The sequence below is a fragment of the Schistocerca cancellata genome, chromosome 4 (genome assembly GCF_023864275.1).
Source record: "Schistocerca cancellata isolate TAMUIC-IGC-003103 chromosome 4, iqSchCanc2.1, whole genome shotgun sequence".
Lineage (NCBI taxonomy): Eukaryota > Metazoa > Arthropoda > Insecta > Orthoptera > Acrididae > Schistocerca > Schistocerca cancellata.
This window is the reverse complement of record NC_064629.1, coordinates 541,052,458-541,196,636: the sequence shown is the minus strand read 5'-3', so window position 1 is coordinate 541,196,636 and position 144,179 is coordinate 541,052,458. Positions and strand designations below refer to the sequence as shown.

Here is a 144,179-nt window from a genome sequence, read left to right as displayed (position 1 = left end):
GAACCAATTGTGTAAGAGAAAGCGACTACTTGCAAAATCACTGGTTTGGCAGGATCAAAATGTACTAAACGTCTATCATTCAACAAGGCATTTTTAAGTTCCTGAAATGCGTCGTGACTCTTTGATCCACACGAAAGACAAATTTTTCCGACGCAAGCGAGACAATGGAACCGCGATCTGTGAAGCGTTCGGAATGAAATGAATGTAGTATGTCAACTTGCCAAGCACAGACTGCCGTTGAGATACATTGCGAGGAACAGGCAGGCCACGGATTGAAAACAAAAGAGATTGCAGGGGGTGTACACGCTGACTTTATGGCATGACCTAAGTACTACAGTTCTGTCTCAAAAAAGTCACTTTTCAAGACGACGCTTGAGTCCTACATCTGACAACACTCGGAAAAGTGTACGCAAATTAGCAATGTGTTCCTCTGGTGTACGACCTGAAACGACAACGACAATATCATCAATGTAGTTGGAACAGAACGGCACTTGAGCAGTCAGTTGTTCCAAGTAACGTTGAGAAATGGTGGGTGCGGAAGCACTGCCGAATGGTGAACGCAAATACTTGAACAGGCCTAAGTGTATTAACAACAAACTTCTGTGATTCTTCATCTAGTTGTATTTGCAAATCAGCATCACGCAAATCTGTTTTAGAAACGTAGCGGCCTGCGACAAGCCTGTTCATAAGTTCCTCAGGGCGAGGCAATGGATAAGTGTCAATTATTGTCTGTGGATTGACTGTTTTAAGTCAACACAAAAGCGAATGCGACCAGAAGGCTTAGGCATCAAAACCAATGGACTTGCCCACTGACTAGTTTGTATTGGAGCAATCACACCATTGTCTTGCAATTCTTTTAATTCACTGGCTACTTTGTCTGGTAAAGGAATGGGAACGGACCGAGCCCTGGAAAACTTCGGCTGTGCGTTGTTCAAAAATGGTTCAAATGGCTCTGAGCACTATGTGACTTAACTTCTGAGGTCATCAGTCCCCTAGAACTTAGAACTACTTAATCCTAACTAACCTAAAGACGTCACACACATCCATGCCCGAGGCAGGATTCGAACCTGCGACCGTAACGGTCGCGCGACTCCAGACTGTAGCGCCTAGAACCGCGCGGCCACCCTTGCCGGCGCTGTGCGTTGTCTTTTAGGGTAATGTGCGCTACAAAATTATTGACTTTTCCAAGTTCATCAGAAAAGAGTTCAGGAAATTCCTTAAGCAAACTAGCTACACTGTCTTTTGGATTAAAAGCAGTCACTGGAAGTCCATTGTCTTGGTTGCTAACGCCAAACAAGTCAAACGAATCTAAGCCAAAAATATTTTCACTGCCGCTTGATTGCAACACAGTAAATTTCGTTGTCCTAGTATGAGATTTGTAAGTGGCAGGCGTACTACACTGTCCAAGTACTGGGATTTCCTGTCCGTTGTATGAAGTGAGCTACGTGCTAGATTTTGACAGGCGTGGCGAGCCTAACTGTTCGTACGTGGCACGATTAAGCAACGTTATAGAAGCGTCTGTGTCCAATTGAAAGAAAACACCACGGACAGCAATTTGTAGTGTTAAAATTGTTTGTTGGAATGGCGTTGCACTTCACTGGGGTGAGATAAGGGCACAAGATTACTTGAATTACTGCTAGAACCTGCAGTCGGTTTCGAAAACACTGCATTTACAGAATGTGCATGAGACCTGTTGTGGTGAGAGCGGGCCGAATTTGCGTTCTTCTGCTGTTGTAAGCAAACTGCCTGGACATGGCGTTCTTTTCCACATCAGTAACATGTCACGTTGCACACCGGGAAATCTTGCTGCAATCAAATAACATGTGCTAATTCTTGAATCTTGTTCGTGTCTATATCACAACTATATACAATGGCTAACGTTCCCTCACAGATAGCTAAGATGCGAGGCGACGACTATCACTGTGGAAGGCTAGAGCACAGTGTGGCGTATTGAGATGCAACGCGAACTGAGTCCCGATGTGACTTACTGAGGTACTGAAACTGAGATATTGAGCCAGTTCGGTCGGCGGCTGCAGTGTACATGCACACTGCCCAGGGGGCTTTATCGGCATGTAGCCTGGGGGCGTGTCTCGGTCTTCTCTTGTCATAGGCGCGCCTAGTTCATCGCCTGCTATACAATGTTTCCTAGTGCCGGCCGATGTGCTACCCCATCTATCCTGGAAAAATATTTCGAAGATTCAGATGTATACGAACTAAATGTAAGTGAATAAAACTGTATTTTTCAAGAAATTTTTCCTGTTATGAGTTTCTGTCAGTCTAGAAACCCCTTTCTATGTGCAGCAGAGGTAGGGAAATAAATTCTTCACTAGCTGTCACACGGCAGCTCAGTACAAAGCAAGTCAAGAATTTATCTATTCTGATAAACTTAGGATACAGGATACAGACTGAACAGGGAACAAGTGAAACTGCTTTTGTTCAGACCATCTTATAAGCGTTTGTGTCATAGTGTGTGCCATAAGATACTGGTTCCAGAATGAAATTTTCACTCTGCAGCTGAACGTGAGCTGATATGAAACTTTGTTAGATTAAAACTGTGTGATGGGCGGACACTCGAACTCAGGAACATTGCATTTCGCGGGCTTGGGAGGTAGGAGACGAGGCACAAGCGGAAGTAAAGCTGTGAGGAGGTTTCTTCAATCGCACTTCGGTAGCTTAGTCGGTAGAGCATTGGCCCGTGAAAGACAAAGGTCCTGAGTTCGAGTCTCGCACCGGTACACAGTTTTAATCTTCCAGGAAGTTGCAAGTTATTGGTTGTTTCTCTAGATGCACAAGCTTGAACGTGAGGTCACACTATTAGTTACAATACAGCATATTGTAACTGGGCATGAGCATATGACATTTGCACGAGAAAATGTTTACTTGTACATAATCCATTATAACTGTAATACTGTGTACTAATTTTTATCCTAGTGATCCTATGATTTCGCTCTATACATCAAGATTTTTGTAAGGTATATCACCAGGATGCAACACCTTTCCCGTTGACCCTTCAAAGGGTTGTCAGCACTAGCGTTTGAGGATTAAACGGCACCCAGCAGCAAATGTTACTCCGTCTGTGATAGTATTCAAAATTATACAAATGTGGACCAGTTAGGGAGATTTCTGAGTTGTCTTTGTGAAATATATAATAATAAGTTTTAAGCTGTCTGCTTCGTCAATAGTGTTTAACAACCTGGGCGGAAACACTTTAGGAAATAAGATGACAATAGATCAAACTGCAAAACAATTTTAAGATCTATAAGATACAGTGAAAACATTGCAAACAAATAAATAGTCAAACATTAATAATGACAATTCTCATGCTGCTTTAGTGCCTTATTCTGAACCACTATCATATACTACTGGTGTTTTCATCAACTGCTTAATGTACGAAGTGGACTACGAAATGGATAAATATAATAATCTTCCTCAGAAGCATTATAAGAGGTGGTAACCCCTATTAGTGAAGTTTTTCGCAACGGCTTTGCATAATTAGAGAGTGATGCAATCGTGAACTGCTTGTTGTGTTTCATTTGTAATGACACCTGACTTTTGCTGCACCTATTTGAAGGACAGGGTTTCAGAAAATTTCCTATCGAACCGGCAGTTTCTTTCAAAATTCCTTCAGTATAGTGTATCAAACAACAGCTCACAGAAAATGTGAAGCTGTCAGTATTTGCTGATAGGAAGAAGAGCACAAATGAAGCGCCTGATATTAATTAACCAGCGAAGGCCTGAAATGGAGTACTGGGAAATTAGGCAGTTTTGAGTGCTACTACACATTTTCTTGAAGGTACAATCAGGGCTGGCTTAAGCACCAAGCGACAGAATCCGCCTGTCTATGTGAGAGGGACGCCAGAGGTGCCACAATTGTAAGATTTCTACATAGGACGTATCCCTATTAGTACCACCCGCTTGGGGCGCCACGGGCGGCAAGTGCAAGATTTGTATACTGTGCGTATAATAATTAGTAGCGAAAACAGACAAGGGTGAAAGTGTACGAGGGGAAAAAGTGGGGGAGAGGGGAGCCAAATGATAAATCGCTTGTATGGAAAAATGTTCTCTAAATGACTCCGGGTATAGTCATTACGTTCATTGACATAGCTATAAAACTGTTGACGTCAAATGAAACTGCACACTTGTTGGAAAGTAGTAGTGATGAGTGTTTACAATTATTAGGGCACTGAAGAAATCTGAATAGTTAATAACATAACAGACAATAACGCTTATTTTGTTGTAGAAGTGAAATAACAGTTTCAAAAGTCAAAGTTCAAATTCAAATGGCTCTGAGCACTATGGGACTTAACATCTGAGGTCATCAGCCCCCTAGACTTAGAACTACTTAAACCTAACTAACCTAAGGACATCACAAACATCCATGCCCGAGGCAGGACTCGAACCTGCTACCGTAGCAGCAGCGCGGTTCCGGACTGCATGGTCATTGTGCCAAGCAGCGCTTCTTTCTGAGTTCCGAGAGCCGCGCGTCAAGGTCTCCGTCATTTAGCCTGGGGTGATTTAAATAGATAACACACAGCTTCTTGAACTGCGACAGTGATTTTGCAGCTATAGAGAAAAGAAGAACGGCAAGCAAGGCCTTCGACCACAGCATTTACACAAGATTGTTGAGTCATCTAAAGCTATGAACCCATTACATGTAATCCCAATGCATACAAGTGACTGCTTCGATTTTAAAGATTCTGGATGCTGCTCGGACATTCTTGTCGATGCGGCCGTGTAACTAGTAAAAACTGTCACTCTGAAACATAAAAGTGGAAGAACGACAACATATTCCAAAGAGGAAAGACCATGGCAGATATACGCCAGGCCGTACTTCATTTGAAGGACCAGCCTTGTTTGTCAATTGCAAAACAGAAGGACTTGTTGTATTTTAGGTTAGAGGGTCTCGGGAAAACACAAGATGGGCTTCAGTCACAAAGGGTGCAGGCTGAACACAGGAAGAACATAGATACAGGGTCCGTTGGTATAACAGTTGTAAATTGTCGTAGCTATGTCGGGAAACTACCAGAGCTCCAAGCGCTAATAGAAAGCATTGATGCTCAAATCGTTATAGCACCGAAAGCTGCCTAAAGCCGGATATAAGCCCAGCCGAAATTTTTGCGAAGAACCTAACGGTGTTCCGAAAGGATAGGCTAAACACGGTTGGCGGTGGCGTGTTTGTTGCTGTCATAAATTGTTTAACTTGTCGCGAAATTGAAGTAGATACTTCCTGTGAGTCAGTATGGGCAGAGGTCATTGCTGGTAACCGGAATTAAATAATAATTGGCTCCTTTTTCCGACCTCCCAGTTCATATGATGCAATTGCTGAAAGGTTCAAAGAAAACTTGAGTTTAATTTCAAACACGTACCCGACTCATACGATAATAGTTGGTGGTGACTTTAATTTACCCTCGATATGTTGGCGAAAATACATGTTTAATTCCGGAGGTACGCATAAAATATCATCCGAAATTGTGCTAAACGCATTCTCTGAAGCCGGCCGGTGTGGCCGTGCGGTTAAAGGCGCTTCAGTCTGGAACCGCGTGACCGCTACGGTCGCAGGTTCGAATCCTGCCTCGGGCATGGATGTGTGTGATGTCCTTAGGTTAGTTAGGTTTAAGTAGTTCTAAGTTCTAGGGGACTTATGACCACAGATGTTGAGTCCCATAGTGCTCAGAGCCATTTGAACCATTTTTGAACCATTCTCTGAAAATTATTACAAGCAGTTAGTTCATGAGCCCACGCGAATAGTAAACGGTTGTGAAAACACACTTGACCTCTTAGCAACAAATAATCCTGAGTTAATAACGAGCATCAAAACCGATTCAGGGATTAGTGAACACGGACGGGGTTGTCGTAGCGAGATTGAATATTTTAATCCCCAAATCCTCCAAAAACAAGCGAAAAATATACCTATTCAAAAAAGCAGATAAAAATTCACCTGACGCCTTCCTGAGAGACAATCTCCACTCATTCCAAATTAATAATATAAGTGTAGACCAGATGTGGCTTAAATTCAAAGAAATAGTATCGGCAACAATTGAGAGTTTTTTACCAAATAAACTAAAAAACGACGGAGCTGATCCTCCTTGGTACACAAAACGGGTTAGAACACAGTTGCAGAAACAAAGAAACAAACATACCAAATTTAAAAAGACGCAAAATCCCCAAGATTGGCGATCCTTTACAGAAGCTCGAAACTTAGCGCGGATTTCAATGCGAGACGCCTATAACAGTTTCCACAACGAAACTTTCTCTCGAAACCTGGCAGAAAATCCAAAGAGATTCTGGTCGTATGTGAAGTATGTTAGCGGCAAGAAACAATCAATGCCTTCTCTGCGCGATAACAATGGAGAAACTATCGAAGACAGTGCTGCCAATGCAGAGTTAATAAACACAGCCTTCCGAAATGCCTTCACAAAAGAAGACGAAGTAAATATTCCAGAATTCGAATCGAGAACAGCTGCCAACATGAGTAACGTAGAAGTAAATATCCTCGGAGTAGCGAAGGAACTCAAATCACTTAATAAAAGCAAGTCTTCTGGTCCAGACTGTATACCAATTAGGTTCCTTTCGGAGTATGCTGATACATTATCTCCAAACTTAACAAACATATACAACCGTTCACTCGAAGAAAGATCCGTACCCAAAGACTGGAAAGTTGCACAGGTCACACCAATAGTCAAGAAAGGTAGTAGGAGTAATCCACTAAATTACAGGCCCATATCGTTAACGCCGATATGCAGCATGATTTTAGAACATATATTGTGTTCGAACATAATGAATTAACTCGAAGGAAACGGTCTATTGACAGACAGTCAACATGGGTTTAGAAACCATCGTTCCTGTGAAGCACAACTAGCTCTTTATTCACATGAAGTTCTGAGTGCTATTGACAAGGGATTTCAGATCGATTCCGTATTCCTGGATTCCCGGAAGGCTTTTGACACTGCTTGTAGAAAAATTGCGTACTTATGGAATATCGCCACAGTTATGTGATTGGCTTTGCGATTTCCTGTCAGAGAGGTCACAGTTCGTAGTAATTGAGGGAATGTCATCGATTAAAACAGAAGTGATTTAAGGCGTTCCCCAAGGTAGTGTTATAGGCCCTTTGCTGTTCCTTATCTACATAAACGATTTGGGAGACAATCTGGGCAGCCGTCTTTGGTTGTTTGCAGATGACGCTGTCGTTTATCGACTAATAAAGTCATCAGAAGATCAAAACAAACTGCAAAACGATTTAGAAAAAATATCGGAATGGTGCGGAAAGTGGCAGTTGACCCTAAATAACGAAAAGTGTGAGGTCATCCAAATGAATACTAAAAGGAACTCTTTAAACTTCGGTTACACGATAAATCAGTCTAATCTAAAAGCCGTAAATTCAACTAAATACCTAGGTATTACAATTACGAACAACTTAAATTGGAAGGAACACATAAAAATGTTGTGGGGAAGGCTAACCAGAGACTGCGTTTTATTTGTAGGACACTTAGAAAATGTAACAGACCTACTAAGGAGACTGCCTTCACTACTCTTGTTCGTCCTCTTTTAGAAATCTGCTGCGCGGTGTGGGATCCTTACCAGGTAGGACTGACAGAGTACATCGAAAAAGTTCAAAGAAAGGCAGCACGTTTTGTATTATCGCGAAATATGGGACAGAGTGTCACAGAAATGATACAGGATTTGGGCTGGAAATGATTAAAAGAAAGGCGTTTTTCGTTGCGACGGAATCTTCTCATGAAATTCCAATCACCAACTTTCTCCTCCGAATGCGAAAATATTTTGTTGACACCGACCTACATAGGGCGGAACGATCACCACGATAAAATAAGGGAAATCAGAGCTCGTACGGAAAGATATATGTGTTCATTCTTTCCGCGCGCTATACGAGAATGTAATAATAGAGAACTGTGAAGGTGGTTCGATGAACCCTCTGCCAGGCACTTAAATGTGATTTGCAGAGTATCCATGTAGATGTAGATGTAGACGATGCTGCCATTTCTTCCTCGACAGCACAGTTGTAACATGTGATCCCAGGATAGGAGTTGTGTGTAAGAAACAGAACTAAATACTGACAGGTTTTACATCTACACCTACATCTACACCGAGCGGTGTGTTACTTTGTGTACGAATATCACTGCCCCTCCCCCTTTCCTATTCCAGTCGCAAATAGTTAGCGGGAAGAACGATTGCTAGTTAGCCTCCATGTGGGATCGAATCTACCTACATTTATCTTGACGAACTTTCCGCGAGACATAAGTACGAGGAAGCGTTACATTTGTTGTCTTTTCTAGGAAAGTACGCTCTCGGAACTTTAACAGTAAACCCCACCTTGATGCAGAACACCTATCTTGCAGATTCTGCTACTGTGCTTGGTTTATCATCTCTGCGACTCTCTCGTGCTTACTAAATGGAACTGTAACGAAACGCGCTGCTCTTCTTTGGATCTTCTCTATTTCCTCTACGGATCCCATCAGGTAAGGTTACCATACTGACGGCTAATATTCAAGTACTGATCGAACGAGGATTTTGTAAGCTACTTTCTTTGTTGGCAGCTTAAATTTCCTGAGTACTTTTCCAGTGAATCTCAATCTCGGATCAGTCTTTCCTGCAGTTATTTTTACGTGTTCTTTCCACATTGAACGCTCCGTACGCATACTTCTAGATGTTTTATGGAAGTAACAGATTCCAACGATTGTTCTGCAGTCGTGTCTATTTATACGCAACGCATTACATTTATTTATGTTGACGGTCAATCGCCACTCCCTGCACCAAGCGTTTATAAACCGGAACTCACTTTTATGTCAGAAGTCTTCTTTCCATTGAGAATGACATGCTGTGTTCTGCCTGCTAGAAACTCTTCAGTTCAATCACACAGTTCGTTTGATATTCCGTACTCTCGTATTTTGTTTACTAGACAGCAGTGCGGAACTGTATCGAATGCCTTACGGTAGTCAAAGGATCGTCTTTGGGTCTCGTGGGCGAACAGAGCGAGCTGGGTTTCGCACGATCGTTGTTTTCGGAATCCATGTTGATTGCCGCACAGCGGATTACCGGTCTCTGCGAGCGTAATACACTGAGAGACGTCAGAAATATAGGCCTATAGTTTTGCGCGTCTGTTCGACGTCCCTTCTTGAAAACGGGAATATCTGTGCTTTGTTTCAATCATCAGGAACACTTCGCTCCTTCAAAGACCCACGGTATACTGCTGCTAGAACAGGGGAAGTTCTTTCGCACTCTATATGTAGAATCATTCTACTGCCCCGTCAGGCCCAGTGGCCTTCCTTCTGTTGAGCGATTTCTGGTGCTTTTCTATCCCAACATCGCTTATTTCGATATCAGCCATTTAGTCATTCGTGCGAATATTTAAAGGAAGCACTACAGTGCTATTTTCCTCCGTGAAACAGTTTCGGAAAATGCCGTTTGGTATTTCGACTTTTTCTGTGTCGTCCTCCGTTTCGATGTCATTGTAGTCATAGAGTGTCTGGACAGATGGTTTCGATGCGTTTACTGATTTAACATTAGACTTAACCTTATTAGGATATTCTGCCAAGTCGGTAGACAGAATTTTACTTCCGAATTTTATGAACGCTGCAAGCATGGCTCTCCTTACGCTAATTTCGGCTTCGTTTAATTTTTGTTTGTCTGTGAGGCTTCGCTACGTTTGAATATGCAGTGAAGCTCTCATTGCCTTCTAACTCAGCTGTCTAACCACGGCTTTTTTCTTGAATTTAATTTTGTTATTCTCTTAAAATGTTGGTTATAATTCTGCTAGTTAGTATATTACTGCTTTGTTTCTACACTTGTGTTACAAACATAACGTACTGCATCTGTATTAATGGCACGTGAAACAAAAACTTTGTTATTGGTATTAAGAATCAGTCAGTTTCCTTGTATAGATCTTAGAACGTTCTTGGTATATTTTTTATTTTGTGATTCGTGCCATTATTTAGCAGTGATCAGGTGGGCAGCATAATTCGGTGGTATCAGAAAACCTTCTGAGTTTTTTGATACGAATATGTTATGTACAAAAAGAAATACATTGTTTTTTGATTATCCTGATGAATTTCAGATTAGGCACTTAAAACCTTTTGTATCTGCGCTCTTCTTTTGATAACCATCGTATGTACAGTATTGCTTCGCTTACACTTTAAACTCGGTTACAACATCTGTAGTGACTCATACTACTGTTATTAGAATTATATTAAAAGACAGAGAAATCGTCTTGAATGTAAAGGACAGCGTCGACACGTCAGACAAACTAAAGAAAGTGGAAAATGGGGAAATGTATTCCAGAAAATAACGTGAAGAAATTACTTGTGGATGTGCAGACAATGTGGAATTCAGCCAGTTATACGGTTCGAAGATTATTCAACACGTTGAAAATGGTGAGCTTGATTTTACTTGATGACACTTCTAGCTCGAAACTGCCAACTGCTGCTGAGACTGCATGGCGTCGACAATTTGCTGCATTACTTAAACTATGTGAGTATTTTACTACGGAAATTCGGAATAGAGATACGTAAGGTGTATTGCTTGATGGCACATCTAAACATCGAACTTCTTTGTTTTATTGTTTGTTAGAATTAGATAAAACATAGTAAGAAAGCATAGTAAATATAGAAAATTGTGTAAGATCTGTTTGGTTGCTGAATTGTCTAATCCGTCTGTTTTGTAGAAAAGCTTTCAGAATTCTCAGTCCGCGAATCAAGAAAATACCCAGTAGCTTGTGCCAGAGCAGTTATCACATTGAGAAGTTTTTCGTTTGGAGAGAGCTCTTCTGATGATTAAAACAAATTGTTTCTCCAGAGACTCAGGAAGAACCTGCCTATGGTCATAAAATTGGTAGACATGATGATTCATCAGAGGTATATTTTAACTTATCCAAATCAGTGAGCCCTTTGCAGCAAATGCGGGAGGATATGAAAGTTATTATCCTTCGATTGCACAGTGACCTTTCTCGAAACCTGGAGCCATAGTCAGCTAAGAGAGAAATCAGCTTACTGACAAACAACTACGAGGGCGTGCTGAAAAGTAATCCCATCGAATTTTTTATGGGAATTCTCTTAAAGCTGTTTCAATAAAACAAACGTTATTATTATTCTACATCTTTTTTCTGCATGTCTACATTCTTGTTTCTCAAAATAATTACCTATGTGACGAATACGGTTCTCCCAACATGAGACCAATTTGTTGATACCGTCACTGTATAATGTTTGACTTTGTTGATGGAGTCACAACCTCACCTCTGCTTGCACCACTTTATCACTATCAAAATGACGTCCTCGACGGTGTTCTTAAGGTTTTGAAAACAGATGAAAATCAGATGGGGCCAAGTCGGGACTGTATGGAGGATGATCGATAACAGTGAACTCAAGGCGTCGGATTGTTGCAGATGTCGCAGCACTCGTGTGTGATCTGGCATTGTCATGCTGAAGCAGAGGGTGCTACATGTGTGGAAAAACTCTTCTGCGATTAGAATCTCGAGTACAGCACGCAGTTTGTCGCGGACCGACGTAGTTACATTACGCACCGCCATACTACACTCTACAATTCGGAGCTCTCTAGCGGCAGGGGGTTGCAACTTGTGTGAGTGAAGCGGGAAAGTCAACAAAGTGATACGCATGGCCCGTCATAACTCAGCCTATATTGAGAACAGAATAAGAAATTCGGAGGCACTACTTTTCAGCACACCCTCCCAAAAACATTAATACGCTGTCGGCCATTACAACTTCAACAGCGTGAAGATCGAATCCAACATACATCAAAGTGGCACAACGAGCACTACTTGCTTGGGTACGCAAAGCATCGAATTTCAACGCAACAGCAAAAAGGAGGTATGAGTAATGCATTTTAGGTCCTTCTAGGAGACTCGCTGGACAGAAATACACAGATTTCTTGCATACTGCATTGTCTTAGTACACAAGAGACATGTCACTCACATCCCGTGGACAACTGAATTTCATGCACGATGGCGCTCCCGCACATTTCAGTGTGTCTGCCAGGAGGCACCTGAGCGCTGGATAGGTAGAGGTGGGTCGTTGCTTGGTCAGCCCATTTGCCTGACATAAACCTCCTGGAGTTTCACCTGTGGGTACACGTAAAGTCTCTCGTCTATTCAGCTGCTGTTGTGGATGAACCTACTCTCCATACACGCATTGTGGCAGCCTTTCACACAGTACAAACAAGGCCAGGTATTTTTGATCGTATGCGAAGTGAGGTGACAAACGGAGGCTTGTATTAAGGCAAGAGTTGGTCACCTCGAAAATTTCCTCTGATACGTAACCAAAGTATAAATGTTGGCGTTACAGACGTACAGTGCAGCTGGTACGAACTGAAGGTCGAATAAACATGTAATTATGCATTTCCATGCCCATGTTGACATAGCCTTTTATTCTTCTTGTTAAGGACACTCTGTATAGATCAAGAAGCAACGAATGACGCATTTGTATCTCTCATCGAAGCTTCGTTCAGTTCGATGCCCAGCCGCGTGAGAGCCATTGTTGTTTCCAGAACTGACAACTCTGGGTACTATATTTCACCTCCAGTACACCCCTGCTATAATCTGTACGCACAATAAGTGATATTCCAGTATTTCCTAAATCGTTCCTGGAGTTCCAGGTTTCAAGACGAGCAGCATTCTTTCACACAGCGTATTAGAAAAGGAATTGCTGAATTAGATATGATTCTCTACGAAAACAGTTTTGCTTGTAATAATGACACGCGTGTGTTGTATGTAATTCACGTTAAAATATATATTTTTGTTTCTGTCTGGAATATTTGGGAATATTTGTCTTTTACAGATTAGGTTTGTTTTTTCTTTAATAGACAAGCTGGTTCAGGGAAACGTAGCATAATTCCTATACTTGGCTTATATTCCAAATAAGTCCTTTAGCGTAAAACAAATGCTTGAAAATACATTTAAAAAGTATTCATTACCTTGTGATTCTGTCGGTATCGATACTTTTGATGAGATGTTGTAGCAGTAGAGACGGAATTTTAGGTACAAGTGTCAATACCAAGAATCGTATCGAATCTGGAACCGAAACGTAGAGAGAAACTAGATACATTCCGATAGTAGTGAATTTTGTGCATCACTGACTACAGGGACGAGAAACAGTGATGCTACACAGGACAGTATGCTACTTAACAGTCCTCTGAGGGTCAGGATTCCTAACATTATGATAAGTAATCGTAGCAAAAGTTTTAGTATTAGTGCTATCGTTAGTAGCATATGTTTCAGTAGCAGTAAATCCTGGAGAAAACAAGGCGGTCACAGTAGTAATAGAACCTTTTATACTCCTAATATTTGTATTGTTTCTTATTGTCGTAACAGTACATCCCGCTGTAACAGTACTAACAGCAGGTGATAAAGATAATTGTAAAGTTGATCAAAATAGACAAATTGCGAAAATCTCGGTGGTGGTGTTAGTAGTGGTAATAGGCATTTTTACACCTGTAATAAATGTACTTTTTTATCGTAGCAATAGTCTATGCTATTGTAGCTGTAGTAAGAGCAGTAGGTGATAAAGATAACTGTAAAACTAGTCAAAATAAGCGGAAATAACAAAAACCTATGGATCTTTTTCTGCCATACTGAAGGAGAACCTGGCTGAGAGTGAATAAAGATGCCATAGGAAAACTACACGTGAATTAGCGGATAGATACCCATCTAAATGTCAGAGCGATAGTAGAAGAAACAAACAAACTAAGTAATATAGTGTGATAAACATTGTAAACTGAGTTCAGTGTACAGAATAGAAAAAGAAAATAATTTGTCATAAAAAAATCACATAAATGTAATTTTATATGTAAAGGTCCATTGTTATCATCAAGAAAGCGGATTATAAATAAATATAGGAACGTCCCTATGCCCGGGAGCGGCCTGTTTACTAGCAGCGGAGATATACTGCAGTTGTGAAACAGGCCGCTGGAACAAACACACTGGCGTCGTGCCAGGAATTCTGACTAAAATAATTTGTTGACGAACTGCGATATAAATTTAGATATCTCGAAAGTCTTCTGAAGGCGCTATCGGCATCCGATGTTATGCTGCAAATGATCCGACGACTACTTACATTTCGTTTTCCTTTAACAACTCTGGAATATGATGACACGGCGAGGGACAATACGCGCAGAAATTGCTGTTAGCAGTCGACATTGAGTGCAGAGTGCACTCAGCAGCACTAGTAACGACGTACAGGTTTTCTCGGCGAACTTTATGGTTTGCAAGTTCCTAGATGTACATCCACGTTAATGTTGTCATTTTCCTTCCACAGTATATAGACAGCTTCTCTAGCAAGTTCCATGTCCAACTTAGTCGCCCGACGGTTGGACGTCTACCAAACTGTGCCCACGACACGCTGCGCGATTGTGTCCCGACACCGCCAAATTATGCAATAGTTCCACACAAATTTAACACCAGCTGTAAGCTTATGCCAAACAGTAAGAATGCTATAAGAAAGAAACTGTTGTAAAACGATACCCTGCACCTAACAAATATGAATATACAATATTTTAGTTCTTCTTGCAGACCGTTTTCTTTATGCTATGTTATGAGTTATTTAAACTGTTTTTGGACACAAAATGTAGAAATTAAGCAGCTGAATTGCAACAACTGCTAAGGTTTAAGATTTTTTCCTAAAATAAGAATTTCACGTGTATTACAAGAAATTAACAAGCGACATTTACACTGAGATGGAATAGCGCTATGCACACACGCAGATGGCGGCAGTATCGCGTACACAAGGTATAAAAGGGCAGTACATTCGCGGAGCTATCATTTATACTCAGGTGACTCGTATGAAAAAGTTTCCGACGTGATTGTGGCCGCTAGACGGGAATTAACAGACTTTTAACGCAGAATGATAACTGGAGCTAGACGCATAGGACACTCTACTTCGGAAACCGTTAGGCAATTCATTTTTCCGAGTTACACAGTGTCAACAGTGTGCCGAGAATACCAAATTTCAGGTATTACTACTCACCATGCAGTGTCTAGAGTTATCAGTGTTGACATACACTAACCATATCTTGAGATGTTCAACATATGTATAAGTACACTACTGGCCATTAAAATTGCTACACCAAGAAAAAACGCAGATGATAAACGGGTATTCATTGGACAAATATATTGTACTAGAACTGACATGTGATTACATTTTCACGCAATTTGGGTGCATAGATCCTGAGAAATCAGTACCCAGAACAACCACCTTTGGCCGTAATAACAACCTTGATACGCTTGGGCATTGAGGCAAACAAGAGCTTGGATGGCGTGTACAGGTACAGCTGCCCGTGCAGCTTCAACACGATACCACAGTTCATCAAGAGTAGTGACTGGCGTATTGTGACGAGCCAGTTGCTCGGCCCACCATTGACCAGACGTTTTCAATTGGTGAGAGATCTGGAGAATGTGCTGGCCAGGGCAGCAGTCGAACATTTTCTGTATCCAGAAAGGCCCGTACAGGCCCTGCAACATGCGGTCGTGCATCATCCTGCTGAAATGTAGGGTTTCTCAGGGGTCGAATGAAGGGTAGAGCCACTGGTCGTAACACATCTGAAATGTAGCGTCCACTGTTCAAAGTGCCGTCTATGCGAACAAGAGGTGACCGAGACGTGTAACCAATGGCACCCCATACCATCACGCCGGGTGATACGCCAGTATGGCGATGACGAATACACGCTTCCAATGTGCATTCACCACGATGTCGCCAAACACCGATGCGACCATCATGATGCTGTAAAAAGAACCTGGATTCATCCGAAAAAATGACGTTTTGCCATTCGTGCACCCAGGTTCGTCGTTGAGTACACCATCGTAGGCACTCCTGTCCGTGATGCAGCGTCAAGGGTAACCGCAGCCATGGTCTCCGAGCTGATAGTCAATACTGCTGCAAACGTCGTCGAATTGTTCGTGTAGACGGTTGTTCTCTTGCAAACGTCACCATCTGTTGACTTAGGAATCGAAACGTGGCTGCACGATCCGTTACAGCCATGCGGATAAGATGCCTGTCATCTCGACTGATAGTGATACGAGGCCGTTGGGATCCATCACGGCGTTCCGCACTACCCTCCTGAATCCACTGATTCCATATTCTGCTAACAGTCATTGGATCTCGACCAACGCCAGCAGCAATGTCCCGATACGATAAACCGCAATCGCGATAGGCTACAATCCGACCTTTATCTAAGTCGTAAACGTGATGGTATGCATTTCTCATCCTTACACGAGGCATCACAACAACGTTTCACCAAGTAACGCCGGTTAACTGCTGTTTGTGTATGAGAAATCGGTTGGAAACTTTCCTCATATCAGCACGTTGTTTCCTCATATCAGCGCCACCGGCGCCAACCTTGTGTGAATGCTCTGCAAAGTTAATTATTTACATATGACAGTATCTTCTTACTGTCGGTTAAATTTTGCGTCTGTAGCACGTCATCTTCGTCGTGTAGCAATTTTAATGGCCAGTAGTGTACAAGTAACACTGCGTGGAATAACCGGAGAAATCATTGTGGGACGTACGACGAACGTATCCGTTAGGACGGTGCGGCGAAATCTGGCGTTAATGGGCTACATCAGCAGACGACCGACGGGATGCCCTTGCTAACAGCACGACATCGCCTGTTCTGGGTTCGTGACCATATCGATTGGACCCTAGACGACTGGACAAGCCGCGGTTTTGTCAGACGAGTCCCGATTTCAGTTGGTAAGAATTGATGGTAGGGTTCGATTGTAGCGCAGATGCCAAGAAGCCATGGACCCAAGTTGTCAACATTGTGCAAGCTGGTGGTGACTCCATGATGGTGTGGGTTACGTTTTCATGGAACGGACCAGGTCTCTGGTTCTAGCAGCAGCAAAGCAAAACTTATAAAGCACAAAGCAGAAAAACTCTGGCTGAAAACCGAAATAAGGCAGTTACACAAGAAGAAGGACTTACTAAACGGAAAGCTACTCAACATGCAGATAGAAGTAGGAAACAAAATGGAACCCACAGTTCCAAAAATACACAAAGATGGAAATACGATATGTCCCATGGTCAGCTCTCTAAATAGCCCAGCATAAAAACTGTCACAAAAACTGAATAACATACTGATGAAAAATTATACATATGAAACAAGATATCCCATAAAAAACAGCATGATACTAGCTAAAGAACTAAGAATCAGAAAGCTCCCCCAAGATGTATAGTTTATATCACTTGACATCACCAACTTTCACTCAAACATACCCATACAAGAAGCTCTAACAGTAATACAAAAGAACCTTATGCAACACAAGAAACTTTCATACACAGAGATTGTCGAATTTATGGAACTCCTTCAGCTAACCCTAAGTTACAACTACTTTACCTTTAATGGCAACATTTATACACAACCAGATGGCCTAGCAATGGGATCGTGTATATCTGGTACAATAGCTGACATATACATAAAGCACTTAGAACAAAAATTATTTAACAGCCAAGAATCTTGTCTAAAGAAAATAGAATTTTATGGAAGATATGTAGATGACACACTACTGTTAATGAAAGGGGATACCAAAGACATCACAGGCATTCTAAGTTATTTCAATAATCTACATGAGAAAATCAGATTTACTGTAGAACATGAGCAAAATAAAAGCACCAACTTTCTGAACCTAAATATTACAACACACAACAACACATGCTCATTCAAAACTTATAGGAAATACACAAAGACTGACACCACAAGCCTTGCAACCTCATATCACCCAAATATTCATAAACCGGCAGCATACAGGTCAGTGCTACATAGGGCAACAAAAATACCATTGAACCAAGAAAACATGCAACAAGAAATAAACTCAGCGAAAAAGAACGCAGTTGCCAATGGTTACAATGTTTCCGTGGTTGACACAATCCTAGGCAAAGTGAAGAAATACCCACGTGCAAACTGCACCACAGAAGAGACAAAAACAAATATATATCTAGTATCCCATACATAGGTAATATATCATAGAAGATTGCAAATATTTTCAAAAATCACAAAATTAAAAATTGGGTTTTCTACATCTAATAAACTACAACAAAAACTAACACATAATATAAAGTGTAATCATGATCCATATTCAGATTCTGGAATATACAGAGTAACATGCCAGAAATGCTCCATGCTCTAACTAGGTCAAACAGGCCGAATTTGTAACACCAGGTATACAGAGCACATTAAAACCTACACACACAACAAACACACTACGACAGCAATAACAACACATACACAATACAGGACGCCGGCCGCGGTGGCCGTGCGGTTCTGGGCACGTCAGTCCGGAACCGCGTGACTGCTACGGTCGCTGGTTCGAATCCTGCCTCGGGCATGGATGTGTGTGATGTCCTTAGATTAGTTAGGTTTAATTAGTTCTAAGTTCTAGGGGACTGATGACCTCAGATGTTGAGTCCCATAGTGCTCAGAGCCATTTGAACCAATACAGGACACCCATTTGGAGAAATAGAGCAAACTGTCAATGCACTCCGCCGACTAAATAAAGGACATAAAATGGATTTGCTAGAAGAACTGGAGATATATTCACATTACAGAAAAATGAAGATAAAGGATTAAACGAAAAACTTGAAAGTGAATAAGTGAATTTCTTCAAATGTTTCGATAGTATACTTAAATATGAATAGTAAAACATAGAAGTAAGCACAATTGTAAAATCGATATAAGTAATTTATTCGCTAAATTGTTAAGATAAATAACCTCTGTACAAAAGCATATCATAATCTGTAGAAGATCTATGATGTTTTCGGAGTGGACTACTTGTAAGAAGATCGTTGTGACTGTTTTGTTTATATAAAATATTTTCGATGTTTAAAGTTTTCAAAAGTTGTGTGTGATGTTTAGTGTGTGTGAGACTCTGCACAAATGGACCATTAGAAAACTGTAAGTACAAATTCTTCTAAATTTCACCACTAACTTTACCGAAAGAATCGATAACCAACTAAAAAATCGCGTGTTTCTTATATATTGCAGTAAAAGTCAACGAAATGAAGAAGACTCTCACACATTGACAACATCAGTAGAAATGGCTTAATACACATAAAAAACGCCTTTGAAAATTGGAATCAGTTCCCGAAACGCGTCATGCGAAAAGTAAATAAAGAAAAATCGTGACTGGTAGCAGAAGATTTATCTATAAACAAACCTATCCAGGAAGACAGCACCGAAGTACACCCGAAGCTCCGTGACATGTATAGCATATTCTGCTAGCCGTAAAAGCAGGTGGTAGTGGTGTAGCAACGACAGAAACCGAGCTGGTCATCTGGGATTATTGGTTGATGATTCGAACATCCTTGCCAGGCTTAGGAATTGCGACGATCTCGGGGTGCTTCCAGGCTGTCGGGACTTTTATGATTAAAGGTTTACTTCCAGATGGTCCGCTGCTGCGAGTGGTATGTGTCTTAGCAGGACATTAGTAAATCTGGCCTCCAACTTCTTGAGGTCAAAGAAGTTTAACTGTGTCTTTATTTCTTGGGATGTTATTGGTTCTATGATGCCGTCTTCTGCTCGTTCCGCTAAAAATGGTTCAAATGGCTCTGAGCACTATGGGACTTAACATCTGTGGTCATCAGTCCCCTAGAACTTAGAACTACTTAAACCTAACTAACCTAAGGACATCACACACATCCATGCCCGAGGCAGGATTCGAACCTGCGACCGTAGCAGTCGCGCGGTTCCTGACTGAGCGCCTAGAACCGCTAGACCACCGCGGCCGGCTCGTTCCGCTAAAAATACTGATGATAGCTCAGCGGTAAGGTCGACGTATTGCAGATCCATTGGGTCAGCGATCGGTGGAAAATTACTGGTGAAGGCAACAGTCACGGCGTTCGATTTTACATCATATTCGCAGCTGGTGTTGTAGTCTACTAGAAATGGTGGAATTTTGCGTGACATTTTAGTGGACAGTCGCACCGTTTTCCATGGTGCCCCATCTTCAGACTGCAGGTTGGCAAGTTTGTCTGTCCATGAGTGAATTCTATGTTTTTTCCACAGCAGCTTTAATTTCCCTTCTCGTCCTACTCCACAGTCGTTTGTTGTCCTGATTCCGGATGAGATGCCATTCTCTGAAAACAGTACCCTATTCCTTGACAGCGTTCAGCAGGTGATGGGACGTTGGAGACGCCTTCTCTTTTTTCGGTCTGCTGATCCTGAAGTGGTGTCTTTAACTGCTTTTGGTCCGCCGCTCGTGGTCTCGCGGTAGCGTTCTCGCTTCCCGAGCACGGGGTCCCGGGTTCGATTCCCGGCGGGGTCAGGGATTTTCACCTGCCTCGAGATGACTGGGTGTTTGTGTTGTCCTCCTCATTTCATCATCATCCAGGAAAGTGGCGAAATTGGACTGAGCAAAGATTGGATAATTGTACGGGCGCTGATAACCACGCAGTTGAGCGCCCCACAAACCAAACATCATCATCATCATTTAACTGCTTGGAGCGTTTCTCGGGTTACGTGTTGATGAGCTGTATACGCTCCTACTTCTTAAGGATCAGAAGCGTGTTGCAGACTGTCCTTCATTCATTATCAAATAGTTTCCCACGATATGTCGTGGATACCAGGTCCTGTACGTCTTACTGACATGGCGTCCATCTGTAGGTCGAATATGGCCTGTGCATCGTCCGAAGATAATATGTATTTCACTAGCTTTGATGTCGTATGGTAGTAGCATTACAATGGCTATATGCATGGTGTTACAAAAAGGTACGGCCAAACTTTCAGGAAACATTCCTCACACACAAAGAAAGAAAATATGTTATGTGGACATGTGTCCGGAAACGCTTACTTTCCATGTTAGAGCTCATTTTATTACTTCTCTTCAAAGCACATTAATCATGGTATGGAAACACACAGCAACAGAACGTACCAGCGTGACTTCAAATACTTTGTTAGAGGAAATGTTCAAAATGTCCTCCGTTAGCGAAGAGACATGCATCCACCCTCTGTCGCATGGAATCCCTGATGCGCCGATTCAGTCCTGGAGAATGGCGTATTGTATCACAGCCGTCCACAATACGAGCACGACGAGTCTCTACATTCGGTACCGGGGTTGCGTAGACAAGAGCTTTCAAATGCCCCCATAAATGAAAGTCAAGAGGGTTGAGGTCAGGAGAGCGAGGAGGCCATGGAATTGGTCCGCCTCTACCAATCCATCGGTCACCGAATCAGTTGTTGAGAAGCGTACGAACACTTCGACTGAAATGTGCAGGAGCTCCATCGTGCACGAACCACATGTTGTGTCGTACTTGTAAAGGCACATGTTCTAGCAGCACAGGTAGAGTATCCCGTATGAAATCATGATAACGCGCTCCATTGAGCGTAGGTGGAAGAACATGGGGCCCAATCAAGACATCACCAACAATGGCTGCCCAAACGTTCACAGAAAATCTGTGTTGATGACGTGATTGCACAATTGCGTGCGGATTCTCGTCAGCCCACACATGTTGATTGTGAAAATTTACAATTTGATCACGTTGGAATGAAGCCTCATCCGTAAAGAGAACATTTGCACTGAAATGAGGATTGACACATTGTCGGATGAACCATTCGCAGAAGTGTACCCGCGGAGGCCAATCAGCTGCTGATAGTGCCTGCACACGCTGTACATGGTACGGAAACAACTGGTTCTCCCGTAGCACTCTCCATACAGTGACGTGGTCAACCTTTCCTTGTACAGCAGCAACTTCTCTGACGCTGACATTAGGGTTATCGTCAACTGCACGAAGAATTGCCTCGTCCATTGCAGGTGTCCTCGTCGTTCTAGGTCTTCCCCAGTCGCGAGTCATAGGCTGGAATGTTCCGTGCTCCGTAAGACGCCGATCAATTGCTTCGAACTTCTTCCTGTCGGGACACCTTCGTTCTGGAAATCTGTCTCGATACAAACGTACCGCGCCACGGCTCTTGCCCCGTGCTAATCCATACATCAAATGGGCATCTGCCAACTCCGCATTTGTAAACATTGCACTGACTGCAAAACCACGTTCGTGATGAACACTAGCCTGTTGATGCTACGTACTGATGTGCTTGATGCTAGTACTGTAGAGCAATGAGTCGCATGTCAACACAAGCACCGAAGTCAACATTATCTTCCTTCAATTGGGCCAACTGGCGGTGAATCGAAGAAGTACAGTACATACTGACGAAACTAAAATGAGCTCTAACATGAAAATTAAGCGTTTCCGGACACATGCCCACGTAACATCTTTTCTTTATTTGTGTGTGAGGAATGTTTCCTGAAAGTTTGGCCGTACCTTTTTGTAACACCCTGTATAAGACATCTGGCCTTCCTCTGGTTATGGGATAGCACGTGGGATCGAGTGGGCCAATAGTGGTAGCGTTGTTTGCTCTTACGACACGCAGATGCCGGCGGCCGCTTGTGTTAGTCATTGTAGAATTCCAAGTGTTGTTTTTTGGATTAGAATCTCCACCGAGAAATGTTCTGCCGCGCACTGCTACAAAGGTCGTGATGTCGGTGGGATAAAGAACTACTCTTGTGGGCCTGTAGGCAGCTATAAGGGTAACTCTCCCTTCCACTGCGTTGACTCCTATTTCATTTCCTTCTGTTTTTGCCAGTGTTGGTAGATGCAGGAGATGGTGACCAAGCGATTTATTTATGTAGGTAGTCGTTCCGCCACCTTTAATCGGAAGATCGTTTCTGTAACAGCACAATTTGCTACTGTAACGTTGATACCGACCTCTAAATGCGTCTCTGTGACGAAACACATGTCGACTGCTTCTTTTACAAGAAATCCTCGGAATTCTCCTGCCTGATTGAAAATGTCATTTGTACTGCAGAAGACGATAGTTAACGTCCTTTGTTGGTGTTAATTTGATGGTGTTAACATATCCTACGGAGGTTGAGCCCTCTCCCACAACAGTATGAACAGTGGTTGCTATGTGACGTGGAATGTCGCACACCACATCCTTTAAAAACTTTAACATGTCGATTAGAGTGGTTAAGGTGTGCTGAAGTCCGGAGTTTTGCTTCGAAGATCTGTTCTCTTTAGGAGTGTTGCTTTCGTTGTACAAAGCCCCGGCGACTTTGGTGACTGAAATGAGGTTCGCGATATTTGCTTTCTCTGTTGTCCGTTGTCCTTCAGTTCGGTAGTTTGTCGGCATTTTCTGCCTGACGAGTGCTCGCTTGTACGACTCGCAATCCTTTCAACTGGCAAAATGATATCCCTCACAGTTGAACATTCCGGTTTTCCCTTGGAAACGTCTTGTGTGCATTTATCGCTGTTGTGGTTGCGGCCCATTTCACACATTTTTCGGGAATTTATAACGCTGTGCTAGTCCTCTTGTAGATTTATGTTTCTCAATGGTGAAATATGTTACGAATACCCTCTTGACGTCGGAGAGTCTTCTGTTCTCAACCGTGTCCAAGACAACAACGAAGTACAGGGGTATGATCTTCTTCGTCTTTGGATATATCATTTGCACAACGGTGTGGATACTAAGACCGTGTCGGTCGAGAGTCCGTTTCAGATAATTAGAATCGACGTTTATCGGAAGCTTCCTCATCGTCAGCTTCTTGGAACCCTCGTCGCGGTGAGAGTAGGTGTAATATCCAAGCTGCAGTTCTTTAACTAAGTTTAATGTTATGTTGTAGTCTTTGAGAGTGCACGCCATGACGTAGCTTCCGGTAAGGGGAACTTCCAGGTGTGTTCCCTCACCGATGATGGCACCAGGTGTTCGAATACGTCGGTGTATTTTCCCTTCATATTGTACAGCGATCACTATAGGTTTAGGCTCTCACTGTAGTTGAATCCTACCCAGACGCATGGATAACATCACAGCCCGCGTCCTGTGACTCACGATATGAAAACTAACATGTTATACGGAGGTGACAGTAGAACTTTTGGTTTGGTCACCACGTTGGTGTGGGAGTGGAGGGGCCCCATCCTTTATTAAAGGTAGTTGAATCACTGTTTCTGAATGATGCCGTTCTTCTTCGTTTTGATGGCGCTGTGGATGTAGCATGCTTTGATTGTTTTTTGCCGATGGTCCAGGGGTGGCGTCTTTATCTTGGCACTCATCTTCATTTGCAGAGTCGGTGTCAGAGATGGTGTCGATGGAGCGGTGGCTTCTCCTTCTCGTTACGGCTTCGTTTTTCAGTTTGGGTAGGAGCCCACACCTTGCATCTCTTACGGTTGATGGCCTTAGTTTCCACGGCCCATGGGGCTGAAACTGCTGCTTGTTCTGTGGCAGGTGTTGCCGTAGCTGCCTAAGTGGTGGGTTTAGCCGGATACGTGGTAGCTACTGTCGGAGTCGCTGGATCCTGTCCAGTTCTGGTTGATGACGAGAGGTCTCCTAAGTTAAGCTGGTTTTCCGTGTTATAGCAGACCATCTCGTCGTCCGTTGTGTAGGACACGTCCGTCATCGTGAATCGGCCGGCTGCGATAGCCGACGAGAGAGAGCTCGCCACCCTCCGACCGGCCGACGGCCGCGGTTGCGGAGCCGAAGCTATGTCCGCATCGCTACCTCAGTCATCTGTCCGCTTCGCTTTGACATACTGTCTCGGAATGTGTCTGTGCAACTGTAGCGATCAAACATCTGTCTCGTAAAGCTATTACCACTTCCATAACTTAAGAGATACTAAAAAAGTGTATTTTGTTTTCGTTCGCGACGTATGTCAACAAGCTATTAGAACAGCGTTGTGATTGCTGCTGAAATCATTTCTTTTTTATTTTCGTATGAATCCGTTTATTGCATTGTAGCCTGTTACTGTTATTTAAACACTGTTTGTATTCATTCTCACTCAAATTACTAGTATCAGCAGTTAATTCATTTTGTCCCCTATACATCGTTAGCTAATGATACGAAATGGACTACTACAGCTAACTCAATACTGCTCCCATCAGCATAACTTTTCTGATGTTAATGAAGTTTATATCCTTCACCGCACAAAACTGTATATACCACTACTTTTGCCCTACAACTTGTTTGCCTTCTGTTTGTCACTGATATACACAATAAAGATTTGAAATTTATAATAAGAAGCGATAAAAAAGTTTCCGTTCGTAGGCCGTACAGTCCATAATCGGTATGCTAGTCAATCAGAATCGAAGTGAGCATTCGGGCAATCATCACATCGACGTACCGGGATGAAGATACCCGTTCGGTAAAACTCCGTGTCCTTGTATGTGAAGAAGCCTGTAACTAGCTGCTGTATGTCCTCGTCCGACAGGAGTCGTCGACCCTTCAAGCCCTTTTTAACGGACCGAAGCTGTGATAATCGCACGGAGAAAGAGCAGGACTACAGGATGAGTGCTCCAGCGTCTTCCACTTACGTTGGCTTAACTTCCGCGTTACATCACTTGCCATATGGGGACTTACGTTATCATCAAGCAGCAGTACTGCTTGGTACACCGTTCCACAACGGATGTCTATCGGTGTTTGTCCTTTGGCATTAAAGAAAAGAATAACAGGACGTTGGTCCCATTTGCACGCATTTGGTAATAACGTCGCTATAGTTTACATTATTGCATTTGCTGCATGCATGTCAGAAAGACATGTCGGTGCTTACATACCCGATCGGAGTCGCGCTGCGTTGCACACACGCTACAACAACGCCCTCAAACGGAAACTTTTTGATCGCCCCTTGTACTCTAAACAGTCTTAAGACGAATTTTCGTCTGCCACATTCCGCAAGGCACTACAGTACGTCGCTCACTGGCACACATTGCCAGTTCCTTGGGAGCTGTGGAGGGTGTTGTAGCGGAATCAGCCTCTGCCGTCGTCTGCCTCCCAGTCTCTCTTTGCAAACATTATAAAAACATTTTATGAACCTTGTAGAATGAAGAATGAGATATGCCAAAGAAAAGGAACACAAACTATTGAAAGAAATACAGCTAACATTTTAGCAGCGGTAGCACATAATCCATATCTCACTATGAGGCAACAGGATTGTGCAAATGGGATTAGCCAATGGCGTGTTACGTGAATAGCATATTCCAACGCATTTCCTGCTTCCCACATTTCCCTCCATCAATAACTCCATGGCAATGACTTTCGAAATAGGGTACAATTCTCCAAATGGTGTCTACAGAAACTGCAAAGTGATTCGGCGTTCCCATGTAAAATTTCGTTTACAGATGAAGTACCATTTACGAACTATTGGCAGATCAAGCTTTGCAACATATAATACTGATCAACTGGAAAACAACACGGGCCGGGAAAAGTGTACAAACAACAATCTTGGTCTGTCAACTAGTTGTGCAGAGCTTTAGAACGCACAAGTACCTACATTTCGTAACAAATGTGATGCCACAGTTATTGGAAGACATTCCACTGGATACAAGGCTATCGAAGTGGTACCTACATGACAGATGTCCACCCATTCCACACAGATAACTACATAACTTCTTAACGCAAAATTTGCTGTTAACTGGATCGGTCGTTCAGGAAATAAAAATGGCCTGCGATCTCACCATACTTAACACCTGTGGATTCTTTTTAATGTGGAATAAATTAAAAAAGGGGTCTACAACCAATGACGTACGACTCCGGAAGACACGTGCAGTAATGCCTGCCCATAATCACTTTATACAATGTACCAATGCTGAATGTCGACATTTTGACCACTTGGTTTGACAGTAACAGTATAAGAGGCAGACAAATGAAGACGAGACACATGGAAAAAGTAAGTAAACTGTTTATCATTTCAAAGGAAATGGCCATAACTCTTAATACATTTATCACACTGTGAGACAAGATGGTCAATGCCTTCACAGAAAAACGTTTTCAGGCGCCTATGGAATCAAAATGGTACCCAGGCATGTACCTCTTTGCCCAAAGAAAAATCGACAGCCACAAGTGCCTTTAGGAAGAGATCGGGACTGTAAGGAGGATTTGTAAGGCCTTCCTAGCGAAACTTCTACAGCATCGTCAAAACAATCTTGGCAGTGTGTGGATAGGACATAAACATCTTTCCATGAAGGTACTCATCATCCAGCCTCACAGTCAGATAAACATAATAAGAACTATGGCGACTACTTTTAAAATAATAAACAGTTTACTTACTTTTTTCAAAATAATAAACAGTTTACTTACTTTTTTCAACTATCTTCTTTTCATCTCATAATAAACAAAGGAACCACAGATAAGTTACATGTCTGCTTACATTAGGTACAGCAAGGCAGATGTTTGTTGGTGCTCTTTTATCGATGGCAGGATAGCGGCATACCATCGCATTCCACTCATGTTACGTCAGTGAAGTCCTCTTCAAAGGTTATTTCCAACGCCATAGAAAAGCAAGTAGTTCCATGTGTCATGATGTTATAATTTAGTAGCTATAAATGTTGCAAATTGTGTGCTTCTGTCACAAAATTCGCCACACTGCCATATATATTCCATATGGATATTTGGTGGTGGATTTTTTTTAGCCAACTTGCTGTACAAACAGCAGATACACTCTCACACTTTGCAAAGAAACTGAGGTGCTCTACACAAAGGAATAAAAACACTTACAGTAAAACAGCTGAACCAACGTTTCATTTTAATATTTGTGAGCACTGAAACACTGATGTGAAGTCTGTATATATTAACGAATCAGACTTATATTCATTAATTTCAACATCTAAAAAAGATGAAGTTAAAACATTCAAAAAATGGGTTCATTTATCCTAAATTGTAAAAGGTGGTGAATATACATTACAAAAAGAAAAAGATCGACTTACAATCGAATTTGAAAATAAACCAAGAATACAAGAAGAACTAAAATAACAGCTTGGTGTAGAACTGCAAAAAGAAAAATGAAAAATATAAAATTAACTAAAATAATTAAAAATGTCTAAAACAGATCAAAATTATGGAATAAATGTTCTCAATACAAAAATTTTACAAAAAGATCATGTTTATGATTTTTATGAAACAATTAAAAATAAAATTAAATCTAGTTTACCTACATATAATACTGTTGAATATCCTGATCACAGACTTGAATTTTATTACATGAGAAATTCCATTAATTATTGAGCTACTGAAGAATACTTAGATCAGCTATTAAATCACATAGATGATAAGAAGATAAAGAATTATATAATATGAAGTTTGATGATATCAAATATTGTATAGATTTTTTATTGACAGAGAGAGTGACTTGTTGTCAAACAAATTGAAATTAAATGATGATCAAGCCAGAGATAAAATACTTAACAATGTATTAATGTCTCCTCGAAAAAATAGTAACATTAACCAATATCAATAAAGTACAACTAAAGTGAACATCAAGAAAATTGATAAATTTCCTTAGATAATCTCGGTAAAGAAAGAATAATAAAACAATGTTACTCAGTAGTACCTAACAAAGATAAAATTATGAACATTTATTTGTTAACACATAAAAAATAAAAAAGGTATACTTAATTTAACTTAAGAAACATCTGGAGGTAAAATTAAGTATATATATTAGTTTGTTATTTGTAATAATCATAAACAATACGTATGCCATCTCTTTTCAGCTTAAATAAGTGGTTAACACATTATCAATCATTTGATTTATGAATTTAGATACATCATCATTATCAGAAAAAAAGAATAAATGGAAAAAATGAGAGTTGAAATTTCTTCATTTATATGAAAAATTTTCAAAAAATAATTTTATCTTTATTTACCCAATTATTATGTGCATTATCATATCTTAGCCATTTAACATAAAAACCTATCACTTTTTCCTCAAAACTTTCTCAACTAGATACATATTCAAAATATTCCTTTGTATTGTTCATGCTCGTAAAAATTTCTGTGTGTAATTGGACCTGAAAATATAACATCTTTAATTTCAAAAATTTGTGTTGGCCAATTAGTTACACAACCTTTTGCAAATATTCCTTTTCATTTACTCATTCTCTCTCTATTTTCTATTTTATATCTTCATTTATTATTATATACACTTTTAGGTGATTTATAATTCATTTCATTAACTTTTGTTGACTTTATTTCTATTGTTGATGTATTATATTATTATGTTCATCAACTAATTTTGAAACTACATCAATCCATTTATAATTTCCTCAAAACGCAATTTTTTCCATATTTTTTTTCCTTCAGTGTTCTATTAATTAACAACTTATACTTTTAATTCTGCACAAGTTTAATAATGGTTAATGTTATACTTTTTCCTACATTCTTTAAAACTTATTGGTAAAATCCTTTTCCTCTGTCTGTTAAAATATTTCTTGGAATTCTTGTGACTAAAATTTTTCTAACACTTTTTACTTGTTATATCTTTAACTGGATTAAACCAAGCAAATTCTGAAAAAACGTCAATTACAGATAGTAAATATTTACATCTATTATTTTTGAAATTTCTTTTAATTTATCAGACACCATTTCTACAAAATCAACTTGCCATAACTTTTCTATATCAAGTAATGTAACATTTATGGCTTTAAACAATTTTTCTCATTGGTTTATGTAATTTGTTGATAATTTTTCACAGATATATACATTTTTTAAAATTAGTATTTTCTTAGTAAATTTCCATCAAACCTTTGTCATCTGTTTTTCTTAATATTCTATGAGGAAAATGAGTTTCATTAAATTTAAGACACCAGATATGTTTATGATTATTTTCTTAGATTAAATTTCATCAAATAAAAATGAAAATTCTATTATTTGTTTATGATATACGTTTCTTTCTAGCACTAAATAAAATATTTTGCACAGTTTTATAATTCTGAGATTTGCATTAGTGACATAGTTCTTTAATCGTAAAAATACTTGTGTATTCAGCATTTGTAACTAGACTTTTTGATTCTTTTTATAAACATCTTTTGTTAACTATGTCTTTTTTATGATTGGATCATTCATATACACTAATCTTCAGTCATTAAAATCAATATAACGATAAATTACTTGAAAAATGTTACTTTCTTCAGTATAAATTGTTAAACTAAATTTATTATTTTCAGATCGATACCGTTTTAATCTAATTTTGATTTTTTCTAATTCTCCAGATTTTACTTTTCCATTTGTTTCGTGTTTTATTTTATTTCCAAAATCATCAATTTATTAAATTTCAAATATCATTAAGTTTAAAATTAATTATAATAGTTTTAACATTAAAATGCACAAATGACCACATATTAATTCATCATAATATTGCATTCTCTCAATGTAATAGTACAGCTCGTTTTTCCCAACTATTTAATAATTTCTTTTGGTATATTACAGATTCAAATTTTATTGGCATATTAGTTAATTTGTCGATCATAAAAACACCACAAAACTGCTTAATCCTCATTTTCTTAACAAGTTTTTCTATACCAAAATTACATATTGGATTAGGATACATATTAATTGTTCTTCAAACCTTATTTCAACCTGAATCTTTTTTGCTAATGCTAAATTACGTATTTTTCTTCTTCTACTTTGTAATCATTTTTTTATTTCTCGTAAACTCAGGTAGCGATAGTAGTTCCTCTGTCAGCTAAGGAATGAGTCACTCCCAAAACTGCTAATAAAATTGTTTATTTAAACTTTATCCTTCTTTCTTTTTTGTTTCATATTCAATAATTATTTTTCATAACAGGTATACTTAATGTTATTAGCGAATTACAATAAATTCCTTTTTGTCTCTTTATTTTTTGAGAATAATTTTAAAACTATCAGTACAATGTAAATGTGCATTATTGAGTTTAATTTTACATGATTTAGCTTTAATTTTTCTATTCAGTAAAAAAGTAGAATCAATACCGAATATAATCATTTATATAGAAAAAATTTTATAAAAAATTTATAGTCTCTATCCATTTCCAACAATTCCTCATCCCATATCCAATTTATTTTTCCCTACATTTTTCACCTATCTACTGTTACAGATAAAATTTATTCAGCTAATTTTGCATACAAGTAATGAGGATAAAGACATGAATAATTTACTTTTCAACATTTGTTTTTAAAGAGTCACTAGATTCCATCTACATTTTTGTTCAATATGTTAAACTTTTATGTTCAATGTTTATGTTCAATATTTAGGTTCAATAATTGTGTTTATATAGCTAAGCTTGCTCTTCTTTCAAAATTTTTAACCTTATTTCGATATAATTCCTTTATTAATTTTTTGTCCTATCTATTGCCAAAAATGAAAACTGATTATCACTGCAAAAGTTACTACATTTTTCCTTAATATCAGCAAATCTTAATTCTTTACAAATAAATCTATGGCAAATATGATATAAATTTGTATTGCCTCATCTAAATATATTTAAGAAAATTTTGTATTATCTCTGAGTAACTGCTTAGGTGTTTTGGAATATGTTTCAGTTAATTGATGATAATCTATTCCTGTATGTGTACCTGGAGTAAATTAATCTCTAATTACATCTTCAATTTCAAATATAAATTCATCAAATAAAGCAACTGAATTAATTTCACACTCATCTAATGGTATGATTTCATAATTTTTTTCCATAAAAGTAACTATATTCGCCATCACTTTGTATCTATTTCCATATATTTTTGATATTTTCATTGTCCTGAACTTCTAGAATAAACATATAAATGATTAATTTTATTCCAGCTGCAGCTAAAATATATCTATCAAACATTACTGATGTTTCTCCACATACACTTGGACCAGTTGCCAATAAAATTGAATTATGTAAACGTTTCACTATTTAGTTTTGATTTATTTGCTTAAATTTCTATTTTTGAATCCCAATTTGTCTCTTAATTAATAATTATTTAATAGTAATAACAAAATGATTATTTCAATAAAGTGGTAATTCATCACTTCTCAAAATAAAATTAACAGTTCCTATTAGAGATAGTTACACAAATGTAGTAGTAATTGGTTTTTATAGAATATTTTAACTCCAAATGTCACAATTAAGAATTTTAAGTTATATTGCGATGGAGAAAAAATTGAAATTCGTGGTTGTCAACATAGTTTCAAAGGTTTAGAAATATTTTTCAATATAAAAAACCAAACATACATATTAAGCAAATGGAAATTTAAATTCAATTATAAGTGAGAGTGATGTTAAATTATTTATAGATATAAAAGTAGATAGTATTGGAAGCTTGTTAAGATTTAATAATCAAATTATTAAAGCGAAAAAGATAGCTAATGACATTCCAAAAATTGTGCCATTTAAGTTAATTAATGTTAATTTTGACTTAGCTCATGGAATGTTTGCAAAAAATGATTACTGCATTCTGAAACTAATGTTGTTGCTCCTTTTAAACCCAGTGTTGAATTTATGTAACACGAATTTATGAATCGAATTGTCCATTATTTGTTCCAATTCATGACAAAATTCGGGATTTAGATATAAATGCTACTGATGTAAAGGATAATATGACCAATGTCAATAGTGCTACTGTAACAGGTATTTTAAAAACGAATTTATAAATTTTAATCTTTATAAATCAACAAGATTGAAAGCTATCAGTTTCATTGCATTTTGGTGAAGGAGAAAAGTAAAAATAATTGAAGTATTCCTAGTATAGATGTAAAAATTAACATAAATATAGGATCTGGTTGCCTACATCAAAATCATGCTCAATTTTACATAAATTTTAGAACTGTGTCGAAAACTATTTGATTATGCAAACATAAAGAAAGGAAATAAAGTTTTGTCGAGAACAGAACATTGTTTTATTTCAGCATAAGTTTTATTCCACTTAACTTAGTCTCTTAGTTATAAAATTTTTATAGAATGACATATAATTAATAATGGTGAAATAGTGACTAAGAAAACTGGTGTACTATTTTCACTTCAGGTTTTTGGTGGATTTTTAAAGATTATAAAGAAGTACGGTGGGAAGGAAATTTCACTGTAATTTTCACTAATAGCTCGAGTTCGAATGACGTTATTTTCAGATGACCTGAATTCTGGAGTTGAAATTAAAGACACTTGTCCAAAAGAAGGAAGAATTATAGTTGAAGATGAAAATAATTATGAGCTTGAACAACGAAAACCTATGTTGAAAAATCAAAAGATATCGATCTTTTTGCAAATTAATGATTACATAAATTGCAGGATTAAGCAGTATTAACAATTTAGAGGTAGATGTCACATGTTACTATAGTTCAATGTAGTTTGATATTACTTCTTTTATTTTTGTTGTATTTCAAACTAATAGTGAAAATAATCTGTTGATTGATTCATTACTATATGATCATGTTAAATTATGTATATTACATTTGAAAAATGGAAGAAATGAAATATTTCCACAAGAAATGTTCAATTTAGAACCACCAACTTAAAAGCTTATTATTCGTTTGGTGATTTTTTTAGAATGAGCTACACAGTTAAAAGCAGATAGTGATATAAATCTATATAATTTTATTAAAAATTATCCTATTCATATCATAAACATTTATCTAGAAAAAGGTATTATAGGGACACAAAAAACGACAATAAACGTATATCCAACTTTTAATTATAAAATACCAGCTGATACATTTTTTACATAATTATCTATAGAAAAACGAATTTAACATATAATACTCAACATAGAGTATTATCTAAGAAGTTTAATTTTTCTTAATATTTTACTTTTTTTTTGAAGTTATGAACTTTTTTCAATCTTTTTCTATTGCATTCCTCAACTTCATCACCAAAGATGGATTATTTACATTCAGTTTTTTATCCATAGCCAAATTATTAAACAGATCTATGATCTCTTCAACTGTACAAATTTTTAGTTTTGGTTTTTCGTTATTCCAACAGCTAAAACAGTCTTCAGACTGCATCTTGATTTTTTAGTACAGTTATTAAAAAAATTTTAATAAGGAAAAATATTTTATATACATTTTTACATTAAACATTTATTGCTTATTGAGTAAGAAACTCTAAAGAATAATATATAAAGAAATAAATCTTTCAACATTTTTGGTAACTTATTTTGTTGGTAAATTATGATAATAGTCTGATATTTGTTACTGTCATAAAAGAGAGAATTTCACTTTCTGATTTCTTCCCTAAATATATACGAAACTTTCATTACATGTAAAAGAATTTCAAAATCATATACATCATCTCCATAAGTATCTTTAATATAGTGAGTGGCATTCATATCTTTTATACTTGTCAAATGTTCTGTAATTTAAGAAGGTTTAAACTAATATTTGCAATTATTACTGTGAATTTGTTTCTCTTTTTGTTTCTTACTTATCTCAACAAAAATAATTTTGGCAAATTTAAATTCCTCCCAAATATTAGTCATATTCAATGTCTTAGAAAGTTTCTCAATTTCCTGTCTTGATTTTTTTGAAGAAACTTTAATAAGATAAAACATTTTTTATTTTTCCACTATGAAAAAACTTACATTTTTATATTAAACATTTTTTATATTTCTATAATAGATGTATTTCAATTTTTAAATTAAGTTTTTTGTTATATAAATGGAGTCTGTGTCTAAAAACTCAATAATGTAAACAGTAATAAATTATTTAAGAATGTTAATGAGCTAGATAATTTTTATGTCATATTTCTGGATGTAGTAATGTGTACATGAGATATGGAGAAAAAATTTATATAGAACTAAATAATTAGTATGAAATTGTTTTACCAAAGAAATACTTGAGACTAATAGGTGAACGGGGTTTACAATTGTTTGAAGAGAAAAATATTGAACTGAGATATAAAGAAGGAAATAACAAGGACATTATCATGAATTTAATACTATAGAGTTTTTAGTTTGAAGTATTTTTAGTGTTTTATATTTCATCTCTTGTTTTAAATTTTATTAAAATTTTGAGAATATAATCAACATATTCTAGGAAAAAGACATGAAAATAAGAAAATGATTTGAAACTTTTGTATCTATATTTTTATTTGAAAATTTTAGAATATATTTGAAAAATCTTTGTAACATATCTGGACAAATGATGCGAATGTCTGAAGTATCTTCGAAAATAATTCTAAATTATAGGTAAATATTTTAAAATATAGTAAAAATGCTTCAAGAAATCATGTAAATGTTTGAAGAAAACGTTAAAATGTTAGTAAAAATTAATATTATTCTTCATACATTTCTATTTGGCTTTCTTATTACTAAAATCAACTTTTTGACAAAATAGTGTTTTTTGCTTGATATTTCGCGATTTTTTTGTGGTTTCTCTTTGATTTTTAAAAAATTTATACTTTGCACTAAATAGCACTAAAAACGGTCTTTTATGCCTACTTATTGTCAGTCTATCTGAAGGCAAAACTATTCGTTATACACTTTATACTTTGGACACATGTGATTTCACTACTAGTAATTACTTGAAACAAGTAACTAGAGCTCCTTATGTAGGAATTTTTTTATATGAAGACAATGAGGACTAACAGTTTACCTTTACACTCTGTTTCAATACATTTGTGAGAGCTGCACATAGAGTTATGATTAAAACTGAATAAGTCAACGTTAAGTAACTGAATATCATCACTTTCATACAAGTTACTGAAATGTGCCAGCAACATGAGCTGGACATTGAAGGCTTACATATGCTGCAGAGAGGCAGTAGCTTATCTCCCATCTTTGCTATGAGATGTCAGTCCAAATGACATTTAAATATGGAACAGGTAGTATTCATGCCTTATGAGAACTTGCTGACAGATCCAGTCTAGTGCAAGTGTCAACACACTGCAGTAGTTGCTGAGAGTAGCCTTCACATACAGGCAGAAAGAGGCAGCAGGGGATGTTAATTCATAAGATGTATTGAAGGTGAATATACACTGTGTATAATAAATGTATAGCTTGTGTTAATAATCATTTTATCTGGTTGAATAGCCTGGTGCAAGTCTTTCAAGTGGATGTCACTTTGGTGTCCTGTATGTCCCTACCCAGTTATCCACCCATTTTAATGTGGAATGCAAACGTTTTATTTCTGACGAATCTCCACATCATTGAGAGGTGAATTCAATGTTAAAGAGCTGAGATAAACATCAGTGGTCAGCCCGCAATTTGCTGCCACGACCTTTTACTTTACCATGAAATCACCAGGCCCAACAGAGATTTTGGTCAGACTTCCCTGGTCTCAGGAATTGCAGTGCCTGTAACGTTAGCGGGCAATAGCATCGTTTTAACAGCGGTGTGGAACAGTTATTTATAAATTATATACACAAACCTTCATTGTGTAACAGTCTATTAATCAAAACTGGATCAAAATCCCTAAAGTAGTTTCTGAGCTTAGCTTTGACATACAGACAACAGTGTGGCACAAGACAGTTTATGTACGTATCGATAGAAGATAATAGAAAACAGAAGAAGAAGACAGCTGGAAGATAGGCCATGAATTTGTTTGCATTACCAATTCGATTCACTTCCTCTCGAATATCTACAAACGTATTTTGTAGGTTTGATTCTGTTACATGTTACACAAATTTTCATAATAAGAATACCTCAGATTACACTCATACTAACACAAAAAACTTACATTTGTCACCTTTACTAAAAATACTGGGTAGTTACTGAAATATTCAACAATCAATGGACAGTTTTAACACATTAGTGCAGACAAAACACACTTAAGGTACACAACTATTTAAACAGCACGTTATAGTTATGGATTCAGTTGTATCTAGTGATTGCAATTGTTGAAGTGAATGAATAGATTTGGTTGTGATTGTTTGGCGAGTTAAAAATGATGTAATTTGGCATGACATTGCTGACTATGAAAAACAGTAGATGAATGAGCTTGAGGATGAATAGGGTGAAGAGGTTGAACAATTAACTATGAATGGCATGAAATCTGTTAGAACTGTGGTTCAGAACTACAATGAGGAGAGACAGTGAGAGAAAAAGATGCAGCATCTGATGTATGTTGCTGTGAGTACAGGCACATCTCTTCCTCGAAGATCAAATTATTTATCTTATGCATTAAAATTGTTCTTCGTCTCTCGTCAAATTTTCGAAGCTTTGTTGTAATATGTTCGCCAAAAGTAGAGCATTCATCGTGATGAATATTTCCCACACTATCCAAAGTACTGTACGCTTGCATGGGCCTTGGTTCTTCTTTTTTCTTGCTTTTCATATTCTGTTGTTTAGCAGACTGGGAAACTTTTCGTTTGCGCGACCTTCCTTCTTCATTAGTAGCAGCACATGTGGCAAATTCCTCACGAGATGTGTGATCTATATTTGATGCTTCTCCAAAAACATTTTGTGAAGACTCTTGGAGGTTTTCTTCATCATCAGAAATCTGAAATGGAAAATTAGGCTATTTTAATTATGGAAATTCATACACACAAGTATCTCACTTCACCATGATGTCTACTATGTTATGCTGTATTTTGCTCACTTTGGCCTTTTACCATTTGGTGAAGATCTTAATGGATATACATGTGCCTGTCATGTGCCCCATCGCCCTCATTATCAGCGACAGAATCACTCTTATTCAACATGGCATCACACTTATCAATGACATCATCATGACATGACATGTCATGCCTCTTTTCAATAACATCATCATGCTGCCGCTCTCCTCCTCCTCCTTTTCCGCTCCCTCACTCCAGCCAATCTTAGCATAGCATTTTACAGGCATTAAAATGAAGCAGTCAATGAAAATTTAGTATTTTAGTGAGCATTAACAAGAGACAGTCAGCCACCTGAATTGCTTAAAAGTAGTGACATGTTGAAACATATTTTACTCTGAACTGAATAAAATGGCATCATGTTCAAAGATATACAGTATTTCCATGTCGAAAAGAATATGTAAGCTTCACTGAAAGTGGCACCTTGTTCAAAGACGTTTTGCCTCTAAACTGCTCACACATATGTATGCACACATAACACACACAGACAGACACACACACGCACACACACACACACACACACACACACACACACACACACACACACACATACATACACACACACACACACACACACACACACACACACACACATGCCTCAATATTTCTTCAATATTCTGGAAAAATGTATAAATACGCTAGCTTCGTCATTGGTAACACACACCCACTCACACCCACATACAGCTCAGAAACATGTTATGCACTTCAGTGCAGGCACTTGCTGGATCATAGAGAGGGAGAGAGAGAGAGAGAGAGAGAGAGAGAGAGAGAGAGAGAGAGAGAGAGAGAGAGAGAGAGGAGGGAGGGAGAGAGAATGAGGGAAGAGAGAGAGAGACCTTGAGCGCCAGTGTGGCGCAGAGAAAGTTCCTCATGTCTGTGGTGGACATGTCTCATTACAAGGCCAGCCATCCACTAAGAGACGACACATGTCAACTGCACTATTGTTGAATTAAATCTATCTCTACTGCATAAAGCACAAACAATATTATATGTTACAGAAGGTATGGGTGGGAAAAACTCCAAAGAAAAATACTTTGATATCAAATTCATTTTAAAAAAGATTGCATTCACAAAGAAAAGCAAGATACACACTTGCTTGACAGTGCACATTTACATACACCATTCAGCATAGCCTATTACAACAAATAATATTCTTAGATGAAGTTATTTAATGTTTTTACATTACATGTTTTTATATTTTTTCACATACTCACTGTCAGAGGAAGTATGATTGACATTTCTTGATCACAAACATAAGTGAACAAACTAAATTATCTAAATTTCTGGTTCACAGAAAAGAATACATCATACTTGAATTCAAGTAACTCAGGGCAATGAGCACATACTTTTTTGGCGATTACAAATTTAATGTACCCAATCAGAAAGGAATGTTTTCGTATGAGTGGGTGGATTCACATACATTACAAGGCTGGTAGTGTGTTCAAGCTACAATTTACAATTACAGATACAATTTACAATTACTATTACAGTTAACATTGACAACTACAACCTACAGTTTAAATTTTTCACACATACACTTATATATTTTTTTATATTTTCTACATATTTACATTGCTTATCATAAAACCGTTCATCACCATTTTCTTCATTATTTATCAGTGGAGTAGGGACCCCAAGCCAATATATTCACCTTATCAAGAAGAATAAAACATCTATCATCCTTGTGAAGATAATTTACTTGTAGAAACAACATGGTGCTTTGCTTAAATTACATACTTCACAGTTGTTTCAACTTTCAAATTAGGCATCCAGACTCAGTCTCAAATACATACATTTCTGCTCATAAATAAACAAATTCTGTAATACTTCCACCAGTCAAATCGTTTTTCATTAATTAAACCACTTTTTTGTTTAATGTATAACCATAATGACAGTGAATAAGAAGAATAGTCAAAATATACAAAATAGCCATTCCTATTGCAATTGGTTTATCAAATACTGCAAGAAGACTATTCAGTTAAATGTCCAACAAATTTTCTTCAAAAAATAATACCACTTAGAAAATTAGGTTTGGTAATTAATGCAGGTCCTCCTCATCAAACTTCCCAGGATGTCGCTAGTCTTATGTTCCACAGCTTTTGCACGTATTGCATGGGTTTTCCAAATAAACTGTCATTTATCAGTTTAAAAAAAATTCTCTCAAAATCATTGCTTGCTCTCATATGTTTTTGTGCACTAATCTTAGTGTATGGCTCCATTCAAGAAGCTTGTCTAAATCATAAAATTTGATGAATCTCTTTTAAAACTAATTTATGATGTTAACATTATTTCAGATTCCTATAGTGAATAAAAATTTTTCTTATTATACAAGGTTCAAAATAATTTCTTAGGTTACTTACTATCAAATGGTGATGACATTTTTTTCTGGATATAAGAGCAAATACAAATCAAGGGTAAGCTATTGTAACATCGATCATATGTAAAGGCTATTCACATCCTGATATACAATGTAAGATATGTCACTTTTGCTATCACAAATGGTCATGAATCTGTTGTTGGCTATGGATGTGTGCAGGAACAATAGACAGTATTGCCCCTAATGCCTCTTTCAACAAACTGGAATTGTTCAGTATTGGTAATAAGCTGCAATTGTGCTTTAGTAATTTTCAACATCCCATGCCAAGCCATATGAAGTAATGTAATGCACATAACACAATTCATACATTTTAAGATATTGATTATGAAATTTTTCGATAACATCAGCAACAAGTAGATCCGAAATTTTCAAATATAAATCACAACAGTTTCCAAGTGTTTTACACTGAAATACATTACACATGTTTGTAAACTCTTTGGCAGTCGCCTTCTGTTATTGTTTTCTCTTTCAATAAACTTTTAAACTTTTCTATTGATGGCAGACGATCTTCCAGCAGAAACGATTCTTTGCTTGTATATTCTTACAAAAAAATACCTTTCTATTTAACAGAAGTAAACTCGTGATCATTGGGAAAATACCTCCTCATTATCATGAGCTCACAGGATTTCTGGTAAGATGTGCACTTTTCATGGCGGTACTTTAAGATATTTAGTGAATCAATAAATCTGAAAATTATATTGCATACCTTCTCTTGGTGCACTACTGAAATACAGTTCATAAATTATTAACTTATTTCATATTAGATAGCAGAAGAGAAACACAATCTGGATTTAGTTTAACTTCGTTTTCATCTTCTGTTATTTGTACCCACTAGGTATCCGGTGATGTATCATGTATGATGCCTGTTGTAATTACTCACATTACGGAATTTGAGGAGCACTGTATATTGAGACCTGCAGTGCACATCGCAACTGGGTGTACTGCACTTTGGTATGCACTGGTGAAATGACAGTGGTCTCTATATTTGACATCACTTTCCTCAAACAATTCCCTCCACATATGGCAAACTTCTATCAAGGCGAAATGCTGATTCTTTTCTCTGCTTATTATCATTTCTTTTATTTTGAAATTAAAGGTCATTTTACACTCTCACAACTGGATACAGCTGTCCAATGAACCATTTCGTGCAGTCGCTGCCTTTGTACAATCTAAACTCGGAAAATCCTTCGTCGTATGTTCAGCCAGGCTGAACAATGTGTACAGATGTATCTCATACAGCTGTCCAATGAACCACTTCGTGCAGTCGCTGCCTCTGTACAATTTAAACTCGGAATATCCTTCGTCATAGGTTCAGCCAGGCTGAACAATGTGTACAGATGTATCTCTTCGGAATACCAGCCTGAGTACTGATAGAACTACAAGTAACAAGTGGTTCTAACATGCATTCCATATTAGCATAAACTGCAAATGGCAGCTTCAGTTTGTTGATAAACTTGGTAAATTTTATAAATTCGTTCTTGCCACAAGGCATGACACTATTGGCTCGTTTACACTGTATGCAGTAAACTAAATGTGCATCTAACTCATCACTGGAATGAAACTACCACAGACAGCGTTTACACATTACAACTGAATGCTAATGACCAGTAATGCTACTACTTGCTAGCCTGAAAAAGGTTTTGTACGCAATAGAATTTGTATGTATCTGTATTACTGATCTGCAACATTAATACATTTACAGGTTTCTCGGACAGTAATTGGTAATATGTAGCGAAATTCTTTCTCATCTCGCTTGTCTTATACAGTCATCCATTCATAATCTGAGTATTGGATACCACAGATCTTTAGAGGGATGTTTTCATTCTGTTTATCGTATATCGGAACATGGCTGAGCTCTGTTGGAGACGGTATGTTGGCAAAGTTTAATTTGGTTACATATGGAATCTATTTATACGCATGTGTGTATGGTTGTTCAGAGGATATAAACCAGTTAGAAATGACCACTTGAGGCAGGCAGTGTCGTTTATTACTGACTGTTTATCTGCTCTTACTTTTGGTAGTTTCATGTGTAGTCCTGTATAAAATACTTCATTTTCATTGACATTAAGACACAGTTTAACTGTTTCTTTCAGTACTCAGCTGGAATCTCAAACTTTCTTAAACAGTTTATCAGTGACATTAGTCGAGACCAATGATCACTCGTTTTCGATGGCATTAACCATTGTATTGAGATTCATTTGTTTTTATTCGCCTGTTTTTCGCAATAGAAACTTACAGACTATCCAAAATTGATTATAAGAGGTTGGTTAATTCGACACTAACTGCAGAAAAACTCGAAACCATTCAGGTTCATTGATTACATTTAATTTAATGTGTTTAGATGCCAGTTCACCCATTATTATGATGTGCATACTAATGCAATAATATCACTAGGTTAGTATCAAAGTCAGCAGCAATAAGGTCCAAGATGTTCAGCCTGCTCTGAGATTTGTCAGACTGGGTACTAGCAGCTGCACTCCTTCAACTGCTGCTCAATTGGGGCACTAGATGGTGGCTGCTTGCAGTAAATCAGGATGGTCGGGCACAGGTTTGAACCATCGTCCCCCTGAATGCGAGTCCAGCGTGCTAACCACCACCACCACGCCACCTCACTTGGAATTGGTTGCCAAGGGGGGAGGGGGGAGGGACGGATTGCGGCTGCAGTAGTGGGGGTAGATTCTCATTTGCCTTCCACCCACCGTCCCTGTCGCATCTCGCGTCCGCAAGTCACGTTCTGCTTTGATGGACATCAGTATTGGCTCTCATATCTTGCCCAGCTGGAAGCCCATGCCCCTGTTGATTTAATTATCAGTCACACAGATTTCACTCACTTCAAAATTTATCGGTAGAATGCAGGACTTTCGTCTGCTGCTAATTCATTTTATGTCCATTTACAGTGCAGTGTTCTACTATTGCTGACTTCTTGTGATGAAATAAGCGGGTGTGGCACTCATATTCTGAACATCGATCTTTGATTTCCGTGTAGTTCGTTCAGTATAAGTTTTCCTGGATTCACGCGGAACTTGGTACAACCCCCCCTTTTTGAGACCTAGGTCGTCTTTTACAGTTCCCAATAAAGTTCATATTTTGACTGTCGGGTGGCAAACTGGCGTTACGTTGTGTTTTCGCTGTAGTCTAACGATGAATTGCCAGCAAACGGTATGAAAGCGGCCATGTTGTCGTCTTACGCCATCATTTCGGCCTTCGGGGCTATTACGTCGCAGGGCCGTCCGAATTTGTTGGTTGCTGTATCCATTCTCGTGGAAGACGAATTCCAGGTACCGCAGCTCTAGCGTCAGATTTCGTTCGTCTGCAGTGCGGTATGTCCTGTGTACAAGAGTGCTGAGCATGCTGTTCCTCTCCGACGGATGGTGGCTGCTGGAGGCACGAAGATATAAATCCGTATGTGTTGACTTACAGTATACACTGCGGGCAAGTAAGCCGTGAGACCTGTGCTGAATTAAGACATCGAGAAAAGGAAGTTTGACATCATTTTTTATTTCCATAGTAAGGTGGATGTTTGTATGGCTGAAACTCAGATGCTTTAAGAATTTCTGCAGTCATTCTGGGCCATGTAGCCAGAAGACAAAAGTGTCGTCGACATAATGAAAGAAACAAACAGGTTTTAGTCCGGCGGTTTCCAATATTCTGTCCTCAAAGTACTCCATGACTAGTTTGGCTAAAACTCGTGAGAGGGGGCTGTCTACGGCTACGCCATCAGTCTGCTCATAGACGTCGGAACGTGTCTATAAAGCTGTGTCAGCTCAGGGGTGAAATTTTCGTTGGTTATCCTCTATACTCTCTGCAGATTCGTGGGAATGGACCGACGGAACCACCTGGACCTAGTCGGATTGGACAAGAAATCAAACGAGAGACAAATCGCCAGGTCTTCTCGATTTCAAATTATGTAGTCGTAGTAAGCTGCAGCCAGCAGACGCGCCGTGATCAGTCTCACGGGAAAACAACTGCACGACGCTGATCTTTGCGCCGGCACCCCCATCTCTTCCAACGACTGCGATTGTAAGCCTGTGGAGCAGGCTATCTGAGGAGTACCAAGCAATGTCACAGAGGAAATTCGTCGGGAAACCTGCTGAATTCTCTTCAACTCGATTCCATCACGAAGCAACATCTCGAAAGTAGAAAGGACAGCACTTCACATTCTCAGCGAAGACAAAGTTTCGTTGCCCTTCCAGCCCACGTACATCTACATCTGAGTCTACAAAGGTACTCCGCAAGCCACCTTACGGTGCGTCGCGGGTAGTACCTTTCTTGAAGAGAACGTTGCCTTCTCTCCAGGGATTCCCATCTGAGTTCCGGGAACATCTCCATAACACATACGTGTTCTTCGAACCTACCGGTAACGAATCAAGGATCCCACCTCTGGATTGCTTCGACGTCTTCCATCAATCAGACCTGGTACGGATCACCAACACTCGAGCAGTACACAAGAATAGGCCGCACCGGCGTCCTATATGTGATCTTCTTTACAGGTGAACCACTGTTTCCTAAAATTCTACCAGTAAACAGAAGTCGATCATTTGCCTTCCCTATCACAGTTCTCACATGCTCGTTCCACCTCATATCGCTTTGCAACGTTACGCCCTGATATTTAAACGACTGTGTCAAGCAGGTTTATCTTCCTGCCTATCTGTATTAACTTACATTTTTCCACATTTAGGGCTAGCTACCATTCATCACACCAACTGAAAATTTTGTCTAAGTCGTCTTCTATCTTATCACAGTCACTCAACTTTGACACTTTATCGTACACCTCGGCATCACAAGCAAACAACCGCGGATTGCTCCCCACCCTGCCTGTCAAATCATTTATGTGTATAGAGAACAACAGCGGTCCTTTCAATCTTCCCTGGGGCACTCCTGACGAAACCCTTGTCTCTGGTGAACACTCGCCGTCGAAGTCTTCGAGCCATTCACATGTCTGTGAACACTTATTCCATATGCTAGTACCTTCGTTAACAACCTGCAGTGGGGAACCGTGTCAAATGCTTTCCAGAAATCTAGAAATATGGGATCTGCCTGTTCCCCTTCATCCATAGTTCTCAGTACATTATGTGAGAAAAGTACAAGCTGAGCTCCGCAAGTGCGACGCTTTCTAAAACCATGTTGATTCACGGACATAAGCTTCTCACTTTCAAGAAAGTTTATTATATTCGAACTGAACATACGTTCAAGGATTCTGCAGCAAACATAAGTTAGGAATATCGGTCTGTAATTTGTTATGTTATATGTCTGTAATATGTTATGTTGACATGTGTCCGGAAACGCTTACTGTCCATGTTAGAGCTCATTTTATTACTTCTCTTCAAATCACATTAATCGTGGAATGGAAACACACAGCAACAGAACGTACCAGCGTGACTTCAAACACTTTGTTACAGGAAATGTTCAAAATGTCCTCCGTTAGCGAGGAGACATGCATCCACCCTCCATCGCATGGAATCCCTGATGCGCTGATTCAGCCCTGGAGAATGGCGTATTGTATCACAGCCGTCCACAATATGAGCACGAAGAGTCTCTACATTTGGTACCGGGGTTGCGTAGACAAGAGCTTTCAAATGCCCCCATAAATGAAAGTCAAGAGGGTTGAGGTCAGGAGAGCGTGGAGGCCATGGAATTGGTCCGCCTCTACCAACCCATCGGTCACCGAATCTGTTGTTGAGAAGCGTACGAACACTTCGACTGAAATGTGCAGGAGCTCCATCGTGCATGATCCACATGTTGTGTCATACTTGTAAAGGCACGTGTGCTAGCAACACAGGTAGAGTATCCAATATGAAATCATGATAACGTGCTCCATTGAGCGTAGGTGGAAGAACATGGGGTCCAATCAAGACATCACCAACAATGGCTGCCCAAACGTTCACAGAAAATATGTGTTGATGACGTGATTGCACAATTGCGTGCGGATTCTCGTCAGCCCACACATGTTGATTGTGAAAATTTACAATTTGATCACGTTGAAATGAAGCCTCATCTGTAAAGAGAACATTTGCACTGAAATGAGGATTGACACATTGTTGGATGAACCATTCGCAGAAGTGTACCCGTGGAGGCCAATCAGCTGCTGATAGTGCCTCCACACGCTGTACATGGTACGGAAACAACCGGTTCTCCCGTAGCACTCTCCATACAGCGGGGCTTCACAACATACGTGCTCGCGGAGCAAGCTGTGAGCAGCAAGGCGCGAGCACCGAGTAGCGCCAGCACGCTACCCCCACTACTGGACCAGAGCGGAAAGTGGGGAGAGTCACGTGTGGCACACAACAGCTGCCGCCAGTCAATGTAAATCCGCGGCCACCTGCAGGGATATCACTCACGAATTATTACTGCGACAAATAAAGGAGAATGTACACGTGCCACATAATTTTATTAGCTTAGTGTATGCCTCTACATTCGTATTAATTTGTGAACTGTTACACAATAAAAGGTGTCACTGAAGTGTGGGATTCTCGGTTATCTTGTACTTTTTGTCCTTTACAATCGCGTTTATGTTCGGAGTAATTGTTCTTGTGTATTGTAGGCGCAGTGTGCAGTTTAAATTTCGATCAGACAATGCGTTTCTCAGGCGCGTCTTGTTACATTTCACTGCAGAGAACAGTTGTTCACAAACATATGTGGAACCGAACATTGATATTATTGTAGCCGCCAGTTTGTGCAAACGAGGAAATCTATTCTGAGGGAAGTGCCTGTAGAATTACAAAATGTTTTTCTTGTTTTGAAATTTGTCTCTATTCTCTGTCACACTGCAGGTCAATAATTTCTAGTTGCAGCTCAGGACGAATCTTTTCAATATTCGCTGAATATGGAGAGGCGAACAGATCAAAATCTCTGTCTAGTGCTGTCAGATCTTGAAAGTGTTGATCAAATTCTTCCTTAAAGGCAACTAAACTATGTGAATAACGTTCACAGTCTTTGTGAACAACTTTCATGGATGATAATTTAGGAAAATGAGCTAGATTTCCTGTTTCCAGCTGACTCACACAAAGTGTCAATTTCATTTTAAAAGCTCGTATTCGATCTATGAAATGAGTAATTAGCAGATCTTTACTGTTATGGGTTGGCAGGAGAGCCAACACCGTGATTATTAGAGGAAGCCGAAAGGCACGCGTTTTAGCTCACGCAGGCTGGCGTGAGGTCTGGAACAGGACAAGGAAATTAGAATTTTGAAAAACGGACGTAGCTGGTGGAATACTTAACTTTAATCCATTAATGATGAGCGTTGCTCTTGACTGTACATGATTCATAATATCAATAGTAACTGAACATGGAGCCTTGCTAGGTCGTAGCAAATGACGTATCTGAAGGCTATGCTATCGTCTCGGCAAATGAGAGCGTATTTTTTCAGTGAACCATCGCTAGTAAAGTCGGTTGTACAACTGGGGCGAGTGCTAGGAAGTCTCTCTAGACCTGCCGTGTGGCGGCGCTCGGTCTGCAATCACTGATAGTGGCGACACGCGGGTCCGACGTATACTAACGGACCGCGGACGATTTAAAGGCTACCACCTAGCAAGTGTGGTGTCTGGCTGTGACACCACATTTACCTTGTAGTGAAATGTTCAGAGCATTCAGATGGCTAGTTAAATCTGCTAAGAACGCGAGATCACATTTCCATGAAGGCTCTTTCAATTCAGGAACACACATGTTATTTATTTCCATGAACACATTTATCTCATCTAATAGGCAAAAAAATCGATTTAATAATTCGCCACGACTAAGCCAGCAGACCTCCCTGTAATAAGGCAGGCTACCATACTGGCTTTCTACACCCTCAAGAAAGCTTTTAAATTGCCTGTGTTGTAGTCCATGCTTCCTTATATAATTGGTTGTACGAACAACAACCATCACATTTTTTAGAGTGATACTCTTTGCACATAAGTTTTCCTGGTGGATCACACAGTGAACTCCCCTTATTTCATTCAGCACGGTCAGTTTTTGCATTTTCTCCTTCAACAGCGCAACGAAACCTGATTTTTTCACTGTCATCGCTGGTGCACCGTTTGTAAACACTAAAACTAACGAATTCCACGACAATCCTATATTTCCAACACTTTCTTCAATACTACTTAATATATCACCTCCGGTTGTAGTGTTCTTCATGGCTACTACATCGAGGAGCTCTTCCCTCACCTGAAGATCTCTATTAACACCTCTAATAAATATGGCAAGCTGCGCTGTTCCAGTGATAACAACACTTTCGTCCAGAGCTAGAGAATACGCCATAAAATGTTTACAGATATTTGCAAGCTGGCTCTGGACGTCGTCTGCCATGTCCTGTATGCGACGCATAATGGTCATGTTAGATAATGGCACAATCAGAAACTGTTCAACTTGAGATGGACACATATGTTCCGCTGCAACTACCAAACATTCTTTTATTAAATCGCCATCAGTGAAGGAGCGCAGGGATTTTTCTAAAAGCAAAGCAATTTTGTAATTCACTCTGAGAGCTGCCTCAGTTGATTTTTCTTCGTCGTCCAGATCTTCTTCGGGTAGCTTCCCTTTAAGTTTAATAACTTCCTGTGCACGATCTGGTCCATCACATTTTCCACTTCCGTAGTCTTTCGCGTGGTACGACATATAATGGCGCTGCAAATTAAATTTCCTGAAAGAATTCAGCGTTTTGTGACATACTAAACATTTTGCAACACCATCTTTTTCTGTGAACAGATACAATTCCTCCCAATGGGGGTTGAACTGCGAAAGCATGGTTGGGGTTACACAACGGCGACTTGACATGATTCTTAACCAGCGCAATGACTGTTAGAGCTGATCGTAGTGCTTTAAACGTTACACAGTCGGCGCGAATTCAATAGGCACGCTGCGGCCCTATTTAAACGTGCGCGCGCATTTCTCCTCCCTCCCCTACCTCCCTACTCTGCGACCTTGCACCTGCTCGCGAGCACGTGCGTGAGCAGACGCGAGTACTCGCGCTCAAAACCGGCCAGTTGTTAAGCCCTGCCATACAGTGACGTGGTCAACCTTACCTTGTACAGCAGCAACTTCTCTGACGCTGACATTAGGGTTATCGTCAACTGCACGAAGAATTGCCTCGTTCATTGCAGGTGTCCTCGTCGTTCTAGGTCTTCCCCAGTCCCGAGTCATAGGCTGGAATGTTCCGTGCTCCCTAAGACGCCGAGCAATTGCTTCGAACGTCTTCCTGTCAGGACACCTTCGTTCTGGAAATCTGTCTCGATACAAACGTACCGCGCCACGGCTATTGCCCCCTGCTAATCCATACATCAAATGGGCATCTGCCAACTCCGCATTTGTAAACATTGCACTGACTGCAAAACCACGTTCGTGATGAACACTAACCTGTTGATGCTACGTACTGATGTGCTTGATGCTTGTACTGTAGAGCAATGAGTCGCATGTCAACACAAGCACCGAAGTCAACATTACCTTCCTTCAATTGGGCCAACTTGCGGTGAATCGAGGAAGTACAGTACATACTGATGAAACTAAAATGAGCTCTAACATGAAAATTAAGCGTTTCTGGACACATGTCCACATAACATCTTTTCTTTATTTGTGTGTGAGGAATGTTTCCTGAAAGTTTTGCCGTACCTTTTTGTAACACCCTGTATACTGGAGTCACCTTCGCTCTTTTTCGGTCGCTTGCGACTTTGTGCTGGGCGAGAGATTCACAATAAATTGAAGCCAGGTAAGGGGCTAATACCGTAGAGTACTCTTTACAAAATCGAACTGAGATTCCATCCGGACCTGAAGAATTAGTTGCTTTCAAAGCTTTCAGTTGGTTCTCTACGCTAGGTATGCTTATTACTATGTCGTCCATGCGGGAGTCTGTCCGATAATCAAATGACGATATGTTTGTGCGATTCTTCTGTGTGAACGATTTCTTGAACGTGAAATTTAAAACTTCGGCTTTCGTTCTGCTGTCTTCAACTGCCACACCAGACTTGGTCAACAAGGGACTGAATGGAAGCCGTAGACCAGCTTAGCGATTTTACGTACGACCAGGATTTTTTCGGGTTCTCTGCCAGATTTTTTGCTAAGGTGTGAAGGTGGTAGTTACTGCATGCTTCGCGCATAGATCTTTGGACAAACATACGAACCTCTACTAACCTTCACCTGTCGTCATTTGTGCGTTCCCTTCTCAACAGAGAATGATGCAACAGCCTCTGCTTCATCAGCATCTGCCATGGTGGGTCTTTTCCATCCCTTATCCACTTACTAGGCACATAACTCTCCACTCCACGGTTTACAATCTCCTTAAATTTTGCCCATAATTCCCCCACATCCATCTTACTGAACTAAGTGATGCCAATTCACTGTCTAAGTAAGATGCTAATAACTACTTATCTGCTCTATCTAGCGGAAACACTCTCCTTGCCTTCTTAACTGATTTATTAACTTTCATAATCACAGTTGCTATAACGACGTCACGATCGCTATTCCCCGTTTCTATACTGACATTGTCCATAAGGTCCGGCCCATTCGTACCTACAAGGTCTGAGATATATCCATTGCGTGTGGGCTGCCGAGCTATATGCTCAAGACAATTTTCAGTAAACGTGTTCAAAAGTATCTCACATGACTGTCTGTCTGTACCTCCAGCAATGAATCTATAAACATTCCAGTCTATACCCGGCAGGTTAAAGTCGCCTCCAACTAGCACTGCATGATCTGGATATTTACGCGCTATTGACCGTAGACTTTATTCGAATGACTCTAGAACTGTCACAGCAGAATCGGGTGTCCGGTAAACACGTCCAACAATTAACTTGGCTTCATCTACACCTGTTATACGTGATCTCAATAGAGCCAATATTTTTGTCAACTGCAATGAACACTCCCCCTCCTGTGGCCTCTAATTTGTCTTTCCCATATCCGTTCCACGACTCGCTAAATGTCTCAGAGCTTTCAACTTCGGGTTGCAGCCACCTCTTTGCCCAAAGAATAATTTGAGAACGAGAACTTTCCTGAAGGGCAGAAAATTCGGAAACTTTATTACGAATACTTCGACGGTTTAGCGATACAATTTTGATAGTCACAGTGTCTTTATTCTGAACGCCGATAAGGCCAATGCCACGGTTCTTCTCCAACACAAGGACTATAAGCGGAAAATGCGAAAGCTTCTGGACGATCCAGCGTACCGGAAAATAGCAGCAGATCCAAGTAAGTGCAGCAAAGCTCTTCCCCTGTATTAAAAAACGGGGCACTCCATGACGACGTCCCCAAATCATTTCGCCAGTGCATGGCTGTACCATCTAGATTGGCCTGCCAAAGACTCACAAAGAAGGCATTCGACCAATAGTGAGCAACACTGGAGCACCAACACATTCCCCTCTGAAGCATCTGCCTTACCCGTGGGCCGTCACGTTGGCAAGTGTACACATCACATACGAAACTCGAGTGATTTCATCGGTCAGCACAAGGAGCTAAGGCTGTAGGACTCTGACATTATGGTCGGCTTTGATGTCGTCACACTTTTCACTCGAGTCCACTTGGAAGACTCCATAAAACTTATCGTCTTATGCCCTGATTTCGGCCTCCGTGTCGTTCTTGGAGCTCTTGCGTCGCAGAGCCGTCCGAATCTTCGGTTGCTGTGCCCATTCTCGTGGAAGGCAGATTCCAGGTAACGCAGCTCAGTCTTAAGCTGACACTGTTTTATAGACACATTCTGACAGCATCCTATTTATTTCCAGTCGACAATACTATGAGCGAACTATGGCGTAGTCATGGGCAGTCGCCTCTCGCTAGCTGTAACAAATTTTTGTGATATGTTGGCGACACTTTTTTCTTCTGCCACGTGGACGAGAAAAACTACAGTAATTCTTAGAACATCTTAATTCCATCCATAAAAACATCCAGTTTACCATGGAAATAGAGAAAGATGGCAAATTTCCTTTCCTCGACGTAATAGTTCGGCGTAGGCCCGATGGCTCGCTTGCCCACAGTGTATATCGTAAGACAACGAGTACAGATTTATATCTCCATGCCTCCAGCTGCCACCATCCCTCAGAGGAGAACAGCACTCTAGTACACAAGGCATACTCCATTTCAGACGAACAAAGTCTGACGGTAGAGCTGAGTTACCTGGAATCTGCCTTCCACAAGAATGGGCACAGCAACCGAAGATTCGGACGGCTCTGCGACGCAAGAGCTCCAAGAACGACACGGAGGCCGAAATCAGGGCATAAGACGGTAAGATGACGGCTTTCATGCTGTTTGCTAGCAATGTATCTTCAAAAATTGGCGGAATACTGCGGAAACACAACATAACGCCAGTTTTCCGCCCGACATTGAAAATACGAGCTTTATAAGGGTCTGTGAAAGACGACCTGGATCTAAAAAGAGCGGGGGTGTACCAAATACCGTGTGAATACTGAAAAACTTGTATTGGCCAAATTATCTGCGCAATCGAAGATCAATGCACGGAACAACAGCGCCACACCCGCTTACTGCAGCCCAACAGGTCTGCACTAACAGAACACTGCAATGAAAGTGGACGTAAAATGAATTACCAGCAAACTAAAATCCTGGCTACCGCTGATAAATTTGGAGACTCCATTTTCAAATAAGCAAATGAAATCCGTGTGGCCAATAATTTAATCAACAGGGATATGGGCTTCCAACTGAGCAAGGCATGAGAGCCAGTACTAATGTTCATAAAGCAAAACGCGGCATCCGGACGCGAGATGCGACAGGGACGAGAAGGCAAATGAAATTCTACCCCCCCCCCACCACCACCACATCAGCCGCAACCTCACTACCCCCCCCCCCCCCCCCCCGCCACCTCGCTCCCAAATCACCGAGCAGGTCCTGGGGCCGGCGTTACCCGAGCTCTGGACCGGCAGGCATTAATACCGTCAGCACCCAGCACACACATAATTAGATCAGCACCATATCATCATGGTGGAATGTTTATTCGCCGAAATACTGTGGACTTTCGACAACTGTATCCGGCAATACAACCTAGAACCTTCGGTGCAGCATTTACGCTGGCAAAGCCTCAGATCATAAAAGTTATATGTGTTTTGTACTGTATATATTGCAGATAAATAAATTTATGTTTTAATCATTCTATAGTGTTTGATTGTTTCTGGAGTGTTCATCCATCATGTTACACCGATAGAGACAACAGAGACTTCTAGTGACAAGGATGGGATTAGCGACTTCCTGGATACATGGAAGAAGATTTCACGTCTGTGCATATTGAACTAATCAGTATTTCTTTCAGTATGAGAGAAACTAATTGAAAATTTTCTTTTCTAGAAACAGCCAGGAACGAAAAATGTCTAGAGTTCTTTATTTTTGAATTTTTAATAATGTTCCTAAAGATGTTACATCTTTTCTTTAAGAGATTTAAATTTTGTATGCAATAGAAATTTCTGGAGAGCAAACACTCACTGCACATATTTAGTTTCACAGCCAATAAATCCAAACTATGCTGACAAGCATAACTAGAGTGGCGAAAACACGACAAGCCCACAAACAAGCAGCGACCGAAGCACAGAATTTCGATGGCCTGGCCCCGTCTCCTCCCCTCTGCTCTCTTGATGAAAACAAGAGGAATGGACGGAGTACCACATGCAGCTCGACAATCATATTGCAGCTTACAAAATCACAGGTGACTCACGATGTTCTTTATTTTTTTCCTGGGTAGGAATGCATATTTTTCGTTTGTATAAGAAACTGCTCCCTCAAGTATATCCCCAAACCATACCCACGAGGCAGTGGTTTGGAAGTTAGATTAATTTTTTGAAGCTCAAATCCATGAAATTGCTGCTCGTTTTACATGTTTTCGTATGTCTTGTCGTAGTAATCAGTTTTGCAAGGAATGCATCACTGAACTCAAGGGCCTGACTAGGAACTGTAAATTTACCTGTACTTGTGGAGTTTCTTTTCAAGACGAAGTGCTTCGCAATGGCACTATTCAGAACCTGACAACATAATATGTGTTACGATTCTCAAACATCACAATCCTTAGGAGGAGGATATTGGTGTTTAGCGTCCCGTCGACAACGAGGTCATTAGAGACGGAGCACAAGCTCGGATTAGGGAAGGATGGGGAAGGAAGTCGGCCGTGCCCTTTCAAAGGAACCATCCCGGCATTTGCCTGGAGCGATCTAGGGAAATCACGGAAAACCTAAATCAGGATGGCCGGACGCGGGATTGAACCGTCGTCCTCCCGAATGCGAGTCCAGTGTGCTAACCATTGCGCCACCTCGCTCGGTCCACAATCCTTACCTCAATGTGATGTACGTAAAGTAATCGAAGCTCAGGAAGTACAAGACTTCGCAGAATTTGACTTTAATGTTCCTGTTGTGGCAACACTCACCGCAACTAGTTCTAAGCAGGCTCTGCCCCGCATTGATCATGTACACAACTGCCGAAAGCCACGACGTAAGCTGAGCATGAGGTGCCCCCAGTCACATACGCAAATGCACCCGTCAGGTCCGGACACAAACAAATGTGCTTGGAAAAAAAAAAAACGGCAAAGCAAACTCCTCTTCAATCTAAATTTGAGCAAATGGAGATTACTATGATCTCACATTCTGAATTTTTCCTCGCTCCTCCTGGCAATAATCACAGCAACAGTAGACGCAAGCACACGAATCGCAAAGCGATGTGCACATAGCAAAACTTGGCTAAATCAAAGCAGCTCTCTTCATATGGACAAACAGCAAAAAGCTCTGCTCCTGCAAACAAATAAAAGCACTCTTCGAAATGTCAGAACCGATAGTTACATTCAGAGAACAAACCGCGTTCTATTCACATCTTTACAGCTTTGGAATCAATCTGTACCATTTCTGTTAGGTATTGGTGCTACGGTGGAACTGATTAATGAAACAACACCTTTAGCTTCAAAAGTCACGCCCCCGCCTCACACACTACGATGGCGAAAGTATCTCTGGTTTTGGGACATGTACTTTTCCTAAATATGGAAATACGACTGCATCAGTGCCATTCACAGTAGTTCACGCATGCTTCAATCTCAATACTTTTGGCATGGGTGTATTTGATTTCTTCGGATTAGATATTCAAAACGATATGCATGCTGTTGATATGCAAGATTCTCACACCAGCACTGATCAACTGAGTAAAAAAATGAACATTTGTTCGATAGTACACTCAGACACGCAAAGATTTTTAAGCCCATGTTATGCTCAAACAATGCTCAACCAAAGTTCTACTGCGCACGTCCAGTACCTCACGGCATTCGCAGTGGAGATGCTTCTGAACTCAATAGATTAGATCAAAATGCTGTTTTCAAACCTATTCCTACTAGTCAACAAGCATCGCCAAGGTTATCACAAGAAAATCGAACAGGAAAATTAGACTTTGTACCGACTTTAAAGCGACAGTTAATGCTCAAACGGTTATTGATTCTTTCCAGCTTCCATGCTTTGAGGAGCTAACGGATCGCCAGTTTATTTAGCCAATGGTTACCCTCAACCTCCCCTGGATGATGAAATGAAAAAAAATGTGTGGTGGTCAATACACACGACGGTTTGTATCAATACCAGCGCCTTTCCTTCGGAAGCACATCTGCTCCTGCGTTATTTCAACGTTTCTTTGAACAAGTGAAGTCGAAAGTTCTGTCATGATCAAATTATTTGGATGACATCATTGTGTCTGGACAAACACCGGAACAGTAACCCAAAAATCTAGAATCTCTTCTTCAAGCTTGAACCGATTCAGGCCTTAAGTGTAATTTGCAGAAGAGTTCATTTTTCAACACCGAAATGGTGTATTTGGGACATCTCACTGACGCTCATGGCGCTCGTCCCTCGACAAGCATTTAGAGGGCATCCAGAGAGTGCCTTCTAAAAATGAACAAGAATTACAGACAGTTCTAAGCCGCTGACCTCCTATATTAAATTTATTCCGAATACAGTGCAAATTGCTGCTCCTTTGCATCGCCTCCTGCATATAAATGTTCCTTTCCAGTGAAATGTAAAACACGAATAATCATTTCAAAAGTTAAAAAATGCATTGCTTAGTTACACATGCCTTATTAATTTCGATCCGCAAAAATGTGTACTGCTTGCAGTTGATGCATCATCACATGGAACAGGGGCAGTATTATCTCACAAGATTAAAAACACTGAACGCCCCGTAGCACTGGCGTTCACAACGACCCAAGTCTACTACAGTAGCTGGAAAAGGAAGCCTTAGCCATCTTCTACGGAGTCACGAAATTTCGTTAGCATCTGCATGGTAGAAAACTTTTTGTCGTGAAGGATCATAATCCATTGACTGCTGTTTTTCACCCAACGAAAGATGTGCCTGATTGCACAGCACTGAAGCTGCAGTGATTGTCACTGCTTCTTTCACATTACCGATATGATAATTCTCTATTGCTCTCTTCCTGTCTTCAAATTGATGAATTTTATTCGCGAGCACTGCAAGTTGTTCCGACTAATTGCGGCCGGTCACGCACTCTATTGGACAGGATCAGTCTCTACGACTGCTCATGTATTACTTTCGAATTCGTTGACTTTGTGATCCGAAATCAATTTACTATGCGCAATGCAACAGCCTTTCTCTTCAGAGTGGTGTAATTTTCTCGCATACTTCTAATGAACGAACAGAGGTCATCATTCCCACGTCACTACAGCAACATGATTTCAAACCATTACACAGACAACATTGTGAATCGCTAGAACTAAGCAGCTAGCGCACCATCATTGCACGTGTCGTGGGTTTAACAAGCAGATAGAACAGAGGACTGCCCGCTGCCACGCAGGCGCGAATAACTAGGCAGTGCCGCGCCAGGAATTATTCAATTGGCCTCTCCCTGACGGTCCTTGGCAACGCATCCACATTGATTTTGCTGGTCCCGTCTGGAATACACGGAGGCTGATTATCGTCGACGCAGATAGTAGATATCCACTTATTATTTCAATGAATTCGACAGTTAGCGCTAGCACTATAAAAAAAGTCACTTCCGTCTTTTGTTTAGGAAATTTGCCACGAACAGTAAAATTATTTCGGACAATGTTCCGCAGTTTTTTCGTCGCAATTTCAATACTTCTTCCAACAAAATGGGATTCATCATATTCGCGCGGTACCATTCTCGTTAATCGAGTGAAGCCAAACGTTTCATTTGCACTTTCAAGACTCTGATGTCCAAACTTCGTGCTTCGCACACAAGGGAAAATGCTTTTTTCGTATTTCTCAGCACTTATCGCATTCTCCCCTTATATGATGCTTTCCTGGTAGAATTATTTCACGATTGTTGTCATCGCACTCTGCTGCACCTGTTTCACCATCAACAGCCTGCTACAGACGCCAACTTCGCAATGGAGTTTCACACGAAGGACAACGTCTTTAAGGAGCATCACAACTGAGAATCTGGCATCATTATTCAAATGAATGGTCGAGTTCATTACAGTGTTCGCAGCAAAACAGGCACCCACCGGTACACCAAAATCAACTACGTTTTCGTGATTGTTGTAAGCGTGCCAGCGATTTTCATATTTTAGAAACGCTGCCTGCAGCGCAGACTACACCCCTGAGCAGCCCTTGCTGGTGTCTGACGTTCGGGCACGCGGATTGTCAGATGACTTTGCTATGAAGTAGACCCCTATCCTCCTATCCCGCAGCCCCTGCCAACACTGCAGTATCGGTCGCTGTTCACAGTGACGTCAGTCACGAGTGGGCCTCGCGAACATCGATCCTGCATCAGCCATGCAGCCTACGGTCTCCACAACAGCGCCAATGCTAGATCCACCTGTGCTACAGGATGGGCGTCCTACCTCCGGTTTTGTGGCAGTTGTTCCCGGTGGTTCGCAAGGCGAATGTTGGGACACTGGTTGGCTGGCGCCATCTGCTATCGTACCATAGCCGACTCCATCAGCAGCACCATGGTCCAGACCTACACCACGTCGTCATCCGAACCCATATTATGCAACACTAGTGCACAATTTTGGGTGGAAAGAAAGTGGTATTAGGGGTGTCGTGCCGACCACACACAGCGTGTCTGCGCTCCTCACATCTCCACAGAAGAAACTTTGAAACCAGCTGCCGCAAGTTGCTGCTATATAGGGCTCATCATATGCAGCCGGATGGCGCTACATCTGGCATCAGAGGACGCCGAATTCACATCACCTCACTGCCTGCAATTGTTTTTGGACCGCGCCTCTTTTTGAGTCACCGCACACAGACTTCCACATCAGCCTCAGATTACTTTCGGATCACGCGAAACCTACGGAAGACCTTATGAATCTAGTGCGACGCTGTTGCTACTCTGACTGCTAGTAAATATTGCAGCCCAGTACTATAGTCCGATTAAAATTTCTTGATAGCTGACACTTCATGCGTTGTAGCTGGTTTCCTCCAATCAGAGCGCTTACCGTCACTCCCAAATTGTTCCCGTTGCCAAACTGAAACAACAAATAGTTCACTTCCAGTTTCTCTTCCGGCTTCCTTTCTTGATGTGTTTGGTTCGAGAATACTGGGTCTGGGTCTGAAAGTATGAAGAAGAGCAGATAGAAGAGGTTGACAGTCTTAATTTCCTGGGATTACAACTTGATAATAAATTCAGTTGGGAGGAGCACACCACAGAACTGCAGAAACGCCTTAACAAATCTGTATTTGCAATTCGAGTGTTAGCTGACACAGGCGACATAAAAATGAAAAAGCTTGCATACTTTGCCTACTTTCATTCCATAATGTCATATGGTATAATATTTTGGGGTAACTCTTCAAGTCAAACAAAACTTTTCAGTGTCCAAAAGCGTGTAATACGTATTATTTGTGGAGTAAATTCACGGACGTCATGTAGAAACCTCTTCAAAGAACCGGGTATACTAACTACTGCCTCTCAGTATATTTACCCCTTAATGAAATTTGTCCTAAATAATATATCTCTTTTTCCAACAAACAGTTCAGTTCATACGTACAATACCAGGAACAAAAATTATCTGCACAAGGACTTAAAAGCACTTACTTTAGTTCAAAAAGGGGTCCGCTACTCAGGAACACTCATCTTCAATAATTTGCCAGCAAACATAAAAAATTTAGTTACAAATAAAGATCAGTTTAAAAGGAGCCTGAAAGAATTACTAGTGGCCAACTCCTTCTACTCCATTGACGAATTTTTTAATAGAAACAAATGATGTATTGTACATATTCATCCTATTAGTATTGTTATTTCAGCTTTTAAAAAAAATTGACACGTTCCACATCCACGAGGATCTCCTCAGCACGGATCTATGGAACGAAAAACTAATCTAATCTAATCTAATCTAACCTTTTTATTTCGTATTTCATCACACAAGATAGCCACACCAAAAACAATACGCACACATGCAGACGCCCACACACGCACACACACACACACACATACACACACACATCGATGCTAAAGAAATACACATGTTTCATATACAACACTCACCAAACTACTACTGGATCATTCCGCACAATACGTGATCCAGCGTCGTTTATACTGTTATTGTAATAACATAGATCAGCTTACATTAGATTAGCTTCGCGCGAAATTGCGTAAAATTTTTGAACGGTGTCAATTAATTGTCGCGACTGGAACACCAGAGCCACGAATACAAGAGCCTTTTACAATGTAATGGCACAGCGAAGTGATTAGCGTATAAATGTGGCGTGTAAAAGGTGGAAGCCCGCATCTCGTGGTCGTGCGGTAGCGTTCTCGCTTCCCACGCCCGGGTTCCCGGGTTCGATTCCCGGCGGGGTCAGGGATTTTCTCTGCCTCGTGATGGCTGGGTGTTGTGTGATGTCCTTAGGTTAGTTAGGTTTAAGTAGTTCTAAGTTCTAGGGGACTGATGACCTAAGATGTTAAGTCCCAAAGTGCTCAGAGCCATTTGAAGCCATTTAAAAGGTGGAAGGTTCAGCTGGCGCGGTAACTCAGTGTTCCTCCACCCAGAGCGCTTACCGTTACTCCCGAATCTTTCCCGTTGCCAAACTGCAACAAAAAGTAGTTCACTTTAGTATTCGACGATGAGCTTGAAGGGGTGTCATGTGACGTTCGCCCAGACTAAACGATTTAGAACACAATGAAGAAAAAAAAAAAGGTTCGAATCTCGTGAAATGTAGCAAATTGTTTTATTTTTCTAAATCTAATCAAAAGACTTTGATTATAATTTTTATTCAGTTAATTGGCTTAAATGTATTTTTTTTATTTCTAATATCTTGCTTCATCATTTCCATCATCGCATTGACTTTTTTATTTGCTCTTATTTTTCTTCCTATCATTCTTTTTAGTTTGGAACCTAGTTGTGTCGCCTATAATCTACAACCAAGTGCTAACCAGGACTGCTCATCGCTTGGTAACGCGGCACCCCGTGTAGACAGTGTGGGATAGTTTCAGGGATCTACATCTATATCCATACTCCGCAAGCCACCTGACGGTGTGTGGCGGTAACCACTGACAGCTTTTTTGAGGAAGATGGCTATGCAAGCAAATATGAAATTTATCTGTCTTGAGTTTGCTCGTAAAGTTAGCCTTAAACGCCGTGAACGAAGCAATCGTGATTTTAGTTTTGCTCCAGATTGTTGATCGTCGTGTTCTCGGATAGAATACAAATCACGTGGTTGCAGTTAGATTGCGACATGCGTTTAAATTCAGGGCCACAGAACCCGTCGTCTACCGCAATTCATTCACTGGTCACTTAAGATCAGCTGTCGATAGAGTACCTCTCATTTCCGTCATACCTCGCGGAGGCCGCTTCCAACATTGCCCCGCCTTACTGTTCAACAGCATTAGTGAAGTGATTTGCCAAGTTTGCATGTCGTCTGTAACCGAATGGTAGCCGGCAGCGGATGTGGCAACACTTTAGCGGCAAGTGACAAACGTCAACCATCAAGAAAGTTTAATCGGACCAACAGTGACACACACACACACGCACACGCAAAAGGGGAGAGAGAGTGTGTGTGTTTCAACCATTCTAGGGTTTGATCTGTTGTAGAGTCCGCCTCGATAGCTGAATGATGCTGGCACGGTAGCTCAGCGTGTTCGGTCAGAGAGCGGGTTGACCTCTGTAATAAAAAGCTGAGTGAATGGATCAACAACGAACTTTAATGGATGTCATGTGACGTCCGCAACGACCAACCTCAACGATCAACAACGAACAAAATTAAAAAAAAAAAAAATGGTCAGCGCGACGGAATGCCTTGCTAAGAGGCCCAGGTTCGATTCCTAGCAGGGTCGGAAATTTTCTCCGCTCAGGGACTGGGTGTTGTTCTATCATCACCATCTCATCCCCATCGACGCGCAAGTCGCCGAAGTGGAGTCAACTCCAAAGACTTGCACCAGGCGACAGGTTTACCACACTGGAGGCCCTAGCCACACGACATTTCATTTCATGTGTTGTAGAGTGTTCATCAACCACTTTACACCGGCGGACTCAACAAAAGATGTAACAGTACATTTTTTGTAGTGAGTTGCTGCATATGTCGAATTTTGTCATGGTCAGCTGCATTTTTCCGAGGAAACGACAGTCACTGCTCTACCTATCTCTCTCTCTCTCTCTCTCTCTCTCTCTCTCTGCAGCTGCTTTCGATAACTGAAACAATAAGAATAAATGAGAAAAAAGAATGCATGAGTTACAGCAAGTAATCAGCAGGTAAAAGATATAAGATTTTTAATAGTAATATTTTTGTATCCTACTTACATTTCCTGTGCTGCACACGTGTCTCAAATGAAAAGTGTTGGACGACAACGACAGCTACGAATGACACATCATCGATATCCTACCTCGAGTGGAAATCCTGATTTTACAATCCATTCCCCTGCTGAGTAAGCCGAATTGTTCCAAATACTTCTGAGTAGTTCTGACCCTTCCTGTTGAATCAGTAAGTGGTGGGGAGGGCAATAGTCTGCACATGCTCATGCACAGAAATTTCCGATCTCGTGTGAAATGCCTAGCCAACGGGTTCCCACAACTTCCAGGCATTTTCCAATCTATTCTAACAGACAAAAATATCGTAAGTCCTATCTTGTCACCATAGGCATTATACACTGAAGAGCCAAAGAAACTGGTACACCTGCCTAATATCGTGTAGGGCCCCCGCAAGCACGCAGAAGTGCCGCAACACGACGTGGCATGGAGTCGACTAATGTCTGAAGTAGTGCTAGACGGAACTGACACCATTAATCCTGCAGGGCTGTCAATAAATCCGAAAGAGTACGGAGTGGAGATCTCTTCATAAAAGCACGTTGAAAAGCATCCCAGATATGCTCAATAATGGTCAGGACTGAGGAGTTTGGTGGCCAGCGGAAGTGTTTTAAGTCAGGAGAGTGTTCCTGGAGCCTCTGTGTAGCAGTTCTGGACGTGTGGGCGTCCGTCGGAATGCACAATGGACATCAATGAATGCAGGTGAACAGACAGGATGCTTATGTACGTGTCAACTGTCAGAGTCGTATCTAGACGTATCAGGGGTCCCATATCACTCCAACTGCACACGCCCCACCCCATCACAGAGCCTCCACCAGCTTGAACAGTCTCCTGCTCACATGCAGGGCCCATGGATTCATGAGGTTGTCTCCATATTCGTACACGTCCATCCGTTCGATACAGTTTGAAACTAGACTCGTCCGACCAGGCAACACATTTCCAGTAATCAACAGTCCAATGCCGGTGTTGACGGGCTTGGGCGAGGTGTACAACTTTGTGTCGTCGAGTCATCAAGGGTACACGAGTGGGCACTCTGCGATGATGTTTCGCTGAGTGGTTCGCACGCTGACACTTGTTGATGGCCCAGCTTTGAAATTTGCAGCAATTTGCGGAATGGTTGCACTTCTGTGACGTTGAACTATTCTCTTCAGTTGTAGTTGGTACTGTTCTTGTAGGATATATTTCCGGTCGCAGCGATGTCACACATTACACGTTTTACCGGATTCCTGATATTCACGGTACACTCGTGAAATGGTGGTACGGGAAAATCCCCACTTAATCGCTACCTCGGAGATGCTGTGTCCCATAGCTCGTGCGCCGACTATAACACCACGTTCAAACTCACTTAAATCTTGATAACCTGCCATTGTAGCAGCAGTAACCGATCTAACAACTGTGCCAGACACTGTAGACAGTGTTAAGCAACGCTTCAGGTGGCGTAAAGAACAATGCTATTGGTCAGTGGATGACTCGAAACGAGTGTATTGGAGTGGCGAACTGTGCCAGACAACTGTGCCGCAGCGCCGTATTCTGCCTGTTTACATATCTCTGTATTTGAATACACATGTCTATACCAGTTTCTTTGCCGCTTCAGTGTATTTTTCTTCCAAATTTCAATGAACATGGTCTTGGGTGTATTCATGCTTCGTGATATGTATAATCTCTGGACCTGCACATCATATTCTGATTTCACATTTTAGGCAACAGGAAAGAGATATTAAGGTTCAAGGTCATCAGTAACGCTAGAGTGCCGGCCGCGGTGGTCTCGCGGTTCTAGGTGCGCAGTCCGGAATCGCGCGACTGCTACGGTCGCAGGTTCGAATCCTGCCTCGGGCATGGATGTGTGTGATGTCCTTAGGTTAGTTAGGTTTAAGTAGTTCTAAGTTCTAGGGGACTGATGACCACAGATGTTAAGTCCCATAGTGCTCAGAGCCATTTGAACCATTTTTAATGCTAGAGCCCTGCGAATTGCAGACGTTCTGGGAAGCTAGTTTTACAGTGCAAATTTCTTTTTCCCCAAAGTGGTCTGGATGATTGTTGATCCAAGGAGTTGCAGTTCAGATAATTGGAGTTCTACTGCATATGTACTGTTAAGTTTTTTTGAAATTCCGCCGGCCGGGGTGGCCGAGCGGTTCTACGCGCTACAGTTTGGAACTGCGCGACCGCTACGGTCGCAGGTTCGAATCCTGCCTCGGGCATGGATGTGTGTGATGTCCTTAGGTTAGTTAGGTTTAAGTAGTTCTAAGTTCTAGGGGACTGATGACCTCAGAAGTTAAGTCCCATAGTGCTCAGAGCCATTTGAACCATTTTTTGACATTCCAATTTCTTTAAATGGTTTGTGTGATTGAAATTCTTTGGCGCACCTGCCGGTATAAAAAGGAAGTGGAGAGTACCGACTGGTGGCCAAAGACCATCGAGCATTGCCCAGGGTGATTGCCAAGAAACGTATATAACCAGTATGCTGAATCATTCGTGAGCTTCAAAGAGCTAGCTGCAGTCCAGGTAGTACAATGACCATGTGCAGGGAGTTATCAGTAATGAGGAGTAGTGGTCGAGTAGGTCATCATATGACACACATTTCTGTAGTCAGTGTTAAGCAACGCATCAGGTGGTTTAAAGAACACCGCCATTGGTCAGTGGATGACTGGAAACGAGTGTATTGGAGTGGTGAACATTACCTGCTGTCAGTGAAGTGCAGAGGAGAAACACGTGGTATTATGGTATGGGAGTATTATTCATGTTTAGGGCATGATCCCCTTCTTGTATTTATGAAAATTTTATATGCACAAGAACACGGACACATCTGACAGCACTGTGTACTGCATACAACAGAGAAACAGTCTGTAGACGATGACTGTTTGTAGTGACATTACAGTTCCTCTTGTTATAAAGCAACACCTGTAAAGTGATGGTTTATGTATAGTAACATTCCTGAAATGGAATGGTCTACCCATAAACCCGACTTGAACGCAATGGATCACCTTCGGGATGAGACAGACATCGACTTCACTTCTGACCTCAGCATCCAACATCACAACCACTACCCCGAATGATGCATTGTAACTTATTCCAAGAATATGCCCATTAGACAGGGTAATCAGGAAAAGTGCAGCCCTTGGTTAAAGGAAGGCAAACAAATGGAAGTATGAAGGTTACTTGGAAATTATGCCAATACCGAAAAATTAATACAAGATCACATATAACAACTGTGACAAAATGAATCAGACTCTTTACAGGCATGGGCAGGAGAACATACGAATTTCTCTCTAACATCGGAGAGAGACTAAAAATGAGATTCCTTAACCCCATAATGTGGACTGGTACATTATCGGACTAGTCATGGCTCGCATGCTACACAAAATCAAAGGACTTATTTATCATAGTTGCTCCTGTGGCAGTGGGAGCACGCCACACAACTCATTGTGGAGGTATGCGCTCTATGAATTTGCAGTGGGTAATGGTTGTCCGGCATTTGGATCCCAAAGAAGCACTGAGAACAAGTCAACCGCAGCCGCAGTATACAAGAACACCAAGGAAGACCTCTTGTGGCATGCAACCACACGTCAGCATGTTGCCATCCCGACTAGACAGCATATTCTACAAATGGAGAGAAGACAACTGATGTCAGCGACTACTGAATGAAATGGTTTCTCAGGAATTTACGTTGGACTTGTGCAAGTGATTAGGGGAGTTTGGATTCTAATACATAACAGTGAATCGTGGAATCACTTCTTATAGTGGAAGCACTGCTGACTTGCTGCCCTGAACCCAAGGAATCCAGGAGACAATGACTGTTGACTGGTGCAGTATGAAGGCAGATCCAGTAGTGCAAACACCCATCTAAAGTTTAAATGCACCACAACAAATGAACAAAAATATAACAGATTCTGCAGCACCAACAGTAGAATATTAGTAGCTGGATCATTGGTTAAGCGTTTTATTTCAATTTCATGGTGGTGGAAAGTAGTTCTATTAGCATTTTTGTACTATTAGAATTTTTTATTAAGTTCCAGGAATAAATAATTAATTTATACATTTATTATCATCCACAAAAATGTGAACTATGTGGCCTATTTTATCTCCTCATGTAACAAGCTGTAACTGTGAAGAATAAATAAATAAAATCTAAAAACCTTCTCTGGTTTCAGTTCTTGAGGAATAATGGAATATCATTCCTTCACACACATTCAGACACCTCACAGAAAGTCTCCGAAACAGAAATCAAGCTGTCATAAAAGCAGAGGGGTTGACACAACCCGCATTAATGTCCATTGTTACAGTTTTGCTGCAACATGAGCCAGTCGAAAGAGACAGGCGGCAATTCACATGCTAATGAAGTGAAAGACTCAAGTGCTGAATGGGAAGTTGCGCTTGAGAACATTCCATCAGTTGAACGACGCTAGCAAAAAGTGTATTTCGCAGATTTGGAAACAGCTCATGTATGTATTTAATGGGATTTAGCAGCATACTTTAGATCTTGGAAACAAATGACGAGGGATTGCATTCGATTACATAGTAAAACCGAAAATATAGGCCGCATTATACCGCCAATACTACGTGCCCAACTAGACGCTTAACAGAGTGCAGTATGTAAGGCAGCGCTCAGCAACTCATTTATCTTGCCTCGCTCTTCCAGCGACTGCTGACGGCTCTTTTGGTATGTGGTGTGGATGTGGTGGCTTGGATGGTCATGAGCGAGTTAAAACATAAGCAGTTTATTTTTAGTGCAAAATTGCGGTCGGCCAGTGTAATACATGCAGCACATAGATGCATAGGGGCAACAGCGCCCTCATTTGACTTCCTTCAATGCACATACATTTTTTATTGTTTGAAATGTAGAGCTGCGTCGCACAAATTTGAGACTGAATTCCCTTGAATATGCATATCTTGAAGCATGAATACCTTTGAGATCAAGTTTCCTGTGAATCTAAAATACACTGCTGGAAAAAAGTTAGTACTCCCTTTTAGAGGTTTCCAGTTTACTGAGATTCATTGTTGCAACAGTACATATGGCGTACACGAAATGATAACTTTTACAGATCAATAGCACAAGCGGTTCTGAGGTACTAGGTATCGACCCATGATGAAACACCCATATCAGTAAGTGGTGTAGCCTCCCAGGGCGGTAATTCAGGTGCTGACTCTTGCATCCAGTTGAGCGTACGGATGGCGGATACTGTCTTGGGATATGTTATGCCACGCCTGCTCCACCTGTTCACGTAGTTTTGTAATAATTGTTGGTTGACGAGTAGCATGAGTCACTTCTCGTCCCATCATGTCTCGCATGTGCTTGATTGGAGGCAAGTATGGAGATGAGCTGGCCAGGGAATTTGCTGCACGTCTTGCAGAGCACGCTAAATTTTATGGGCAGTGTGTGGGCGAGTACTATATTGTTGGAACAATACATCAGCTTCCTATTGCAGGAACAGCAAAACAACGTGTCTGCTAACATTCTGCACGTACCGACCGCTGGTTAGCGTCCCCTCCAGAAACACCAAAGGTAAAAGACAGTTGTAGCTGGGATGGGGCCAGTGTGTCTAGGACGAATGCAATCTATGAGGCAGTGCTCACAGGTCTACATCGTATGCATAAATGACCATCAGCTGCGTACAGGCAGAATCTGCTCTCATTGCTGAAGACAACAGCGCGAAATTCCATCCTCTAAGTGTAAGTGATCCCCTGACGGCACCAGTCGAGCAGTGCACGTCGATGCCGTGGTGTGAGTGGAAGAAAGGCTTGAGGTGTGCGTGCTCACAGTCCCACTGCAAATAACCGGATCACAACAGTTCGCGTTGACTCGTCTGGGTTTTCAAGCTGTAGTAGTTGTACGACTGTCACTGCTGCCCTTAAAATACGACGGTCCTGGCGGGCGTCTGTTCTGCGTGAACGTCCAGAACATCGTCTACGGGTGTGAGTATGTGCAAGTGACTATTGATGCCACCATCGTTGCGCAACTGACACAGCACGTCCAACTTCTGCGGCAATTCTCCAAAAGGACCATCCAGTCACACGGAAGGCTACAATTTGACCCTTTAGAACTTGCTCAGTTGGCTGTAGGAAGCACGGCAACGGCTGACTGCTTGCTTCACACGTTTGCACCACAATGAGCCTTCTGGCTGTGAGCATCGTCTATTAAAGAGTACACAAGTGGCGCTCTGCTAGCTATGCTACTACGTTATCTGTTGGCGGACGACGCTGAAACCATTATCAGTACATCTGATATCCCCCACGTGGCATTTTCTGACATCGGATCAAAATCGATGTCATATTTCCAGGTGTACAATTTTCTTTTTCTAGCAATGTATGACGCTTGTGTTGACTCAAGATAGGACTTGTTGGCGAATGCAGACTAATCGCATTTTTTGCCTGTAGGAATTTGTTGACTCAGCGTGGTGGTGTATGGTGGTGTGTTATAAAATCTGAAGACTCACTGCGCGTAGTCTGTCGTTGCTACACTATCAGAAAAATCCTCATTTTCATACTTGTCATCACTGTTCAATGCTTGCTCCTTTTTTCGAGACAAAATGTAAGTATGGCATGCGCTGCATATTATTAATAAAATTTATATATTATGTTTATCAATTGCTTGTAGTAATACAAGAAAGTACCGATACTTCTGTTTGTAAATTGCAGAACTTGAAGCATATGGACGAGGGTAGGAGCGCAATATGTATTGAAAGATTGTTGGCGTTGGACAAGGGACAGTGTCATCCAATATTGTGGGCAAGATGGGACAACACATTAGAAGTGGCACTGCTGGTTTATATGACGGACTGCAAAATATATCTGCTGCCAAGATTCTCGACTATCACTGCTGGTAAACTTGACTTTCTGAACAATGGCACTGTGTGCATGATATATCACAGAAGTGTCGACAACATGGACACAGTTTATTTCGAAAATAGTGACACAGACTAATGTATTTTTTGTCATATGTGCCTAGTAGAAACACTCTGTATATAATAATTGCAGTTCGTGTGAAATTTAAAACATTCGCGGTGAACAGATTGTTCCATAAAATTTAAGGAAAATTGCCAGATGTCTGCAACTTTCTGTCAAGATATTTCGGCACAGAGTATTCTGGCCATCTTAGGTGACTATTCTCTCCGTCGAAATATCGTGGCAGGAAGCAGCAGACATCCGGAAGTTCTCCAGAAATGTTATGGAAAAACGTCAGTTCGTATTCATAAACTGTCATGCAATGGAACTACAACAGATATTAAGATTCAGTCTCTAAAGGCAAATAGTTACGGCTCCATGTTTAATTCACCCGAGTGTTTAGTTGCCAGATACGAAGTCATTGGTTTTGGTTGTGATCTAATTGATTTTTTCCGAAGTTAATGTGCAAACAATACAGTTGCTTAAGAGGCACTGCTTCACATGTTCTGAACACTTTGTTGCATTTGAAGTGTATGATAAGTATGAATGTACACTGATCAGCCAGAACGTTATGGCCACCGACTTACTATCGATATAAACCAGTCCAGACTATAGCAGCGTCACCTGGCGAGGAATGACTGTTAGACACACGTACGGTGCATGTAGTATCAGTGGGCGCGCTGTTCGTGTGTAGAATGGGGAAGGCGCGCGATCTATCTGAGTTGGACCGGGAGTAGATTTTGATGGTCCAGAGGCTCGGCACGAGTATTCCGGTAACTGTACGACTTGTCGGGTGTTCGAAGAGTGCTGTGGTGAGTGTCTTCAACACGTGGCCAAACCAAGGCCAAACCGTGTCCAGACGTCATGGGGTTGGGCGGCCACAGATGTCGGACGTCGTAGGCTGGGCAGACTGGTAAAAAAGGACAGGCTGTGAACAGTGACGGAACTAACATCAGACTTTAATACTGCGCAATGCACAAGTGTGTCTGAACACACAGTGCATCGAACACTCCCACGGATGGTCCTTCGCAGCCGACGAACCACGTATGTGCCAATGTTAACCCCACGACACCGGCAGCTACGACTGAAATAGGCACGTGACCATCGGCACTGCATATTGGCGCAGTGGCAGAGCGTTGCATAGTTTGATGAATCCGGATGCCTTCATCGTCGTGCCGATGAGAATGTGCATATCCGTCGTCTTCCAGTGGAACACCTCCTTGAGACCTGTAGGCCTACTGCAGGACGGAGACATGCTGGCGGCTTGTCCATTATCTACATCTACATCCATACCCCGCAAGCCACCTGACGGTGTGTGGCGGAGGGTACCTTGATACCTCTATCGGTTCTCCCTTCTATTCCAGTCTCGTATTGTTCGTGGAAAGAAGGATTGTCGGTATGCCTCTGTGTGGGCTCTAATCTCTCTGATTTTATCCTCATGGTCTCTTCGCGAGATATACTTAGGAGGAAACAATATACTGCTTGACTCTTCGGTGAAGGTATGTTCTCGAAACTGTAACAAAAGCCCGTACCGAGCTACTGAGCGTCTCTCCTGCAGAGTCCTCCACTGGAGTCTATCTATCATCTCCGTAACGCTTTCGCGATTACTAAATGATCCTGTAACGAAGCGCGCTGCTCTCCGTTGGATCTTCTCTATATCTTCTATAAACCCTATCTGGTACGGATCCCACACTGCTGAGCAGTATTCAAGCAGTGGGCGAACGAGTGTACTGTAACCTACTTCCTTTGTTTTCTGATTGCATTTCCTTAGGATTCTTCCAATGAATCTCAGTCTGGCATCTGCTTTACCGACGATCAACATTATATGATCATTCCATTTTAAATCACTCCTAATGCGTACTCCCAGATAATTTATGGTATTAACTGCTTCCAGTTGCTGACCTGCTATTTTGTAGCTAAATGATAAAGGATCTATCTTTCTATGTATTCGCAGCACATTACACTTGTCTACATTGAGATTCAATTGCCATTATGCTCTGGAGAACATTAAAATGGACATCCATGGGTCCACTGGAGCTCGTGCAAGGCACCATTATGGCCAAGGCGTATCGTACATCGATTCCAGACCACGTACACTTCTTCATGACGATTATGTTCCCCGACGGCAGTGGCATTTTTCAGCAAGAAAATGCGCCATGTCACAATGCCAGGAGCGTGATCGTGTGGTTCGACGAACACAGTGGTGAGTCCAGTTGATGCGCTAGCCCAGCAACGTGCTAGATCTGAACCCCTTTGAACACATTAGGGATGTGATTGAACGTGACGTCAGAGCTCATCGCCCCCTCCCCGGAATTTATGGGAATTAAGTGACTTACGTGTGCACATGTAGTGCCACTTAACTCCAGCAACCTGCCAAGGTCTCACTGCTTCCATGTCACAACGAGTCCCTGCTTTTATCTGTGCCAAACGTGGACATTCCGGCTATTAGCTAGGTGGTCGTAAAGTTCTGGCTAATCACTGTATTTATTACACTGAACAGATTCCGTTTCAGTGTGACAAACAGGTTGATCGCTACATTAAGAATACATTATTCATACTGCTTACAGTTTGACCGCCGGCCGCGGTGGCCGTGCGGTTCTGGCGCTGCAGTCCGGAACCGCGGGACTGCTACGGTCGCAGGTTCGAATCCTGCCTCGGGCATGGGTGTGTGTGATGTCCTTAGGTTCGTTAGGTTTAAGTAGTTCTAAGTTCTAGGGGACTTATGACCTAAGATGTTGAGCCCCATAGTGCTCAGAGCCATTTGAACCATTTGAACAGTTTGACCAAAAAATGCAATTCACTGCCACTTCAATTTTCTCAAGGCAGATACAGCAGCCAAAACATAGCTGGGTGATGAAGATATCTCAAAAAATTAGTAAAATTGTAATAACTTATAGCTTGCAATAGTCGATATTCTAAAAAAAATGTTGAAGATGGTGACTAAATTCGCATGTTCCCCTGTGTGACAGCTTAAGATGCCAAAAATTTGTGCTGCAAGTCAAAGTTATCTGTGATTTATTGTACGAAAATCTAAAATAAAATTTATAGTACATTTATATCGGTGGAATTTTTTGTTTGGTATTTTTCTCCTTTCGCTCACTCTGTAGTAGGTGCTCAATGACAGCTCTCTGACTGGAACGCACCTACGTTACAAATGCCATTTTGAAGGCCACGTGTAGCACCGCCACCTACTGGAACATCAAGAAACTATAGAGGCTGAAGCGGGAATATTCCACGATGTTCTACAACAAAATTCCGCATTTTTTCAATCTAAATTGGGCGAGAAAAAAATGTGTTGCATTACTTATTGAATGCCCCTCGTATAACGTAATTGACTCATAAAGTAAACATTACACAGATAAAATGTATTGATTATGATGATGATGCTGATGATGATGATGATGATAAGGTAAATGTGGAAATATTGCATACAGTTCTTTTCTGATGTGTGCAACCATGTGACATGAAATTTAATGACGAGATAGTAAATTATTTGGAGCGAGAGAGAGCGAGAGAACGAGAGAGCGAGAGTGGGGAGGGGGGAGGGGGAATTCACTGTGCTGAATAAACTAGAAGGCTCATGATGAGCCAGATGTGGAAGTTCCGTACATCATTTTTTGATGTCGTGTGCACAAATCTGAGATTTAATTTAATGATGAAGTAGTACAGTATTTACATTATGCAGAGTGGGGATGGATAGAAGGGTGTGTGGATTTACGCAATTTACATGCAAATATCTTTGAACATGGAGCAAAGTCAAGTGAAGCTTATGTATAGTTTTCAACATGATATTTCTTTCAACATGACAAGATGTATCTTCAACGTGCCACACGGAGTGGCCGCGCGGTTAGAGGCGACCTGACATCGACTGCGCAGCCCCTCCCGTGTTGTTCTTAGCATAAGTTAGTTTAAGTAGTGTGCAAAGCCTAGGGATGGATGACCTCAGCAGTTTGGTCCCTCAGGAATTCGCACACATTTTACATTCAGTGTTCAAATGTTCAAATGTGTGTGAAATCTTATGGGACTTACATCTACTACATCTACATTTATACTCCGCAATCCAGCCAACGGTGTGGGGCGGAGGGCACTTTACGTGCCACTGTCATTACCTCCGTTTCCTGTTCCAGTCGCGTATGGTTCGCGGGAAGAACGACTGCCGGAAAGCCTCCGTGCGCGCTCGAATCTCTCTAATTTTACATTCGTGATTTCCTCGGTAGGTATAAGTAGGGGGAAGCAATATATTTGATACCTCATTCAGAAACGCAGCCTCTCGGAACCTGGACAGCAAGCTACACCGCGATGCAGAGCGCCTTTCTTGCAGAGTCTGCCACTTGAGTTTGCTAAACATCTCTGTAACGCTATCACGGTTACCAAATAACCCTGTGACGAAACGCGCAGCTCTTCTTTGGATCTTCTCTATCTCCTCCGTCAACCCGACCTGGTACGGATCCCACACTGATGAGCAATACTCAGGTATAGGTCGAACGAGTGTTTTGTAAGCCACCTCCTTTGTTGATAGACTACATTTTCTAAGGACTCTCCCAATGAATCTCAACCTGGTACCCGCCATACCAACAATTAATTTTATATGATCATTCCACTTCAAATCCTTCCGTACGCATATTCCCAGATATTTTACAGAAGTAACTGCTATCGGCGTTTGTTCCGCTATCATAATCATACAATAAAGGATCCTTCTTTCTATGTATTCGCAATACATTACATTTGTCTATGTTAAGGGTCAGTTGCCACTCCCTGCACCAAGTGCCTATCCGCTGCAGATCTTCCTGCATTTCGCTGCAATTTTCTAATGCTGCAACTTCTCTGTATACTACAGCATCATCCACGAAAAGCCGCATGGAACTTCCGACACTATCTACTAGGTCATTTATAAATATTGCGAAAAGCAATGCTCCCATAACACTCCCCTGTGGCACGCCAGAGGTTAACTTAATGTCTGCAGAAGTCTCTCCACTGAGAACAATATGCTGTGTTCTGTTTGCTAAAAACTCTTCAATCCAGCCACACAGTTAGTCTGATATTCCGTAGGCTCTTACCTTGTTTATCAGGCGACAGTGCGGAACTGTATCGAACGGCTTCCGGAAGTCAAGGAAAATGGCATCTACCTGGGAGCCTGTGTCTAATATTTTCTGGGTCTCATGAACAAATAAAGCGAGTTGGGTCTCTCACGACCGCTATTTCCGGAATCCATGTTGATTCCTACAGAGTAGATTCTCGGTTTCCAGAAACGACATGATAGGCGAGAAAAAACATGTTCTAAAATTCTACAACAGATCGACGTCAGAGATATAGGTCTATAGTTTTGCGCAACTGTTCGACAACCCTTCTTGATGACTGGTACTACCTGTGCTCTTTTCCAATCATTTGGAACCTTCCGTTCCTCTAGAGACTTGCTGTACACGGCTGTTAGAAGGGGGGCAAGCTCTTTCGCGTACTCTGTTTGGAATCGAATTGGTATCCCGTCAGGTCCAGTGGACTTTCCTCTGCTAAGGTTATCAGTCCCTAAGCTTACACACTACTTAATCTAAATTATCCTAACGACAAACACACACACTCATGCCCGGGGGAGGACTCGAACCTCCGCCAGGATCAGCCGCACAGTCCACGACTGCAGCGCCTCAGGCCGCTCGGCTAATCCCGCGCGGCTTACATTCAGTATTACATAATACAAGTAATTGTCTGCCTTATTTAATTGTCAGTAAAATGCTACGGTGTCATCGGCTACTTCATTTTAATACCCCTAAAATACTACTCTGAGATTGACTAGAGTGGTGGAAAGGGAAAGGGGCGTGGAACGAACATGATGATGTCATTGAAAGGTAGCATGTCATGTCACGTGATGATGATATCACTGATACGGAGGGGCATCGGCTAGAGCCATCTTAGATTGTGGCGTCATTGCCCAAGAGTGCAGGTAATCTACACTAATACTTGCATTTGATGTCAGTGGTACCGGAAGGTTTAATACCGCATTTAAGTGCAAAGCGGATCACAGTTGGCACAGATATATTCTCTATCCCAGCACGGCTAAATCGAGTCCATACAAGTATCACAACTGGATCATGAAAACCTACTGAAAACAAACTAAATATATGCTATATTTGTGAAGGCAGAAATTTTCGTTAGTGTGAATTGTAGTTAACTCTGCTGAGCATGGTCAATTTGTTAGGGATTTTCCAATTTCTTCCAGACTTTCATTACAGCACTTTTCGATTATAAGGTCTCATGTCTATGAAACAAATGCAACCAAATTTTTATCCACAAACTTCGTTTTTCAGTTATGGTTTATGCGTCCACTAACATGTGTGTATTTTTCACCACATTTATATCGTTTGTTGTGGCTTACATAGTGATTTGTGCCTGCATGAATAATTAATAGGAATTTTTGTCTTTGTTACTGGTTTTCCTGTCCGTTTTTTATTTACAACAGTTAAGAGTCTCCTTATGCTGAAGACGTTTAAATCTACGATCGCTTGGTTGATACTGCGGATCCAGCAGTGTTTACGCCGACCGCACGTGACACTGCGATCGCGCCACTCCAAAGTCAATCAAGTATAACTTCAGACTGGGCGCCAGCGTGCGCTGAGCTCGCTCTGGGATTTTATCAAATCGACAGGGGGCGCAATATAGGCAAACAGAGGTCGCCGCAGATAGTCACGATCTCAGAGAAACTAACCATATTCATTTGTGTTCTCTTAGAGATCGGCGCGGAGAAGTTGGGGGAGAAGACACGACGAACACTGGAAAACTGCCATCGAAGCCTCATCGAGATTGAGTTTCAGTACCTGTGTCACAATCATCAGTATCCAAGAGGCTGTGATCACTGAAACGAGAACATTAGCCAGTAAAGGAACAATTGTTAATTCGATAGAGAAACGTAAGTACAGTGAAAATCCAAAGAAACTGGTACACCTGCCTAATATCCTGTAGGGCCCCCGCGAGCACGCAGAAGTGCCGCAACACAACGTGGCATGGACTCGACTAATGTCTGAAGTTGTGTGGACGGAACTGACACCATGAGTCCTGCAGGGCTGTCAATAAATCCGTAAGAGTACGAGGGAGTCGACATCTCTTCTGAACAGCACGTTGCAAGGCATCCCAGATATGCTCAATAATGGTCAGGACTAAGGAGTTTGGTGGCCAGCGGAAGTGTTTTAACTCAGGAGAGTGTTCCTGGAGCCACTGTGTAGCAGTTCTGGACGTGTGGGCGTCCGTCGGAATGCTCAATGGACATCAATGAATGCAGGTGAACAGACAGGATGCTTATGTACGTGTCAACTGTCAGAGTCGTATCTAGACGTATCAGGGGTCCCATATCACTCCAACTGCACACGCCCCACCCCATCACAGAGCCTCCACCAGCTTGAACAGTCTCCTGCTCACATGCAGTGTCCATGGATTCATGCGATTGCCTCCAGATATGTACAGGTCCATCCGCTCGATACAGTTTGAAACAAGACTCGTCCGACCAGGCAACGTGTTTCCAGTCATCAAAAGTTCACTATCAGTGTTGACAGTCCCAGTCGAGGTGTAAGGTAAAGGCGCGAAATTTCGTTCCCCAGTCTGTTTTTGGCTGTGAATATCACATCTTTAAATCAGTTATTCCCAAAACATTTATATAACACCACCAACTAAGCCGACATATGGTATTTAGCTCAAAATATATCAGAAACTATTTATCTTTACAGAAAAAAATTAAAAAACAACGATCTTTTATTAAACTTGAAAAAGTGGTCCTATTTTCGCCCCCCGACTAATATGTCTTGTGAAAGAGGTTTTAACATTTTAAAAACAAGGTAATAATAATAAAGACATGTTACAATGTTTATTTATATTAGATACAGGCTACAAACGTTCATTTTTGGTACAAAACATACTGATTAGCAACTGTATGATTAATTTTTACCCTTCCAAACAAGAGTCACAAATAATTTTTTTTTGTTCTTTGTTTCTGAGGACATTTCCTGTTGGCACATGGAACACTGAGCGCAACACACTCATTTTCCCCCATGATTGTCTTGAGAAAAACGTTTTAGGCAAATGGGGCAGTCCGCATCATTTTCATTACCCTCGCTTCCACTTGAATCTTGGTATGGGACATCACAGTCGTCAGAGTCCCTGGATATTTCCAGTTTTGTTTTTTTAACGGTTTCTTTACCTCTCCTGTCAATGTCTTCGGAATTAGATCTAACCGTTTTCTCACATTACGATTGATTTTCTCTTGAGATTTTCGTAGTTTCATCTTGTAAGGTGAGTCTGTAATAAGAGAAGCACTGCGTCGTCGCTTAGATGAAGATGAATGGATAACAGGCACCCCTACGATATCTTTTCGGCTAACTGCTGCTACTGTGGCATCTGTGTGCTGTTTGAAGGTTGAGCGGCTGGAGAGGCCGGCTATATAACTGTGCTTGTTGAGGGTGGATTTTTTGCATGTGGGTCAGAAGCTGAGGAGGCGTCACCAATTGCCGAAAAGTCTTCTAGGCCACACACATTCGGGTTGTAAGGCAGAATCCCAATTTTCTTAAACCTATTCACAGCAGTTTATGCAACCGCTGCTTTTTCATAGGCTTCATTGAAGAGCTGTGCAATCTGCAGGTTACCAACAATCCTGCCAGGATGGTCAGACAGCCAATTTTCTATTGCCTGTGCATAAAATGTTTTAAAAGGAAACGTGAACGATACATGGCGACCGATGGCGCCCCTACCGGCGGAACAGAGAACCTTATGGGGACGAAATCAGGAACGGAGACGAAATTTGGTGCCTTTACCCTAAAGCTTTGTATCGTGCAGTCATAAAGAGAACACGGGTGGGCCTTCGGCTCCGAAAGTCCATATCGATGATGTTTCGTTGAATGGTTCACACGATGACACTTGATGGCCCTGCACTGAAATCAGGAGCAATTTTCGGAAGGTTGCACTTCTATCACATTGAACGAATGTCATCAGTCGTCGTTGGTCCTGTTCTTTGCAGGATCTTTTTCCGGCAGCAGCGATGTCAGAGATTTGATGTTTTACCAGATTCCTGATATCCACGGTACACTCGTGAAATGGCCGTATGGGAACATCCCCTCTTCATCGCTACCTCGGAGAAGCTGTGTCCCATCGCTCGTGCGCCGACTATAACACCACGTTCAAACCCACTTACATCTTGATAACCTACCACTGTAGCAGCAGTACTCGATCTAGCAACTGCGGCAGACACTTGTTATCGTATATAGGCATTGCCGACCGCAGCGCCGTATTCTGCTTATTTACATATCTCTGTACTTGAATACGCATGCCTATACCAGTTTCTTTGGCACTTCAGCGTACCTCCCTTTATTACTTTTACCAGTTTAACGTCTTGTAACATTGTAAATAAATGTGCGTAAACTACACGTCTTTGTGTTTGTAGTTTAAATGGCCTGTCTCGTATACAACTCGTACAACTGCAGACAACAGATATCACACGTGTGTACTGTGTGGTTAACGCATTAGGTTCGTACATAAGTCCTTAGCGTTTTTCCGTAAGTTTAATGAACACAACAGATACGCCTAATAGAGACTTTGTCCTTCACTATTTACAACAGGCTGCGAACGCTTGGGTAACTTTTCGATCCCGCGACTAGAAATCACGTGGTTTTGAGGCGAAGAAATAGTCGAGCCATGTTAGCAGCGCATTTTCAATCGGAAAGGAAGTTCCTTGAAGGTTGTTCGATAGACAACGAAAAAGGTGAAAATCTGAAGGCGCAATATCAGGTGAATAAGGTGGATGCGTAATGATTTCCCAACCCAACTCCTGTTTTAGTGTTTCCTGTCAGTCTAGCAGAACGCGGGCGAGCGTCATCGTGGACTAGAATAACTTCACGCTGTCTTCCTGGTCGTTGTTCTTTGATTGTGTCTGCAAGATGTCTCATTTGTTGGCAAGAAATGTCAGCAATGTTGGTTACACCTCGGAGAAGCAATTCGCAGTATTCCACACCGTCGCTGTTCCACATTATCTTGCGTGGATGCGAGCAAGTCTTTAAACGGGAAGTTGCTGCTTTGTTTGGGCTTAACCATTCCCTTCTTTTCCTTGTGTTAACATAAAGACACCATTTCTCGTCACCAATAAGGATACGGGATACGAATGGTCGGTTTTGTCACGAGCTAATTGAAAATGACCAAGTAGACATGCACATAGGCCTATCGTCACACGCCGATTTTTCTGATTTTAGCTTAGGGCATGTAATACCCATACCACTGACTAACCTTCCTCATTGCCTGAAAATGTGTCACGATGGTGGAATGACCACAGTTCATCACATTTCCTAGTTCTAGAGTACACTGACGTCATACACAATGACCTATCATTATGGATTAATGCGTATACACGATTTTCGTCATACCCCGAAAGTCTTCCTGAACGTGGAGAGTCGCTTATGTCAACACGATTCTCCTTAAAACGAGAAAACCATTTTCTTGCCGTGCTCTGTCCAATGGCTTCATCACCATACATGGTGCAAATATTTCTGATTGTCTCCGCTGCTGTCACCCCTCAATTAAACTCAAGGAGAAGAATACGTCGGAAATACTCCGATTTCTCCAATTGGCACTCCATTTTCTAACGTCCACAGCTCCACTCACTACTCCAAATGCCAAAATGACAATATGTAACTCAGATAGCAACACTGCAGTAAAAAATAAAAAATGTCAATCGATAAATACACCCATAGGAACCGGAATACCAACATGCAAAACAAAAACATTACGAACTTATGTACCAACCTAATATACAAAATTCGATGAAAATTCTCCTGAATATTTCCGAGTGCGGACATGCAGTGGAAAGAAACTGGAGTTCTATTCGTGAGAATATAGATTTAGTAGTGGCTAGTACTGAGAATATAAGAACAGTACAATAGGGACACACAAGCTACTGAAACCTAGAATGACATTTTCACTCTACAGCGGAGTGTGCGCTGATATGAAACTTCCTGGCAGATGGTAGAGCCCCTTGCTTGCGAAAGGCAAAGGTCCCCAGGTCGAGTCTTGGTCTGGCACACAGTTTTAATCTACTGAAACCTGATCACATATCATAACCTCCACACAATATCAAAAAACACAAAGTTAAAGACAAGAGTAGTAAAGTATTCACGAATGTACAAGGAGCTTACATAATCATTCTTGATTACATAACGATAGTAGAGGACTGCGTTATTAAACTGTTCAGGGTGGAAATCATGTTTAAAAATGGACAACTTGAGTACTAATGATAAGCATCTGCACTATATATATATATATATATATATATATATATATATATATATATATATATATATATATATATGGAACGTATGTGACAAATATACTATTTATCCTCTTATGTAATCCGTTGTCTATAAAGTGCAAAGGTGTGCCGTACAGAAAGCTTACTTCAGATCAGGCAGTGATATGGTAAGCTCGCAGTCGTTGACGGTACAGCAATGAACAGGAGCTAAATTAGAAAAAAATATGTTAATTTTTCTTTTTAATTAATTTATAAAAATAATTTGTTTGATGCCACTTGACAAGCGAAGCACAGAATTAGAGTTAACAGCTGTACTAAAACTCGCAAAAAAAGGTGATTAGCACGAGTACATAGTGTCATTATTCAGTCACTGTACAAATGATATTTCCCTTGTACATTCGTGATTATTGCACTACTTGTGTCTTCTACACTGCCATTTAAGGTATAGTATCACACAGAGAGTGTGATATGTAAGTAAATTTTATTGATATGAGTATTCCTACTACGTTGTTCTTATGTCATTACTAGCCACCAGCTGACAGACTTCAAACGAGACACTCATTCCTCATACGCCGCCAATGCATTTGCCTTGGCTTCCGGCTCGCAAACAATCTCACTCCTGACTTGTAGAGGTGACATGCGATGTTTAATCCACAGAAACTGTTTGGTGATGCGCCATTCGCTGTTATCATAAATTCGGAGCGTGCCTATTTTGCCCTACCAGTCCTGATTTAGGCACTGGTCGACAACAACTTTTATTTCACGGCGAAGGCGATTCGATCACCGTTTCGTCGCAGGTTGTCGTGCCAATTGCCGTTCACGAAATATGCGGTTTTTCTCCGTGAACAGTTCCAAGGTGTTTGGCGGAAGCTGTTGGGAGAAATCTCGTTGTTGAGGTCGCCTGGGAATGGCTGTAAATCACCGCAACATCTCAGAGAGTATTTATGCAACTTATATCTGAATTCCAGAATGAAGAAAGAATTTCCTAGGAAGGCGAACTGAACACCTGACCAGTGGCAGTACCGTCGTGTTTAAGGCCGATAAGCAGCGAGGGATGGGTGATCATCAATATTTAATCATCACCTCGAAAAAATAAAGTCACGTAATTAATTTTCTGTTTTTTGTTTTTGCAGGTGCATGTATGTAATCCTGATACACATTTTGATAGCTATGCCGTAGTACCGTAGCATTCCGCTAGAGAAACCAAAACAAAATGGCGCACTCCGTTGATAAAGTAGAGAACGTGCGATAATTCATACTCTGGTTTTGAAGGTGAACAACACTGTAACAATCGGTGCTCAGTTGGTGTATGGTAACAACACATCATCATACAGTAGTGGAAATCATTATAAATGCTTGGATATTTGTACTAAAATCAACAATGTCCTTTGCAATAGTTGTGCACAGCGTATAAGAAATACTTTGAGGTCTAGTATACCAACAAATTCAGTCAAATGGTATCGCATTTGATATCAGTATTACAGTATATCATTTGACGTCAGTATTACAGTATACAACAAGACACCAACGATTCTGGTGGTATGATTCTTGTGGAAGCGGGTGGAGCTCGATATAAACGCAGTCGGCTCTGTGGTGTGACATTGTGTGCGTGCGTGCCTTTACTGCAGATAGGTAACGACACCATTAGTGACACTGCATGTTGTGTACATACACCACGACTGCGATAATGCCACACGGAAAATAGTTATCCCGTGATTAAAAAGTAAAAATTGCTGCGTACAAAGAAATGGGGCTCTCTAATCGTCAAATCGCGAAGAAGTTGAACCGTTCAAGTACATGATTGATAATTTCATTAGATCGGGCCCACGACATGGACAGAACGGAAAGTATGGGCAAAGTAGAAAATTATCTGAGGAATCGAAACGGTTACTTTTCCGAAAAGCAAGGGCCACAGTCCGTTATTCTTCTCAGCATGTAGCTGATTTACAGTTTCCAGTAACTGCCAAACGTGTACGACCAATTTTGCATACAAGAAAAGACTGTATAAATCTGCTGTAACACTGAGACCTAAACAAGATAGATTAGAATTTGCTAAAAAACATATGTCATGGGCTTCAGAATGGAATTAAGTCATCTTCGATGATGTGAAGAAGTTTAATTTAAATGGGTCGGTTGGATTTCAATATTATTTGCATGATCTGAGAACAGAGCAGCGGGGAAGAATGAGCAGAAATTTTGGTGGTATGAGGACGTAGGCGACGAAAGTATAATGTTTCAACAAGATAATGCATCTGTGTATGTTTCTCCTACAACCAAAAAGTAGTTTGAATATAAAGATACCGATGTCTTGCCCTGCCGTGTACGTAACCGAATTTGAACACTGTGGGAAACCTTTGGGGAATACTTGGAAGGCGTGTTTATCGCAATGGAAGGCAGCTTCAGGCCGTAAGTGAGCTGAGAAGAGCTATACGAAAAGAATGGGTGGCAGTTCCACTCCAAGAACTAAAAACCGTAACAAAATGCCGAAGAGAGTCTTTGAGATAGTTAGGAAGAACAGGGATTGTAGAAAGAACTTACAATGCAATAACTCATTCTGCATAGCGAGAGTCTTTATACCAATTTCCACCCAGGAAATGCTAATGCCTTATTTTGTTACTCGTATTATGAAAGAAATTATGTAATTTCGTCGTGGTTTTGTAGGTCTTATATTTATCTACTACTTTCATAATAAATTCGATACATGAAAACTTCAGACATTGTACCGTTACTCTCTTAGGAACCCTGCCGTTACACTGATTTCCACTATTGTATAATACGGAGGTTAGGTGGCACAGACGTCTCCACTGTAGCCAAACACGTCTGAATGACGAAGATGGAAGTGCCAAACCATATCTCTGTGATGAACCGGGAATCGCAATAGAAATCGAGGCCGCGATGCTCGAAGCCCAGCGTATCACAATCGAGACAACAGTTGAAGCTACCGACTGTAGAGTGGGACGTCTCTGGATTCGTTGCAGATGTTACAGTCTTGTGAAGTAGATATAATCGTTTTCTCCGGAAACTGCCTTGAGCAACTAGTTCGACAACCCACACGCAGTAGGAATATTTTATACCTTGTAGCTAGAAACAGACCTACCTTAGCGGCAGTGTCAGAGTACAATATGGGTGGGAGTTATTTCTGAAAGAACCGGTTTTCGATTACACCGGCTCTTTTCCTCTGCAGTTTAACCTGTCTGTTAAAATCGCTCAACCGATTTTCGGTTTTTTTATTGCGATAACTTCCGGCAATAGACGCAGATTTCGAAAAAAGATCGGAAAATTCTGGGAATGTGAAGGAGTAGGAGATCACAATAGATAAGGGGTTCAGGTTTCTGCAGAAATCGATCTTATTTTATCCAGCAAAGACTGCGAAGGTGAAGGAGACGGAAGCCGCGATAGCGAGAGAGAAAGGTCACATGTTGATGACTCCCTGCATCGTGGCTTTTGAATGGTATACATTTTTCATCCTGAAGCAATCACAAAATTAAGTTTATAGCACTTCAATAAAGTTATAGGTATATCAATCAAATTTATCTGCTCCTCCAAGGAACATTGTCGATATTTTCTCCTTATATGATGATACACGTTTGTCGTGCCTCCTGACATTTTTAATCTTTTAAAGCAAATGCGGAATTGTACTTCACTGTTACCACACTTTATGGAATATTTTCAAATTAGGGACAGTACCATTCTGCAACATAACCGAAGCCAGATGATGGCAGTAAGGAACTACCATATAAACCAGACAAGGGCAAGACTTGCACACTGCATGTACACGCATACTTCCTAATAGGCCGCGCCATGCTGCAACAGATACAATATCGTCTTTGCTATGCTGTATCGATTCTTATATCATGTGCTCGTTGCTAACTTCTAAAATGGTTCAAATGGCTCTAAGCATTATGGGACTTAACATCTGAGGTCATCAGTCCCCTAGACTTAGAACTACGTAAACCCAACTGACCGAAGGACATCACACACATCAATGCCCGAGGCAGGATTCGAACCTGCGACCGTAGCAGCAGCGCGTTTCCAGACTGAAGCGCCTAGGAACCGCCACGGTGGCCGACTGCTGATTTCTAACTGTAGGCATTGTTATTACAATAGTGCTGATCGCTTTTTCCGAGTATCTATAAGAATGCAATATTTCAAAACAATGGAAATTTTAGGAACAGACATTACTCGTTTTGTAAAAAAAAGTTTTATTTAAAAACAACAAATTTTAAAACTTCTGCCATCACAAATTGATATGGCGGTATTTTTATCCAGTTATTAGTAAAAATGAAAAAAAACACTTATACCGAGACCAAACAAAACCGAAATGTACTGGTTATGCAGAACTAAACATACCGGCATCGGTTTTAACTGCTCGGTTTTTCCTATATTTAGTGTGCAGAAAGGGATTGGCAGTCAAAATGTCATAGCGACGATGGATAGTAGTTAGCTAGTTTGTTTCCATATTCCATACTTAATTTGAACGATTCTTTTATCGAAATGATATGAAACGAGTCAGTTTACTGGAGATGTATACATGATTCGTGTTAACATTAACGAACATAACATTATAAAGACTGTAGCAACCAGTCGTGGAAATATATTTTATTTATCTTGTTGCAAATCGATTTCGACTGATATCAGTCATCATCGGTGCATTTTTCTAACCGATACATGCCATAAGTAGAAATCTGCCAAGGACAGCTAGATCTGCTAGATAAAACGAAATAGGGTTTTCTGGTATTACAGCAGTTGCAACACACGCCAAATAAGAGAAACTGTTTTGGTGCAAATTGTCATTTTTATGTACCTCATTTACATGAATAACACGACAGAAAATAATTCGTCAAGTATCAATATCAAATGCCTATTAGGCCTACTACAAGCAAAAAGTTTTATGTTAGGAAATAGGTTCACATTTCATTCATACGCTCCAGTTTCTCAACCACGAGATCGAAAGGTAGTAGTACGAAATTTTTATATAAATTTCGAATCGTCATATTCTTCCATGTAATTTGTGTGGTGTCCCTGTTTCATCTCCTTCCTCGTTCTAACAAACAATCTTGTCATTACTAATTTGTTCAAATGGTTCAAATGGCTCTGAGCACTATGGGACTTAACATCTGAGGTCAGCAGTCCCCTAGAACTTAGAACTACTTAAACCTAACTAACCTAAGGACATCACACACATCCATGCCCGAGGCAGCATTCGAAACTGCGACCGTAGCGGTCGCGCGATTCCAGACTGAAGCGACTAGAACCGCTCGGCCACACAAGCCGGCTATCAACACTAAATCTGTAACTATTCCTGCCAATGTCACAACTTATATTCCGGTTAACTTCACCAACTCTGCCACAATCACAAGGTCAGTTATCTCGCGTTAATTCTCCAGTTGGGAGTTATTACGTGTTCGTTCAACGAGTTTTCCGTGCTATTCCGAGAATAGAACTTAAAGCGGCTGCTAACAGGGCACTGTAACACTGGTAGTATAGCGACCTGTCATGAATTTTCTGTCAAAATTTCATTTTCTTTGATACACCAAGAAGATAATATATAATCTTTCTTACCTGTTTTCCTGTTAGTCATTTATTTCCACTCTGGTAATGTGAATCTATGGACTTCGCTAATAATTATAGCACCGCCGATGATTCGCGCACCCATTCAACCACATAAACAAACAGCGATTGGCATTCACCCATTCGGGTTTATTCGGTTCTGCTCGTATAGCCCTGTCCCCTTTTGTCTGCTGGAAAGTTTTTATTTCTGGATACGATGGGGATTCCCCTGGCAGAAACATCACGTTCGGGCTCGCATTCAAAAATCTACTGATGATTCGTTCAGAAATCAGCTTAGAATGTGTTCAGAAACAAAATGGGATCCATTTCAAAATGATATGAATAATCGATAGAGCAATGTGCACAGGATGAAAGACGCTTTGTGAAACAAGGTTTTTTCCTTCATGAATACGAATTTGGCGCCCCCTGACATTTCCGCCTGGGGCAGACACCCCGGTTTGATCCCCTCCTCGCCCCCCCCCCCCTAAATCCGGGCGTGCATAGAAGTCAATGGTTTTTCTTCTTATGACGCCCTGTGTAAACTTGTGCAATGCAAACCTTTGACGCCTGCCAGACTTCATTTTTTGATGGTACAAGACATGAAATTTCTCTATATTCTCTCGAAATTCGCTCCACTGTAAAAGTAAGTACGCGCATTGATCACCATAGACTTTTCACACACCTGTAAATGACGCATGGATTAACACACATACCGTCCGGCCCCGGTAGCTGAGTGGTCAGCGTGACGGAATGTCAATCCTCAGGTCCCGGGTTCGATTCCCGGCTGGGTCGGAGATTTTCTCCGCTCAGGGAATGGATGTTGTGTTGTCCTAATCATCATCATTTCATCCCCATCGACGCGCAGGTCGCCGAAGTGGCGTCAAATCGAAAGACCTGCACCAGGCGAACGGTCTACCCCACGGGGGCCTTAGCCACACGACATTTCATTTCAACACACATACCAAGGCAATTGTCACACGAGTACACAACAACGACTGTTTCCTATTTGACGGTAAGCTCCGATGTAAACACTGTAACAATGAACAACGAAGCGCGAAATACTGTTCTGAGATCCGGCAACATAGCATACGCGAGCCGCATGAGGACGCAAAAACAAATAAATTAAATACGTGCTATTAACGCTTTATTTACATTTATGTGCTAAAAAACGTAACAGCTGTTAAAGGCCAGGGTTTGAATTTTCGCCTTTCGTGTTGTTAATACGCATCACCACTAGGCGAACTGCAGAAATTTACATCCACCATTATTAGGCCTAAACGGCTAATCGTAAAGCAACGACAATCCACCTGCAAATGGAAAAAGTTGCATCTTTAAACTGCGCAAATGAAATTTTCCTCTTAATTAAGGTTCAAATGGCTCTGAGCACTATGGGACTCAACTGCTGTGGTCATAAGTCCCCTAGAACTTAGAACTACTTAAGCCTAACTAACCTAAGGACATCACACACATCCATGCCCGAGGCAGGATTCGAACCTGCGACCGTAGGGGTCGTGCGGTTCCAGACTGTAGCGCCTTCAACCGCTCGGCCACGCCGGCCGGCTCTTAATTAAGGTCTAACTTCTGTGAGTCCTGGAAGTTGACATGTGCCAAAAAATTCTCGAAAAAGAATGTTTTCTGTTAAATATTGTTGCGTATTTGGCTCCCATTTAAACTAAAATGTAACACCCATACACTAAATAAAAGTAGATATTTCCACAATTCCGCCAGGTACGACACATCGACGTTCGTCATGTCAGGGGTCAATCATTATGAAATGGATAATCATGTAGTTACAATATGATGGAGTTACATGAGTTGTTGGCGAAGTTTAAACTGCTTATGAGTTGCGCTCTTGAAAAGTATGTGCAGAGTAAGTGTATGACGAACGGAAAAGACCCACCGTAGTTTAATGCAAAATTCAGAAATTGTTGAGCAAAGAAAGCTTGTTGCACTCTCAGTCCAAAAAAAGAACGCAGAAAATTCGACAGGCATAAGTCAGTGAAAATTCGTGCATCTGTAAGAAGATCTATACGCGAAGCACGCAATAACTTCTGCCGTCATACGTTAACGAAATACCTCGTCGAGAATCCAAAAAATTTCTGGTCCTACGTAAAATCACTAAGCAGGTCAAACGCTTCTTCCAGTCACTCGTCGACCAGTCTGGTTTGGAGATAGAAGACAGCAAAAGGAAAGCTGAAATTTCGCGTTTAAGAAATCATTCAAGCAGTAGGATCATACAGAACTACTGTCGTTTAACCGTCGCAGTGGCTCCCGTAAGGACATACAAGTAGGCATCCCTGACGTAGAGAAGCAACTGAGAAACTTGAAAACAAATAAGTCGCCAGGTCCGGATAGAATACCAATTCAGTATTAAGGCGAGCTTGCATTTACCGCGAATCTCTCACCCTATGGAAAGCCCCAAGCGTCTGCGAAAAAGGGTAGAAGAACGTATCTTCAAAATTGTAGACCAATATCCTTAACGTCGGTTTGCTGCTGAATTCTTAAGCATATTCTGAGTTCGAATACAATAAATTTCCTTGGGAGAGAAAAGTTTCTGTTCACAAACCAGCATAGATTTACAAATCATCGCTCTTGCGAAACCCATCTTGCACTTTTCTCGCACGATATTCTGCAAACCGTGGATGAAGGGCAACAGGCAGATTCCATATTCCTACATTTCGGGAAAAAAAGCGCTTCATACAGTGCCACACTTCATACTGATAACGAAGGTCTGATAACACAGAATAGGTTCTCAAACACGTGAGTGGCTCGAACATTTTTTACCGGTTTTTACCCGGTACATCGTCCTGGACAGTTAGTGTTCATCGAAGAGAACGATATCGTCAGATGTGACCCAGCTAAGTGTTCTCTATATACGCAAACGATCTGGCGGATATGGAGAGCAGCAGTCCCAGTTTGTTTTCGGATGACGCAGCAGTCTACGTGAAAGTGTCGTCTTTGAGTGACTGTACGAGAATGTTGGATGACGCGGATACAATTTCTATTTGGTGTGATGAATGCCAGATTGTTCTACATGTGGAAAAATGTTAATTAATGTAGATGAGTAGGAAAAACAATTCTGTAATAATAGAATACAGTCTTAGTGGCGCGTTGCTTGACAGTCACGTCTATTAAATATGTAGTTGTAACATTGCAAGGCGATATTAACTGGAACGAGCACGTAAGGGCGGTAGTAGGGAAGACGAACAGTCGACTTCGGTTTACTGGGAGGATTCTAGGAATGTGTAGCTCATCTATAAAGGAGACCGCATGTAGAATACTTGTGCACTGCACAAGTGTTTGGGATACCCATCAAATAGATTTTAAGCAAGACGTCAAAGCAATTCAGAGGTGATTTGTTAGATTAGCTACCAGTAGGCTCGATCAACACACGAGTATTACGAAAATCTTCTATGAACTGAAATGGGAATCCGTAGGTGGAAGAAGATTTTCTTTTCGCAAAAACTATTGGGAAAGTTTGGAGAACAGGCATTTGCGACATTCTGCACAACGATGGTACTGCCACCAACAAACATCTCGCGTGAGGATCACGAGGAGGCATACAGACAGTCGTTTGTTCCTCTTTCCGTTTACGAGTGGAGCGGGAAAGGGAATGACCGGCAGTGGTACAAGGTAAACTCCATCATGCACCATGGAGTGGCTTGCAGAGTATGTATGTAAATGTAGATGGAAAGGAGCAGTGGATCAGTTTGCACCATCTTGCGTGACTGTTGGAAGATGACTAAGGGCTCAGCCGATGCTTTCTGCGACTACTCACACCCAATCAGAAAGATAGCCGAAGTGAACCTTCAGTGGAATAGTTGCTGCTCTGTCAGGTCAGTCCAGATTATTTCTTCACCAGATATTCACCTTGAATGAGTGCTGGTTGTTTCATTATGAACCCGAGTCATAGTAGCAAAGCAAGCGCTGGAATCACCGGGAAAGGTACCAGACACCAGTAAACACCAGCAGCGAATAATACATCTAAAATTCCTTTTTTTTTTTTTTTTTTTAGTACTGCGTGGGTTGGGTTGGGTTGTTTTGGGGGAGGAGACCAAACAGCGAGGTCATCGGTCTCATCGGATTATCGAAGGTCGGGGAAGGAAGTCGGCCGTGCCCTTTCAAAGGAACCAACCCGGCATTTGCCTGGAGCGATTTAGGGAAATCACGGAAAACCTAAATCAGGATGACCGGACGCGGGATTGAACCGTCGTCCTCCCAAATGCGAGTCCAGTGTGCTAACCTCGCTCGGTAGTACTGTGTGATTCAGGCTATTGGACAGACAGTATTGATTCGTGTTTGCCGATGTGATTTCGCAGCATGCCACATCCGATGGTACCATAATCAAAAACAATATATTGTGAGAAGAAATACAAGACCAGTAACTAATCATATCTGGATCTGAGAAATTTGCTATATGTGAACTGGTTATTTTGGCTGATGCAGTATTAGCTTTGTATGATAATGTGATGACGTCTTACCCTGAGTTCAAAAGAGAAAACATTTCACTATCTACAATGAAGAACTCGTCGAGTTGTTTAAAATGTTTTGCAAATCTTAGCATCTGTGTTCAGGTCGTTGTGAAAACGTACTCTTCTGGGCTCGCAAAAATCCAGTAATATTGTTTTAAAACGATTTTCTTGCAGAATTATTTGAGAGAGAGTAGGAAATCTAATAATTGCTCTGCTCTAGGTGGCACTCTCTCCAGTGTCAAGGAGAAGTCGATTAAACGCACGTCTGTTCGTCGTGAATCGGCTGACTATTTTGCTATAAATGGACATAAAGAACAGCAAAATACACATGTGCATCTCATATCGGTATATTTTGTCAACAGTACTCATTAGCCAAAAAGCAGTCTGTTCAGGTATTACTCTACAAAACGAACCGTAGCCCTTGTCATACCAGGAACTAACTTGGTCACGTGATTAGGTACTGGCACATTCCAATGCAAGGTGGTGTGCGTTGTTATCTCACAGTGCAAGTATGTGTGGTGATAGCAGAAAATCCCTGCTGTTAACATCAACAATGTTTACGACTATGAAATGCAGAAAAGAAGTTATTTTGCTGATGGAAAAGGTAACAGAACGTGCAAACAAAATGTTAAATTTATTAAATAACTGCTACTGTTTAAATCACATTTTATTAATACTTAATTAGCGCAACATGTTTCTACTGCACGCTGCCGTCATCAGGTACATTCCAGCTACATGTACATTACATTAATCTGAAGCGTAATTAGGTTCATTTGTTGTGTGTGCCAGTGAGTATCGGAATATGTATGTTAGTGTGTATATTAAGCGATTTGCGTGTAGAATATTTGGATTATTTTATTAGTGTATTTTCTTACATTTCTGTTGGAAATTTACTTGTCTGGCACACAGAGCACAATGACCAACACATCACAGCTGTTTGTGAAAATTGTAAGCTGGGATGCGTTTATCACTGGGCTCTGTGTGCCATAAAACGAAATTTCCAACAAAAATGTAAGAAAATGCACTAATAAAATGATCCATACATGCTACATGCAAATCACTTAATGTTCACACTATCTGTACAGCACTGTACTTCGATACATAACCTCACTGGCACACACAGCAAATGAACCTAATCACACATCAGATTAAAGTAATGTACATGTAACTTGAATACACTTGATGACAGCAGAATGCTGTTGAAATGCGTCATGCTTATTAAAGATCAGTAAAAAATGGACAACACACGTAACAGTTTTTTTAAGTTCAAATTGTTAAAGTTGGGGAAGTAGATCAGAAGGGAAAATTGCTTAGCAGAGTGGTATTCAACTATCTAGAAACAAAGTGCGCAAAATAAACATCCCATTGACGATTTGAATAAAGGTGTTACCAAGCAGCAATTTCTGCGATATTGTGAACTATAGAAGGAGATAGAAACTCATCGAAAGCTTCACTGCTTCCGTTGTATAGAACTGAACTTCAAACATAGCACAGAAACACTAAAGAAGATCATTCTGTCTGTGGTATTTGATTGTCAAAGGTAGCAGAATAAACGAGTCTTCATGTGTTCAAACAAGACGACTCAATTTCAAAATAACCATACCGCACAAGTTTTTTACGGAAAAATTAAGCATCAGAATACGAGCGGCACGCTTTTCAGGAGAAGCGCGGATTCGTACACATTACACTGAAACAACGTTGGCAAAAACTGTGAGAAATTTTTTTTCAAATAAAAGCACCCGTCAATGTTTAATTATTGTGCTGTGCAGGGCATAGGTGTATAGATGAGTAGCTTGCTACAAAACTCCACTTGTAAGACTACTGAGTGTACTATACCCGCGCCAGATAAGCCGAAGCTCGTTGTAGGCATGTCAGCCGGTGCGAACACTACAATCTGGACTACCAACAGTTTCCCACTTACGACACTACTACTAGTGACAATGAGACGGCTGAAATTTGTCGCAGTGATTTTGCTGCTCGCGCTGGCCATGCTCACTGATCGCTTGCTGTCCCCGCCCCCTCTGACATCGGAGTGCCCGTAGTACCTCACTTCTATGTTTCTTTCCCTGCTTCTCGAGCGTAAACACGATGGTGTTACCAGTCTGGGCAGGTCTTCAGTTCATTTTATGGCTAATATTAGATAGTTACACACAACACTATATTAGACACTAATGTTACATTACGACACATAAAAGCACTTACGATTTCTGTCTTCATGATACGTGTAGGTGCGTATTTTTCTTTCAGGAATGTGAAGTACTTGAAAGCAAACCAAGTACTAGCCCGTCCTGAAAGTATAATGCAAATTAATAGTAACTGTAAATCTAATAATTAACGTGGTTTTGAAAACAATAATTGAAAATAATTACCTTTTCCAGAGTACATAGACTTTTTCATTTTCATTCTTTCTCTTCTGTACGAAGACAATAAGGAGGCCATTTTCTTCTTCACTTCATCGACTTTGCAGCCCATACCATTTGCGATCCACAGCCAAGCATCATTTTTCTTGTTTTTTGTATGATAATTATCATCTGCATGATCCCACAATTCCCGCTTTTCTCTGTACAGTTCTACGACTTGCTGAATTTGTCTACGGTTCCACTCAATACTCATGTTTCCAGAATGTTTGTTAACTCAATAACAACCCTGTCCAGGTAGAATGAAAATGTACGCACGTAGACTGGTGCGCGATAAAGATGCTTCAAACGCACTCCGAATACAGAGGCACGAACGAACCGCTCCCTTTGATGTACCGACTGTTACTAGCTTGTGTTCACGGGTGCGCGGCGCAGCGCAGCGCAGTGCGGCGCATTTAACCGTGCAACACCGCCTGCGCCGCTCCGCGCCGCGCCGCGCCGCGCCGTGCGGCGCATTTGACTGGGCAACACCGCCTGCGCCGCGCTGCGCAGCGCTGCGCCGCGCTGTGTCTTCTGAGCCTTTCGCCGCGTCTTTTTCAGGTAACTATCCCAAAGAAGATTCTGTAGGTAGCCGTGAGTTGTGGTGGAAGAGAGTAAGTGTACATACGTCAGAATTACTCTTCCTTGTTTTCTAATATTTAATACATGTTAACCATATACGAAGTTTCGTAAGGCTGCAGACAACTTCGCTGTTGAGTGCTAAACCACACACACACACACACACACACACACACACACACACACAGGGTGAGAGAGAGAGAGAGAGAGAGAGAGAGAGAGAGAGAGAGGGAGGGGGGAGCGGGAAAGGGGGGGGAGAGAGGAGAAGTAGAAGAAGAAGAAGCAGTCATATCCCATTGACGATATAGATAAATATCTTATTAGACTGCAATGTCTACAGTATTATAAACAATACAAATATCAACTTTGAGAAAACTTGACATCTTTTGTCACATGGAATTGAACCTGATCGCTGTGAACGGTACTCGAAACAATTGTTCTCCACATGGGATTTGGTTCTGAAAAGGTGCGAGAATGAACGTGTAATGGAGTCCTGTACGAATAAGGCAACATAGTTTCGAAAAACGTTTATTAAGTTTCTATGAAAAACAGGAAGCATCAGATTTGAATTGTCCAGTGGTTTATTTAAACGAAATATGAATTTATTCATATTACAATGTGAATAAATATTGTTGCAATGTTAATGTATAAGGAGTATTGTTAAGAAAGCTCCCGAAAATGTTTAATTGTTTGTGCTATACATGGAGTATAGGTGGTAGCTTGTGACAAGGCTTCATTTGTAAGAATACTGGAGTGTTCGCTGTTACTGCCTCTCCTACGTCCTTCTCCGGATTGAACAGGACGGTGCTACCACCATTTGGCTTTGGCGGGTGATAGTTACGACTTCAGGGCGCCGATGTTTAAAGAGACTTTTAGCCGCTGATCAATTCAGTAGCACTGTCAAGAGCGGTACTGATATTAGTTAGACAATAACGTGTTTTAATAACGTTAATGACAATCGTCAATGTTCAGGTTGTTGCTTATTTTGAAAATCAGTAATTTCGGTTTGTTGTCAGCCTGAGGTTTAATTATTTCATAGTCTTTGCATATCAAAACGTAATACTCGGCCACTTTCTTCAGAATTATGACGATGATCGACGCTATCTCCTGCAGGTATATCAGGAGAAAAACTGATAAGTAAATCAGCTAAATCCGCCAACAGTTGCTTGAAAGAGTTGCAGGTCAGAGAGATTGCAACTAAAGTGAAGTCTCCTGTTTGGCTAACAAACGCTTACTGAGATGTAGTGATAGCGTAAAGTACGATCCGCAGAAGACACGTGTCAACTTCATAAAGATTTTCATATAGTTAAAACGTCATCATATGAGCCCTTCCATTGATCTTGGAAAGCAGCCTTCAGTTTTGCTGCAATTCTTAACGACTCAAATGTTCGGTATGACAATACCTGCAGAGAAAAGTGGACGAGAAAGTGCTTGATATTACAGCGGCTTTTCTCGGCGGCATTTCAACGTCAAAGGAGAATGTCATTTTCAATTTCTAATTCTTAAATACATTCTGTGTTTATCTGTGTAATCCATTATCATGTCATATCTTTCCTGTCCGCACTTTCGTCTGCTAATATGAATGTGTGGTTTGTCTGTAGCTGGCTCTTCAGGTTTCTTTACTTGCCAGGAGGTTACCTTGAATGTTATGGGCAGTTTAGTCAACCTTTATGTAGAGCTTTGAATACGGCTGCGTAGGGTCAGAGTGGAATTAGTGGCCACTGGTCAGCATCCACTGAGACGTTGGCATGGGCAGAAACAGCATACGTTCTCTGAACCCTTCCAGGTTTCTGTGTAGACCCCGCCGAAGGGGCAGGTTGGTTTCACTCTTCCCTAGGACGCCAGTGAGTAAGGATGCTCGACTGGTATCTCTAGCTGCTAAGCGGAAGTGAGTAAGAGTTCGCTTTGTTTGAGTTTCCGGTAGTCACTCTGGACCGAGGCATTGATAATCATGTTGCACAGTCTGGGAAACGGTATTAATTTCATTAGTATTCAATTTATTCGATGAGATCTTTTGTGTAACTACAATTTGGCGTACCGGCACGTGATGTAAATTTTCAGTTAGTTTCGTGTATCATGTGTGAATCTGTCATGTGCTTCGTGGAATGCTTGTGTTAAATTTTATTTAATTTATCGTCAAATTTGTATTCCATCCCCACGGACATAGTAGCCCGTACTCTGCTGCACCATGTGCGTTTGTGTGTGAACCAAGAGACTCCAATTGCACGTAAACACATTTCGTGTTTGAATTGAAGCCTCCATTTCATCGCGGATTAGATCTGCTTATGTTTGGTAAATTTGTTTACAAAATTACTGAGCTGTATGGAATTTCAGAAGCGGGCTTTGTTCTCTGAAACTGATCGCTAAACCATTCGCGCTGTGACCCAGTGAGCTTACGAGTGGAGTAGGGAAACTTGCTTCTAAATGCTATATTCCGTTGTGTGAGTGATCAGCGCGAACGTAGTTTGTGTGATTCAAATGTGTCGGTCCAGTTGTTGCGTTGTATAATGTACCTCGTGCCGAGATTCACACGCCAACATTCCAAATAACTGTGTTTTAACCTAACATCTGTGAGTGTGTTAGCTTTAATGAGGAAATACGGTAAATGTTAATTATTGCTAAATTCGTAACTATTACATCTCACAGCGCCATTCCGTCCCATAGTCACGATACTTAAAAATCAGTTAGTCTGTACCTGCCTTTAATAATGTTTCAATGAAATTTATCATGATTATTGTATATCGAATATATGAATTGGTATTTGGTAATGATATGTGAGGTGGCGCCTTTTTATCAGGTTGATTAATTAATATTTAAATAAATTTTGCCCATTGATCAGAAATTTTGTGTTTGATACTTGTTCGAGGCAAGTGAACGTAGGCTCTACTTACATAGTCATTCTTACGATTTAGGAAATCAGAAAACAGATTTCGCGAAGCTGATCCTATCAGTACCTTGCATTAGTGAAAGACGACAGGTATCTTTAATAGTCATGAACACCACTCTTTACGGTATCAGTTCTGACTAACACATGGTATGTACTTCTAAGGTTCATGTGGATGAAAGGAGTTTCTGTGGCCATGTGGTAGTAGCCTACAGGTTTCAGGTTTTCACCATTTTGTTCAGTTTCCTGAAGAAATTTGAAAAGTCAGTGTCCATCATGATATGTGGTTCCTGGAAGAAGTCCTTGGGTAACTTCAGTGTAGTAAAATACAACATTTTCGCCACTGTAGAACTTCTTTCATTCCAGAAGGAACAGTAGATAGAGTTCAAGTAGAATTGTGGGTACTGTATTATTCAATTTTTTTCTGTAAACAGCAGTTCGTCAGCTACACTTTATTGGTTTTCTTTTATTTATCTATGTTTCTTTCCTTGAAACTAGTTTCGGGGTCACAGGCCCAATATCAAGCACCCATCCTTGTAAAGCCACGCTGTCAATCTGGAACCTGGCATCGTCACTGGGAAAGGGGGTAGGGGGGTTGGGGTGTGTAAAGGACCAGGTATGGCATTATATACAATCTGAAAATGTTTATCAACTACTGCTAATTTTTCTACAGGTGATTTAGTCTGCCTACATTCCCAAGTCATTGTTGCACGTCCTTCTCCTAAGTCATCGTTACGCATCCTGCCTTACGTTTGGCGAAACAGGTTTGGAAGATTTTAACTTTAGCGCATATCTCACACCGAGAGGCACCCGTAGAGGGGTGCCAATAGGGATAGCTGCCCCCTGTGAGAATTCATTTAGGTTACGAATATGGAAAAGAACTAAAATACTAGGTAAAAATCTCTAAAGCGACCTGAAAATATTGATGTAATTGCGTAAAAAAAAACATAAAGCATTTGTAAAATGAGTTACAAAAACAGCTATAGCAATGAAAAACAATATAGGAGGCTGGTATTGAAATTGCAAAAAAGATAGATAATGTAATTGCACTGTGTTTTTCCTTAAGAAATTTTATTGTTTGAAGATGTACTGAAATTGTTTTGTTATCATCTTAGAGTTATTGCAGTGTATGAAAATCAGCATGCAGATGTTCTCGAAAGTGAGAGAACGTCTGTTGACGGATAACACGTGCTTGCAGTTAGAATATCCTTTAACATTTGCTGAAACAATTCGAGCGTGCACTTTGATATTTTCCTTTTTCATCAAAAACAAACCTAAAAAATCGGTACATGAATATCTATATATCACCAATGATCGTTACGTTTGCAAAAATACCGTTACAAAGTATCGGTATTTTTGTTTCAATACTCACACCCGAGCCAAGTAACAACAGTAACTGACGCGACAATGACAGTAATCAGATGAACCATCAATTTATTTTCAACATGTAGGAATATATGCTTGACTAACATTTTTGCGTTTTTCCTAGGGGCATAGATATTGTTCGTTCTTGCCAGCATTACACGATTGGTTGATTTGGGGGGGAGGGGACCAAACAGCGAGGTCATCGGTCCCATCGGATTAGGAAAGGATGGGGAAGAAAGTCGGCCGTGCCCTTTAAAGGAACCACCCTGACATTTGCCTGAAGTGATTTAGGGTAACCACAACAATACACGAAGGAGATGTTGTGTCATAAATGGACGTTAAACATGATGACATAAAAATGAAGAATAGCCTTATACACTGAAGAGCCAAAAAAACTGGTACACTTGCCTATAATCGTGTAGGGACCCCGCGAGCACGCAGAAGAGCCGCAACACGACGTGGCATGGACTCGACTAATGACTTTTGTAGTGCTGAAGAGAATTGACACCATGAATCCTGCAGGACTGCCAATAAATCCGTAAGAGTACAAGGAGGTGGAGATCTCTTCTGAACAGCTCGTTGAAAGACATCCCACATATGCTCAATAATGTTCTTGTCTAGGGAGTTTGGTGGCAAGCGGAAGTGTTTAAACTCAGAAAAGTGTTCATGGAGCCACTCTGTTGCAACTCTGGACGTGTGAGGTGTCGCATTGTCCTGCTGGAATTGCCCCAGGTCCGTCGGAATATACAAGAGACATGAATGGATGCAGGTGATCAGACAGGATGCTTGCGTACGTGTCGCCTGTCAGAGTCGTATCTACACATATCAGGGGTTCAATATGACACCAACTGCATACGCCCCACACCATTACAGAGCATCCACCAGCTTGAAAAGTCCCCTGCCGACATGCAGGATAAATGGATTCATGGGGTTGTCTCCATATCCGCTCGATACAATTTGAAACGAGACTCGTCCGACCAGGCAACATGTTTCCAGTCATCAACAGTCCAATGTCGGTGTTGACGCACCCATGGCGAGACGTAAAGCTTTGTGTCCTGCAGTCATCAAGGATACACGAGTGTGCCTTAGGCTCCGAAAGCTCATATCGATGATATTTCGTTGAATGGTTGCCACGCTGACACTAGTTGACGGCCCAGTATTGAAAACTGCAGAAAGTTATGGAAGGGTGGCACTTCTGTCACGTTGAAAGATTCTCTTCTGTCGTCGTTCGTCCCGCTCTTGCAGGATCTTTTGGCAGCCGCAGCGATGTCGGAGGTTTGATGTTTTACCAGATTCCTGATATTGACGGTACACTCGTGAAATGGTCGTACGGGAAAATCCCCACTTAATCGCTACCTCGGAGATTCTGTATCCCCTCACTCGTGCGCCGACTATAACACCACGTTCAAACTCACGTAAATCGTAATAACCTGCCACTATAGCAGAAGTAACCGATCTAACAGCTGCGTCACACACTTGTTATCTTAAATAGGCATTGCCGACCGCAGTGCCGTAACCTGCCCGTTTACATATCTATTTGTATTCACATGCATATACCAGCTTCTTTGGCGCTTCAGTGTAAAATGACATCATCCCTGAAAAATTACAGTACGGTACTTCCCCACCGAGACCAAAAATTATACGTTGGGAGAAAAAGCTTTTTTCAACTGGTTTCATGAAAGATTTATCCGGTCCAGGACGATCACCATCACGACTGCCACGTGTGTGGGGGTTGTAGCGTCTGTCAAGCGTTCACAAAAAAAAGGCTATTCGTAAGCTGTCATAGAAACTGGAAGGTCCATCCTCTACATTAAAGAAACATATGAAGAGCGATTTGAAGTTAAAGGGTTTAAACCTTCGTCTGTAAACGAACTGACTGATAATGAAACGCAAAAATGTCATCAGGCCTGTGAGCGAATGCTCGATGTCTTCACAACTCTTCCTTGAAGGGGGAAAGTGCTTTTCTCGGGCAAGTGTGCAATATATCGCAGTGCAAAAGCGAGAAACATTTATTTTTGTAGTAAAAGAAACATACATTTGTACTAAGAGCCGGCCGTTGTGGCCGAGTGGTTCTAGGGGCGTCAGTCCGGAACCGCGATGCTGCTACGGTCGCAGGTTCGAATCCTGCCTCGGGCATGGATGTATGTGATGTCCTTAGGTTAGTTAGGTTTAAGTAGTTCTAAGTCTAGGGGACTGATGACCTCAGATGTTAAATCCCATAGTGCTCAGAGCCATTTGAACCATTTGTACTAAGAACGTAAACACAACTCACACATGTTATGATCTGGATGCAATGGCTGAAACCCACTTGGTAGGTCCATATTTCTTTGACGGTGCTGCGAATGACGTTGAGTATCTCACTATGTTACGTGTTCGATTTATTCAACTTCTGCAAAATCGGGGATTGTTCGATTGTGTATGGTTCCAGCAGGATGGAGCACGAGTCCATTATGCTGTTGCCGTTAGAGAATATCTAAGTGAGGCATTAACTGATAAATGGATTAGACGTGGTTCTGGCCATTAGCCTTCATCTTTCGAGTGGCTACCCCAAACTCCTGATCTGTCATCTACATCTACATCTATATGGATACTGTGCAAATCACATTTAAGTGCCTGGCAGAGGGTTCATCGAACAACCTTCACAATTCTCTATTATTACATTCTCGTATAACGCGCGGAAAGAATGAATACCTATATCTTTCCGTACGAGCTCTGATTTCCCTTATTTTATCTTGGTGATCGTTCCTCCCTATGTAAGTCGGTGTCAACAAAATATTTTCGCATTCGGAGGAGAAAGTTGGTGATTGGAATTTCGTGAGAAGATTCTGCCGCAACGAAAAACGCCTTTCTTTTAATGATTTCCACCCCAAATCCTGTATCATTTCTGTGACACTCTCTCCCATATTTCGCGATAATACAAAACGTGCTGCCTTTCTTTGAACTTTTTCGATGTACTCAGTCAGTCCTATCTGGTAAGGATTCCACACTGCGCAGCAGTATTCTAAAAGAGGACGGACAAGCGAAACGTAGGCAGTCTCCTTAGTAGGTCTGTCACATTTTCTAAGTGTCCTGCCAATAAAACGCAGTCTTTGGTTTGCCTTCCCCACAACATTTTCTATGTGTTCCTTCCAATTTAAGTTGTTCGTAATTGTAATACCTAGATATTTAGTTGAATTTACGGCTTTTATATTAGACTGATTTATTGCGTAGCCGAAGTTTAACGAGTTCCTTTTAGCATTCATGTCGATGACCTCACACTTTTCGTTATTTAAGGTCAACTAACACTTTTCGCACCATTCCGATATTTCTTCTAAATCGTTTTGCAGTTTGTTTTGATGTTCTGATGACTTTATAAGTCGATAAACGACAGCGTCATCTGCAAACAACCGAAGACGGCTGTTCAGATTGTCTCCCAAATCGTTTATATAGATAAGGAACAGCAAAGGGCCTATAACGCTACCTAGCCGGCCGCGGTAGTCTAGCGGTTCTGGCGCTGCAGTCCGGAATCGTGGGACTGCTACGGTCGCAGGTTCGAATCCTGCCTCGGGCATGGGTGTTGTGTGATGTCCTTAGGTTAGTTAGGTTTAAGTAGTTCTAAGTTCTAGGGGACTTACGACCTAAGATGTTGAGTCCCATAGTGCTCAGAGCCATTTGAACCATTTTTTATAACGCTACCTTGTGGAGCGCCTGAAATCACTTCTGTTTTACTCGATGACTTTCCGTCAATTACTACGAACTGTGACCTCTCTGATAGGAAATCACAGATCCAGTCACATAACTAAGACGATATTCCATAAGCACGCAGTTTTACTACGAGCCGCTTGTGTGGTACAGTGTCAAAAACCTTCCGGAAATCCAGAAATACGGAATCGATCTGAAGTCTCTTGTCAATAGCACTCAGCACTTCATGTGAATAAAGGGCTAGTTGTGTTTCACAAGAACGATGTTTTCTAAACCCATGTTGACTGTGTGTCAATACACCGTTTTCTTCGAGATAATTCATTATGTTCGAACACAATATATGTTCTAAAATCCTGCTGCATATCGACGTTAACGATATGGGCCTGTAATTTAGTGGGTTACTCCTACTACCTTTCTTGAATATTGGGTGTGACCTGTGCAACCGTCCAGTCTTTGGGTACGGATCTTTCGTCGAGCGAACGGTTGTATGTGATTGTTAAGTATGTAGCTAATGCATCAGCATACTCCGAAAGGGACCTAATTGGTGTAGAGTCTGGACCAGAAGACTTGCTTTTATTAAGTGATTTAAGTTGCTTCACTACTCCGAGGATATTTACTTCTACGTTACTCATGTTGGCAGCTGTTCTCGATTCGAATTCTGGAATATTTACTTCGTCTTCTTTTCTGAAGGTATTTCGGAAGGCTGTGTTTAGTAACTCCGCTTTGGCAGCACTGTCTTCGATAGTATCTCCATTGCTATCGTGCAGAGAAGGCATCTTGCGACAATGCATTATGGGTGTCCATTAAACAGAAGGTTGCTGCCGCACGTTACGAAACGATGGACGAACTTAAGGATGCTGTTTGGTGTGCATTTACTACCATCACGCCATCAGTATTGAGGAGAATTTCAAATCGGACATCGAGGAGAATCATACTGTGTTATGAAAACGACGGTGCACACACAAACACTCTGGAATACATAATAAAGAATAGTCATACTACATCAAAGTTATCTTCTACCATGATCCCCCATTAATGAAATGCTACCACATATGAATATATGAACAGGAAATAAGGGATAATGGAATTTTGTGATCGCTCTGGACATGTGTACGCGATCTCATTAGGACGGATGTTGATGGAGAGAGTTCCGTCTCGGAAATTTTTCCTCAAAAAAGTCACCCTCGAAGATCCCACGTCACTAGATGCTCACACATTAGAACTCCTTCGAAGGCAAATGCCTGACTAAGAATCGATCCAGAAATACTGCTGAAGTCAATAAATTGATAGAATAATTAATTTACAGTCACGTAATCGTGATATAAGGCAGGTGCAGTAGCTCATCAGTCCCAGTCGCAGTCAGTCTCTGGAAGAACCGTGAAGTGCCGCCAGCAACAGTAGAGATCATCATCTGCCTCCCCATCGCAGGAAAAGCGTAAAAGTAAATACTCATTACATGTCGTTGCCACTATTACCACATGTGGCGGTTTATCCTTCTCCTCTTCTTTGTCATGTCCCCTTTCTTTTTTCAACTCCATGTCATTGTCTGTGAATGCTTATTGTTTCTTCTTCTTCTTCTTCTTCTTCTACTTCTTCTTTTACTTCTTTGTTCAGCGCCTCTGGTGTGTCCAGACCGGCAGTGACGTCCAGCGTATCTGGACCAGCAGCAGCTATCATCAGCTCATCATGACCTGCAGCAAACTCTGGCTTGTCAGCATCAGCAGCGGTAGCAGCTCTGTAGGATCCTGTAGCACACATAACCAGCGTGTTGGGTAGGACAATGACCTGCCACTCATTGATTTAGACACCCATCAAGGGGCCATACATCACACGGAGCAGGTCAGTAGTGGTCTCTGACATATACTCCATCCCAGAACATTCCAGCATTACTGCAGCGACAGAGTATGGATGTAATGGATAAGAAACTGCTGATTCCTCCCAGTGCTCTAGTTCTTTTCACTTCAACTTATAATTTTACAGCTAGTAGTTCAAAGTGCTTTAAGTATTGGCGGAGATGTCTCAGTGGACAATGTCTGGCGTGTTGTGTTAGAGACTGAAAATGCATTGAAAAGTGTTCAAGTGCGACTTAAGGAATTGGAATGGGATAAACTGTGTCGTGCAGGACACTAAATCAACCAGCAGGTGACCTCTGAGTATTCTCCATCTCCAGATATTTACTATACCATCTATAACATCACTGTACGACGACGTGATACTCATGGTGAGACCTGACGTCAGCGATAATCCTGTGGTTTGGCTGCTCATGTAGCTTGAAAAACTTTCATGGGAATTTGATAACCTGCATAGCGACAACGTTCCCATGACAAAATTGGAGGAGAAAGTAGATTTGTACAATAATGTGATTGACTTTCGTATTTGTGGGCTGCTGTTAGACTGGAAAAAAGAAACTCCTCGTAGGGATCACTGTCATCTTATGGCGAAATTCCTTGGCGCAGTTCACAATACGTGTGTGCAATTTGAAGTGTCGATCACCAAGGTACATACTCGTTTTTTTTCATAATTTAAGTGGGTATGACATGCACTTTCTTGTTGACACATGGCTGATTTCAGCTGGGAGAAAAATCACTTGAATATCCTATCTGAGAGTGTCGAGAAATATATTTCATTCTCCAAACGAATGATGCCGAGAATTACGCTCCGCTTCCTTCACACGCTACGTTGTATGCAGGCATCTCTCCACAAACTTGCTGAAACTTTACTTTGGAGGGATATGCATATCACTCGAACAGCATTTCCCGACGAGGAAAAGTTTGAACTTGTGACTAGGAAGGGATTTCTCCCATGCGAGGCTATGGATAGTATGACAAAACTCAACTAAACCAGGCTACTCGAGATAACTGCAGTCTCCAGCAACTGTACGGACAATGCCATAATGGATGCAGAGTATGACCATGCCATGAATGTCTGGTGGGAATTTGACTTCACCACTTTAGGAGAGCCAGCTGCTTACGGTCGCAGGTTCGAATCCTGCCTCGGGCATGGATGTGAGTGATGTCCTTAGGTTAGTTAGGTTTACGTACTTCTAAGTCTAGGGGACTGATGACCTCAGATGTTTAGTCCCATAGTGCTTGGAGCCATTTTTGAACTTTAAGAGAGTACATACAACTTTACGTGGACACAGATGTGAGCTTGCTTGTGAATGTATGTATATATGCACACCATGTGTGAAAAAGTAAAAAAAAGTTAAAAATATAACAAAACTGTTAACAAACAAAAAAATGATTGTATATTTATTTATTCATACCCATAGCATGTGTACTGTGTAAATATGTACATATCCGCATATCATGTGAATAGAACAGTATTTAATTTTCACCTGCTGCTAGCTGTCCAAGACGATTCGTTTCTAAGTGAGCACAGTCCATCAGAATTACTGGTGATCCTGTGCTATTGGGACTGTGGAATTTCGTTGTAGTAAAAAAAGTATCTCTGGATTAGTTTTTAGCGTATGTTTATAAAAAAACTGTAAACATTCTCATTCACTGCTACTGGAAAAAGCTGTAAAACGTATTCTCAACCATTGTTATTGTTATAGGGTGTAAGTTAAAAGTAACTCTGCATTGAAAGATCAGAGTCAAATTGTATCTCAAGAACAACCTCAAGAACAGAACTGCATCTCAAGAACTGAACTGTATCTCAAAAATCAAAATGTATCTTTGTGAACTGAATAAATGAAAAATTTCGTTACCATTCTTCTTTGTTGCTATTTACAAAAGAAACCTATTGCCTTTCTCATTGTGTATATAAACGATATGCATGACACAAATGACATTAGTCGTTCTGAAGATAAGTGCTATTAAAGAGGTGAAGTTTAAGATGGGAGATAACAAAATATATACACTCCTGGAAATTGAAATAAGAACACCGTGTATTCATTGTCCCAGGAAGGGGAAACTTTATTGACACATTCCTGGGGTCAGATACATCACATGATCACACTGACAGAACCACAGGCACATAGACACAGGCAACAGAGCATGCACAATGTCGGCACTAGTACAGTGTATATCCACCTCTCGCAGCAATGCAGGCTGCTATTCTCCCATGGAGACGATCGTAGAGATGCTGGATGTAGTCCTGTGGAACGGCTTGCCATGCCATTTCCACCTGGCGCCTCAGTTGGACCAGCGTTCGTGCTGGACGTGCAGACCGCGTGAGACGACGCTTCATCCAGTCCCAAACATGCTCAATGGGGGACAGATCCGGAGATCTTGCTGGCCAGGGTAGTTGACTTACACCTTCTAGAGCACGTTGGGTGGCACGGGATACATGCGGACGCGCATTGTCCTGTTGGAACAGCAAGTTCCCTTGCCGGTCTAGGAATGGTAGAACGATGGGTTCGATGACGGTTTGGATGTACCGTGCACTATTCAGTGTCCCCTCGACGATCACCAGTGGTGTACGGCCAGTGTAGGAGATCGCTCCCCACACCATGATGCCGGGTGTTGGCCCTGTGTGCCTCGGTCGTATGCAGTCCTGATTGTGGCGCTCACTTGCACGGCGCCAAACACGCATACGACCATCATTGGCACCAAGGCAGAAGCGACTCTCATCGCTGAAGACGACACGTCTCCATACGTCCCTCCATTCACGCCTGTCGCGACACCACTGGAGGCGGGCTGCACGATGTTGGGGCGTGAGCGGAAGACGGCCTAACGGTGTGCGGGACCGTAGCCCAGCTTCATGGAGACGGTTACGAATGGTCCTCGCCGATACCCCAGGAGAAACAGTGTCCCTAATTTGCTGGGAAGTGGCGGTGCGGTCCCCTACGGCACTGCGTAGGATCCTACGGTCTTGGCGTGCATCCGTGCGTCGCTGTGGTCCGGTCCCAGGTCGACGGGCACGTGCACCTTCCGCCGACCACTGGCGACAACATCGATGTACTGTGGAGACCTCACGCCCCACGTGTTGAGCAATTCGGCGGTACGTCCACCCGGCCTCCCGCATGCCCACTATACGCCCTCGCTCCAAGTCCGTCAACTGCACATACGGTTCACGTCCACGCTGTCGCGGCATGCTACCAGTGTTAAAGACTGCGATGGAGCTCCGTATGCACGGCAAACTGACTGACACTGACGGCGGCGGTGCACAAATGCTGCGCAGCTAGCGCCATTCGACGGCCAACATCGCGGTTCCTGGTGTGTCCGCTGTGCCGTGCGTGTGATCATTGCTTGTACAGCCCTCTCGCAGTGTCCGGAGCAAGTATGGTGGGTCTGACACACCGGTGTCAATGTGTTCTTTTTTCCATTTCCAGGAGTGTAGAATGATTGCCTGTCGTGGACCTCAAATTGACTTACGGGAGCCGGAGGCACATGACTGTGTCTGCTTCCAAAGAGACATCGCAAACATGACTAACATTATGTCTCCTGTGCTTGAAGAAAACCACAGCCATAGTATCTGGGAAACACAGTACACTATCAAAGGGAAAACAGGGTGGAATCAGTAAAAAAATACATGGATATTATGAGGTAAATATTCATTTATTTCTCATCCAACTTAAAAGTGATTTTACGTTTTCACAAGCTGACACAGCAACATTATTTTCACACATTTTCTTCTTGAGTCGATGGAGAGCAGGGCACATGTAGAATTCCAGGTCTTGAATAGCAGTAAACTTGAATATTCGACACATCCATACAATCTTCTCCTTCTCCCTCACGTAGGTGATGGTACCCAAGTGGTCGAATAACTGAAGCGACATCACCATATCTTTATAGGGTATGCCAGGATTATCCCAGTGAATTCCATGGTAGAAACCACTTTGCACTCTTCCGTGTTTTAGCACACTTCACATCCGTGAAAGACCTCGGTGATGCAACGTTTGCTGAGAGTGTCTCTGTTATTCCGCAATCTTCTGTGTACACTATGAATGCAACATGTTTAAATATCAACTGTCTACGGTCGTCATTATAGAAAACCTGAGCGTCTGCAATGATGTTCACACCTTGAGATGCCATTGTGGAATGCTCTAGGTATGGCGCAGCACCTGTTCATTTATATACCTCGTTACACAACACTGGTGAGCAGAGAGTAGATAATGACATGGTCACGCAGAACTAGAGCATATTCTGCAGTGTGTTCTGGGAAATTTACTGAAGATTCAAATTCAATTCACACTTTTATAAGTCCAGATTTAACTATTTCATTCTGTTTTGAGTAGTCTTTTAGGATTATTGGCGCCAGATACTTGAATTTCCGTGGATTGAGTAGACATCTCTCCTCTTCATAGAATGAAACATGGAACCTCGCATACATGTCATATACAAGACTGTATACATTTTCATCCCATTGCAGGTATGAATTATCATACAGGTACAATTCAGAGTTCAAGTAGACTCTGGCATTAGTTAACTTGAAATTATCAAATTTGATGGAATCATTTACTATATTCTCTCTTCTACAGTTCTGTAACGCAAGTATGATGGACCTGGGCGTCTCCAGCTGAGCGGAGGTTTTAATAGACCACATATGTCTGCTTGCAGTCTGTAGTACTGGGTACTCGAAAACCTCCAATGAACGAAAAGATAACGGTAGAAATACACCGGCATTCAGTACTTTTAAAGGCTTCAAACGCTGGTCATCCGATACTGAGACGTGTGGCATTTTCCATATTATTTTATTGATGGTGATCTCGTTGTCCTATTGAGCTCTTTGAATACATGAATTATAGTCCGTTGCACCTTGTACCGGAATAGGTTCCTGTTTAGAATTCAATACAATTCGCCGCATGTCCTCAAAGTATCCTATCAGCAGTTTTAAAGGTGTACACACAATAAATCTCTTGCACTCTTCCACTTCTCTGTCCACTGACTAGTCAATGAACCGTCCAGCATTTTCTAAATCGTTCGCATCAGAAGAAGAAGCAGAGACACACGTTTTAAGAGTTATTTTAAGCCGACATTGCATGTACAGTTAATCTAGACCCCGTTAAGTTCATATTGTACCTCATGAAACAGGAAAGCTAAAACATTATGTGTAAGGTTGGATGCCACTGTAGCAGTACCATCCCTTTTCGTAAATAATCCATCAAGATATATGAAACTCTTGCATAGGAGGGCTAAAGAGCCTTGGTGTTGGATAACAATCCTGACTGCATCATTCTTGTTAAATGTGGTTAATGCATAAGCTTTATGTGAGAAGTATTTCTGGCATATAATACGCTCATCATATTCCACAGGCCTAGTTATATCGAATAACGTCATTGCACTGCCCCAGACCCACTGATTTAAGAAACTCGTAGTTTGCACGTGTTATCACCTAGCTGTTCTGTTTTGAAGTGTGGTTTGGTTTTCAATCTTATGCCCATCATTTCTTTGTTGACAATACGGGACTGCTGCGATCCCCTCACTAGTTGAAGCTCGCCGCCGACGCTTCTGGTCTGGTAAGTCAAAGGTCGTTGATTCTGTCTCCAACAGGGCCTGGCTGGTTGAAGGCCACCGCCGGTTCTGTGCCTCTGCATGTTCAAAGTCACCGCTGGTTCCGCCTTAGATGTAGCCATACAATGGTTTCCTCGCTGCGAAAACCGACAAGTCGATTATCCTGGTCCACAATACACAACTCCAGACAGTCCAAAACCTGAAGTGTTACGGGGAGGTAAATATCGTTGGTAGGGGTCTCAACGATTTTATACCTTATTCCCAATGATGGGAAGAATCCGTAAATTGTATGAATCAATTGAGATAAGAGTTTGTTGAAATGTTACACTCGACATGGATTGTACTGACAGGGAGTATACCCACTGACTGGTCGGATTTGTAGAATTTATTAGGATCCTTCTTCAAAACCTGTCATTTGTGAAACCCAGTAGCCATCCTATTGATCCTTTCATCTTAAAGTCAGTCGTTCGACTCGTTGTCTTTATTTCAGATTTAAGTGTACTGATATGTGTACATAGCGTGATCCCTATTTTCACTAGGTCCTTTCCACAAATAATTTCTAGATGAAGTTTATTCTTAGCATCTGTGATATTCGGAATACTGTTGTAAGTCTCCAGTCCAATCAGTGCAGTACTCCATTCCCCATTGCTTAATTCAATTGGTGGGAAGTATTTCACGCATAATACTGACGATCGCTCTTTTAAAGTCAGAATAAGCGACATTGCATCTCAACCTCAGTAGTGGACCAAAGAGAGAGCGAGTACATTTTGTTAGCGCGCGTTGCCTATATCAGGGGCAAGTATGCACTCAGGGGTTCTCCTTTGATTGACAGGTCATTAACCTATTGATCTTCTTTGATTGACTGGTCCTTAACCTCTTGTTCTGCTAAAAGGATCCCTCCTTTTGATTTGCAGGCACTTAACCTATTGTTCCACCACCCCCACCCACTCCCTCACCTCAGGAAACCTCCCACCTCGCTGCTACAGGTACACTTTCAGGTCTGAGTTACTGGATAGCCCCTCTTGCTCTTATAAGTTTGATTGACTACTTAATTAAAGTGGTCAGTTAATTAACCTCTCCTCCTCTGGTAAACCCCCTCCCCTCCCACCCTCCCTCCCAGAAATTGGTGGGAAAAGAACTCAGTTGATCAGTCATTTGCAGGGAATTCGATTGCAGTGTATAGAATATTATTCAATTATCTATAGCAGTGTATGGAATATAGTCTACATATTTAGTTAAAGAATTTGTCCATAAATCGATTGCTGTGGATGGAACATTGTTTAAACAATGTAGAAAATGTGTGGAATATTGTTTATTTAAACAATTTAGGGGATTCAAGGCAGTTTATGAAATATATGGAAATTGGTGGCTCTGTGGTGGAGAAGAAGGACCTCATAACAGGAAATTCAAAGACATATTGTTTATTTATAAAAAAATTCAGTTTGTGGGGGTTGGATTCCTCTTGCTCATCATTCTCTGCTGTTTGGAAACATGTAGGGTTTGTGAGAAGTAATTACATAGGGCAAACATGTTGCATAACCTAATGCTCGGCATTGTACTCTGGGTGTCTTAACCTAATGTTTCGCCCTTTGTGGGCACTTAACCTATTGTTCTGTTAAGTAGTTTTCCATGTCACCACCATTTCCTTAAACTATTTTACCGCCTTCGATACCAAATTAAGTAATTAGTTATGTCCTCCCACCATTTTGTGGTATACTTTTCGAATTTCACATGCTTTTGAACGCCATTTCTGGCGCATTCTTCTTTGTCAACCACCCCCTTAAACTATTGTAGTGCGTATTTCATAAAAATTATGCAAATTAACCTAGTGTTCTGCACCTATAACCTACTGTTCTGCTCCGTGTCACCCACTCACGAACACCCTCCCCTTAACAATTTTACCGCTAACACCACACTGATATATAACATTTATGCAAATTAATTGAATCGATATTCTCCACAGGTATGGGGTAGTTTTTTTTTAATTTGCAGTGTGCTATTGGTCGATGAAATCGATGGAATATAGTTTAAACAAAAGGTCACTAGTAAAAAACACATCCCACCACCCGATGCCCGACGCCGACACTGCTGACTCTGCACATGACCACAGGAGTTTGGATGCACCGGCAACCCTCGTGAAGTGATGATGCAGCTGTCAGCTGCCGCGTCACATACAGGTGTCCATTTGGGTGCCGCAAGCATGAGGTGGCGGCATCCCTTTCATATTTGTCACCTGAGAAGTTCCTGTCGAAATACGTGTTCACATAGGCACCATTGCTGGCGCAATGACGCATAGCTGCAGTGTGGGCCCAGTGCCGAGAGAGATGTTTGCATAGCAGCTAAAAGGTTTTCAGTGTTATACTGATGTCACATGTCTATGTAAATAACAGGCAAGTCCCCCCCCCCCCCCCCTCTGGACGTGCTATAGAAATCTGTTCCAGAATAACATCAACTACTTTCTCCCTAGCAATCCTAACGGGACAGCCCATTCGTCACTGAATTTACCCGTCAATCTGCTGCTGCTGTGGGAACACAGTCCAAAATTGTTTTCTGCAGACGAGACTTTCAGTGGCAAAACTATTTTGTACAGATCGCCATATTGCACTGACAGTTAAACCCTACAAATGTAGCATACAGATCGTCAACACAGAAATACTTTTACTCAATTACACTGCTCTGCCACTGAGGACGGAAGCTTGGATGTTAGGGTGTGAAACTGATCTCCAGGCCGGCCGGCGTGGCCGAGCGGTTCTAGGCGCTACAGTCTGGAACCGCGCGACCGCTACGGTCGCAGGTTCGAACCCTGCCCCGGGCATGGATGTGTGTGATGTCCTTAGGTTAGTTACGTTTAAGTTGTTCTAAGTTCTAGGAGACTGATGACCTCAGATGTTAAGTCCCATAGTGCTCAGAGACATTTTTGAATCGATCTCCAACCTGGCAATACAGGGTGTCCCATTTATCTTGACTACCCTAAATAACTGTTTGCCCAGATGTAAATTACAAAATGTTTCAAGCAAATGTTCTTTAGCCGTCAGGGGGACATCAATCAGCATGATGGCCCTCGTTGTAGCTTCGTTTTTTACAAACATATGAACAGCAGTATGCCTTTTCTAAATTGCACCCTGTATTTTTTATTCGGTAATTCATTTCCTCTCCTACAGACTTGTTCAGAAGTGTATCACAGTGTACCATTCACTGAAACACAACGTTATTAAATATCTAACACAACACTGACTTTGAGCCCAGGATCACAAACTCGTCCACTTACTGGAGTTGTCAGAAAACAAATGAAAACCAAGTAAAAACATAAAATTGACTTTGTCTCTCCTGCACCATTGCCCAGGAGTAGAACATTCAAAGGTGCTCAAAGTAGTGACCCTGGACACCGGTACACTGGTGCACTCATTGAATGAAAGAATTATTTACTGCTTCCAGTGTTGCCTGCTGAATAGAATTACAAGCAAGCACGATACGTTCCCACATGTGCTCTGGAGTTGTTGGAACATCGTGATAGACAACGTCTTTAATGCATCCCCAAAGAAAAATTCCAGGGGATTTAAATCAGGAGACCTAGCAGGCCAAGTAACTGTTCCTCCTCAACCAATCCATCTGGCAGGATACCTGCGGTTCAGAATACTACGTGCACGCAAGGCATATCCTGGAGCATCGCAACAAGATGAGAAAACATCCGTCGGGAAGGTGGGTTCTTGTCAGGATATCGCTCTCTCTACAGTTCGGCTGACTGCGTAGCATTTCGCCTACGTTCAACAACGACAACAATAAAAGAAACGTTATGTCGATGCAGTTTGTAGGAAGGACAGCCTTTACTGTATGTCTACTCTACACAACAGTATTTAAAAGGACTAAACTACTGTACTAAATGTACCCGTACATAAGGAAACAGTATTTCAATTACTGTTCTGCTAACTTACATTCCCCATAGATGAGTAGCATTTCTACCTTCTCTTCATTAGTGTACATTCTACTCACACAAGACTTCAACTGACGATGGTTGACGGAATGACGGGTGTGCATTCTACTTATATTTACATTTGTCTTCTGTCAACGTCAGCATGTGGATATTTTCCATTACCCCAAGTACCTGCACTAAGCGCTGGGCGCGTCAACGTCAGTTTTGTGTTATGCAATTAATAACGTTGTGTTTCAGAGAATGGCACACTCTGATACATTTTTGAATAGGTCTTTAGGAGAGGAAATGAATTACTGGATAAAAAATACAGGGTGCCGTTTAAAAAAGTCATACCGCTGTTCATATCTTTGTAAAAAACAAAGCTACAACGAAGGCAATCATGCTGGTTGATGTCCCCCTGACGACTAAAGAACATTTGCTTTAAACATTTTGTGATTTGCATCTGGACAAACAGTTACTTAGGGTGGTCAAGGTAAATGGGACACTCCGTATATCACCGCTTACCGTGTCGATGTAGCAAACATACAATTCGTATCCTGCGCCATACAAAATCGCCCCTTTTGCACCATTCATATAGCTATCGACCGCCAGACACTCGTACATATACAACGAAGACAGACAGCGCATGTCTAAAGAACCAGGAAACGTGTCTTCCACCCGTCTTTCACCTGCTACATGCGCAAATCACAGTCGATCTTCTCTAAACTAAATGAAGGCGCGAAATGTGCAACCACATGTCAATACTGAATCTTCTCAAATTTCCACGCGATCACGAAAGCTGTCCAACACATACTAAGTATTAGCTTACTGCATGTGTGAATGACTTTGATTAATAATAACATTTGTAGTTAATTCAAATGTACTACTGAATTTACGCCACCATCACAAAAATGTAATAAATAATTTAAATGCCAATTTTCTTCTACACACTGGATTTTATTGCAACGGCCTTAATTAATTTAATGTTCCTTGCTACAAATAAGTGCCGCATTTGAAGATGACCTTCTCTGTAATGCACGTTCACGAATTCATATTCCTTCCGTGTCAAAATTTGTACGATAGTAGTTGATCGATACAAGTCGCGCACTCCCGTGAGTTGTTAGTACTGGAAGACAAACAATAAAACATTACTCCTCTCACATCCTCTAACCCCTCAGTGGCCGCGTTATATATCGTTCTGCCCCTGAGGTAAGCAGTCAATTGTACTTAGCTGACGGCGGAAGTCACCAACGTTAATTAAAATTAAGCCCATTTTAAAATATTAATGACTCTGCAAGTACCTTTTGTTTGTTACTGAGCAGGAAAACTACGCTACTAAGGAGCTCTTAACGTTAGTTGAGGTTTTTGGATTTGGCTGTTTGCTGCTATATACATATTATTAAGAAATTTGCACGAATAACTGATTCGGGCAGCATCGACCTATTCCGGCGTGGAACGGTCGATTGTTGTTTTATCAGGGGAAAGGTGGCGGACAAAAAGTGGCGTCTTTGTAACATATAAATAATAAAACTTTCTCACATTTGGAGATTGGGGGCACATTACACACTTATTCCTGTCACTCTGAAGGAGTTCACCAGAGATCGATTCCACAATCTCAATAGTACCTTAAATCTAGATTTAACAGTATTTTAACTTCATTTAACAATTCAATTTTCAAGTGATATGACCCTGTAAGCGGAGACCTGGGCAGGACCCAAAGAATGGATGCTCGAACTCCAAAAACAAGCAAAAAAAGTAGGTTTCAAAGTCTCCATCGAAAAGACCAAGATAATGGCGAACATAAATCTCAGTAAAATATTATAAAGTGAGAGAACAAGAAATAGAGATCGACAAAGAATTCAAATACTTTGGAGAATGCGTCAGCTTGAATGCCCCCCCTCCAAAAAAAAAAAAAAAAAAAAAAAAAAAAAAAAAAAAAAAAAAAAAAAAAAAAGGCAATGGAATCCAGAAGAAGTGAAGTTGAACTGGCTTTCCAACTCACCAAAAACACATAACACAAAATGTCCCTCTCATTGAACGTAAAAACAAGATATTATAACTGAGATAACTGAGTAATCAAATGTAAAGCCTTTTATGCAGCTGAAACACTGGCTGTCACTAACCATGGCCCAGTTGAAAGTCTGGAGATCAAGAAATGGAAGACATTAAGATAAATCCTTCGCCACAGATTCCACAGCAACAGTCTAATCCACATCAGAAATGAAACCATTTATCAGACTACCAAAAACTCTCAGACGCGGTGAGAAAAAGAAGAATTAATTTTTACGGATACATCCTCAGAATAAACCCAAATAGATTAACCAACAAAAGAACGTAAGATAACTCCAAATCACAGAAAGTATGCTCACAGATAAAACTGAAGGCAAAAGTGACGAAAGACAAGAGAGAGAGGTTCCAAGTCAAAACGAACAATCCAAATATCAGAAGAAGAAAGGAAAGAAAGATTAGAAAGAATGAAACAATGTCGGGCTAAAAAAAACAGACACAGAACATTAAAAAGTGGTTTATTTAACAGACACCAAAGTCAGGTTAAACGAAAGAAGAAGAATTCAGTGTTTTAATTTCATTTAACAGTTCAGATCCCGGAATACGAGTGCACCTGTTACTTCACCGTGCGAAGACTTCAGTTGGCGCCACAGGACTGTGACGGCGGCGGCGTTACAACGGATGCCGACCTTGTTACAGAGACAGTTTTAAGGAGTGCAAGCAACTGAAACGCTTGTACGACAAGGATGAGAACATAACGTAAAAATAATTAATGCATGATAAACGGAGTCTACTAAATACGCTTAATTGTGGCGCTCATGTGCAAGTGGAGACGCTAAACTGCGTCACCAATGTCTACTTCGAGACCCACCGCGTAGAGCGGTGCTGGGTTCCGCTTATTCAGCGGCGGCTTAACAAGAGGTGATTCGGCTTGGCGGAAACCGTGATCTTGTTTCTGCAGATTCTTTCAAAGCAACGTGGTAGCCTTCTCCACGATATTAGCTTGTGGCCAGCACCTTTGTAACGCAAGTTTTTAAATTTCGTAAACTCATATTGAAACTGAAGAAACTGCAAAAAGGTAGAAATTTAAGGAGATGGGAACTGGATAAACTGATAGAACCAGAGGTTGTAGAGAGTTTCTGAGAGAGCATTAGGGAACGGTTGACAAGAGCAGGGGAAATAAATACAGTAGAAGAAGAATGGGTAGCTTTGAGAGATGAAATAGCGAAGGCAGCAGAGGATTAAGTAGGTAAAAAGACGAGGGCTAGTAGAAATCCCTGGGTAATAGCAGAGATATTGAATTTGTGCGGCCCTGCCCACTCGTCTCGTAGAGGACACCTAAAGGATGCTGCGTTCTCAGAATGCTATACAGCAATTCAAGCAAATAACATTAATAGATTTTATTACAAATAAGAAGACTGACAATACTTAACTTGGAATTTACAATGGTGTCGCAAGCGATGGGCGACATGCAACATAAATCCGAGTCCTTTCCTGTATAGAACGTTCATGCAAGTTTGACACACAGTTGATCACTAATAACTGCTGTCGTAGCGTTCTCTGCCAGGCCTATCCGTTAACTGTCGGAGTAATGAGCGGCCGAGTCTGGCAGGAGCGGCGCTTATATACTCTTCTTGTAGATGTCGCTCCTGTCGTGGTGCGGTCCTAATCAGCGTACCATTGGCCAATGTCGTTTCATCGCCTTCTCTTCTCTTGCGTTCTTCATCTTCGTTCCGGCGCTTGTGGTTACGCCAGAACAGAATGTAACTGATGAAAGAAGGAAATACAAAAATGCAGTAAATGAAGCAGGCGATAAGGAACTCAAACGTCTCAAAAATGAGATCGACAGGAAATGCAAAATGGCTTAGCAGGGATGGCTGGAGGACAGACGTAAAGACGTAGAAGCATATATCACTAGGGGTAAGATAGATACTGCCTACAGGAAAATTAAGCAGACCTTTGGAGGAAAGAGAACCACCTGTATGAATATCAAGAGCTCAGATGGAAAACAAATCCGAAGCAAGGAAGGGAAAGCAGAAAGGTGGAAGGAGTACATAGAGGGTCCATATAAGGGCGACGTACTTGAGGGCAATATTATGGAAATGAAAGAGGACATAGATGAAGACGACATGGGAGATATGATACTGCGTGAAAAATCTGACAGAGCAATGACAGACCTAAGTCGAAACAAGGCCCCAGGAGTAGACAACATGTCATTTGAACTACTGATAGCCTTGGGAGAGACAGCCATGATAAAATGCTTTCATCTGGTGAGCAATATGTATGAGACAGGCGAAATACGTTCAGACTTCAAGACGAATATAATAATTCCAATACCAAAGAAAGCATGTGTTGACAGGTGTGGAAATTACCGAACTATTGGTTTAATAAGTCATGGCTGCAAAATAGTGACACGAATTCTTTACAAACGAATGGAAAAACTGGTATAAGCCGACTTCAGGGAAGATCAGTTTGGATTATGTAGAAATGTTGGAACATGTGAAGCAATACTGACCCTATGATATGTCTTAGAAGGTAGGTTAAGGAAAGAGCAAATCTACGTTTCTAGCATTTGTAGACTTAGAAGAAGCCTTTGAAAATGTTGATTGGAATACCATTTTTCAAATTCTGAAGGTGGTAGGGGTCAAATACAGGGGTCGAAAGTTTATTTACAATTTGTACAGAAACCAGACGGCAGTTATAAGAGTCGAGGGGCATGAAAGGGAAGCAGTGATTGAGAAGGGAGTGAGAGAGGGTTGTAGTCTATCCCCGATGTTATTCAATCGGTATATTGAGCAAGCAGTAAAAGAAAAAAACAAAAATTTAGAGTAGGAATTAAAATCCATGGAAATGAAATAAAAACTTTGCGGTTTGCCGATGACATTGTAATTCTGTCAGAGACAGCAAAGGACTTGGAAGAGCAGTTGAACGGAATGGATAGTGTCTTGAAAGGAGGATATATGATGAACATCAACACAAGCAAAAGGAGGATAATGGAATGCAGTAGAATTAAATCAGGTGACGCTGAGGGTATTCGATTAGGAAATAAGACACTTAAAGTAGTAAATGAATTTTGCTATTTGGAGAGCAAAATAACTGAGGATGGTAGAAGTAGAGAGGACATAAAATATAGATTCGCTATGGCAAGGAAAGCATTTCTGGAGAAGAGAAATTTCTTAACATCGAGTATAGATTTGAGTGTCAGGAAGTCTTTTCTGAGAGTATTTGTATGGAGTGTTGCCATGTATGGAAGTGAAACAAAGACAATAAACAGTGTAGACAAGAAGAGAATAGAAGCTTTCGAAAAGTGGTGGTACACAAGAATGCTGAAGATTAGATGGGTAGATCACGTAACTAATAAGGAGGTACTGAATAGAATGGGGGAGAAGAGGAATTTGTGGCACAACTTGACTAGAAGATGGGATCGGTTGATGGGACCCGTTCTGAGGTATCAAGGGATCACCAACCTAGTATTGGAGGGAAGCGTGGAGGGTAAAAATCGTAGAGGGAAACCAAGAGATGAATACACTAAGCAGATTCAGAAGGATGTAAGTTGCAGTAGTTATTCGGAGGTGCAGAGGTTTGCACAGTATAGAATAGCATGAACAGCCGCATCAAACCAGTCTCTGGACTGAAGATCACAACACCAGCAATAAGAAATTCTGTAGTGATCGCAACTGTCTATCTGCGAGAAAAGGACAAGATTACGTAATTCATATGTTTGATCTTTTGTTTCTTCCCTTGTTTTTACTGGTTTTCGCGTTGCCTGTGTAACCTGTCCGTTGTAAAAGGTGTTTTATTGGAAAATAAACGTGTGTTTTCTGGATCAGTGTGTATTTTAGTTAGGATTACCACTCACATTCCTAGCTACCATAAGTTTCTGCACTGGTGCACCCGCAAATAGTGAACACCATCTGAGCTGCTTCAATGGATATCTTAAACTTCCACTCCACAATTATGTCAGAAGATCCCCAGCAGACTCCCACAACTACACAGCACGCAGAGGCAAGTTCTTCTCTTCCATTGACCACCCAGAATTTAACCAAACAGCACAAGCTTGGAACATCAGCTATATAAAGTTGCCGCCGTTCACGACGACGAGGCCAAATTTTGGAAAGTTGTTGTAAGATCTGATGGTACCAAACTGCTGAGGTCATCAGTCCCTAAGCTTACACACTACTTAATTTAACTTAAACTAACTTACGCTACGGACATGACACACACCCATGCCCGAGAGAGGGCTTGAACCTCCGACGGGGACAGCCACGCGAACCGTGACAAGACGCCCAAGACCGCGAGGCTACCCCGCGCGGCGATGAGGCCAGATTTGTGGTTTAAGGCAGCCGAGAGCGTTTTTGTGTTGCATGACGTCCACGAATCTACACCACGTTTCATTGTGATGTGGCACATCACAACGAAGTGCAGATAGTTCAGGCAAAGGCCGTGCTTCACATGCAATGTTATTACGAATTAAAAGTTGTGTAATCAAACATTTTTCTCTCACACCGGAGCTACGGCTTCAGAAATTAATCTGTAACGAGCAGTTGGAGGACATATCGCCGAAACGACTTTTACAAGAACTCAAGGTCCCTGACGGAAGTGAGTAATCACCGGAAAATTAAAAAAAAAAAAACGGTTCAAATGGCTCTGAGCACTATGGGACTTAACATCTGAAGTCATCAGTCCCCTAGAACTTAGAACTACTTAAACCTAACTAACCTAAGGACATCACACACATCCATGCCCGAGGCAGGATTCGAACCTGCGACCGTAGCGGTCGCGCGGTTCCAGACTGAAGCGCCTAGAACAGTTCGGCCACACCGACCGGCCCCGGAAAATTCCTTACGCTTGTTGTGGCTAAAGCACTTTCCACTCAATATTAGTACGGTTTTAGCGGCTCACGCGAATTTATCGTTCGATATTTTGCCTGGTAAGGCGGAAGCCATTGCAAATAGCTTACAATAAAACGTCTTCAGCACTGTAGAGCGTGGCAGTAAGGCGTCTGGCCTCGGACCTAGCACGCACGGGATGGCAACACCCAGCGACACCGATCCGAGCACTTCATGCGACACACAGGAAGCAACTGCCAATCAGCTGGCAGTCAGCGTGCATGCACTATACGCCACGACAGCGGCTTTACAACGCACCGAGGCAACTTCGCAACATTTCGGAAACAGACCATCATCTTTCACTGCGCAAGAAGGCGAGAAGAGACGAGATTTTCGCTGATAGTGTTGGTAACACCAATGGTTTGGCAGCGAGGCCAGTAAATGTGTCACACCGTGCAGTCACCCAAATGCATACGACGTCCCCTAAAAGGCGCAAGTGGCCATCCAAGATTTACTTGCCACACACCGCCCCTCCTTTTACCCCTCCGCACTGGTAATCGAAGAGATGTACGCTTCTGTTCTGACCCGCGGAATGCATCCGGATGCACTACGAGAGAAAATTTCCGCGGGATTACCATCGCGTATGTCCCCAGACAGCACAACAGAGAAAACGTTCACGAACATACAGGGTGACAATTACAGAACTATACGAAAAAAAACGTAAATTACATTCAAACCACGGCGTGCACACACTTTATTCAAGAGGTAAACGTAACTACAGAAATTCAGATTTAGGTTATGACACGTTCGATATGTCTGCCATCATTGGCGATGATGTGGCGCAGACGAATATCGAAATTCTGTATGACCCGCAGAAGTGTCGGAACATTGATGATGTCGATGACCTCCTGAATGGCTGTTTTCAGTTCAGCTCTGGTTTTGGGGTTATTGCTATACACCTTATCGTTAATGTAGCAACAAAAAAAGGAGTCGCATGTGTTCAAATCCGGAGAATGTAGCGGCCAATCGAGGCCCATGCTAGTGGCCTCTGGGTACTCCCGAGCCAGAATGCGGTCCCCAAAAATGCTCCTCCAGGACATCAAACACTCTCCTACTTCGAAGGGGTTGCATGAGTCACATATTGTCGAAATCAGGGTCACTTTGGATAATGGATATGAAATCATCTTCCAAAACCTTCACGTATCGTTCGGTAGTCACCGTGCTATCGAGGAATATCGTACCGATTATTCCGTGACTGGACATTGCACACCACACACTCACCAATGGAGGGTGAAAAGACTTCTTGACCGCGAAATGCGGATTCCCAGTCCCCCAAAAGCGCCAATTTTACTTAGTGACGAACCCATACAAATGAAAGTGGGCTTCGTCGCTAAACCAAACCATACTGCGCATACTAATTCTCATCATGTCACGCGGCCAGTCGTGCAGTTTGAACGTCCTAATGCAAACCGTTCAGAAGTTATGACGATTTTATTTCATATAGTTCAATAATTGTCTCCCTGTACCAGCTGTTACTTAACAGGCTATGGAAGCAAATAGCCATTTTTTGGTACTGCATCACAGGCATGAGCCAATCATCAAGCGGAGTAATCCTTAACAATTCTCATCACGCTGATATTCTGCAGGCCGAAAGGAAGCGGACACGGGCAGTAGGCTCAATTCGGAGATCCCCATCGCCATTCGGGAACTTACCACGTCAAATTCTCACCGGTTCAGTGTTCCGTGGTTATGATAACGGATTGATTACCTATAACAAGAAACACTGAACCCCGCTGCATCTCATTTATGGCGGATTTCGAGGATCACAATTTTGAAAAATTAAGGTTAGCTGACACGGAGCAGTCAGCGAGTCATTCTTCGCAGGCAGACAGAGCACTGAAGATTGGTTTAGCGCACACGAAAGGGACAATCTCGAGATGTGCGTTTGTGACTGGCAAACTTGTTTCTGGTAGACACAGAGTCCGACTGTACTGTACTCCCACGACATTGTTTCGTAGAAGATAGCTCTCCTAGCACATAGGTGCTGACAGCCGTCAACAACTCCCACATTCAGACGTATGGCAAAAGAGTCGTCGATTGGACGACTGGTATGAACAAGTTGTATTACTGGAATTTCATCGTGGCGGATATCAGCGAATCTCTAATAGGAGCTGATTGCCTACACCATTTTCAGTTGGCTGCAGACCTCTACAAGAGAAAGCTTCTGCCTCTATCGGAAGTTGACTCACGGCACATTAATTTTCATTTCGAATGCATCATCCAAGAGTTTCCGGAGATAGCATCGGTGACACCGTCAGCAATACAAACATGACACGATGCACCATATTCGGATCTCACCGGGCCAGTCGGTCGCTGCTAAACCAAGAAGACAAACAACCGAAATTTTTTGGCGGCAGAGGCAGACATTGAGAGGCAAGTAAAAGAAAGTGTAGTTGTACCCTCCGATAACCAATGGGCTTCACTGATTCACATGGTATTAAGGAAGAATTCACATGGAGCCCATGCGGCGACTACAGAATATTTAATGCTCGTGCAGTGGTGGATAAACGTCCAATTCCTCACGTGGCATGTTTTAATAATGCTCTCGCCCGAGCATATGTCTGTTTTGTCACTGATTCCAAAAAGGCATATTCGCAAATAACAATGGTTCTGGAGGATCTAAAATCAAACCACAAATATTACTTCATTCGGTCTGTTTGAATACAACTACATGTCGCTCGGTTTAATAAACGCGGCGCAGACATGGCAAAGGTTTATTCACTAAGTTCTCCGCGCTTTAGATGTCCTCGTCTGCTATATGGAAGACATTTTTATGTCCTCGGAGGTGCAAGACCAAAACAAAACGAACATCCGACTACTGTTTCAATGTCTTAGGCGTTTTGTCATTATCATAAACGCAGAGAGAATTGCGTCTTAGGCAGTGACAGCGTAAATTTCTTGGATTTCAGCGTGTCTGCTTCAGGTGTGGCACCAGCTTCGGAACGAATGGCCAACATAATCTCCTTCCCAGAGTGACAGACGTTCAAAGAATAGAGAAGATTCTTGGGAATGATCAGTTACTACCGCAGACATATGCCAAAGGCGACTGAACTTCAAGCTCCGCTGATGGACCTATTGAAAGTAAAGTATACACAGGGCTGGAGACGAATAAGATGGACACCACAACTAGATTAGATTAGATTGGATTAGAGACTTTCAAAAAGATAAAGGAATATGTGCCTCATGCGGTTTTGCTCACCCATCCTAGGCGTGACGCGCGGATGGTGTTAATGATCGACGCTTGCCAATTAGCTTCTGGCGCGGGCTACAACAGTTAGTCAATGGAAACGAGGAGCCCTTGGCATTTTTTTTCCGCAGTTACTGACACCGGCCCAGCAGAAATGGAGTGTCATTGATAGGGAACTTTATGCTGTTTACGCCGCCATTCATCTTTTCAGAGGTTCTGTAGAAGAGAATCATTTTACACTGTTCACTGACCATGCCCCGCTAACGGCATTTCTTTCCAAGGTAACAGACCTCGCCTCACACTAGCAACGTAGGCAATCAGAGTATATATCACAATTCACAACTGACATACTTCATGTTAGTGGCAGCCGAAATGTGATTGCGATTTCAAACAGCTCCAGGAAGACGCTGCATACAGCCTCAATCTGTCACCAGTATGTGCGAGAACTTAGAACATTATTATAATGACACATCACATAGCTTACAGCGGCCGTTCATTTGACGCTTTTCGCAAAATGGTGCATCCCCGGCTGTGGCTGCATGGTACAGCGCGTGTTACACCGCAATCTCTGTAACAGTGAATGATTGAATAAATGGTCTATAGCACGGAAACCATGCATTTCAGGACGTAAGTTCATTAGACCTTTTTTGCTTCGTATCCTGTCACCGATGAGTCCCTAGAGTTTGTACACGGTGGAAAAAATCACCTTGTATAAGTACAGAAATGCAGCCAAGGGATTAGTGTGGCGTTCGTATCTTTCCGATGTGCGACGTTATCATTAGATGCGTCCAAACCGGACCAAGTCGGTTTTTTAGGTGTTTTTTCTGCTGCCGAAGGACAATCACTAGTAGACATCCATCATCCATCGAAGAGTGAAGAACGTGTACGGTGCAGCATATTTGTCGAAAACCACTGTCGTCGACAAAGTGCGACAAGCGGTGCGGCTGCTTCATGATAACGCACGTCACCGTATCGCCAATGTCGTAACGCGGAATTTGCGCCAACTCGTGTGGGAGACAATCGAGCACTCGCCCTATAGTCCTGATCTCTCCCCATGCTATTATCACGCCTTCAGTCCCTTAAAAGGGCCTTGAAGCGCCGGAAGAGGATGTCCAGTAGGCAGCTACGGACTTCTTCCGCACAGGTAAACGGTGTTTCAACAAACGCATATCTTCAACTGGGTGCGTCGGTGGGATGATTGCCTCAGTCATCACAGCGATTTTGCCTGATTGGCATATCGATTCTGGACTGTACGTCCTTCAAACGGAAACTTTTTGATCGCCCCTTGTACCTACCTTACTGCATACCAAGTCCGCAACGCTACCAGGTGGCATTTAATCTTGAGGAAATTGGAGAACCATTTTTTTTAATACGAAACGTCCACATTATGAATACTTTCACGAGTTCTTTCACCGGCTCAAACATTGTTCAGAACGTCTGTTTCAGACGGCTGCGAATGTAGCGCCGAAATTTCCAGTATGTTTTAAAAACTGTTGAACCAGAAATAATTGGACAGATGAAGATTCAGCCCAAAATAGTTAATGCAGTTTCCGTATAAGAACGTCTTGTACACAATGTGAGGTAATAGTTCATCAGTTTTTAACCACATATCCTGTATTACGTCTGCAACCTGTACAATTTCAACCTTATATTTTATAATGAGAAGTGATACATTATGTAAAGCAATGGATTAGTTTCCAAAAATTATTCCACCTATATTACGCAATAAGATCAATAGAATTTAAAAGCTGGTGACATAAATGCCTGTTTTAGACTATCAGTCGTAGTCACTCCCAAAACTAATCTCCTGATATCATATAAAACATTACCCGTATGGTGGTAGACTTCCGTTTACTGGTAGGATAGTGGGGAAATGCAGTCAATCTAAAAAGGAGATTGCTTACAGAACACTCGTTTGATTCCTCCTAGAATATTACTCGACAGTGTAAAATCCATACCAAATAGGACTATTGGAGGAATCTGAAGGTATACGAAGATTGGCAGCGCTGGGGATCGTCGTGGAAATGCTGAAAAATCTGAAGTGGTTAAGTCTTGAGAACAGACGCCAACTATACCACGGAAGTCTACTCACAGATTTTTAAAAACCAGTGTTAATTAAAAGAGGAATCCAGGAATATACTACGTCCTTCTGATAATCGCTGCTGTAGGGATCGCGAAGATTTGATTAGATGAATAATAACCCAAACAGAGGTTCTTCCCACGTTCCGTACGCGAACTGGACGCGAAGAAACCATAATACACTGATCAGTCAGAACGTTATGATCACCGACCTGCTGCCAGTATAAACCCGTCCAGGCAATAGCATCGTCACCTGGTGAGGAATGACTGCTAGTCAGACACATGCATGGTGCAAGTAGTATCAGTGAGCGTGCTGTCCCTGTACAGAATAGGGCAGGCGGCGATATATCTTGAGTTGGACTGAGAACAGATTTTGATGGTCCGGAGGCTCGCCACGAGCATTTCGGAAAGTGCACGACTTATCGGGTGTTCGAGGAGTGCTGTGGCGACTGTCTTCATCACGTGGCGGAACTATGGTGTAACCACGTCCAGACATCGTGGGGATGGGCGGCCACACCTCATTACAGATGTCGGACGTCGTAGGCTGGACAGACTGGTAAAACATGACAGGCGGCGAACTGTGACGGAACTAACATCAAACTCGAATGCTGGGCCCCTGCAGCTAACAACCCATCCATGTGTCATTGTTAGCACCATGATATTGGCAACTGCGACTGAAACGGGCATGTGGCTATCGGCTCTGGACGTTGGCGTAGTGGCAGAGCGTTGCATGGTCTGATGAATCCCGATACCTTCCTCAGCATGCCAATGGGAGGGCGCGAATCCGTCATCTTCTAGGATAACAACACCTTGACACCTGTACTGCAGGATGGAGACAAGCTGGCGGCGGCTCCAGTATGCTCTGGTGACCATTCAAGTGGGCATCCATGGGTCCAGTGGAGCTCGTGCAAGGCACCATGACGGCCAAGAAGTATTGTACACTGGTTACAGACCACGTACACCTCTTCATGGCGATCATTTTTCCCGACGGCAGAGGCATTTTTCAACAAGATAATGCGCCATGTCACAAGGCCAGAAGTATGATGGAGTGGTTCGAGGAACACAGTTGTGAGTTCCAGTTGATGTGCTGGCCCCCCAAATCGAGAGATCTGAAACCGATCGAACACATCTGCGATGTGACTGAACGTAGCATCAGAGCTCATCGCCCCCTCCCCGGAATTTACGAGAATTAGGTGACGTGTGTGTGCAGATGTGGTGCCAACTCCTTCCAGCGAACTACCAAGGGCTCATTGCTTCAATGTTATGTTGCGTCGCTGCTGTTATCATTGCCAATGGTGAAATATCGGTTGTTAGGTAGGTGGTCATAATGTCCTGGTTGACCAGTGTATAGTTCTCTTAACAATGGCATGGCCGGAATCACTTTGAATTCGCCAGTCACAGTTTAAGTCTCAGGGCGATCAGCTGTGGTCGCTGCACAAAATAAAAAACAAGCTAAGTATATTTTTATTTACGTGTTTTTGCTTTGCCTACATTGAACATATGGACAGCAATAGCCGTAACTGTACTGAGTTAACATAAAAACTTTGAATTTAAGTATAATGATAGGGTAAGCATATCTTGGGATGTTCAACATATGTATAAGTAATAAAGAAATTAAGGATGTGTCTGCCTTTTTGCAGTACACGAACTAAAGTTTTTCTTTAACACTCAAACGTGTTTCTCAACAGTTGTGGCATCCGCAGTGTTTTTTTTCTTTTATTTTTCTGTAATACATACATACCGATTATGAAGTTAGGAAATATATCATATTTTGCTGTTATTTCAGTTATATATGCCCTTTACCTTTTATTTTATATTGGGCTTGTCCTGAGGCTGCCAAGCGAAATCAGCCATACTTCTAAGTTAGTACACCATGCCATCTGCAAACGCCAGGGATGTTATAAAAGCGTATGCATGTAACTTTTGTTTATAATCCAATCCCTAAAAGATATGTTCAGGTAAAACTCGTAGCATATGCCCGTTTTTGGCCTTACCAATGTAGTAATTGGCTAGTCCGGAGCTGGGACAAGTCTGCTTTTGTGAACCAAACGCGTTTATGTGTAGTTGGGCTGTATCTGTGGACATCGTAAAAGTTTTGTGAAGTTTAGATGTGGTGAACTATTTCGTGTAGTTTGTTATTCATGGATTGTGTTTCATGTTTTGACAGTGTTTAGTCATGTTTTCTCCTGTTCGTTTGTGAAATCTGAGCCTTGATGTGTTGTTGTGGTTTAAACACACGTTTCACTGCTCCAATTTACGTTTCCGATGCACTCCAAACTGTCGTTTGTTTACTATTTTGTCTTGCTTTGACGTTCGCGAACTCTGAATCCGTTCCGTTTGCTTCCATTCTGTGTTTGTGTGTGTATGTGTGTTTTCTGTTTTGTTGTCTGATAATTCGTTTACAATACTGAATATTATTTTGTCATTGATGGCTTTTTTGAGCTGTCTGATAGCTTTTTGGATGTGGTAATTTTCTTCTATTGTTAAAAGTTGGTACAGATGGCTACTGCGTTTTAGGATTTGGAGGTCTGTTTCATTGCCACTGAGTTGGTGGTTGTTTTTAATAAAGTGGTCCGCAAATGTAGAATGTGTGCTGTCACTTTTCAGTGCTCTTAAATGTTCAGAGTATTTTATTCTGAAATTTCTACATGTCAGATGTATACCGAACCACAGTCTTTGTAGGTTAGCTTGTATATACCTGCTTTGTTGAATTTATCTATGGTCGTGTTGTGTGTTTTAATCTTCTGTACAGAGTGTTGTTTGTTTTATATGCCACATGTATACCTTGTTTTCTCGTGATGTGTGTAAGTCTGTGCTTACAATATTTTTACATGGAGTATCTCATTCAAGACAGTTTGAGTCTGCATATACACAAACTAGTTTGTAATTAAAAAATTATCCAAAGGAACAGTAATTTTAGTCTTCATATATAAATATAAGTTCTTAATTTTAAGAACATAAAGTTTCAAGGTCTTATTCTTTTGGGGCTGTCTCCGTAAGAGTACTTGTGCCACGTGTACCTATACTACCAACTTTAAACCTGTATATCAACTTCTTTTAAGTATTCCATTATCACACTGTACTTATTTACATCGAATCGGTAGAGTAAGGAGGGAAAAATTGTAGGTAGAGGAAAACCCCTAGAACAAGCTTTCTGCTCAGTGCTTCTTGTCCTTCCCTGTACTTGGTTCATGCCAATATTACATGATTCAGATCTTCCACGGCAGTTAGATCCTCATCACAACGTCCAAAAACTAGAACTTTTATTTGATGTAAATGTATGGGCTAACCTCTGTGTCCGAGCCTCATAATACGAATGATGGACGTCACACATGTACTTAGCTTCACGTAGTGAACCATGGTAGAGGATATGTGTACAGTTGCACGACCGCAAGGCCGCATTATGAAAAGTTAATGACGTCCTTTTATACATACCAAGTGGACGTCTATGTCATTTTTCTTTGCTTCTGTAATGGTGGAAGTTAACGCTAGTGGGGACTTTTTAAATGATTCATTGCGTTAGCATAATTTTAGTGTTATAAAAACATTTACTTTTAAAAAAAAAAGTTATGCTAAACAAGTTATTGATTGAATACCGTAAACAACTAACGGGTGGTTTAAGACTACACAGGACAAGGATGCTGGGAAGCAGAAGTGACCCTAAAAATGTGGATAACGCAATCTGAATTGATCTGACGCTGAACAGACTTTGATTGATCAAATCTACTGAAGTTTCTCTACATAGGTGCAGCTGAGAGCAAGTGGCGATTGAGATGTGTACGCCCTGACAATACCATAGGGGCAGTACGTTACCCTGTTTGCTTCGTGCAGTGATGTAAATTGCAGCTGGCGAGATGTATGCGGCGGAGGTGAGACTTGGAGGCGGCACCTGTGAATCGATCGTGGCCACGAAAGAAATACAAAAATCTCACGGTCTAGCGATCAGGCAGACGGATCGCAAATTACTCTCTACCATAGCCCTAAAATCATGGTAGTTTTCAGTGTGTGACACACCCGTTTGCTGGTCGTACCAAGTACCAATTTGGCTCACTTATATCACAGAGCGCACCAGGATACCAAACGTCAATACTGGTAAACCAAAAACGAATAAGTGTGCCCTCGGCAAACGAGCAGTCCGAGACGTTTGAAGTCATACTGTTGGTACAGTAAGAACTTCACAACAGGCTGCCCAGTCTAAACTACTCGCAAGTGAAGACAGTCTCAGAGCAGGTCCCAAGTACCAATCACACATGCCAGAGCCTCGACTAGAAGTCTTACCACACCGAAGTCCCACACCAGAGTGCCTCACACCATTCTAAGAAGAAAAAAAATCCGTTTTCTTGCAAAGTTCACAAACAACACCGCCTTCACCCAGTCTTGAGCCAATCACAGGGCTCTAGAGGCACTAAATCTTCCCTCACACATGACATCACAAACTCATGTCGAACCAGGGCAAGAGTTAAGAAACTTGCGTCTCTGGAAAAAAAAGATACCGCAAATTACTGGCTTTTTTTAGTTATTGCAGAGGGGGAAGATGATTTTCTCCAAAGTCATGTCTCTTCCCATGGCAACAAGCGAACAGATACTACCTTAAAGATCTAAATCGCCTCTGCCTTGGAGCTTGTTAGTACTAGCTATGACGTGTAATAAATATTCTATCTCTAAGCGTTTTTCAGATGCCAGAATTTTCTTATACAACTGAGGTGGGCGGGGAGTGGTTCACTGGCCTATTTGCACTAACGCCGAACACGAAAACTGGTGAATTTTTGTTACGTGTGGCTCTGCACGCAATACTCTGTTTATGACTCCACTGTGTAGACACATTCCTTCAAACTGTTGGCCCCAGCCCAGGCCTCTGCTGGCGTTGCAGCAGGTAGTTCGGCATTGTTCTGCTAGAGACCTGTCTCGAGAAGGGCTGCCTTGTCTGCCCTGCATGGCTGTGGACCTGTCCAGCAAGATTTACCAAGGGATGGCCTCACCACCAATCGCTTTCAACTCCCAACATGCTGTTTCTATGAGCTAAGAACCATAAAAATACGTCATGGTTTTAGCGCCGTACCAGGCTCCATCGACGTCTGCTTAGGCCATTAACTTTCTAGAGTCTCGCTCAAGGTGTGTCAGGTTGTAATGAAATCTATAACAATTTTCCATATGCGAAAAATAGATGAGAGAATAACTTGTCCTCTCTCAATAGTCGCTGATATATCCAAAATATCTGTTAGTCTTCTTGTGGAGTTCTGGATTTCGTAATTTCTGCATAACACTTTGGGCGTCCATAGTATCAATATGAGTTTAAATGTCAGTATGCCACGCCTGGCAGCAGGGCGCTGCAGGTTAAATGTTCCAGTACTTCATTGTGTGTTTGTTTCATCATCTCCGGCGATATGTGGGCAACGAGGTCGCAACGTAAAAGTACCCTACGCTTCTCATCGGAAACCATCATAGAAGAAATATTTAACAACACAATTCGGGCTAGATCTGTTTGCACTTCCAATCAACCATGTCTGCCTTACTCCATTCTTTGAATCCACCCTCCCATTCCATGTAACCACAAGTAGTATCAATTTTCACATCTTCCATTTCACTTCAGGAGTGCTCCCAGGCTCTATCCCGTCTCCACTCTTGTATCTCCTCCTCAAAGTTCACACACCTGAACCTCCTCCTCTTGTCTACCTCCTGCAGTATGCTGAGGACACTGACTCTCTACCCCGATAACCCTCTCTCCACGAATCACAACTATCTCTTTACCCCCATCTCAACCAGTTTACCTCGTGGTGCAAAACATGGCTATTCACGGTCAACTTTATGAAGACTCAGGCACCTTCAACCTCTCCATTTGCCACCATCCTATTCAATTAGCCAACAACCTAAACTATCTAGGACTAACCCTCAATTATAAACGAACATGGAAGTCTCACCAGCTAACCGTACAATGTAAAGCATACAACAAACTAAAATTATTAACTGGTCACACATGGGGGTCACATCATTTCACCATATTTCTAACCTTTGAAACCTTAATACAACAAACCCACTCTCGTGCAAATGTTACCTGCATTCCTACATCATAAAAATTCCATCACGCCCTCTAATTGTGTAGATTTCTCAGGTGTCCTCCTGGGTCACATCATAAGTTCTCTATGATATTTCAGCGAATAGACTTGTTGCCATCTTCATGACTGCTGCTCCGCTCAGGTCGGCATCCTATATACATCCTATATACGTTGGCTATCACGTCCTCCACCATTCCGCTCCTGTAGCTGGTTGTGTACCGGCCGCGGCAGTTGGCTGTGGTGTTGTGGAAGGGGGGGGGGGGGGGGTGGCAAGGCTTTGCCGCAAACGGCAGCCCTCTCTCTGTCTCTGCGCCGTAGCGGCCAGGTGCTGACGTCTCCTTGCACAAACGCTTTGTCTTTTCTCGGCTCAAGTGTGCGGTTCCACACCTGACTCAGTTGTAGGCCGCTATCTTTGTTAATTAGACCGTGTTGTGCCCTAATTTCAATTACCTCGTTAATCTCGCAATCCCAGAAGGAGGGAGACTGACTGAAAATCTTTGTTTTGCTGTAATCTGTAGTACTGGCGTTTTTATACTATGATCGGCCACGGCTGATTTGGTCCTCTGGCGTAATTCGGTATGGCGCCCATATTCACGACACTTCGCTCCTCCCGTGCGTATATTTTCCCCAGTGTACACCTTGTGGCATTGGCAGAATGTGTGGTGGCTCCTGGTTTGTGAAGGTCCAGATCATCCTTTACTGAAACTAGCAGTGTCAAGATCTTAGCGGGTGGGCGAAATATGTATTTGACATTGTGTCACTCTAAGATTCCGCTGCTTTCCTGGAGGTATTGCCAGCAAACAGGATGCACGATTGTGATTTGTGCTCCTCTTTCTCTTCTTGCTTTTTTCTAGGTACAACGTGTCTAAACGCACGTCTTACCTGCATTTAGCTGTACTCTTCTTCTGAATGATGTCTCCACATGCTTGCGCTCATTTGGTGGCCGATGGATCGCGCTCTGTGAACAAGTTTGCATGAAAGGTTATCATGCTAGGAGTTGTCGTGACTACTCGAGGAGTGTAAATACGCGGCTATCCACAAAGTACATTACGTTTTGGAATTAAAAATAAAGTATTGGAATTTTTTTATTATATACAGATGAAAACCACACTTAAATACTACTTTTCTACATAGTTGTCATTTAAATTAAGGCACTTATCGTAGTGATGGACGAGCTTGGAAATTCCTTCGTCGTAAAATTCGGCCGCCTGCGCCTTCAACCACGTGGTTACCTCTTCTTGAAGCTGTGCGTCGTCATTAAAACGCTGCATAGCCAACCACTTCTTCATTGCTGGGAATAAGTGGAAGTCGTTCGGTGCCAGGTCGGGACTGTACGGCGGATGAGGAAACAACTCCCACTTAAAAGATTCGAGATCTTCACGAGTGGCATTTGCCGTGTGGGCCCGGGCGTTGTCGTGAATCAGCAAGATCTTTGAGCCCAACTTTCCCCTGCGCTTGTTTTGTATTGCTCTTCTAAGGTTGTGCAGAGTTTGGCAATACCTTTGAGAGTTTATTGTAGTGCCTCTTACCAGGAAATCCACAAAAATCACATCTTTTCTGTCCCAAAAGACAGTCGCCATCACCTTCCTTGCCGACATTGTCTGCATGCATTTCTTGGGTTTTGGGGGGGGGGGGGGGGGGGAATTTGTGTGCCCCCACTGCATTGACTGCAATTTTGTCTCGCAGCTCACATGCTTAACCCATGTTTCGTCACCAGTAACGATGCGATCGAGTAATGAGTCGCCATCTTTCTCGTAAGCGTCCAAAAACGTTAACGCTGCAGCCATTCGCTGATTTTTGTAAATTTCTGTCAAGATTTTTGGTATCCATCTTGCACGAAACTTGTGGTAACCAAGCTTTTCGGTAATGATTTTGTGCAACAAACTTCGTGAAATTTGTGGAAAACTCATAGAGAGTTCCGTTATTGTGAAATTACGGTTTTCGCGGACTGCGGCATCGACTTTTTCGACAAGTTCGGCAGTCACTATGCTGGGTCTTCCACTTCGCTCTTCGTCGTGAACGTTAGTTCGGCCATTTTTAAATTTTATGACCCATTGACGCACTCCACCTTCAGTGATTATGTTGTCCCCATACACTTCACAAAGCTGCCGATAGATTTCTATCGGTGTACAGTTTTTTGCAGTCAGAAACCTTATTACAGCACGCACTTCACACTTCGCGGCATTTTCAATTAACGCTGACATTTCAAACTGTTACAGTAACTCAACGGAGTACAGCACGAACCTCTCACTAGCACGGCAGGATGCCGACTGAGCGGCGGAATGCCATGACACCAAGATGGCCGCGCTAGCCCCGCCCCTAACGGACACAAACGAAAACGTAATGTACTTTGTGGATAGCCCTCGTACATATTAGAGTCTGAATGCTTTCTGTATACACTGTGTTCATGCTTTCCAAATGGTTTCTGTTTCGCCAGAACGTCAAGAAACAGGAGGAGGCCATTCTGTTCCATGTCCACGGTAAACTATATGTTGGGGTGAAGCGAGTTGAGGTGATGGAGACAATCATCTAATCTGCCCCGTCCATGTCGCAAAACTACGAACGTGCCATCCATGTAACGGCAGAAACATGTTCATTTTTGTTGGGCTCTCACTTGGGTCTACTTCTCGAAATCTTCCACGGACAAATTCGCCGCTCCGACCATCGCCACCTCCCACCACAACGACTGCAATGACAGCTACAGGAACGGAGTGCTGCTAGGGGCAGCACCAAACACACGTGGGACGCTTAGCGGAACAAAGCATTAATCATTAGGAACCACCTGAAGATGGCAACAAGTCTGTTTGCCAAAATTTCGTGGAGAATTTAATACGTGAACCAGGCTGACATCCGAGAATTCGACAAGCTATAAATACTCCACGAAAACATCAGATTACTTTAGGGGTGTTCCAGTACCTGCCATGTATTTTTTTTTAACTCACTGGGACAAGTAGACGTGCTGAGAAGTCGATCTTTCACTGGTGCTAATGTCTCAGGTCGAGTTAAAGCCTCCCTGATATTTAATGTTGTGGACAGAAACAGAATCTTCATCGCAAGTCAAAGCGATTATGTGATCTTTCAAAACCCTGTAGCCTAGAGCTACTGACTAACTCTCTAACTGCTTTAAAAGTTCTTCCAAGATACCAGATGCTGCTGCGTTATTCACCGAACAACTATAGCGCAACGACGTCATAGTCACGAAAACTACCGACTTAAGCCGATATGTACGGAGTAGAACTACGGAGCAAAGTGACATTGCTACAGGGACAAACAGTAGCGTCTGTTGTTCGTATTATCTTGTGGTTTTATTGTTTTGATTGCAAAAAATTATGTAATAAAAACCTAAAGTTCAGAGTAATATTTTGTAAAAAATGAATCCTCGTTGTAAGTTTTATCCCCAGTTTTCAAATATAGATGATTTTATGACGGGGAGGGTGGTGAGGGAGAGGAGATGGAGTGAATGGTCGTTGAAGAAATGCGTTCTGGCATCTAAAATTTTAGAGCTTAAGCAGTGAACCACCTCCTTTAAATCCTCAAAAGCCATGCACTCCTCCCCCCCCCCCCCCCGCCCGCCTTCAGTAACCATCTCTCCTCCGACACTTGAGTCCAAATCAACTTAATAATTTACTTCCTCTCCTCTCCCTCACTGGACACCTTTAGATTTCCTACACTTCTTGCAAAGGTGACACCAACCAACCAGTCGTTCCCTACCTGATTACCAGCCCTCCTATTTTGATACTCTTATACTAGCACATCCAACTAACCATATAGCTACACATTTTCCATTTTCCGTCCGAATGAAATTGGAACCAGCTCCCCAAAACTGACGACAAATTCCATCCATCCTTCCAAATTTAGTAGAATAATCGTTTACTTTTCTCTAGGTTAGGACTCGTCATCTCCCTACTCTTCACTTTCCCTTTCGAACAGGCTGGTTCATGGTCCTCATGTCCATTATTGCCATCTCACATTCGTTCCAAAAGAGTCTACCGACAAATCTCTCATTATCTACTGCTCATTTCTTTCTCAACATCGATGACTCACATTTCTCATTCGTCCCTATTACCTGACAATTTTAAAATCGAGCACCATCGTCACTACTAGCAACGCAAAATGCCAGTGGATGACATCAGATGTATTAATGCAATTGTAAAAAATCGGCTTAAATCCCAAGAAAGTCACAGATATTCATATCCTTCTGTGTCTCAACGCGTTTTAATATTTTTAAACTATTGTGTCAATCTTTTAGTTCTCCCTCTGCCTGAAGAGTGCCTGTGATATCGCTGACAGCCAGAACCCCCCACCGCGGTGGGGAAAGGGGTATCAAATATCAAGAAAGAAAAAAGCCACATCCGAGGGATTTCCAACTGGAAATATGACTAGGACAGAACAGAAACCGAGACGACGATAAATAGTAATTCGTTGCGTATGCTATTTTTGTACAAGCAGATTCTGCCGTATATGGAAAGCAGCAAATCATATTTTACGCCACACAAACACAAGCGGCTGCCTCACTTCTGTGCCCCGCTACACAACAGACACAACTACAACACCGCACCAAATATGAGAAGCAACATCTGAACTAACTTCAAGAAACTGCAAAGAAAAAATCATCAGAGTTAGAGTGAACTGAATTCCCATTCACTGCATATGATTTGGGAATGATGTTACCTTACTAGCGTCTGGTGAGAAATATATTTGCAACAATTATGAAAACTTTTGAACTTGAAATTAATAACCGAACAACCAAAATTATGATAGTAATCAAATGAAGAGTCGGAAGAATAGTTGACAACAAAAGAGAAAAAGACAGAATAATTTGATAAGTTTTGTTATTTATGTACCTTAATCATAGAAGACAACACATGCAACATGGAAATCGGAGTGAGAATTTCAACGGACATAAGTGCTTTCAATAAAATACGACAATCGTTATTGAAGACGTAATTTACTGGGTCATTAAGAGCAGTTCGTGCTTCAATTATTATACAACATAATGTACGTAAATTAAATAATACCATAATTATATTCCAACTACTAGGCTGCGCACTATTTACTGGGGGAGAAGACCAACAGGACTTTCAATGCTCACGATACATAATTCATTAGTATTGTATAAAACCTACTCTCAGATCACTGAATTAATCAGAGGTAAGGCTACATGGCGGCTGTCATCATGAAAAACTGTCTCTTAACATGGAGCCCGACCAGATCACCCAACGAATTTTATGGTAACCAATGAGGGACCGGCACCTACCCACAAATCATTCAAAACTTTATGATGCCTTATATGCACTGCAGACGTTGTTACGTCGAAAATTATCACCGTGACTTGGATCTGGATTCCCCTGGTTAATAATAGGCAGTACAAAATTTAGAACGTTTGAACTGGACCGTCATCCGCAACCACGGCTAGCAGCGATTCAAAAAGTCAGTGGCCCATCTCTTGCGGCTGACCGCAACCACGGTCCATTTCTTCACTGTGCCTATCAAAATTTTCTTCGTCTCTAAAGCCTATGCTTGACAGATATTCTCGATTAACGTCTCACAATTACTACAGTGCACACCATTCTGACTGTTGTGAGCGTACTGTCATCCAACCTTAAACAATATTTGAACAGTTAAGAAGCAGCACTTACGTTTGTAATTTGATTGAGGCATTGTCGCCGTAGCTGGCCATTGTCACCAGTATGGCCACGAGGCAGTCAGCGTGTTTCGGGACTCGCATAAGCGCCTAAACAGTGCCGTATCGAAATGTAAATCGTGTTATGTGGGAAGTGGCAATGTTCCTGTAATGCTTTCTTTCAGTGTGGTTTCCATGTTAAGAAGAATCGGACAAAAATATTTTCGTAGAAGAATAAAATGTCGTTTGCTTGTAGTGTTAACGCGCACGCGACATGAATTACACTCATGTTCAGAAAAAAACAGAACACCTTGAACGATTATACGTAGGACGTTCATATTCAGAAGACATGCACATTTGTGTGATCTGCAGAAATGATTACCATTTGAACTATGTCGGCCCCCGAGTTCTAGGTCAACATCGATATCACGGCGCGACACCACCTACCACGGCTCTCGTTGCCGCTATAAACCGAAGGTAATGGATCAGTGTGACTTGACAGACATGCAGGATGCCTCGCAGACGTATGCACAAACCGTACCATCAAATCAGTGAGTTTGAAAGAGGGCGCATTATTGGCATGAGAGAATGTGATGCATCCATCCGGTAAATTGCTGCTCGTGTGGGACAAGGTGTTTCGGTAGTGTAACGGGTGTGTGCAGAATGGTTCACGGAAGGCCGTGGAACACGACGAGATGTGTCAGGTCGCACCACCCAGACGACCCCCACCCCCGAGAAGATCGATAACTCACCCGAACGGCATTGCAGGACAGATCTGCGTCCTCCTCGGCTCTGGCGCAACATTGGAACAGTGTAACATATCGTACACTATGAGGGGTGACAGTCTGACGCCGTTTATTACGCCATGGGTTATGTGCGCGTCATTCACTTCTCCGCCAACCTTTGACGAACGTGCAGAACGATGCTAGACGGCAATGGTGCATGGAACGACGTCACTGGGGACAGGAGTGGCATCAGATGGTGTTTTCGGACGAATCCAGGTTCTGTTTGTTTGAAAATGATGGCCGCGTTTTGGTTCGCCACAAACAAGGGGAAACGCCTCACAATGACTGAATTGGCACAAGACACAGAGCACCAACTCAAGGTCTTATGGTGTGGGATGCTACTAGGTACGATCGCAAATCACAGTTGGTGCGTGTCCAGGGCACTGTGATCAGTGTGACCTACGTGAATGACGTCCTGCAACCCGTAACCATACCCTTTCTACACAACACTCCAAACGCTATTCTTCTGCAAGACAATGCACGACCACATCTACATCTACATCCGCATCTACATTTACACTCCGCAAGCCACCCAACGGTGTGTGGCGGAGGGCACTTTAGGTGCCACTGTCATTACCTCCCTTTCCTGTTCCAGTCGCGTATGGTTCGCGGGAAGAACGACTGCCGGAAAGCCTCCGTGCTCGCTCGAATCTCTCTAATTTTACATTCGTGATCTCCTCGGGAGGTATAAGTAGGGGGAAGCAATATATTCGATACCTCATCCAGAAACGCACCCTCTCGAAACCTGGACAGCAAGCTACACCGCGATGCAGAGCGCCTCACTTGCAGAGTCTGCCACCTGAGCTTGCTAAACATCTCCGTAACGCTATCACGCTTACCAAACAACCCTGTGACGAAACGCGCCGCTCTTCTTTGGATCTTCTCTATCTCCTCTGTCATCCCGACCTGGTACGGATCCCACACTGATGAGCAATACTCAAGTATAGGTCGAACGAGTGTTTTGTAAGCCACCTCCTTTGTTGATGGACTACATTTTCTAAGGACTCTCCCAATGAATCTCAACCTGGCACCCGCCTTACCAACAATTAATTTTATATGATCATTCCACTTCAAATCGTTCCGCGCGCATACTCCCAGATATTTTACAGAAGTAACTGCTACCAGTGTTTGTTCCGCTATCATATAATCATACAATAAAGGATCCTTCTTTCTGTGTATTCACAATACATTACATTTGTCTATGTTAAGAGTCAGTTGCCACTCCCTGCACCAAGTGCCTATCCGCTGCAGATCTTCCTGCATTTCGCTGCAATTTTCTAACGCTGCAACTTCTCTGTATACTACAGCATCATCCGCGAAAAGCAGCATGGAACTTCCGACACTATCTACTTGGTGTACCACATGTTGCTGCATGAACACGTGCCTTCCTGGTATCACAGAATGTCAGTGTTTTGCCCTGGCCCGCCAGATCACCAGACTTTTCATCAATCGAAAATGTGCGGGAAATGACGAGGCGACAGCTGCAGCTCTGTGACCCAATGCCAACTATCACAGATCAACCTTGGCACCAAGTTAATGCAGCATGGATGGTTATATCACAAGACGCCATTCGTGCCATATATGCGTCGCCATCACGCGTGGAACAAGCTGTCAGGCCCCATGACGGACCCTGTGTCTACTAGAGATGGGGGATCCGCTCTTGAACTAATTCATAGAGTTGAATCTTTCAAAGGAGTGAACAATCAGTGATTCAGAAAAAAAGAACGGTAGCTCCAAACGTTTCCCACGGCAGAGAGGGAGAGAGAGAGAGAGAGAGAGAGAGAGACGGAGCATATCAGCGGCACCTCTGCTGGTCAGAGCACAGTGCACGCTACACAACACAGCCAGCGCCGGCCTCTGCCCTGCTTCTGCCTCGGCTGCCTGCATCGTGCAGTGAGTGCCCCATTGGAATTTGTGTTTCACATATGTCGTGCCGTCCCTGTGCTTCCTCTGCCGTCTGGCGCAGCTTAACTTCGCATCGCACTCTGTCGGCGATCGTTTCAGTCGCACGTCCTGCCCTCTGGGCAGTTGATGCGAGCAACAGGACAGAGAGCCACCTAGCGGATAACATAGGAACTACTTGCAACAACCTGCTCGCAAGGGAACGGACGATTTGTCTCGGAGCGGGTGAGATCACCGCTTCCCCCACCCTCGGAACTCGCCTGCTCAATGCTCACCCCACCGTCTCGACTCTAGCCAGAGCGTTGAGCAAAGCGACTCAGGTGTCACTCTGGTCTCTGCGGTCTCAGCTCATGCAGTAATACAGCTCGCGGCTCGACCTGCTCGACTCAGCGCCTCTGCATCGGAGTTCGTCCCTACTGGATATTGTTCTTCGTAGTAATACCGCTATGTATATTACATTATTATGTTATGTATACATCAATTGTTTTTATTTAATTTTTATTTGTTTAAACTGATTAGATTAGGTTCCTGATGACTCCTCTTACTATAGGATTTTTAATATGGACACTCGAATTTACGCTTTAATTACGAGTGAACCGATAAACATATCGCAAAATGTGATACACCAATATTTTCTTTGTTTTATTCTGCGTAAGGCTATATGCAGCACTTTCGTTTTACAGTCAAATTTATATTTTTTTTCTTATTCTGGTACGGATTTTGCGATTTTAGGCGTCTTCGGAAGGAAACATTCACTTTAAAAATATATGGCTTGCGATGTATTTGTATGAGGTTAATGAAATTTTAATACATTATAGCCAAATATATTGTTAATGTAAATCTCAAGTTACAACATTTTCCGATCACCCAAAAAACCACGATAGTGCAAAATAAATCAATAATCAAAAACTTTGTCATATCGTGGAAATTTCAATAAACAATACAAAATTCTTACTCATTATCTGTGTTACTTCAAAATAGGATCAAATAAGATCAAAATACAGGTATAGTACTGGAATAAACCAAGTTTAAAGGGCAATGTACCTTCTATTTATTTTCTATTGTAAATGAGTGGTGAGTCATGAAAAAGAGCTAATTCATTTCAGGGAGTGAACAGTTCTGATCCAATCTCTGAAAAGAACAGTTTTGCCCATCTCTAGTGTCTACTAGCCAACAGGACACATGCTGAACCGAGGTGACTGAAATGCTAATCATTTCTGCAGAACATACTAATGTACATGTCCTATGAATATGAACATCCTATCTCTAGTCGTTCAAGGTGGCCGTCTTTTCTGGACATGAGTGTATTATCAAGGTATTTTGTGACTGAATCATTGAGAAACTTGCGTAACATTACTAGGTCGCAAAAAATATTCTGAACTTACTTGTACAAAACGAACAATCAAAAATTAGATCGTCCACACACGTACAATTAACAGTTACTAAATGTAAAGTGCAGTTGTTTATTTTCATTCAAGGATTTTTATAAAATACCTTCTTAGCTACGTAGTTAAAACTTTCATATTCGATCTGTTGCAGAGTGGAGAATGAACGGTTGCAGCCCACATATCGTCGAAAGGTGAATGACTGCTATAAACTGTGTCGCGCTCTGGTTGGACATTAGTGAATGTACAAACGCACCACGCATATCTCATTTCGTAATGCGTCATGTAAACATATAAGCAATGCGGTCCAATATTATAATAAACAAAGCAACGCCGATATACTATTAAGTACGACAGGCGCTTACAGCACGACCACAGCATCCGGCATTAAAACTTCTTATCTTCCTACCATACTTCCCGTCCCGTTACATTGGCGATGAGGAACAAAGATCACACGGTGAAGCAGAAACACGAGAAATTTAAAGTCTGTAAAAGTTACTTAAAACATTAAACGTGTTATTGTTGTTTTTGTTGTTTTGCGGTCTTCGGTCCAAGGACTGGTTTGATGCAGTTCCCCGTGCTAACCAGTCCTGCACAAATCTCTTCATCTCTGCATAACTACTGCTGTCTACATTCATTTGTACCTGCTTATTGCAGTCAAACCTTGGTCTTTAACATCCACACTTCCCTCCATTACCAAATGAACTGCCACGCGGGGTAGACGTGCGGTCTGGGGCGCCTTGTCACGGTCCTCCCTCGGGCATGGGTGGGTGTGTTGTCCATAGTGTAAGTTAGATTAAGTAGTGTGTAGGCTTAGGGACCGATGACCTCAGCAGATCCATAAAACCTTCCCACAAATTTCCAAATTTACCAAACAAGCTATTTCTTAATGTCTCATGATGGCTCCTTTCAGTGAAGTTCTGCCAGTAATTTCTTTTCTCCACTTCTCGATTTACTATCACCCCATTAATAATCCAATTTATCTATCTATTCTTCAGAATTCCTCTACAAAATAACGAAGCAAAAATTTCCATTCTGTTCTTGTATGAACTGTTTGTCATCCACTTTCCGCTTCCATACAAGGCTACACTCTACACAAACATCTTGAGAAAACACTTTCTAACTCTTAAATTTATATTCGATATTAACACAGTTTTCTTTTCCAGAAATTCTTACAGTGCTATTTCCAGTTTACATTTTGTATCATTTTAGTTTTACCATCGTCAATTGTTTTGCTGCCCAAATATTAAAACTCATTTACCACTTTTAGCGTCTCATTTCCTAATTTACTTTGTTCAGCATCACTTGATTTAATTTGGCTGCACTTCAGTCTTCCTTGTTGTACTGTTATTTATATTTGTTCTGAAAAAGTGCTAAGTTAAATAAAGTTGGTATGTTAAAATATCGAAGACTTTCTCAAGGGTTTCTTAAAAGATAAAATGCAGATTTCTCTGTGATTGCATGAATAAAACAGGCGTCTTTCACTGGTGTTTCACATTGTTGCAGAGGATGGTGGTGCACGTTTTGAGTCTTTCAAAAGAAGTAGGAACTGATAAGAAATCGGACTTGTTGAGTTGAGAAACAGTACGTGATGAGGGATTTTGCTAAGAGTGTATTTTGGAAATGATGTGGTGTGGAAATGATAAGGAAGAGTACAACGAAACAAATTAGTAGGAAGACAGGGATAAATGTGGACAAATGTGTATGCCTTACATGGAGACGAAAACAAGTATTCAATAAATCTGGAGGCATGAGTAGATCTTTGCTCATACTCATTGTGTCTTCATGTAGAAGAGATGGTTTACGTTCAGTGGGAATAGGATGTGGAAAATGCGTTGGCGGAATGTTGGGGATCATGTGATGGTATGAGCAAGCCAGAGTACGACGAAGACAGATCAAGAAATACAGTAATAGTCTGTGAGCCTTCTGAAGAACTGAATGAAGAACAGCGGATAAAAGTCTGTGTAGATCATCCATATAGTGACAAACAAGGGCGTGCAGAAAAGTAATTCCTCAGATTTTTTTATGTGAAAACTCTTGAAGTTTTTGAAATAAAACGAACGTTATTAACATATAAAGTTCTTATTCTTCATATCTGAGTATTTTCAGCCCTCTGCCGCGAGAGGGCTACTAACTGCAGAGTGTAGCATGGCTCTTTGTAATGTAACTATGTCGGTGCGTGGGAAAGAACGTGCTGTAATCGAGTTTGCAATTTGAAGAGCTCGTCCACACATGGAGCACCCTTTCCTTCAGCATGACAATGCTAGACCACACACGAGCGCTGCGACATCTCTGACATTCAGGGACATCATTCTGATAGTGATGAAGCAGTGCAAGCTGAGGTGAATTGTGGCTCCGATTATGTTGAAACCTCCCCTTAGAAAAATTTATGAATTACTGTGCTGATAAACCCCTTACGTTATTTGATTTTCAAACAGCTGAGCAAAACTGGACGTGCACATACATTTCTCTCTTTACTTATTCAGATCATCAATAAACGGACCACAATATTTTTAGCGCAACGCAATCTGACTTTCAAAAATCCCTACAAAAGAATGGCCCTGACTAACAATAACCTATATATACCCTTCATGAATCACTTACCTCACAAAAATCTTCGTTACTCAAACTACTGCAATACAGCGTGCGCCAATACTGCCAGCTGAATAAAAGATTCTAACTACTGAAGGCACTAACTACTGATAGGCATAGTTAGCAAATGAATGATTTTGATAGAGAACAAACAATGTATTTACCTTAATAATGTTCAAAAGTCATAATATATGTTTATCAGTTCATGATATCCAGTATTACAAATTTACTCTCTCTGATGGACACACGTCCAGATCATCCGCTCTCAAAACTCCGCCATCTCTCTCCCCACATCCACCACTGCTGGCGGCTCACCTCCAACTGCGCAACGCTACTCGCTGTTAACAGTCAACTGCCCAACACTACAATAGCAAAATTTCCAGCAGTGTAAAGCAGCCAAAGACTGCACACAGCACAGTCAGTGATTTTCATATAGAGCGCTACGTGTCGTTACTAACATAAAAACCTAAACAGCCTACTTACAACGTAGCCAAACATTGTACAGTTATGGTATCTACAAACTGGTCTCTCGTTGGGAGAAATGTGTTCGTTGCCAGAATGACTGCGTTGAGAAATAAATATGTAGGCATGAAGAATAAAAATGTAGAATGTTAATAACGTTTGTTTTGTGAAATACGCTTGTAACACTGTAATTCACAAAATGCCATTTATCTATCTGTATTTAATGCCCCATATTTAAACTATGATATTTTTGTAGTGTAACATGACAGTAATTTACGCTTCCTTTCCGAAAATGTCATATACTGGTAATGTATCACAGTATTGCGGCACCTCCGACAGCCATGTACTTTGTGAACTTTGTATTTATTTCATATGTTGTGAGTCAGACCACGTGGTGAACATTGGAAAGTCGCTTTGTGACCAAACAAAATAATGGAAACCGATGTATGAGATTGTGAAAATACTTATAACGCTATAAATATGGTTTACTGGAGGAAAACTGAAAACGTATGCTCCAGATGTACATTTCATGTAAGTTGCATTCTGACACAAGCCTGTAGCGTAACCATCGTTATTATACTTTTGCAACTGTGACTCATTGTTTATCCCCGGGGCAACTCGCCAGTAAACGCGTGCATCATATGTTTTGACGAAAGTAAAGAACCCGTCTGATGAAGAGCTGTATAAATTCGAAACCGGTAGCGGTTGCTGTACACCATCAACAATTTAATTAATTGCCCCACATTGTGTGAACTGCGCCTCACGCATGAATACAGGAGCGTGGTTTATGCCTTCAGTAGCACCAGTTCTTCGCACACCTGTTTCTGGATCACGTTCTACTCATCGAATACTCGCTCCTCCATATCCGGTGTACAATCTGTGAGAGCTCTACTGCGATCCACTGTCCTTGGTGAGAATAATGTAAGATATTTTTGTAGCTTAACATGACATTAATTTACGGTTCTTTTCCGAAGATGTCGTATATTTGTAGTATACCACTGTACTGTGGCATCTTTGACAGCTATGTACTTTGTAAACTCTGTATTTATTTGTGAGTCAAATCATGCGGTGAGCATTGGAAATTCGCTTTGTGACGAAACGAAAGTGTTTAATAATGCAAATAAATCACCAGGACCGGATGGAATCTCAATTCGATTTTACAAAGAGTACTCTACGGCATTAACCCCTTATCTAGCTTGCATTTGCCCTGAATCTTTCGTCCAATGTCCAAAGCGACTGGATAAAGCGCAGGTGATTCTAGTATAGAAGAAAGATAAAAGAACGGACCGGCAAAATTACAGACCAGTATCCCTAACTTCTGTTTGCTGCAGAATCCTTGATCATATTCTAATTTCGAGTATAATAAACTTTCGTGAGACTAAGACGCTTTAGTTCACGGATCTGCATGGTTTTAGAAAGCATCTCTCGTGGGAAACTCAGCTTTCCCTTTTGTCACGTGATATACTGTGAAATATGGATGAAGGTCAACAGGCAGATTCCATATTTCTAGATTTCCGGAAACCATTTGACACGTTACCCCAGTGCAGGCTGTT

The 144,179-nt window shown here is 41.7% G+C and overlaps 1 protein-coding gene across 1 annotated transcript; it reads right to left on the bottom strand.

Moving 5' to 3' along the window:
- Positions 1-34,971: 34,971 nt before the first annotated feature.
- On the bottom strand, positions 34,972-92,195 carry LOC126183760 (uncharacterized). Its single transcript, XM_049925988.1, has 3 exons — positions 91,820-92,195; positions 91,653-91,738; positions 34,972-37,147 (listed from the first exon to the last, which is right to left on the bottom strand). Exons 1-3 carry the CDS (start codon positions 92,061-92,063, stop codon positions 36,704-36,706), a joined length of 774 nt encoding a protein of 257 aa, XP_049781945.1. The 5' UTR covers positions 92,064-92,195; the 3' UTR covers positions 34,972-36,703.
- Positions 92,196-144,179: the final 51,984 nt, after the last annotated feature.

Coding starts and splice junctions, on each gene's coding strand:
- LOC126183760 (XM_049925988.1), bottom strand. CDS start 92,063: ATGAGTATTGAGTGGAACCGTAGACAAATTCAGCAAGTCGTAGAACTG. Junction 91,739..91,819: donor GTCTATGTACTCTGGAAAAG/GTAATTATTTTC, acceptor TTATACTTTCAG/GACGGGCTAGTACTTGGTTT. Junction 37,148..91,652: donor GTATCATGAAGACAGAAATC/GTAAGTGCTTTT, acceptor TTTCCATTTCAG/ATTTCTGATGATGAAGAAAA.